The following is a 138010-nucleotide window of genomic DNA, read 5'->3' as shown; positions in this document are numbered from 1 at the left end:
CTGCCAAGATATAGTGATATGTATCCTTAGTTCAAGTATTCGATAAATTTAACAATTGTTCTCTAGCAATTATTTTTCTTTAGGTATCACTTAATTTATTATGCCCCTGTGGCCTCTCCAACAAGAATTGTTAATTTTTCATGTTATCCCAGTGTCTAGTAGTATTTGTGGGTGGAGGATAAAACCGTTTGAAATCACAGTAAGGTATCTCTTAGAAGTGGTGCCATATGTGTTCATTCTGTTGCCAGCTTGCGCCCACTTTGCGTGTGCAAAATAGCCACCCCCAAACTTGGACAGACATACACATTTTGTCACTGTTTTCTGCAGATCATTTACTAACCCTTTGGGGTTTGATACTTTTGAGTAAATTGTACTTTTAGCTATGTTTTTGGGGTCAACCTACTTTTAGGATTTGACTATACACAAAACACTGGCAATGCAGTAGACATAGTGACAGCCATTGAAATTTGTATGCACTATTTTCATTTTGGGGGCCTCTATATATCAGCTACTTACTTAACAAACAACCATATATTTTTTGGAAAGTAATCTGTTAGTGGCATTTATTGCCTTGTTGTCTAAATTCTGGAGCAGTGCTTACAATATTAGGTAGTAGAATTAAACAATACTGCAAGGACATTATCTCCAGTGCCAGAGTAATTTTAATTTGCTTTAGATAGGCAGAAATGAAGGGTATTTTAGACATATTAAGGGGGTTGTTCAGTTATTAAGCTTTGTAATCAAGTAGCTTTGCAGTTTCAGAAATCTGAAATTACTCTAGCAACCATGCATTGATTTGAATAAAAGGCCGGGACATGAATAGAAGAGGCCCTGAAAAAAGGTGAGTAATAAAAAGCAGCAATAACAATACATTTGAAGCCTTACAGAGCATATGTTTTTTAAATGGGATCAGTGACCCTCATTTGAAAGCTGAAAAGAATAGGAAGAAAATGCAAACAATTAAAAACCTATAAATAAAGACCAGTTGAAAACTTGTTTAAGACTTGGCCATTCTATAACATACTACAAGTTCATTTAAAGTTGAACCACCCCTTTAATGCTGCATTTACATCATGGAAGCAGTGCATAATGTCCAAAACATCTCCATTTGCCATAACCTTACAACTGCTGCAAACTAGCAGTGATTTAATGTTTAAAGATATTAACTTTGAAAATAAAGATTGTAGATCAGTCCCTAACAGTCACAACATTAAAGGGATTGTTCACCTTCCAAACACTTTTTTTCAGTTCAATTGTTTTCATTTTGTTCACCAGAAAAGAAATTTTCCCAAAATCTAAGTTTAAAGGAGAAGGAAAGCTACAGAGGCATTTTATTGCCAATAGATTAGCTGCAATAGTGCAAGATAGAATGCTATATTTATTCTGTAGAATGTTTTACCATACCTGAGTAAAAAGCTCTAGAAACTCTCTGTTTGTTTAGAATAGGAGCTGCAGTATTAACATGGTGTGACATCACTTCCTGCCTGAGTCTCTCCCTGCTCTGGGCTCAGATTACAGCAGAGAAGGGAGGGAGAGAGGAGCAAACTGAGCATGCTCTTGCCCAGGGCAATGAGGTTTAAGCTGAAAACAGGAAGTCTGATACAGAAGCCCATGAGTACACAATAGAAGGAAAGAAATGCAGTGTTTCTTTTGACAGGGGACTCAGAGCAACATTATTTGGGGGGTTTACTGGTATATTTAGATGGACCTTTCTGATAAGACTTACTTAGTTTTAACCTTTCCTTCTCCTTTAATTTCCCTGTCTCTGATGTTACAGTCTGGCAGCACAGTAATTCAGGTGCATATTCTGAACGGTTACAATTTTATAACAATTAGTTGATACATTTTCAGCAGTATCTCTGGAATATTAGCAACTATTGTATCAACTCTTAACAGCTGCCTTTAATTAAACTCGGATATTCAGCTCAGCAAGGACAAAGATAAGAAATGTATCAACTAAATATATAAATTTAGAACAAACAACTGAAAAAAGTGTTGGAAGGTGAACAACCCATTTAAAGGGGTAGATCACATTTATGTTAACTTTTAGTATGTTATAGAATGGCATTTTTTAAGCAACTTTTCAGTTGATCTCCATTTTTTTCTCGTTTTTTAATTATTTGCCTTCTTCTGACTTTTCAGTCACTGACCCCATCAAAAAACAAATTCTCTGTAGGGCTACAAATTTACTTTTATTGATACTTATTACTCATTTTTCTATTCAGGCCCTCTACTATTCATAGTTTAGTCTTTTATCCAAATCAAAGCATGGTTGTAGGGTAATTTGCTAAAATTGCAAAAGCTTTTAAAACTGGAGAGCTGCTAAATAAAAGCTAGAAAAGTAAACCAGAATATCATTCGCTACATCATACTAAAAGTTAAGGTGAACAACCCCTTTAAGCATGGCATGTTCTTACTGAGAGATGAGCCCTTTTTATTTATTTTTTTAAATATAATGTACACATTCTCTAGGCACCAATTATAAGTAATGGCAGCACTTTAACTATATGACATTCTCATTTGCCGAGTTCAACATGCAGAACATGTATGAGAAGATAGCAATGATGTTTGCCCTTTGTCTCACCAGACACAGATTTACTTTCCTGCATGTCACGTGTATAATCTGGCTACTTATATTGCTTGTTTCAAACAGTAACTACATTAAAATTGTAGGTCAGGCTGAAAAGATACACATCCATCAAATTCAACCTGCGTAATGGCTAGTTGATCCAGTCAGTATGTTCAGGTTGAATGGTCACCCACTTTACAGCTCACTTCTACTTTAAAGCTGACTAATATGCACAAAGTAATGAATATATGTGCAGAAGGGGTTCTGATAGCACAAGCTTTAAATGAAAGTACAGAGCAATAATTGTTGTCTTAAAAAGGGTGTGTTGTGCTATTTGTGTGTAAACGTTTCTTTTACCACAAAACTCTGAGCATGGGCACACTTGGCTAAATGCATTATGATGTGTGTAGTCATAAGTAAGGGGGCAATTTTGGACCGCCAAGCTGAAAATCACATGGATGGCAAAACATTTTGAATCCTCATATGCTCCAGGGCCCTTATGGGGTCAATTGTTCAGGAGATTACCTGTTGAAGGGAGATTACCTGGCTTCCATATGTAAAGAAGCATAAAAGTGAGGTATTTACGCAAGCAGCACACAACTACATCATCTTAAACCATCTGAAGCACTTTACAGCAGCATTCTGTTTTGATGTCAGATATTCATTTTCATAGAATACTTAACATTAAAGAATTAAAATAGAGCCTGACCTCACTAATGCTCTCATGGCTGAATGGAAGTGGACACCCTTCCCAAAACAGTAGATTCTGTTATAGCAGTAGACAGCAACTTCATAGTAATACCCTTGGTTTGGGAGCAATAATTAACTTTTAAAATAAAGGGGAATTCAATACACCACCAGCATTACAACAAGAGTACACAGCAAGTAGTGCCTTGAGGGCTGCCCTTCAGAGCACTGATTGGGGCATTAATTTTTCAGCTAAAAACACAGAACAGAAATGGTTGTCATTTAAAATTATATTAAATAATAATTACTGTCCTCAATTTATTCCCTTAAGGAGTAAATGTAGAAGCTCTAAGAATCACCCTATGTGGCTTAATATAGAAGTTAATAGGAAAGAAGAGAAAGGCATTTAAAAAACTACAAGTCTGTTGGGGCAGAAGCTGCATTTAATGAATATAAATACTATAATAAATGTTGTAAATCAGCAATTTGGAAGGCAAAGAAAGGAAATGAAGAGTGCATTGCGACGGAGGCTAAGACTAACCCCAAACAGTTTTTTAAATATATTAAAATAGTAAAAAGATGCAGGTTGAGAGTGTTGCTCCATTAAATAATGGTACCAGTATGGTTGTAACAGATACAGAAAAGGCAAATGTGCTAAATCAGTTCTTTTCTTCAGTGTATACAATAGAGGAGTCTGGGTTCCCAGTCTCACTTCATAGCTGCACTAATGGCTCAGCTCAATCTAGTCAGTGGCTGACTCAGGATATGATCCATAAAGCATGGCATACACCCCGGGTTCTAAGAGAGCTTAGTTCAGTTTTAGACCAGCCCCTATTTATGATCTTCTCAGACTCACTTTCATCTGGTATGGTACCTATGGATTGGGAGAAAAGCTGATATCATTCCAAAATTTAAAAAGGGATTACGATCTCAGCCTGGCAATTACAGGCCTGCAAATTTGACATCTGTGGTGGACAAATTATTTGATGGCTTGTTAAGGGATCACATCCAAAATTTTGTCCTAGTGAATGACATTATGAGCAGCAATCAGCATGGCTTTATGAAGTATAGGTCACGTCAGACAAATTTGATTGCCTTTTATAATGAGGTAAGTAAGATGCTAGACAGTGGGGGGGGGGGGGCAGTAGATCTATTTGGATTTTGCCAAAGCATTTGATGCCGTGCCCCACAAACCACTGTTTTCTAAACTAAGGTCTGTTGGGCTTAATTAAGTCATTTGCACATGGATAGGAAACTGGCTACAGGCTCGGGTACAGAGGGTGGTTGTTAATGTTACATTCTCTACTTGGAGTAAGGTTCTTAGTGGGGTCGCCTAGGGCTTGGTATTGGGTCCACTTTTATTTAACTTTTTTATTAATGATTATGGGGAGGGTATTGTAAGTAATGTATTAGTGTTTGCAGATGACAAAAAACTATCCAGCCCAATTAATTCCATCCAGGATGTGGCATCCTTGCAACAGGATCTTGACAAACTGGCAATCTGGGCAGCTAAGTGGCAAATGAGATTCAATGTTGATAAATGTAAAGTCATGCACCTGGGATGTAAAAATATCCAAGCCACTTGTACCCTTAATGGTACTGCACTAGGCAAATCCATTATGGAAAAGGACCATGGAGTCCTTGTGGATGATAAACTTGGCTGTAGCAAGCAATGCCACTCAGCAGCATCAAGGGCAAATAAGGTCTTGAGCTGTATTAAAAGGGGCATACAGTCACGGGAGGAGGGGGTCATTCTTCCACTGTATAGAGCACTGGTAAGGCCCTATCTAGAATGTGCTGTACAGTTTTGGTCTCCATCTCTCAAACAGGACATTATTGTATTAGAGAAGGTACAGAGAAGGGCAACTAAGCTGGTAAAAGGTATGGGAAATCTTAGCTATGAAGAAAGACTGGCCAAATTGGGGATGTTCACTCTGGAGAAGAGGTGATATGATAACTATGTATAAATATTAGGGATGCACCGAATCCAGGATTCTGCCTTTTTCAGCAGGATTCGGATTTGGCTGAATCATTGTTCCTGGCCGAACCGAATCCTAATTTGCATATGTAGATTAGGGGCATGTAGAAAAATAACGACTTTTCGTCACAAAAGAATAATTTTTTCCACTCTTTACTTTCCTGTCCCTAATTTGCATATGCAAATTAGGATTCGGTTCGGTATTCGGCCAAATATTTCACCATGGATTCAGCCGAATCCCAAATAGTGGATTCGGTGCATCCCTAATAAATATATAAGGGGATCATATAATAATCTCTCTAATGCTTTATTTACCAGTAGGTCTTTCCGGCTGATACAAGGCGAAGGGATTGGATGGAATACAGTGTTATGGAAGATAACTCATAGTACAAGTTGATCCAAGGACTAGTCCGATTGCCATTTTGGAGTCAGGAAGGAATTTTTCCCCCTCTGAGGCAAAATGGAGAGGCTTCTCATGGAGTTTTTTTGCCTTCCTCTGGGTCAACTGGCAGTTAGGCAGGTTAAAAAAAAAAGTCAAAAGGTTGAACTTGATGGACGTGTGTCTTTTTTCAACCTAACTTACTATGTTACTACGTTACTATTTTACACAGCTGGGATCAGCTCAACAGACTGAAGATTTTGCAAATTCCATAAACGCAAAGATTTTGGCATGGATGCTAAATTAGCCCAAATGCCTTCTTCAGAACCAGGTCACATTGCGTGGCAATTTACACAAAGTTTAATGACTAAGGGGGAGAATATCCACGTTTACACTGACAAAAAATCCCACTTTCAAGTCCACCCCCAACACATGCACATAAATCAACTGCTGAAGTCAATGGAATATAGCGTTTCTCTGCTGCCTGCGAAAAAAGGCTTAAGTATCTCACACGGCTTAGACAATCTTTAAGCAAAAGAAAATACAAAGGAGTAGTTTACACTGTTTTCCCAAAAACTGTAATAAATATTACAAAAAGCTGGCTTCTTTCAAGTCAATGACACAGTGTGTAACAGCCAAAGCTTCAACAAACAAAACAAACAAAAAACATTTTCAGTATTAAAATAAAACTAAAGTAATTTTAAAAATGTCAATGGGAGAGCACATATCTTCCAGTTGCAATTAAATCCAGCTCTTTTTAATAGAGGTGGTCTGTGTGGAAGAAAAAAAATCAAAGTCACATGTTCTCATTCAGAAAAATGAGGACTCAAAAAAGTAACATATGCAATAAAAAAAGAAAAAAAACAAGGTGGCTTTTGTCAGCAGCAAAAAATAAAAAACAAAAACCACCACAAAAATTGTTTAAAAAAAACTTGCAAAGGAGCCGTGGGTCAGTCTTCTTTAAACAGGTTTGTCCAGAACTGCTTCTTTTGAATAGGACTTGGAAAAAAAAGTGTTAACTTTCAGTAACTGAATGAACAAATTAAAAACGGGTCTTTGGGAAACTTCAGGAGAGTTCATGAATCCAGAGCGCGAGGATAAAGTCTTGGGATACTGTTCAGTAGAAGCTTCTGAATGTCTAGGCCTTGTTCATTTGTGCTATATGCTAGAACATGTCTGCTGTGCTGTTACTGCCTTCGATCTTCTGTTTCTGATCTAGAGAATGCCATAACCACATCCTCAGCACCTGAAAGCAAAAAACAAAACGCAAGTAATAGCTTTTTACTAATATTTTCTTGTACTGACCCTAGCAATCAAACTTAGTATGCCTGGATGGAAGACTCAAAAAAAGGACTCTGGATTTTGGATTCAAGCATTAGAGGCAAAACATAATATTAGAGATCTAGACTGACAATCAGCTTGCTCTGTGATATATTGGGGTGCACATGTTGGGACTAATGAGAACTGCCGATATGATGAAATGTGGAGAAAAGATGCTGATTTTCTGGGGTGCCAGTGGGGGGGGGGGCAAACAGACAGATAATGTAATTGGCTAAGACATGCAGATATGAAGGAGGAGCTGCACATATATGGTATACAGGTAGAAAGGGCAATACCGACCTTCTAGTGTGAGACACTTTCCAGTCAAGTCACATTACTAAATGAAGTGCCTTACTAATACACACCAAGGTAGAGCCTACTTGCAACACATTAGCAGTATAAAAAGGTTAAACAAGATAACTGGACTGTAGCATTTTACCTCCAAGGACTTACCTTGATCAAGAGAGTGCTGTGGCAGCTGACTGAGCTGACTATTTACCACTCCTGCATATGAGCGCAGGAATGCCTCTTCACTTGGGGTGAGCTGCAGTGAAAACAAAAGAGTAATACACATTTGCAAACAGTTCATGAACTTCATGAAAACTGGCTTAGTAGGAGAATTTGTTGCCATTCCAGTAACAATTAATTGGAAATCATGAAAAACAGCTATATTTCATGTGGCTTGAACTTACCAACATACCAAAGCATGATCTACCTTAAAGAGCACCTTTCATAGAACATTTTTCTCCCCACCAGGGCTGGGGTCTAATAGAGTTTGCCCTTCGGATGGGGAGAACAACACTATTTTGGCCAAAAAATGCTTGTAGTGAGTGCTATGCCACCCTCGTTGAAGAAAATGATTTTTGAATGGTAGGTGCCCTTTAACCCAAAGGCATTTTGTATATAATTTTCAAGTACCGTAAATTAAGGATCTATGCCTTTTGGACACACTGCACTTGCAAGTAATCTAACAAACAAAATGGTCTCCTAGCACCGTCCTTGTTTCAGCCCTGACAATGGGTTTGTTGTCATTCACAAAATGTGGAGCATTGTGTCCATCAGAAGTAATTACTATTAATAACTATTACCAAGAAAGCAGACATACTTTTTTTTAGTGTGAGGAACTAAAGTCTTTTTATAACACAATCACTTCATTTCAGGGGCTCAAAAGTAATTGGACAAATTAAAAAACTGAAAATTAAAAAAATAAAATGTTCACTTCTAATACTTGGTTGAAAACCATTTTGTAGCAATGACAGCCGGAAGTCTTGAACATCACCAGATTGTGGGTTTCCTCCTTTTCAATGCACTGCCAGGCCTTTACTGCAGCGGCATTTAGTTGCGGTTTGTTTGTGGGCCTTTCTGTCCGAAGTTTAGTCTTTTTCATACTTTTTTCTTGCCATCATTCTGATAGAGGTTGATCTTGGTTTCATCTGTCCAAAGAATGTTTTTCCAGAGCTGTGCTGGCTTTTTTAGATGTTTTTTTTTTTTTAGCAAAGTCCAATCTAGCCTTTTTATTCTTGATGCTTATGAGTGGCTTGCACATTGCAGTGCACCCTCTGTATTTACTTTTTATGCAGTCTTATCTTAATGGTAGATGATATCGATACGCTTACCTCCTGGAGAGTGTTGTTCACTTTTTTGTCTGTTGTGAAGGGGTTTCTCTTCAGCATGGAAATAATTCTAAGATCATCCAACACTGTTGTCTTCCGTGGACTTCCAGGTCTTTTTGTGTTGACGAGTTCACCAGTGCTTTCTTTCTTTCTCAAGGTGGTACCAAACTGTAGATTTTGCCACTCCTAATATTGTAGCAATTTCTCGGATGGGCTTTTTCTGTTTTTGCAGCTTAAGGATGGCTTGTTTCACCTGCATGGAGAGCTCCTTTGACCGCATGTTGTCAAAATCTTCCACATACAAGCATCCCCCCCTTAAATCAACTCCAAGGCTTTTATCTGCTTCATTGATAATGACATAATAAAGGAATTGCCCACACCTGCCCATGAAATAGCCTTTGAGTCAATTGTCCAATTGCTTTTGAGCCCCTGAAATGAAGTGATTGTGTTAAAAAAGGCTTTAGTTCCTCACATAAGTCTGCAGTTCAACTGCATCTGAGTTGTTTCTTTTAAACTTCATTGTGGTAATTTAGAGAACCAAAATTAGAAAAAAAGCTGTCTCTGTCCAAATATTTATGGACCTAACTGTATATTCTGCTCCAATGTGGTGTACTGTTAGGCAGTCTGGCTAATTTACCAACATTTGACTTTGTGTATAATGGAATCTGCTCAAAATTAAGTGCATTTCTAATGAAAACACTGAAATTCTGGCAGTTGTGACATGATCTACACTGAGTAGATCATATTTATGGACCTAACTGTATATTCTGCTCCAATGTGGTGTACTGTTAGGCAGTCTGGCTAATTTACCAACATTTGACTTTGTGTATAATGGAATCTGCTCAAAATTAAGTGCATTTCTAATGAAAACACTGATAAATTCTGGCAGTTGTGACATGATCTACACTGAGTGAATAGAATATTATAATTTCAGCCAATGTATTCACTAGGACAACTGCTGAAAGACTGAATTAGGGCCACTGTTGACCAACACTGTTGCATTACTATGCAGGCCTATTAACAGTCAGCTATTTAAAACGCAGTTCTCTCTTGCTCACTGTGGTAGTTGCTACTGATCTTCACAAGATGACCAAACCTCTAATCTTTTTTTTTATCCACTTGCAGAATATCTGTCTACATGATATGATAGATACATCATGCACAACATTAGGCTCATACTCTATTTTATGACACAGACTACTTTAGCAAATAAGACAGAATCAAGAGGGTTCTATTTTAACAAGAAGACAACAAACTCCTTATCGTGGAAAATAGTTTTTGCCTTAAATACATAAATTACAGTCAAATCCCTTTCCAAACAAGCTTCCCTAACACTGCACAGCTCTTAAACTCACATTGGAACCCATTTTCCGCAGCATGAGAAGGACTCGCACCTTCTGCTGAATGTACATTTCTTCCGGAGTCTTCCCGGGGGCTCCGTCTCGATTCATGCCCCAGTCCTTCTCCCTGCAAAAATTCATTAATTGTGACTGATTATTTCATATACTGTGCATATAATTTATGCATAAGAAAAACATAACATTACTTAGGTGCATGTAATAAATGCATATGGAAAAAGATACATTGCACACATTATATATATATATATATATATATATATATATATATATATATATATATATATATATATATATATATATATATATATATATATATTTATTTGTAAAATGTATAATGAAGCAATAGAATTCTTAATGAATCAGATGAAAATGAAGCATAGGACTGGCCAGATATGGGATGACTTTGACGTAGTTGGCCAGCTTAAATATATTGCAATATATGGACAAACAATCCCTGTTTTGTTTAAAGGGTAAGGCATTTTTTAGTAGCAGTATGCACAAAATGTCACTGTCTTAAATATATTGATAATGGGTTGAGTGCAGAGGACTCTTGTATTTGATTCCAAATGATAGAATACAGGGCTATCCTATCTCCACAATAGAACAGTACATACAGTGTACTGTGTACTTATATAACAAGAAGATATTTACAAAAAAAAATATCCATCATTTTTCCATGATTAGTAGTCAGATCCATTGAGTAGATAGTCAGATCGCCTGTAAAACACATTATGCGTGGTGAAATATTCATATTAAGCTCGAATTACCTGGGCCTCTTTAATTCCTGAATCAATCAACAGTGTTGGAATGGGTGACCAGGGCCCACCACCATGTGGTAGGTAAAATGGTAGGTACAGGCTGCACACCTTAAAGGAACAGTTCAGTGTGAAAATAAAAACTGGGTAGATAGGCTGTGCAAAATAAAAATGTTTCTAATATAGTTAGGTAGCCAAAAATCTAATGTATAAAGACTGGAGTGACTGGATGTCTAATACAGTAGCCAGAACACTACTTCCTGCTCTCTAACTCTGAGCTAGTCAGCAACTTGAAGGGGGGGGGCACATGGTACATTTCTGTTCAGTGAGTTTGCAATTGATCCTCAGCATTCAGCTCAGATTCAAAAGCAACAGATACGACCCATGTGCCCCCCCTCAAGTCACTGATTGGTTACTGCTTGGTAACCAGGGTAACCAGTCAGTGGAAACCAAGAGAGCTGAAAAGCAGGAAGTAGTGTTGTAGCTTTTATATTACACATCCAGTCACTCCAGCCTTTATACATTACATTTTTGTCTAACTAACTATATTAGAAATATTTTTTATTTTGCACAGCCTATCTATTTACCCAATTTTTATTTTTATACTGAACAATTCCTTTAAAGTTAGTCAAGCGACCTGGGTGCTCCAGTAAAAAAATTCAAATAGTCTGTCCATGGTACTGGCACTCACAGTTTGTGATTTGCATAAAGAGACAAAAAAAGGTCAAATAAAACACAAGGTTTATTAAGCCAACGATTTTGTTCCGTACAGGAACCTTTCTCAAGGACAAACAGTGCATGGAAAGAGACGACAGATTAAATTCAAAAAAAAGGTGCCAAAACTGTTGCCTGGCAACCATTAGCACCATCACCACTCTTAGTTGTCATGCTGTGAACTTTAATTGACAGATGAGTCCACAAAGCAGAAATCTAACTAGAAAGAAGAAAACATGCATAATGGTCATTGCACCAGGTCATGTGGTATGAAACTTGCTTACTAGGCCTACTCAAGCATATTATACCAAGGTATGGGCTGCTGAAGTATCGCAATGTGCGTTTAGACTGCACGAACAACTCTGGTACCATAGAGGTGGGCAGGCTATTCATAGAATAAGCCCCGGGTATTGGCAACATTTCTATATTGTTTAGCTCTGTATGTTTTTATTCACAATTTTGACCTTTTTTGTCTCTTTATGCAAATCACAAACTGTCAGTGCCAGTACCATGGACACTCTATGTTCTGCAGTCTAATTTAGCAAGGTAAAACAGCTGCTACTCATACTGATCAGATCCACTTTCACTCTCAAGCAGATTGAGAACTAGTCATTCTTATAAGGCTAGGCATATAAGCTATGGTTGTAATACTGCAAGACACACTGGCTGTCACCCAAGTCACACATTTTTACCCTTGAAACTAGAGAGAAATATCAGATATCACTGCTACATCATGGCACGAGCATTATGAAGCAAGTCAGCCATAATAAGTAGCACTCCTCTAAAAAAATCAAGCTCAAAATCAAGATTTTTAGACAAATGAGTGGATCTTTTCAGGAATCGCCTGGCTGCCACTCTTTCATAGAACTTTCTCTATTTGCAAATGTTTTTTTTCTATTGCAATCTAACTCCTACAACAGCCTCTCATTAATCCAATTGAATAAAGGAGTTGTTTACTCTACAACACTTTTTTCAATTCAGTGGATTTCCTTCCTGATCGCAGCTTAAATACTGTGTATCAGCACACTAAGCAGGTTCTCACTGTGGAGGGGGGAACAGAGGGCATTTGCTCCTGGGGCACATGAAGGTAGCGGAGGGGGGGTTGGCGGAGGGGTGCAGGCCCCTGATGTGGGAGCCCCAGTGGGTCCACACTCACCCAGTCTGATGCTTCGCTCCCAAAACTAACTTCTCCCCATTTAGTTACAGCACCATGAATTATCTTTCACATAATCCTCTCTCTATAAATATACTTGTACAATGTTCTTCTTTCTGCTACAAAAGTAACTTCCACATCTGTCAACTGATTACCCCCCCACAGCAATTCTCATGACCATGCAAGCCCTTCTCTCCCAGCAAACATGAATTAATCACCATATCACAGCTTCCCCTCTACCTCAGCATCTGTGAATAAATCCCCAGGTTCAAATGTTCAAATTGTCCTACTCTGTATCAGCCCAAAAAATTCAAGTCATTTAGGGTCATTTAGCACCCCCTCAGTTCAGTGAACTAAATCCTACAAGTGATTCTCTCCCAACACTTGAATTACCCCAATGACATCCACTTTTCCCTTAATTCTACGAATACACCCTTCACTTTCTTCCTTCTCTCCCAAACCTAGAAAATAATCAACGCCACAACTGACTCTGAGCTCAATGAATATCTACTGCTAATGCCTTCCAGCTGTCAAAAGCACCAAAAATTAATCCCTAATTCCACAACTAACATTCTGAACTAGCCTGTATGCCCATAGCTTGTCTCTATTGCAGCTCTAATAATAAATCATGTGGCAGAGACAGTTACTGAACTGATGTGTAAGCTCCAGTTTCATAGTTTCCATTTTCCTCAGCTGCAACAAATGTACTCCCAGTTTTCACAGCTTTCCCTCTTGGCATTTCTGGCATAATACACTGAAAGAAAATGTGTGACATTGCCAGTAATCAAATGAGAAAGGAAAAAAAATAATTTTATATATATATATATATATCTATATCTATATCTAGCTATATATATCTATATCTATATCTAGCTATATATATCTATATCTAGCTATATATATCTAGCTATATATATCTATATCTAGCTATATATATCTATATCTATATATTTTATAAATATGCACTAACGTTCCGGCTCTTACCCAGCCTTTCTCAAAGTTGGGTAACAGCCGAAATATTAGTGCATATTTAAAATAAATTTTCTATATTCAGAAGACCTGTGAGTGCGGCTTCATTATGGGAATATCAAGTGAACGTGTGTGTGTGTGAAAAACAAAAGGTTTTATTTGATCAACGTTTCGGCTCAACAGCTGGAGCCGTCTTCAGGAACTAAAAAGGTTTGTGTGTGTGTGTGTGTGTGTGTGTGTGTGTGTGTGTGTGTGTGTGTGTGTGTGTGTGTGTGTGTGTGTGTGTGTGTGTGTATCCCGCACAAGTCAGTGAATCATCATTATTTAGTTCAGACTTGTGCGACCAACGTTTAGGGGGCCAAAACACAAACACAAGACTGGCCTGGTTCACATTCAAACATTTATATATAAATAAATAACATGGGGGAGCCCTTCTTCTGATCTCTCTGAGAAAGATCACAATGATGTGATCGAAACGCTGGAATTGGAACAACTGAAATTCTAAAATTCCTCTTATTTAAGGAAAACCTTGCTGGGGTATATTTCTGTTGCCGCAAATGATGTCACATACAACTACAGACAGCATTTACCTGTTATTATTCTATATTTATAAAGCCAAAACACGGAAGATTTTATCTAGTAATTGCACTCTTTAGCATTTATCGATGCACAGTAACAGGAGGACAGCATTAAAGCATTACTATACACCGGGGGATCCCAATTTTTTTTTTTAGCCGTGCGCCACATATAAATGAAACAAAATTAAAATTGTCAAAAAGTTGGAGAACAGCATAATCATGCAAAAAGTTCCTAGGGGTGCAAAATATGGGACTGACTATTGGTTGCCCCTATGTGGACTTGCAGCCTACAGGAGGCTCTGTTTGATAGTAAAAATGTGTTTTATGCAACAAAAACTTGCCTGCAAGCCAGGAATTCAAAAAGAAGTACCTGCTTTGAGGCCACTGGGAGATACATCCAAAGGGGTCGGAGAGCAACATGTTCAGGGGCGTAACTACAGAGGAAGCAGACCTTGCGGCTGCAGGGGGGCCCAGGGGGTATAGGGGGCCCCATGAGGCCCTAATTGATGAGCAATTTCAAGATTTATTGATAAAAAAGGACAATCTCTGGATATGTTGGGGGCCCTAAAATTAATTTGCTGTGGGGCCCAGTAACATCTAGTTATGCCACTGAACATGTTGCTCATAAGCCACAGGTTCGGGATCACTGTTATATACCCATGGCAGAAGCTAGCTTGTCAGGACCCTTACAGCTAGCAGGGGACATTAGCATAATTTTAAAGGAGACATATAGGGTCCTATCCTACTGTGCAGACTGCCGCGGGCTCCCCTGCACAGCCTGGGAAAGGAGGCAGCAGCAAATGGTACAGATGGGTGGGATTAGTAGGGTTTTTGCAGAAATTTTTAAAGTAACCAAAAACACAACTTTTTAAAGCACATTCCTTCTATAGCTGAGAGAGTTTAATGCACTTGCACATTATTGTTTTTTTTTTACATAATATATCTCCTTTGTTAGGGATTTACCTTTTTACCTGTACCTCCCCCATAGGACAACCAGGTATATGCTGCAGTTCAGGTTATCAGAAATAAACTGCCCTCATGTCAGGTATAAAGCAGTATGGAAGGGATTTAATCATCTAAACAGTGGTGGGAGAGTGAAATTGTCCATCGTTTCCTAATCTACTGAAGGGATACACAAGTGATAACAGAAGACATTGACAGCACACCACATTTACTCTCCAGTCTACTTCATACAGTCTGTAGTAAAAGCCTTCAACAAATACAGTTCCAGACGGACCAACCTTTCAGACAAATTAAGGAGAATGAGAGTATTATCCTCTGGCCATAACAAGTAAATCTAAGCGGAAGTGAGAAAGATTCAGTTTCTCTCAAATCGACCTATTCATCATCACCATTGCTAGTACCTGCATCATAATATAATATTCCGTCTGGGCAGAGCAGCTGCAATGTAATAAGACTTCTGGGTGGCTTGGTTAAAAAAAAAAATCAAAGTGAGCAAAATATTCAGTCCGTCAATACAATGGTAAGGCCATTTGACGTTACTGAGTACATTGACGAAATCAGGGCCCATTGTTAAGATAGCATCCATTTCTTATCCCTTACCGCCCAACTGTCCCGTTTTTCTTAATACAGCCCGCAATCCCGGTTCACAGCTTAAATTCCCGCAGCGCCGATTGTCTAACACCTTCACTTCTGCCGGACAACTACTCCAGACGTCACAAGTTTCATCTCGCGAGACGTGACGTCACCCTGGATTCCATATATGCGCAGTGACGTTACACGTAGCCATCCTGGGGAGTGATGCGCTAGGAAGGATGTACGTCAGTGTGACGCAAGGATAATCCGCTAGTAATGTGGTAGTCTGCGCTGGGCCTGCTTTTGTATCTTCTAAATTTTTTGCAGGGAAAAAAGACCACGCCCACTGCCCTAGAGCCCCCTCTCCCAATGTATAAACGGTAGCGGCTAGTTCCTATCCTAGGAAAGGACCTGACGTCACGGTCATGTGATCCTACCATGTGACCGCTCCACTGCGGCTTACCTATTCGTGAGCGGCAAATTAAAACATAGGAAAGTGGTAATGGGTTCTAGTGGCGGGCTGCGAACTCTTGACAGGACCTGCAACTAAATTTCCAGGGTTACCAAATTGTGTTGTGGATTTAGTACAGGTTGCAACCTCTACCTCAGGTTTTGGGGCAGTTCATTGTGTCGTTGGATGTTTGTAGGGATTGAAGGGATCACTGCCTCTGAATTTCTGTGGGGTGAGGGGGGATCACAGTGAATTAATGTCAGGTAGACTCTATTCAATATTTAGACACCCAAATGCAGCTACAATATTGTTGTTAGAGCTGGGCTTTTTTTTTTTTTACCATTACTCTCACACAATTACGGTGCAACAATAGCAAGATAAAAATGAAAGGCAAGACATACTGACAGCTATAATAATATTATATTCATTAACCATACCTCCCAACTGTCCCTTTTTTGGAGGGACAGTCCCTCTTTTGACAGCTCAACCCGCAGTCCCTTATTTGTACTGGAAAGTCCCTACTTTCTCTGCACTGAATAGCCAGAAAAAGAAACAAAGTTTCTCACTTAATTGGCTTTTAGCAGAGAGCCCAGAACACCTAACCGGGCACAAATAAGATATTTTGTAACAATTTTGAGACACAAAAAAACTGTTTAGATAAGCAGAAATATTTTCAAACTTTCATAACCTGCCAAATTTTGTAAAACGAACATGGTAATTAGGGGGTGTGGTCAATGAAAGGGGCGTGGCCAAAAATGTTTGCTGCACTACGTGCGAAAAAACATTTTTGTCCCTCATTTTACTTTCAAAATGTTGGGAGGTATGCATTAACCATAAACAGGTTTGCTTTTCTGCCATGCACTGAAAGTCTCCCTTAATGGAGAATAATGTAATGGACAACTTGGGAACAATAAATTTTATAGAAACTGTTGCCTTGGTGTTTCATGAGCTGAGGAAAATGTGGAGCGCCCAGTCAAGTAATAGAACATGGGATAACGGTCATGAGAGGCACTTCTATTTAAGGAGAGGATCGATGCCCCTAAACCTTTTTAAAGGACCAGTAACACTAAATTAGCTTAACACTTAATTCCCCCCAAACTTCTATATGTCAGCAGTGCCGGACCAAGTCGGCCGGGTGCCCCAGGCAACCCAGCCGACTTCGTTGCCTCCCCACTGTTCTCGCCAAGGATGCGCATGCGTGAAATATGTAGAACTGAACTTAGCCCCGATAATTGGATCCCTGAAAACTAAATTACAGCATTGGGCTAATTTACCCTTATCCCTTCCAGGTCGGGTCAATATCCTTAAAATGATATTCCTCCCAAAGTTCATTTATGCGTTCCACAATGCACCACTTACGCTCCCGAGAGCCTGGTTTAAGCAGCCTGCGGCATGTATCAGGGACTTTATTTGGGCAGGGGAGAGGCCTAGGTCAGCATGCAAATGTTGCAGGCTCCAGTTAGGAAAGGGGGACTAGCGCTTCCTGACCTCCAACATTATTTCTATGCTAGCCAGTTGGTTTATGCATGGTGGTGGCTCCATCCGGACCCCAGTAACCAAGCTACAGTAGTAGAGGCGGCAGTAATCTCTCCCTTCGAAGCTCTAGCCAACCAGCTCTATAGAGGTCTACCCGCTTTGTATCCAATGACCCCCCCATGAAAACAGTAATCCAGGTATTTCAGAAGATTGTAGTGTCAGGGCATAACAAATCTCACGCCTGGTCCAGATGGACCCCTCTCTGGGGTAACAGTGCACTAGGAGAATTCAGAACCTTGCCTGAAGTTAGTTTCTGGGTTAATGCTAAGGTGAAATACTTAGGGGATATAATTGGTGCTGGTGGGCTGAAACAGTTTGCTCAGCTCAAGGAGGAATATGGCATCCATAACCAGATGTTTTTCAGATTCTTACAGTTAAGACACGCTTTTCGGGCCCAATTTCCAGAGGGGTCCCCACGGATAGCTGAGTCTACCCTTGAACGCTACCTCCGTAAACCCGAATTAACAAAGCCCCTTAGCTGGTTTTATGCAATTGTGCTCCAAGGGAACTTTAATCCCATACGTCAGGTGTGTAGGAAATGGGCCTCTGATTTCCCATCAGTAGATGAAGAAACATGGGCAGATATACTTGAACAGATTCCAGAAACAAATATATGTATCAGAGATCGCTTTATTCACATCAAATTCTTAAATAGGGTGTATTTAACCCCACACAGGCTGGCACGTATGTATCAGGGGCATCCGGATGTATGTCTTAAGTGCAATGCCGAAGCTGGCACCTACTTGCATGTTTTCTGGGGCTGTCCTAAGATTCAACAATACTGGGCCCCAATACTTAGATTTATATCTACATTTTTGGGACTACCTAACATAAAGTCTCCGGAATTTTGTCTCCTTGGATTATTTGAAGGTCTGCCTATACCCTCTAGTGATAGACTATGCCTGCAGCAGTTGCTCCACTATGCCAGGAAAGCTCTTCTCTTGACTTGGAAAGCTCCTGAACCTCCTACTCTTGGCTTCTGGAAAAGATTGGTAGATGATACCCTCCCTAGGCAAAAACTGACGTATGCTGCCAGAGGTTGCCATGAGAAATTTGGGAAACTCTGGGACAAATGGCTGGCTATCCCTTAAATGGTTATGATAACTAGTCGGTGGTTGAGAACATGTAAGTTTTGGGCGACTTGAAGGGGATGCAATTCTATGTAAATGGAGAAGCTCATCTTGCTTGCCTTTCTTCCTTTTCTTTCCTTCTTTCTTCTATCTTCTGTTAATTGAAAATCAATAAAGAAAATCTTTTAAAAAAAGGATGCGCATGCGTGAAAGACCTGAGGCAGCATAAATGCGCATGCGTGAAAGAGCCAAGGACCCGTGAGTGCGCATGCGGCGAAGAACGGGATTGCGCATGTGCACACTCACTATTCAGTACCACTGCAGATTAAGGACACAGAAATGCTGCAGGTTAAGGGAACAAGAGTCCGAGCAGGGAATGGTGTCAGAAGAGGTACGTGCCTGGCGCCCCTCTGCCTTTGCACCCTAGGCACGTGCCTCTTCTGCCTACCTCTAGTTCCAGCCCTGTAAGTCAGGCTTACTCTCCCCTTTGGTTTTCTTTTTAAATCTTGAGCTTCAATCTAACTTCCAAAGTGCTTCATAACAGAATATAAAAAGGAGACGGCCGCTTGAATTCCTCTGTGTGGTGAACCAGAAGTCAGCTTCACATGGATGACCTAAAGCACTTTTTTTTTTTTTTTTTTTAAGCATCTGCAGTTCAAATGTCTGTTTCTTTTCCTTCAGACAGCTTTGGGGGTAATATTGTGAGCATATATATTAAAGGAACAGTTCAGTGTAAAATTAAAACACTGGGTAAATAGATAGATTGTACAAAATAAAAAAATGTTTTCAATATAGTTAGCTAAAAATGTAATGTATAAAAGGGCTGGAGTGATTGGATGTCAAACAGAATAGAACAGAACCCAACGTTCTGCTTTTCAGCTCTCCAACTCTGAGTTAAGGTGGCCAAACACAAGCAGATTAAAGCTGCTGATATGGGTCCTTTCACTGTGAGCAGAAAAACCTCTGTACCTATGTTTCCTGTTCCTTAACACGGCAGTGGGCAACAATGGGGTTAATCCCCTCCCGCCCTGCAATGGGACAGGAAATACCAAATAAAAAGCCAGTTCCCGCCCCCTGGCTGCCATCTTTTTTTCTCCTGTCGCTACCCCCATTAGTCCAGACTGGGTACCTCTCTCCTTTCTGATGTCATGGGACCGAGGCTGTTCTACCTCTTGGGTGTCTCTAGGAAAGCCAATGAAGGCTTGGGCCATGTGTGCCACCAGCGCTGTAAGCCGCAAACGCCTCCTAGGCACCGTGCACGATAAGACACTGACGTCAGCCTCCAAGATGGCGCCGGCATTTTAACGCATGCGCAATGACGCAAACCCGGAAGCGAACGCGAAAATGCACCTGAGGCTTGGTGCTCAAGTTAAAAGGAGTGTCTTTTATCTCCCCATGGCTGCTGAATTGATAAGAGTTCTTGTGCCATTTGTGCTGTCAGGAGGGTACTATTGTAAGTATGAGTCCCCTGACCATTGATATAAAGCCCGTAGGGATCCTCCTGGGACATGGATAATATTTGGATTTTTTTTCAGGTTGGATAGCTACATCTATTGGAGGATCTCTATTGTATAATGAGCTGTAGAAGGTCTCACTCGGGCTCAAGGGGGTGAGAGGTGAACACAAGGAGGCGAGGGAAATGAACTGAAAAAAAAAAAAGAATGAATATGTTGATATTGTTATACTTTTTTCTTCTTAATAGGAGTCCTCCAAGCAGAGCGAGGAGTAGAAGAAAGACGACTAGAGCTGAATGTGCTTCATGTTCGGATTATGCTCTTCCAGATAAGAGGCTGTGTGTCAAGTGCCTGCGTGATGCCTCTGGAGTTGACTCACCTCAAATGTCCGATATGATGGATTGGATAAATAAGTCAGTATCCTCTATGATGTCACAAGTCACGGATAATGGGGGTCAGCCTCTATTGGAGGCAGGAGCAGTTCAGGGATACCCCCCTCAACAGGGCGTGGTATGAATTTATCGGAAGTATCAAGCGAATTCGAAGGAGAGATTTCAGACAGAGATTCAGTACAGGATGAAGAATCTGCCTTTAACATAGATATGGTGGAGCCACTTATTAAGGCTGTAAGGAAAAGCTGGATTTGGTAGACCAAGGAAAATCTCCTGTTAAACAGGATAAAATGTTCAAACCATCCGCTAAAAATAATCATCTTTTTCCAGTGCACGATGTTATTAAATCAACCATTCAATAGGAATGGGATAGTCCTGACAGGAAACAAGTAGTGCCTAGAAAATTAAAAGAATTGCTCCCATTTTCAGCAGAAGTGGCTAAATCCTGGGAAAATCCTCCCAAGGGTTGATGCGGCCATAACCAGAGTGGGAAAACTACCCTTCCTGTGGATGAAGGGGTATCCCTTAAAGACACCATGGAGAGAAGACAGGATGGGGTCCTTAAGAGGGCTTATATCGCTGGTGGAGCAGCTTGTAAATCAGCCATAGCAACAACCTCTGTCACAAGAGCTAATAAAATATGGCTCCAGGAACTGGAAGATGCTATTAAAGCAGGCACAGATAGAGATAAACTGGTCGAATTACTTCAGGATATCAAAGTGGCCAATGAATTTGCGGCAGAAGCTTCTTTAGAATCTATAAAGTTGGCAGTTAAATCCATGAGCCTTTTGGTGGTGGCTAGAAGAGGACTATGGTTAAGACAATGGCATGCGGATCCTCAGTCAAAGCATAACTTATGTAGTCTTCCTTTCAAGGGTAACTTATTATTTGGTCCAGAATTGGATCAAATAATTTCCAAAGCATCTGCTGGCAAATCCTCATTTCTTCCTCAAGATCGTAGGGATAAAAGGGCTAGACAATACAAGCCAGGGAAGGCTTTCTCTAGGCAGTGGGCAACAACGGGTGAAAGATCTGAAAGTAGAATACATTCCGGGAATACAGAATGTGAGAGCGGACAAGTTAAGCAGGACAATGTCCAGACCTGGGGAATGGGAATTGAACCAATCTGCTTTCAACATAATCCTGACAAAATGGCGTCCCTTCTGTCTTGATCTGATGGCTTCGAAAACAAATGCGAAACTTTCGAAGTTCGTGTCCTGGACAGTGGATCAGGAAGCTTGGAAGGTGGATGCATTCTCGATACAGTGGAAATTTGTCAGGACCTACATGTTTCCTCCTCTTCCATTAATTCCAAGGGTCCTGAGAAAAATAACAAGGACCAAGCAGATGTAGTTCTGGTGGCACATTGGTGGCCGATGAGACCTTGGTTCTCGCAGATTTAAGCATTATCCAAGGATCTCCCACTCAGGCTCCCCCAATGGGAGGATCTGATGAGACAGGGGGAAATAATCCACCCCCATCCATGCAGGTGGAACTTAACGGCTTGGCTCTTGAGAGGTTAAACCTTCTATCTACTGGTCTCTCTGAAGCTTCCATTTCCACTTTAATTGCCGCAAGGAAACCCAATACCTTGCAAAAATACTTTACCATCTTGGAAAAGTTCAGTGATTGGTGCAGAGGAGCAGGAGTCGATCCACTCAAGATCTCTGAAGTCCATGTGGTGGAATTTCTGCAGAAGGGATTAGAGTTGAAGCTCAGTCTGGCTACGCTCAGAGGCCAAGTCACGGCAATATCTCACTTCTCTAAAATACAGTGGTCTCAATACACCATGATTAAAAACTTCTTCAAAGGAGTCAAAAGATTGGCGCCAGTCACTAGACCTCAAGTTCCCCCTTGGGACTTAAGTCTGGTGTTGAAGGCTCTTTCTACAGAACCCTTCGAGCCTCTACAAGACATACCACTTAAGATGCTGAACTTAAAGATGTGTTTTTTGCTTGCAATCACCTCCAAGAGCACCTCTCAAGCACTGTCTGTAAAGGAAGGTAAGCTTACCTTTCTTCAAGATAAAGTAGTGCTCAAAACTGCAGATAAATTTATTCCCAAAGTGGTGTCACAATTTCACACCACTCAGGACATCATATTACCTACGTTCTTTCCTGATCCTAAATCCGACAAAGAGCAAAGATGGCATAACTTGGATGTGGTAAGATGTCTAAAGATCTACCTGGAAAGAGTTCTTCGTATAAGATCTTCTGACTCCCTCTTTGTGATCCCGCAGGGAAAGAAAGCAGGGGCTCAGCCATCCAAATCCACGATAGCGGGATGGATCAAAGAGTGCATCCAGATGGCCTACTCCTTAAACTCCGACACAGTACCCTCTACTTTTAAGGCACATTCTACTAGAGGCATGGCGGCATCCTGGGCCTTTCATGGGGGAGCCAATTCAGAAAAAATCTGTAAAGCGGCAGTTTGGTCTTTGTTACATACGTTTGTGAACCATTACAAATTTGATGTATTTTCGAACAAATCCTCTTCTTTTGCATCCTCGATGTTGAACTCAGCATTAAATATTTAATATTCTCCCTCCCTCTTTATGTTGTGTATTCTTTGGTACATCCCGTTGTTGCCCACTGCCGTGTTAAGGAGCAGGAATAGGGAAAATCATATCATACTTACCGAGATTTTCCTTTCCTGGACTGTAACACGGCAGTGGGCAAGGTTCCCACCTTCAAGGGGGAGACTCCAGGATTCAAAGATGGCGGCCAGGGGTCGGGAACTGGCTTTTTATTTGTTATTTCCTGTCCCATTGCAGGGCGGGAGGGGATTAACCCCGTTGTTGCCCACTGCCGTGTTACAGTCCAGGAAAGGAAAATCTCGGTAAGTATGATATGATTTTCCCTAGTCTCTCAAAAGCTCACTGACAGCTGCTAACACTGGGGGGGATCAAACTTTTTGTTTTATATGTGACATTTGGTACTAAAGTTACACTTCCTACACTAAATGCAGAACCCCCTGTACCCCCTCAGTGGGGGCCCCGTTACTACCTCAGAGATCTCTGTATGTCTCTAGCCATTGCTAAACTACACAGCTGTCCCCATGATAACTAGTAGCTGAGCTGTAGTTCAGTTACAGACAGAGATCTAAGCAGGGCCGTCATTAAATGGGGACGGGGGGTCCAGTCAGGGGTCCCAGGAGATCTGAGGGGGGCCCTGGTTCTAAAGCTGCTGTTTATAGTTTATTAGTGTTGTTTCAGAATGTGCAAGTTTGATATGTATGCGATTGGCTGTCAGTTAATGGGATATCATGCCTTATCTCGGTGACATCACTTCCAGCTCAGCTCTGATTGGCTGAAAGCTGCAAGGAAGTTGATTTAACGGCTCAGGTACAGATGACCGTTATTTCATTTCTGGATTCAGAGGTAAGTGCAGCAGATCTATACACGGGGAACAGGGGGGCATATTTAAATGATACAAAAGGCAATTTTGGGTGTTTTGTCACCCATCATTTATAGTAGCTTGGGTAGTTGGGCCATGCTCCCAAAATTGCCCCACTGCCTACCAATCTAATTGGAGAGCTGCTTGTCATGAAACTTTTCCAAATGGCATCTGTGTGACAAGCAGGAATGGGGGGGGGGGGGTAATTTAAGGCAACTTGGCATTAAATTCCTGCAATAAATACACTATGATTGCATAAGATACATTGTGCTCTCTGGGTATTACTTTCTAAACATGTGAAATTTCTGCAATTGTACACGGGAACTGCAGCCTGTTGAGAGGCACTGAACATATATTCAAATAAACTCAGTATTATTTGGATAGAGATACCTAGATATTACACTTATACAGGGTATCACCTGAAAATGGGTTTCTGATGGCAGCCCTGACCCCCCAATCAACTAACACATGTGGGTGTCAAAGTGCCTAAAATCTCCCAATATGCCATTTCTAATGGGAGTGAGACCATAAAAACTTATAGTTCTAAGGCAATGGGTGTTTGGTTTACTTGTTGTAGCATTTGAAGCATTAGACAATTTTTTTCTGCCTCTGCTGTAAATGCCAATGGTCATTTGCCAACTGTCATTTTCTAACGGTCGCACTCACCCTAGCGACCAGTCAGTGGCCTCAGCACTAGAGTGGGTGACAGTTCAGAGAGGCTTAAGTAGAAAGACAAGTAGCACAAATCAGAAGAATAAATGTCTGCCCTTAGGATTTCTGGCATTATGGGTGCAGGGGCACTGATCAGAACACAGTTGGTTATGGGAAGCAGGCACACTAGGTATATGCAGGAGGAAAGGGAAACCAATAGGAATATGGAGATGACCCCTGTATTAATATAACCAAGGATTCATAGAGCATGATGGGATCTGTAGTGCTGTTACAAGCCCACCCTGATCATGACATTATAAGCAATACAAATGCTACCTACCTCTTATGGTCAACCCTTTTGCGAGAGACAGATTTGAGAGAGAAAGCGATTGTGAGAGAGACAGCAAAAGAAGAAGAGAGAGAGAAGCAAAGAGAAGAGAGAAGACAAAGAAGAAAGAAGACCTTGAGTGACCCCCTGCCAGAGATTAATAACATCTTCTCATTTGGGATCCTCTGGACAAAGGTACTGGTCCTGTATTTCCCCCTCTATAATATGCGCTTGCAACATTAAGGTTATCTTAGTAGGAGTTGCCATGCTGCTCATTATAGATGTAACTATAGCTGTTCTTCTTTAGTCTCACCTTTGTGAGTTGGGGGATTTATCTTTAGTCTGTCCCTGCAGTCCCCATTGGTTGGTCCCAACCCACTATTGTCCCTGAAATTCAATGTACAGTCCCCACCCCAGCAATGTACTTTATCCCACTAGTATAAACTGGACTGTATGCTTTTCTATTCCTAACCTTTTCTAACCCCTAACATGGGACTCCCTTGGAAAATTTCCAGGCTGGGGCAAATTATGTATTATGTAATTTGAGGCAGGTGGGCAGGCAATCGGAGCATTTGAATAGTTCCAGTTCAACAGGTTCAGTAGAAGCACAAAAAAGGGGCATAATATCATGGCAGATAAATCATATTAGTAAACGTGCTTGTTCCTATGTGCTGTCCCTACTAACTCTAACCTTCCCAAATCTCTATTTTATATTGCAGGGGTGTCGGCGATGGGCTTGTTTTCAAGCAAGGACCACCTTTACATAAAAGGCTATCGCCAGGTAAGGCTGCTGTCTAAAGTGGCTGCTGACAAAGGTACCCAAGGGGTTAAAGTGAATACTAACGCAATTATTAACATTGTGTATCTTTCATGTAAATGTCATTAAATAGAAATATAACAGGGTTTAGTTTAGTGTTTGCCCTGAGCGTTGCATTTCCCATATTTAGAGTTAGAACTTACTAGTGAGAGTTGCCATGTTATTTGCTCTGTCTGTAGAGATCATAGTTACATAGTATACATAATTACATAGTTAAATCTGGTTGAAAGAAGACAAAGTCCATCAAGTTCAACCCCTCCAAATGAAAACCCAGCATCCATACACACACCCCTCCATACTTTCACATAAATTATATATACCCATATCTATACTAACTATAGAGTTTAGTATCACAATAGTCTTTTATATTATGTCTGTCCAAAACATCATCCAAGCCAATCTTAAAGGCATTAACTGAATCAGCTATCACATCACCCAGCAGTGCATTCCACAACCTCACTGTCCTGACTGTGAAAAACCACCTATGTTGCTTCAAATTAAAGTTCTTTTCTTCTAGTCTAAAGGGGTGGCCTCTGGTATGGTGATCCACTTTATGGGTAAAAAGGTCCCCTGCTATTTGTCTATAATGTCCTCTAATGTACTTGTAAAGTGTAATCATGTCCCCTCGCAAACGCCTTTTTTTTCCAGAGAAAACAACCCCTTGACAGTCTACCCTCATAATTTAAGTCTTCTGTCCCTCTAACCAATTTAGTTGCAAGTCTCTGCACTCTCTCCAGCTCATTTACCTCCCTCTTAAGGACTGGAGTCCAAAACTGCACTGCATACTCCAGATGAGGCCTCACCAGGGATCTATAATGAGGCTTAATTATGTTTTCATCCTTTGAGTTAATGCCCTTTTTTATGCAAGACAGAACTTTATTTGCTTTAGTAGACACAGAATGACACTGCCCAGAATTAGACAACTTTTTATCTACAAAAACCCCTAGATCCTTCTCATTTATAGAAACACCCAACACACTGCCATTTAGTGCATAAATTGAATTTATATTATTTTGCATAACCTTGCAATTATTAACATTGAATCTCATTTTCCAGTTTGCTGCCCAGTTTCACAACTTAGATAAATCACTCTGCAAAGTGGCAGCATCCTGCATGGAACCTATAGTTCTGCACAATTTAGTTTTATCAAAAATAAAACAGTACTTTCAATGCCCACCTCCAGGTCATTAATAAACAAGTTGTAAAGCAAGGGACCTAGTACAGAGCCCTGCGGTACTCCACTAACAACACTGGTCCAATTAGAAAATGTTCCATTTACCACCACTCTTTGTAGTTTATATTTTAGCCAGTTCTCTATCCAGGTACAAATAGTATGTTCCAGGCCAACATTCCTTTATTTAACCAGTAACCTTTTGTGTGGTACTGTATCAAATGCTTTAGCAAAGCCTAAGTAAATCATTTCCACTGCCATCACAGAATCGAGGTCCCTGCTTACCCTCTCTTAAAAAGAAATTAAGTTAGTCTGGCAAGATCTATTACGCATAAAACCATGCTGGCACACACTCATAGTATTATGATTTCCTATAATGTCCATCCTTTATTAGCCCTTCAAAAAGCATTCCTACCACTGACGTCAGACTAACTGGCACTATGCCAGACCTCAATGAATCCTGAAAAAATAAGTAAAGAGGTTTGGCAATCACAGAGCTAAACTCGCTAAGTACCCTGGGATGAATACCATCTGGGCCCGGACCTTTGTTAATCTTAACATGTTCTAGTCTCTTTTGAATTTCCTCATGTGTGAACCATGCATCATTAGTTGTATTACTAAAATTGGGACTATTAAGAAGGAAACCTTCATTAACTGGTTCCTCTTTTGTGTAGACAGACGAAAAATATGAGTTCAGAATCTGTGCATTTATTTTGTTTTCATCAACCAGCTGACCACCCTCTGATACTAAAAGGTCCCACCCTTCTGCTTAATTTTTTTACTATTAACATATTTAAAAAATAATTTTGGATTATTTTTTAAAAATATCCTTTTCCATATCAAGATTGCCTTATAGCTTTTTTGCATGATTTATTGGCCTCCTTGTACCTTATAAATGATTCGGCTGTCCCAGCTAACTTGAAAACCTTAAAAGCATGTATTTTCTTACCCACCTCAACACTTGCAATGACGATCAATTTAACAGCTCACCTAGTAGTAATAAATACATATTGTTTTGCTTATTGTGCCTATGGGAAGAAATTGTCACTTTCATTATTACTGGGGATTAAACACAAAAAACTGGAAACCTAAATGTCTTCTTGTTTCTTACATTTCTCTAGGGCTCACAGTGGATCTACAGGAAGGAGGAGAGGATCTGTAAGATCACTGATTTGGAGAGCATGAGGAAGGACATCATTGGTGAAATAAAATGGACAAGCTATGATTATTGTATAGCTAGAGACAGCCTGGAATTAACGAGGTGGTGGAAAATCAGATTTATGGCTGAGGTCCTGCAGGACAATATGAAAGCCAAAGCCCGACTGAAATCCCTCTACAAACAACTAGAGGAGATAAACTGGGCAATTTTCAGGAAGTACATGGAAACATATCCAGGTACAGTATCTAATGACTTTATTTGTTTAATTATTACAATTCTTTAATATGGCTGATGTATTGAAAGCCATTGCAATGCTGTGATTTTGTGAAAAACAACCACAAAAAGAACATATAAATCCTGCGCAGCTGAAACTTATTGAGATGCCATAGAAACTAATAGGAAGTGTATCTTCATCATTTTGGCAAGGAATTGGGATTGGGATCAAATGGCTTGAAAATGCGGAGAAACCTGCGATTTGCAACTTGTCCCATAATCATAGAGGGAAATGGAACATTCGCATTTAGTTATGTTAATTTGCATAACAGCCATATTTCTGATTAAAATCCCCCAAAATGTTATAGAATTTCTACAGAGATGTCACTTGCTAAGGTAAAACCCTTGGCTATAAGTTTAACGTTATTTTGTTTGGTTTTGCAGAGAGCCCACCAGCCACCAGCACCGTCGCAGTTTACACGGTACCACGTATCGATGCACCTCTGTGTAGGTGATCTTCATGACACAGAGGTGAGTGAGCCATTCTCAATTCCACCAGCAGTTCCTCCACTCCAATACACCATGATTCCACCAGTGCTGCTCCCCCTCACAACTAAAATATGGTTCCATAGACAGAAGCACCCTTAGGCCACTTGGTAGACCCTGCATTCCTTTTCAATCCATCCCTCAAACTGCAGAAGCCGGGTCTGCTGACTGCCTGGGGCCCAATGGAATGACAAGGAATGCAGGGTTCACTTTGTAGCTTAATGGTGCTCATGTATATGCAGCCATATTCCCTTCTATTTTAGTTCCTTCCACCGCAATTCCAACCACAGTGTCCCTTATTTCCCCAATTATTTCTACCGTAATTCAACCAGCGGTGCCACACTTACACCTAAAATATGGTTCCATATACAAAAGCACCCTCAAGCCACTCGGTAGACCCTGCATTCCTTTTCACTCCATCGCTCAGACTGCAGAAGCCGGGTCTGCAGGCTGCCTGGGGTCCAATGGAATGGAGAGGAATGCAGTGTTCACCTTGTAGCTTAAAGGTGCTCGTGTGTATGCTGCCATATTACCTTCTATTTCCATTCCCTCCATCGCAATTCCAACCACAGTGTCCCTTCTTTCCCCCTCAATATGGTTACATAGACAGGAGCACCTTTAAGCCACACAGTAGACCCTGCATTCCTGTCCACTCCATCCCTCAGACTGCAGAAGCCGGGTCTACAGGCTGCCTGGGTTCCAATAGAATGGAATGTAGTGTTCACCTCGTAGCTTAAAGGCGCTCATGTGTATGCTGCCATATTCCCTTCTTTTTCCCTTCCCTTGATTTAATTTGGTGCATTGATCCTGGGAGCAAACCCGATCGCCGTTAAGGGGGCAGGAAGGAATTTTTCCCTTGGAACAAATAAGAAACACTAAAAAGTTAAGAAGAATGAAAGTGAAATCTACTCATATTCTTGTTTTATAAAAAACCCAATCAGTGGAAACCAAGTGAGCTTCAAAGCAGGAAGTGGTTTTCTGTTTCTGTCCAGTCTTTATACATTACATTTTTGGCTAACTAACCATATTAGAAACATGTTTTTTTGTACAGCCTATCCATTTACCCATTTTTTATTTTTATACTGAACAATTCCTTTAAGCTCAGCATAGCAGAGGATTTTAAGCTGCCGTCACCTTTCTGCTATGGAGCACTTTGGAAGTCAGATTCAAGCTCAAGATTTTTTTAAAAAAAAAATAGAGTAAACCTGACCTAGTACTATATCCTTTGAGGATGAATTGTGTTAAAAAATGTTGGTGTTACTGTTCCTTTAAAGATAAGTTCTGTCATCCCAGTGTCTTTACTATAGAGATTTGACAGGGCTGGTAGGGCTGCAGCTACATTTATATGCAAAATGTATTTCAATAAGTCTGGAGAAGTTATTGTGGAAAGGGTTACTACACAGGACAGGATATGGTTAAAACTTAGCTGCACAAGGGAGATGAAGGCAAATTATAGACTAAGAAAACTGAAGGGAAAGGATAAAGTGAATGAATGTGTGTACTTTGTGGAGAACGTGAGATAACATGATATATTTTCCCTCTTATAATTGTATTAGAACACCAAAGGTTTTGTTGAGCAAAATGTTTGTCAATTCTTTCTTATGGGAACAGCTTGCAAGTGCAACTAATGCAATAATGTATTTACAGGCACAAGCAATTTCTACCGAAATGAATTCGGTGGGGGTGGCAATTTGTGTGCCAAACCCCAGGTCCTGAGCATTTTGCATAACAGTTCCCATACCTGTTCTGGTTAATAGGTCCCAAGCATTCTGGATAACAGGTCCCATACCCATACTGGATCACAGGTGGATAACCGGTCCCATACCTGTACTGGATAACAGGTCCCATACCTGTACATCATTTGGATCTTAATACCTACTAGAAAACCATGTAAACATTAAATAAATCCAATAGGCTGGTATTGCTTCTAATAAGGATTAATTATATCTTAGTTTGGATCAAGTACAAGGTACTGTTTTATTATTACAGAGAAAAGGGAATCCATTAAAAAAAATCTGGATTATTTGTATAAAATCGCGTCTATGGGAAACGGCCTTTCCGTAATTCGAATCTTTCTGGAGAATGGGTTTCCGGATAACGGATCCCATAACTGTACCATAATTATAGTAACTTACAATTCAACGGAGCACGTACATCTTACTTTTATCTTGAACTTGATATTATATCTGCAGAAGCCCCCCCCCAAATGCAATTTGAAAACTTACGAATACCCAGGTATAACCCAAAAGACCAGGCCTAAACCTACACAAAATAGAGACCGCGTTACTGTACAACACCAGGCATATGTAGCAAATACATTCCGTTTCACTGTACGGGGATGTCTTTGCTTCATACGTATTAAAACATAAGATTATGGGGACATCAGACATTTCTACCGCAGTTTTCATGTGGTTCCAGGTCACCTTGTGCAACAGCAAATTATAGCCACTTTAAATCAGGATGTACAGGTATGGGATCCGTTATCCATAAACCCATTATCCAGAAAGCTATGAATTACAGAAAGGCCATCTCCCAAAGACTCCATTTTATCCAAATCACCCAAACTATTTCCTTTTTCTCTGTAATAATAAAACAGTACAGGTATGGGATCCATTATCCGGAAACCCATACAGAAAGCTGAGAATAACAGAGAGGCCATCTACCATAGACTCCATTTTATCCAAATCATCCACATTTTAAAAAGAGAGCTCCTTTTTTTTCTGTAATAATAAAACAGTAGCTTGTACTTGATCTCAACTAAGATACAATTAATCCTTATTGGAAGCAAAGCCAGTCTATTGAGTTTATTGTTTACATGATTTTCTTCTAGACCTAAGGTATGAAGATCCAAATTAAGAAAAGATCCGTTATCCGGAAAACATCAGGTCTCGACCATTCTGGATAACAGGTCCCATACCTGTACCTTGCACTTGATCCAAACTAATATATAAATAATCCTTATTGGAAGCAACAGCAGCCTACTGGGTTTGTTTAATGTTTACGTGATTTTCTAGTAGACTTAAGGTACGAAGACCCAAATTAGGGAAAGATCCCTTATCCGGAATATCCCAGGTCCCGACCATTCTGGATAACAGGTCCCATACCTGTACCTTGCACTTGATCCAAACTAAGATATAATTAATCCTTATTGAAAGCAAAACCAGCCTATTGGGTTTATTTAATGTTTACATGATTTTCTAGCAGACTTAAGGTACAAAGAAACAAATTAGGGAAATATCCCTCATCCGGAAAACCCCAGGTCCTGAGCATTCTGGATAACAGGTCCTGTACCAATACTTTCCCTTTAGAACACCAACACAATGAATTGTGAAACACTAAAGGTCAGATTTATCATGGGTCGAATTTCGAGGGTTAAAAAACCCTTAATTGGACCCTCGAAGTAAAATCCTTCAAATTCGAATATCGAATTCGAAGGATTTTAGCATAAAAGTTTCGATCGAACATTGGAATCCTTCGAATCGAACGATTTTAAGCGATCGATCAAATGATTTTTATTCGATCATAAAAAGTGCCAAAATCTACAATGTCCCCATAGGCTAACATTCAACTCGGTAGCTTTTATTTGGCAAAGTATTGAGTCAAAGTATTTTTTAAAGAGACAGTATTTCGATTACCGAATGGTCGAACGATTTTTACCAATTCGATGGTCGAAGTACACAAAAAAATACTTCGAAATTCGAATATTTTTGCATTCGAACTATTCACTCGAGCTTAGTAAATCTGCCCCTAAATATTGTATGTAGGGGGAACCACTTGCTCTGCGGGTATAGTTTTTAAAAAAAATATGCATAGGGCCCGCAGGAATACAGAGGGTTGTACCGGGTATTCTACTCGGGAGGCCATATTCATGGTTGCAAGGGACAGCTGCTAGTGCCAGTCTGATAAGAGACTCATCAGAAAACTCATATGAAACAGAATATCTATGTTTTACCTTTAGCACAAAGCAGCACTCAGGTGCGGGATTAGTGGTCATCTCTCAGGCATGAAACTGGCACATAAAACATGTATTATTGCCTAAATCTATAAGCTGGTCACAATAATGTGCTTTAAGGGGCAGATTTATCAAGGGTCGAATTTCGAAGTGTAAAATACTTCGAAATTCGACCATCTAATTAAAATACTTTGAATTCGAATATCAAAGTCAAAGTATTTTTCACCGAATTTGGCCATCAAACGATCGAAGTAAAATCGCTTGATCATACGATTAAATCGTTTGAATCGAACAATTTCAGCAATCGATCTAAGGATTTTACTTTGACCTCTAAAAATGTTGTAGAATGTCCCCATAGGCTAACATAGCACTTTGGCAGGTTTCATTTGGCAAAATATTGATGTTGACGTTTTTTTAAAGAGACAGTACTTTGATTATCGAATGGTCAAATATTCAAACGATTTTTACTTCGAAACCAAGTTGCAGTAAATTCAAAGTCATAGTATCCTATTCATTCGATGGTCGAAGTATCCAAAAAATTACTTCGAATTTCGAATTTTTTTACTTCAAAAATTCCCTCTAATTCACTTCAACCCTTGATAAATCTGCCCCTAATAGTTTTTTATATGACATATTTGGGGGCTTATTGAAAAAACAAGTGTTAGCAAATAGATCCGCTACACAAGCCAAGGGCAACAGCACATACATAACAATGCCAAGTGCAGATTGGTCACTAAGAGGTTAAATAAATAAAAAAAAAATATGATTGCAACTCAGATTAACCCTTCCCCAATCAACTCTTACAGAACTACAACTCAAAACTAAAGACGGTTGCAGCAAGGCTGACATGCCCCGACTTTGAGTTTCTGCAGAGCATGAGGACAGCAACAACAGAATTAGAGGTTGCCAGATCAATTACAAGCAGGCCTTACTAGCACCCAGTATGCCCTGCCGTGGTTATAAACGGTGCACAGAATTGATCTGGCAGCCCATTTCTGGCCCCGGCATTTAAAGGTGTTGTTCACCTTTAAATTAATTCTTAGTATGACAAAGAGAGACATTCTGAGACAATTTGCATTTGGTTTTCATTTTCTATGATTTATGGGTTTTTTCTAGTTATTTTGATTTTTCAATTTTGAAAAAAAAAGAAAGAGGCAAATAAATCAAAAACTATATAAAAGAATAAATGAAAGCCAAATGAAAAGTTGCTTAGAATTAGCCATTCTATAATATGCTAAAAGTTAATTTAAAGGTGAACCACCCCTTGGAAGACACCACTGTGCAGAAGTTGCTTGCTCCTTACAGATGATCATGTGAGATTTGTCAATACAATATGACAGCCAGGGCCTGGCAACAATCAGTCTCATGACAGGGGGCAGATCTAGGGATTTGTCCCATTCCCCTACGGACCTATTTCCTTTCCATGAGCCCCTACATGTTACCCAGCACGGCCTCCCTCTATAATGAATGGCTAATGAATCGTACTCTGGTAACATCTGGGGCTCATGGTTACCAGTAAAGGGACCTATGGGGAGGCTGGTGGTGGGTACTAGAGAGTAAGGGCCCTGTGTGAGGGCGAGTTTGGGGCCCTGTGTGAGGGCAGGTATGAGAGAGTGAGGGCCCTGTGTGAGGGTGGTACTAGAGAGTGAGGGCCCTGTGTGAGGGTGGGTTTGGGGCCCTGTGTGAGGGCAGGTTTGTAGTCCTGTGTGATGGTGGGTTTGGGGCCCTGTGTGAGTGGTGAGGCCACAAAGGCCCGGGCCTAGGGCAGCAGAATATTAGGGGTGGCATGGCGCCCAGCTGTTTACCGGGAAGCACAGCTCCCCAGTGCTTCAGGGGGCTCGCATGTGCGCTCACACCGGAGGGGGGTATGTGGGCGATACGACTGCACGGCCAGGCACCAGGACCGCCTGCCCACTAAATCCAGTGCTAGGGAACCCCTGGGCCCTGTGCTGTTGTCTGGCTACAGTCCTGGCCAACTTCAACAAGTCCACGGGCACTTCAGCCCCTGGGCAACACTTCTTCAGGAACTCCTGGAAGCCCTGCATCCCCATGATGCTGCTGGGCGGAACGGGGCTGAGGCGGTGGAGAGAAGCACTGAGACAGCTTGGGGGGGGGGCAAGAGGAAACCACTCCTCAAAGTGTCCCGGGCTGTCAGAAGCAGATAATGTACGGAAGAGGCGAGGTCCTGCTATGGACTCGGGATCCTTCTTCACAGTAGTTTGACAGTGGGTGAGGGTCCCTGCACGTCATAGGCCACCATATTAATTGCCTTCTTCTTCTGTAGCGGCTAGTTCCTATCCTCGGAAAGGACCTGACCACTCCAACCATGTGACCACTCCACTGCTGATTAGCTATTAGTGAGAAGCAAATTCAAACATGGGAAAGCGGTAATGGGTAATTGGGATCATTGTACCTCTGAATTTCTGTAGGGTGAGGGGGATCAGCGCGCCGCTGAATTTCTGTACGGTGAGGGGGATCAGCGTGCCTCTGAATTTCTGTGGGGTGAGGGGTGGGATCACTGTGCCCATGAATTTTTGTGGGGTGAAGGGGGAGTTACTGTGCCTCTAAATTTCTGTGGGATGAGGTGGGATCACTGTGCCTATGAATTTCTGTACATTGTGGGTGTTCAGTAACCAAGCCTTGGCAGAATAACTGCGCAAAGCAAAATTTTACCACTTTGACACCTTTACGGCACTTGACACGCTTTGGCAGGAAGGTTTACAAGCCGCAGTGATCTCTTCCACATAGGACCTCTTGCCCACCCTACGTTGGGGACAGCTTTGGTATTCCCCACTGTTTCCTGTGTCACTGAAACAGACAATGGAGAAAAGGAGATTTTGTGGACTCACTGTTAAATCTCTTTCTCTTCAGTCGCTTGGGGGACACAGGACTTCCCTACCTGGTTGGAGGCCCACGGTTTTCATTAGACATGGTTTGGCATTAGCCAACAGGTTTGTTCATTAATTGGGTCACGTTTTTCGACTTTCTTTGGTACAAACTGATTAGGGCTCCGCCCACTGGAGGTGTATAGCCAGTGGAGGAGCTACTTATTCTTTTGGTTGTGTCCTGCCTCCTAGTGATACGAGCTATACACCACTGTTTCCTGTGTCCCCCAAGCGACTGAAGAAAAAGAGATTTAATGGCGAGTCCACAAAATCTCCTTATTTGGTATTTGCACGTTCAGGAGACACAGAACTTTACAAATCTGCTGTGTTCTCATACATAAAATAAATTATGTTTCTGATATATGTGATTGTGCTATGTGAAACATGATTTTTCATTTTATTAGACACTTAGAAGCCTATAACGTTTTACAGAAGTGAAATTAAACTAAAATTCTAGCATATTTTGAAAGCTCAGGTTGCCCTGAAAAAAACCCAATGTATTGTTTCCCTGGGTAAACTAAAAGACCCCCACAGGAAAGGCACTTAAAGTGAAAGAGTACAAATTGTCTAAAAACTGCTTGGCAGTAGATGTTTGCATTTAGGACAAATCGGCTGGCAGGGTTAAAAACTACAAGTCTGTTGGGACAAAAAGAATATAAACACCATAATAAATGTTATAAAACAGCAATCCAGAAGGCAAAGAAAGGAAATGAAGAGAGCATTGCGGCTGAGGCTAAGACTAATCCCCTAAAGTTTTTTAAGTATATTCATAGTAAAAAGATGCAGGTTATTTGAAGGCTTGTTAAGGGATATGTTCAAAATGTCCCAGTGAATGGCATTATTAGCAGCAATCAGCATGGCTTTATGAAGGAAAAAAGAGAAAGTTGTGCTCACCACTAATTTTTAAAACCATTAGGCGGGGGTGCAATGAGGCTCTGACCACAAAATACATATAGACAAATACAAGAGTCCTCTGCACTCAACCCATTATCAATATATTTAAAGGAACAGTAACACCAAAAAATGTAAGTGTTTTAAAGTAATGAAAATATCATGTACTGTTGCCCTGCCCTGGTAAAATTGATCTGTTTGCTTCAGAAACACTACTATAGTTCTTATAAACAAGCTGCTATGGAGCAATGGCGGAAATTGAAAAATGGCTATATGGCACAGGTTAACTTATGGATAACAGATAACACCATAAGACAGACAGAGCTTATTTGCTATCTGCTGTGTAACCTGAGCCTTTTCTCCTTTGAATGGCTGCCCCCATTGCTACACAGCAGCTTATTTATATAAACAATAGTAGTGTTTCCTAAAGCAAACACAGCAGTTTTACCAGTGCAGGGCAACACTGCATTATATTTTCATTACTTTAAAACACTTTTATTTTTTGACATTACTGTTCCTTTAAGACAGAGACATTTTGTGCATACTGCTACTTAAGTATATATTTAAGACAGAGACATTTTGTGCATACTGCTACTTAAGTAGTAGTATGCACAAAATGTTTCTGTCTTAAATATATATAAACATGAAATGGTGGTTCAAGGCAAGATATGTAAAAGGGAAATATTTACTTAAATATATATATATTTCAGGAAACAGATCTATACATCCAGAACCTTTCTCATTCACGGGAACAGAGCCATCGATCACCCCCCAGGAGTTGCCAGATAAACCCGATGTTACATTCAAATTGTTAATTATTTTCAAACTATGATGTAAGGAAATATTGTTGTTTTAATAAATCCCATATTCAAGCTATCTACATTAACAATTTGACAGATTTTCAGATAAATCGCTAAGCTTGTATTGACAATGGAATCTTTTCTCTTTGTATAATTTATGTACCTCCAAATTTCCATTTTGTTACTTTGTTATTTATTTGATTTGGAAAATAAATAAAAACATATGTTAAAAAAAAATATCCACTTATACCCTTAATGGCACTGCACTAGGCAAATCCATAATGGAGACGGAGCTTGGCGTCTTTTTATATAATAAACTTGGCTGTAGCAAACAATGCAAGTCAGCAGCATCAAGGGCAAATAAGGTCTTGAGCTTTATTAAAAGGGGCATAGATTCACTGGAGGAGGGGGTCCTTCTTCCACTTTATAGAGCACTGGTAAGGCCCCATCTAGAATATGCCATACAGTTTTGGTCTCCATCACTCAAACAGGACATCATTGAATTAGAGAGGGTACAGAGAAGGGCAACTAAGCTGGTAAAAGGTATGGAAAATCTTAGCTATGAGGAAAGACTGGCCAAGTTGGGGATGTTCACACTGGAGAAGAGGCGCTAAAATCGATACTGACACAATCCTTTAAAAATCACAGGAACGTGTCAGTATCAGGTGCTGCACCCGCAATAGTTCCCCTCAAAGCCACCACCAGCCCCGTGAACCTGCTTTGTCCTGACCCTTTGACACTGCTAAAAGATCTTCTGTGCTGTTGAAGTGACACTGGTCTGGGGACGGCACAATTACAAATGAAAACAGAACTTCAGCCTATGGAAGGATCACTCCACCCCCAGCACAGCATCACGGAAGCAAGGCAGAAGATCCATTAGTAGTGTCAGAGGGGCATTTGCTTTGAGGGGAACTATTCCGGGTGCAGCAACTACTTGATACTGACACATTCCTATGATTTTTATAGGAACTTGTCAGTATCGCTTTAAGGGGTGATATGATACTATGTACTGTATAAATATATAAGGGGATCATATAATAGTCTCTGTAATGCTTTATTTACAAGTAAGTATTTCTAGCTGACAGAAGAAAGAGGTTCCGGCACAATATTCGGAAGGGTTTTTTTTTACAGTGAGAGCTTTGAAGATGTGGAATTCTCTCCCTGAATCAGCTGTACAGGCTGATAGATTAGATAGCTTTAAGAAGGGGTTGGATGGCTTTTTAGCAAGTGAGCAAATACAGGGTTATGGAAGATAGCTCATAGTACAAGTTGATCCAGGGACTAGTCCGATTGCCATTTTGGAGTCAGGAAGGAATTTTTTTCCCCTTTGAGGCAAATTGAATGGCTTCGATCAAAAGGGTTTTTCGCCTTCCTCTGGATAAACTGGCAGTTAGGCAGGTTATATATAGAAAGGTTGAACTTGATGGACGTGTGTCTTTTTTCAGCCTAACTTACTATACTATATTATACCATGCTACTGTATAAGTGAGCCAGTACCATAGCTTTCTGCTGATTTAGAGTAGCGTTTATGGAAACAACATAAAAACACCATATCATGGCAGGATGTTATGTTACCCCCAAAGGGCTGCCTCTGAACCCTATAGTTGGTGTCGTGGAGCAACTTAAAGAAATGTGAATCACAGTGCTCATCCATTGGCAGCTCTAAACAAACCTTGACAGACTTAGAATTTCAAGGATTTTGTATGGACCAATAAACTTAGGTCATAATAACTGGGCAGAGGGAACCTAGAATTGGATATTTTTAGTAGACTGCTAAACCCTGGTACCTAGGAGCAGTCCTATGATGTATGTCAATGGCTCTGTTAGAGAAGTTCTTAGACAGGATAGGAATTACCTAGAATTACCCTAGTTTTCTATCCCTTTACTGGACCTGTCAGGTAATTGCCTAATACAAATGGTCCTTGTACTGTTAGAGAAGGTCCTTAGAGAGGATAGGAATTAGTTTGTTCTGATATGAACTGACTAGTTTCTATCCCTTTACTGGACCTGTCAGGTAATTGCCCAATACAGATGGTTCCTGTACTGTTAGAAAAGGCCCTTAGACAGTATAGGAATTAGCTTGTTCTTATATGAACTGACTAGTTTCTATCCCTTTACTCGACCTGTCAGGTATTTGCCTAATACAGATGGTTCCTGTACTGTTAGAGAAGGTCCTTAGACAGAATAGGAATTAGCTTGTTCTAGTATGAACTGACTAGTTTCTATCCCTTTACTGGACCTGTTAGGTATTTGCCTAATACAGATGGTTCCTGTACTGTTAGAGAAGGTCCTTAGACAGGATAGGAATTAGCTTGTTCTAGTATGAACTGACTAGTTTCTATCCCTTTACTGGACCTGTCAGGTAATTTCCCATAACAGATGGTTCTTGTACTGTTAGAGAAGGTCCTTAGATAGGATAGGAATTAGCTTGTTCTTATATGAACTGACTAGTTTCTATCCCTTTACTGGACCTGTTAGGTATTTGCCTAATACAGATGGTTCCTGTACTGTTAGAGAAGGTCCTTAGACAGGATAGGAATTAGCTTGTTCTTATATGAACTGTCTAGTTTCCAGTGGCATAACTACCGGGGGAGCAGGGGTGCAATTGCACCAGGGACCACTCCTCCTCGGGGCCCACGGAGAGCGCGCTGCAGTGTGGTAGTCCCGCCAAAATCACGGTGGTAAGTAATCCGCGCATCTAGAGGGGTGAGGGAGGGGCCCGGGTGCACATCCTGCGCCCTGGCCTAGAAGACTCTAGTTACATTACTGCTAGTTTCTATCCCTTTACTGGAGCTGTCAGGTTTTTGCCTAATACAGATAGTCACTGTAATGTTAGAGAAGGTCCTTAGACAGGATGGGCATTAGCTTGTTCACATATGAGGTGACTAGTTTCTATCCCTTTACTGGACCTAGTGTCAGGTAATTGCCTAATACAGATGGTCCCTGTATTGTTATAGAAGGTCCTTAGACAGGATGGGAATTAGCTTGTATGAACTGACTAGTTTCTATCCCTTTACTGAACCTCATATGAAATAGCAGTAAAACAGTCTAACACAGATGATGGATTTCACACATCTTATATATGAATAACTAACTACTATTTCTAAAAATGGCAGAAATATGTCCTTTAATGAGTTGCAAATAGTTTTCTATCTATTTAACATACCATAAGGTTAATATATTGTGATGGCCTTTATAAGGATGAGAAATAGTTAGCTCTATTAGAACAGACTAGAGTCTATCCTTATTTGGGACCTTACTTTGAAGGTCCTTGTACTGGATGGCATTTAGCTTTGTCATTATAGACTGGACTAATTCCTATACTTTCCTGGTACTTCACCGCTAGAGGCATTAGTTCCTTTCTAGGGATTGAAACTAGCTCACTGCCATATGAATTTTCTATTTCCTATCCACTAGAGGGACGGTCCTTTCCAGGGATAGGAACTAGTCGCTACCATGTATAAACAAGACTAATTCATTGTTCTCACTGCTCACTAGGCTTCCCACATTTTTCATTTATTTTTCTTCTCACAATTTCTACTCATGTGGGGAAAGATTGAGGGAAAACGTTTCATTTTCCTACTGGTTAACATGGGGTTATCCCATGGCAGTATTTCACTGGCTCCCTCAGTAGAATTACATACTTATCAGCAATGTATTTGCCAGTATAGTTACAATCTCTAGCTATTTTGCCTCTGACTTGCTACCTCTAATCCACCTCCAACCTCCTTCCCTCTCCCTGCTACCTCTTAATCCCACTCATCACCTCTTTAACCAATTTATAACCAAAATGTAAAGAGATTAATAAAATAAAAAACTAATGACAGAGAACTGATGTTGTTAATATACCTATCGATTATTTCCAAAGAAGGGACTGGCCATGTTTCATATGCTCAACAGAGTGACAGATGTATCATCATATCTATAAATAAGCAAAGCAAAGGTTTTGGTCTATCTGCATTGTGATCTTAGTGACATCGACAGTGGGCATAATGCAGGAGTTGGTGCAATCTAAATTGTTTGACACTGACAAATAAGTAGAACACAAAGAAAAAGGGGTATTGGGTACTCCACAAGGGCTACCAAATGTCAAGTTAAAATGTATTATTTATTTAAGACAAATCAAAAAAAGAACAGTATCTCCATTGGCCCAACACGTTTTGTGCCCCCAGGGCACTTAGTCATGGGCTGATACACAAACACACACACACATATCCCTTTTTGTTTGTATTCTGCTGTGCACCCCTTTTTTGGTGTTTTAATAATATGTAACAAGTGTTTTTCTGAAAATGTTTGTGGGTTATATAGCTGGTTAAGGTATGTTGTAAGTACAGTATATACAGCTTGATTTGGGTCTCCTATTAGGAGGGCAACAGAGTAAGGATGAGTCAGATTGGATTCCAGTGACACATAAACTGAGAATCTTAAGCGCAAAACACATTGCAATGGAGACTTTCCATATAAATACTCCTAAGCATCTAATTTATGATATAATATAGCGGCCCTCAGAGGTATTTTGCATGTTTAGTATATTTGTAAGTAGGAATGGATAATAGCCTGCATTCCTTAGAACAATTGGCTCTTGAGTATGAAAAAAAGGTTCTTTCAAAATTATACAGTAAACCAAAATAAAATAACATTATCGTAATGTTACTAGTAAACATGGAGTCATCCATGGGGAAACTCGTGGGCCAGCTCTAGGAGGGCCCATGTTATTCATTGGCATAGAGGGAAAACATGAGCCAACCAGCATTTATCAGTAACGTAATTTCCCAATTCTGGCACATGTATGTTCTTTTAAGTGGAGAGAGAGAGAAAAAAAAAAGAAAAGTCAAATGTAGCCAGTACAAACTAGTAAATATTTTGCAATTTGCTGTGAAGGTAGAAAAAATGTCATCACAGGAGAAGCAAATAGGTACAGGAACATGTAAGATCACTTCAAAATATGGACGTAGTATAGACAAGATTAGTCAGTCTATCAGATAGTGGAGAGCGTGATATTTATAATTGTTTACTTTTAACCATATCCAAGAAAAATCTGCAGCTCACTGAATGTTAGTCATGTTGGAGGTCAGTTTCAATCTTGAGAAACAATCAGCCAAAGAGAATGTGACTGAACAAGTGACTGAAGTAGTTTTATAACGGACTGAAATAGATCAGTTATAGTCTCTGTAGGTGTTGGAGGTTGTTATGCCATGATGTATTATCTGTGTCCTTAATTCTTTCTAATGCATCCTTCAGTTGTGCCCAGAGTAAAATAATATCTTGTCTGTGTGCAGGGCTCCACATGAATTGCCGCTTTCACACCTCGTTCAAACCAGAGGTCTTCTTTATCCAAGATTTGGACCTTGCTATCTTGAAATGAGTGTCCCTTGTCTTTTAAGTGTAGAAAGACAGCTGAGTCTTGCCCTGTAGAGTTGGCCCTCCTATGCTGAGCTATTCGCTTGGTGAGCAGTTGTTTTGTCTCCCCAGTGTATAGGTCTGTGCACTCCTCGCTACACTGGACTCCGTATACCACATTGCTTTGTTTTTCTTTTGGTGTTGGATCCTTTGGGTGTACCTGTTTTTGTCTCCTGTGTTGCCAGGTTTGAAAAACACAGGGACATGGTGTTTGTTGAAAATCCTCCAGAGTTTCTCTAACACTCCAGCTACATATGGGATGTCTATGTTTTGCCTACTTTGTGTCTCCGGGCAGTTATTTCTATTGGTGTTCCTGTTGGGCTTGGTTGCTGCTGTTTTGACAAAGGCCCAGTCTGGGTAGCCATACACTTTCAATGCTCCTCTGAGATGTTTATGCTCCTTGTCCTCGGACTCTGTATCAGTTGCCATACATTCCGCCCTGTGGTGCAGAGTTCTAATGACACCCAGTTTGTGTTCCATTGGATGGTGGGAATTGAACAACAGATATTGATCCGTATGAGTGGGTTTCCTGTATACTTCCATTTTCAAGTTACCCCCCTCTTGGATGCATATCAAACAGTCAAAAAAAGGTAAGTTTGTTCCTGTGGACATCTTCCCTTGTGAACTTGATGTTGTCCACTGAGTTAATGTGTTCTGTAAAGGCTGCCACTTCATTAGATCTGATTTTAACCCAAGTGTCATCCACATATCTGAACCAGTGACTCGGTGTAGTTCCCAGGAATGTAAGTAAAGCCCTCCTTTCCACTTCCTCCATGTACAAGTTAGCTACAATGGGAGACACTGGAGAACCCATTGCACAGCCATGTTTCTGTCTATAAAAAAGGTCCTTGTACTTGAAGTATATGGTGTTAAGGCACAAATCTAGCAACAAAAACATATTACGCATAAAGCAAATTCAACCTTGTAAAATCACTCACCAAAATAGAGACGTGGCCCAGGTGCTCCAGCCCCAGGCCCTCAGCTCAGGCGAGTGGACAATCTGTATAAACTTGGTTAGGCTTCATTCAGCTGCTGAGGGTGTTATCTTGCTGCAGTCGATTTCTTACAATTGCCTCTGTCGTAGGTATACATGTGAACAATGAAGTGACATCATATGATACCATTGTTTCTTCTGCCTCTAGTGTAATGTCTTGAATCTTGGTTACAAAGTCTTTGGCATTCTGGATATGATGTACTGTATTGCCTACCAACAGGGCTAAGATGTTAGCCAAGAATTTTGCAATGCTGTATGTCACTGAATTTATGCTGCTGACAATGGGTCCTAGTGGGGCTCCTTCTTTATGTATCTTGGGGAGTCCGTATAAGCATGGCGTGGCTTCTCTGTGGTACAGGTGGCGGTATAAAACTCGATCAATGGCTTTCTCCTTTTCAAGTTTTAACAGCTGGTCAGGTCTTTCCTTAAAGGTTCATATGTATTGCTATCACTGAGTAGTGTGGTTATCTTGCAGTGATAGTTAGTTGTGTTGAGCACAACTGTGCATCGCCCTTTGTCTGCTGGCAGGATAGTGATGTTCAGTTCCTTACTGAGAACTGAGAGCTCTCCTCTCTTGTGTAGTAAGGTTAGAGGGAGGTGTTTTGGCACTCAACAAGGCAGCTGACACTTTTAGTCTGAGTTGTTCCGCTTCTTCCTTTTTTATGTGATTATTATTGATGGCAGATTCCGTGGCTGTGATGAGTTTGACTACTGGGATGTGTTGTGGTATCACTGCATAGTTCGACCCCTTGGCTAGCACGTCCTTTTCTGGCTGAGTTAGTACCCTATCTGATAGCTCTTCTGTCCTTTTCCAACTGCTGATTTGTGACAGTAAGGTGGTGAATTTGCTTATTTGTCTCTCAAAAACAACCATCCTTCCAGAGTTATATCAGGTAGTTGTTTTGCCAGACTCTGTTTCAGATGTTCAATTTCCTGCTTAAGGGCCTCAATAGTAGAATTGATCTGTCTGACCTGTTCATTTAGTAGATGTTTTTGGGCTTTTTGTAATATCTTGTTGGCTCTGTGACCTTTTACGGTGGAACCCAGGTGTAGGCTACAAGGGTTGATTCCCTGATGTCGGCATCTGAGATTAAATCGTGTATGGTTTCAATAGTCTACTAGACTCTTGAGTGCTTGGGACTTCTGTTTTTAAGGGGCCTGCAATTCCAAACCCCAGATCAAAATCAAAGTTTAAAAAAAATCAACGGTTTTCCCATCAGGATACTTGAAACCAACAAGCTTACCTGAATTTTGTGTCATTCCCATGCATTTTTCCCAGAGCTTCCCTTAACTTTTAGTAAGTGGGCTCACTTAATTGGGTCACACCGTAAAGACCAAAAGATTCATCAATACACGTTGTATGAAGGAGGCCACAAAGCATCCGCAGTACTGTGCTGCAAAACTTTTATTCCAAAATACACAACATGTTTTGAGTCAGTAAGGACCCTTTCTCGAGTGCTGCTGTGACAGGAGCTCTGGCTGCAAACACATCTTTTTTTTTCATTGCAATCCACTTGTGGGTGTTTACCCCACAGTGTATGTGTAAGTTTAAGTGCATACATGTTTACATTTACAAATTGTACTCAAATGCATATTTGCAAATGCACTGTAATGTTTCCTTTCATTGTGCTACCTGAGGCTAGCTGAAAAATCATAATCACTGATAGGTTGCTATTTGTTACAACCTTAATGCAAATTTGCCCTGTCTTCATTAATGCCCCCCATGCATTGTTCACTTACTTCTCTGTTAGCAATCATACTGTACACAAAGTAATAAGTCTGTTTAACCATTTTCCATTTTTATTAGGATTTTGAGCTAGAAGCACTGAATTCCAAAATATTGAACTCTATCAACCTATATGTACAGATCCCATTTGGTTAAGAAAAATATGGATCTGTCTGTAAGCTCAACCATTGCGTCTGAAATGCCAAGTAAAAAGAACAAGGAATTCCTTTCTTTAGAACATTTTTGTACCTCCTGCCCAAATACATACTTAAAACACTCTCCTGGGAGGCCTATTGTGACAGGGGTTGGGTTCATCCTTCAGACACTTTTATAGTTTGTGTATGTATATTTACAGAAGATTATAAAAAATATTACACAATGCTTACGTGATACAGAATTTTTGAAGGTTACAAGACATTGGATCAATTTCCCCAAGTTCCTATGCAGCATTAATGTATAGTCGTTATAAACATTAAAATTTCAAGTTATGATGGAATACTCTACACAGAGGAAGTACTTTTACAGGAACATCACTCCCTATGATAAAACTGTGGCCACACTATGTTGGCTGGTATTAAAGGAGGTCCACTTACCCCCACGGGGAGGGGATAGAAAACATTTACTTTTGCAATGTGAGGCAAAATGGATTCATAGAATAAATACCTTAGAACCATTTGGGATGAATGAAGCCATTCATTTCAAATGCTGCTTGTAATCTGACCTTTTTCTGTCCATAGGTGATCACCTACAGTATATATGAACTATATGAACTGAATATCATATTTAGATGGCTAGCATCTGTACATGGTTGTATACTTTTTCATTACTTTAATGATGAGCTACACATTATGTAGCTAGATAGAGATACATGTTTTTAACATGTTTGCTCACACACAATGCTATAATGCAATTTGAAATGGTTCCATTTTTGAGTATGCCGCTAGATGTTAATACTTCTATTGATTTATATACTGTATGTTTATGTGCCTGGCCACATTGGGGAGCTGGTTTAAATATATGTTTGCTGTTACCATTTGTAAATTCACCCAAGGAAGGCTTGTTATGCCAAAACATGTAGTGTTTGAAGTGCTGCAATGAAGTCACTATGTTGAAGTTACTTTGTTTGCTCTCCAGGTATAATTTGTTATTATACTGGTCAGTGATGTTTCTTTCCTGCAATACTGCCCCCCCCATGTTTACATTTCCTGTGCCAGAGGGAGACCTGTGGGCACATACAATTGCAATCTTTTTGCAGTATTTTACAGTTTTAAAAAACTGGAATTTGGCTCTTGAAGGTATCATGATATTGGTAAATAGGTCTGTTCCTGTCATGAGGCAAGGTGATAAATTTGTCTCTTGTAGTGCAGAAAGCACCATTGGGTACTGTATAACAAGCTATAGGACAATAATAAGTTGTCTTGTGCCAATCGTTGGGTAAAAAATATGGGACATAGACAGTCATATGAAAAATTTTGGGAACCCCTCTTAATTCTTTGGAGTTTTGTTTATCATTGGCTGAGCTTTCAAAGTAGCAACTTCCTTTTAATATATAACATGCCTTATGGAAACAGTAGTATTTCAGCAGTGACAAAGTTTATTGGATTAACAGAAAATATGCAATATGCATCATAATTGCTACATATATCTATTTTATCCTCCCACCCACTAGGAAAATTTCCTACAGACACCCATGTTATCAGTCAGCCCACAACTTAAATATCAAGGCTGCAGAGACAAATAATTGCTCTACCTACAGATTACTCATATTACATTGAATGCTTTATGCATGGTATGTCACTTTCAGCCTACATTAAACCAAGGACTACTTGCAGAAAGACACGCTGTGTCAGTCTCTCTAAGTGAGTTTCCCCCAGCTGCCAGAATTAAACAGCAAGTCTCCAGCAGAAAAAAATATATAATTTGTCATATAGGCACTCAAGGGCTGTCCCCCTAAAGCTGCCGCCCTAAGCACAGACCCCTGAGTGCGTATATATAAATACAGCCCTATACAGTGCTCTTACAGACGAGCATTTTTAACTGTTTCCTGGCACTGGATCTTTCATATGATCCAGCGTAGAAGAACACAGTAAGAAAGCAGGCCTGTATTTCCTATTAGGCTGTACTCAGTGTCGCACAGGCAAGCGCTGGACACTGGCGTAATCAGGCTGCATTCCATCTGTGTTCAGCACTTGCTTGATCCACAGTGAATATGATCACATAGGAAATTCAGGCCTATATTTTTTCCTGTGTTCCCTATTCTCCCTGTGTTACATTAGCATCTTTATAAAATATAGCATAGCATTGGTAGTCCAATTTCCCTTATTTTAAATTGTATATGATTTCAAAGAGCTTTGGCCATTGTGGTTAAAACTCTTTGAGTTCTATATCCCTTAGACTATTTCGGGTATGAGCAAGTTAGAATCCCATGATTGGAAAACAGGTCCATGAATTAAGGTGGCCATACACTATAAGATCCGCACGCTTGGCAAACGAGTGGATCTTTTCCCCGATATACCACTAACGGCAGGGCTATATCGGGGGTAATCTGAACATTCGGCCTTATGGCCAAACAATCGGATTACGACAAGCGCAATGGGCTCAGACGGGTCGGGAGAAAAATCAAACGTGTCCAGATATCTATCGGAAAGACCCGATGGAAGCCTCCATTCACGGGCAGATTAGCTGTCAAATTGGTCTAAACGACCGATATCAGCAGCATTATCTGCCCTTGTATTGCCACCTTTAGGTCTATAAATTATGCAAACAGAAAAGTAACAGCATCTCTTTTTCCTCACTACAATTCGTTTGACAGGTAAAGATTTACAAAAAAAAAAAATATAGCATTTTTGTAAACAGTATATTTTCCTCAGCATTACTGAAAATTATCAATATTTACACAAACACTACAGATTTACTATAGCTTTGCTTAGTCACCACATTCCACATTTTATAGATTTAATCTTTAATAGCAGTAACAACCCAGAAACAGTTGACATTAGAATTAGGATTTCCATCAAAACCCAGAGTGTCCTACAGAGGCATACTGCTGATGAGTTCCTTCTCTAAAGCCTGCGTAGCCTGATGATTAAGGAACAGCAGCTGTCCATGTGGCATGAATTTGTCAAGGCTCATTTCAATTTTATCTGCTTTTAGTACAACATTGCTGCTATTTGTCAACAACTTTAAAGAATCTACAAGGTATTTTACAACTGTCCTCAAAGTGCATTCAGCCAAGGTGAGGTTTTCCTGTGAATCGCAAATTAGAGAAAATCCAAGAGAATACACAGAAACCCACAGGACAATCTTCTCACAGGTAAATAAATCTCCTGGAGAAAGGCTAAACACTCCAACATCCTCTTCCAGTAGAGATATGGGTTCATCTGTTGGATGGACAATAAACTCACTGGCTGGCCGACCAGATGCCTGACGGCTGAGAAGGCACATTGATTCTGCTTGCCTATCAATAAAGGAAATATTTTTCTTAATATGTGGTAATACTATTTAATCAATAAAATTAATTACTATATAATATGGTATAAAAAAGTCAAAGCAGTCAGAAAATTCTTATAATTATAAAAAATAAAACCAAACTATTATTTACTTCAGTAAGAGCAATGCACCCCATTTGTTGGTATCCCATTGAGCAATATCTGCATCTTGTATGTTGTGCTCCATTTGCTGAATCATCTCGTCCTTGCTAAATGTGACAGGGTTCAATGGGTGGTACAGTTTACCGTGTCATAATCCAGTCCTCCTTGTAAGATTTTTGGGAATCTTACAAGGGTTTGCCAAGAAACTAACTTTACACATTTTACTGCAAACTATTATGCATTAAAACATTTATAATGACATTAAATGATGTTAAAAAAGCCAGGAGGATCTCAGTCTGAACCACCTGATTTTCTCATGGGCTACTAGACTGCAGCACAGTCAGTCCTTCCTATCTATGAAACATTTTTAAAATACAGTAATAAAACATTTTATACATGGATCCCTTATAAAATAATAACATTCAAAATCAATGTTTAACCTGTGTGTATTGTTGAGCCATAATGTTTTAAGTTTTTCATCCACTTTGATTCTGATATATATTGAATACTACACCCTGCAATATTTAGTATTTCCATGAATATTGAAGGATTACCCTCTTACTGCAGGTCAGTGGGAACTGGCAGTAGATGCCTTCCCCCTCCATCAAACTGTAATATTGCCTATGTTTTCCCCCATTCTCACTGATAAATGATTGCCCCAGCCTGGCCTCACAGACCATGGTTCCCAAACCTTCACCTGTATATATTCCAACATTGGTCAAATCCTTCTATTCACCCAAACCCAATCTCTTTAGAACTGCATGCTTGGAGACTGTGAGGGTTGTGAGATGTCACTGGACACACTTTTGTATAGAAGGAAACAAGTAACAAAATGTACCACAAAACATTCTCTCAGAACACGGTGCAATTCTTAATTTCCAGAACTGCAGTGTCCCTAGGTGATTTTTGCCAGGTGCATCGCTGGCCAATTTCCCTAACGAAATATTCCAAAAACAGCTTTGTTCTAGTAAATCAAACAAACAAAAACTATGGCACACAATGCAACTATAAAACCAGCTCCACAAGAGCTTACCCCTCGGCGCAGATTCTGGCATCGGAGTTCCATGCAGCCATCTTCCGTGTTTTCAGCAAGCTGAGTGGGAAAATTAGCATGTCACGCATGCACAGTTGGAGCAATTTGTCAGTTTGCAACAACTATGCATGCGCGGAAACTCACTGAAGCGCCAGAAGAAGACACAAAGACCCGGAAGATGGCTGTGTGGAACTCTGATGCCAGAATCTGTGCCGAGGGGTAAGTATTAAGCATGGGGCATTTCCCCGAGGGGGCAGTTAGGCTAGAGGGAGGAGGGAGGGGGGTTTACATGGGGTGGGGGGTACGGGTTTTTTTTGTCAAAGGGTTGAATTCTCCTTGAAATAGTCAATGCTGGCAGTAGGGATGTGAGAAAAATACATGACTCACTTTTATCGAAAATCCCTTTCTCTCAGTCCCAAAAGCAGAATTGTTTTCCTGGCACTTCTCACATTATTAATATTGCATTTCATATTCATGAACTTTCTCCAACATAAACTTTCCCATACTTTTTTAACTAACTTATCCACACTCTTATACATTGTAAGTCCCTCATTTACAGACCCTCATTACAAACCTTTACTATACTCCACATGGAAGACTTAAAATATTAAGAAACCGGTATAACTCTCTTACTTCCACTCTTCAACATTCATGAATTTTAAAATGCACAAACTCTTAAAGTATAAATAATAATGTAAAGCAGGAGTCATAAAACCACCAGATAATTGTAAAGCAAACATACAAAGTAGAATTACTAGACGCTTGTTCCCTGAAGGTTTGGTAACCTGGACAACTTCCTTGTAGATGAAAATAGGTGGGAAAAGATTCCTTATAAATAATAATGACTATAGCTTCAATCCTCAAATTTGTTTTTCTTTACATGCAATCCCGTATGCCCAATAAGATTCTAAGCAATTCAGGGCAGTGTAGCATCCCTAACACCCTTAAAAATGGGCGTTTCTTCATGCAGTTCCTTGTGGTAGATACTCTAAGTGTTCCATTGCAAGGAACCACATGAAGAAAAGCAGCCTGTTCTTTTGAATTACTTTGTTTTCACACTTCCTTGTAGTAGGGCAAGTACAAAGCATTCAAAAGAACAGGCTACTGTAACTCATCCATTCCCATGCAGTAGAACACATTAAAAATCCGATGCCCTAAGAGTTTAAAACCAAGAGGTTCAGTTTGATGAGAGGGTGAGAAAAAACAAGCTGTGAACAAAATGTACAGAAAGCTCTGAGTATGTATACACTTCTACCTGAAAATAGGTTTGTGAATTGGCTGCTGGTGTCCTGACAGGCACTCTTGTTTCTGCTCTTGCATTGACTTAATGTAATTAATATCTGGGTACTGTAAACTATGCAAAGCACTGCACATTTTAAAACCCTTTGCAATGTTATACATTATATATATGGTACGTATATTTACAATTCCTAGTATTCTGTAAGAATTTTAACACTAGTATGCCACAAACAAATATACCAATTTTATGTTACTATTGCACTGAGCTGATGCTTATTTCAATATTTCCAGAATAATAATTAGTGCTTTATACTGCATGCATTTTGGCAATAACAAATCTGTGCAAGTCAGACCAAATGCAGTCTGTCAGATGTGAAATCTTCATTATTGAACTGGATGCAATTCTAATCCCATACAGTTAAAAAAACAAACTGCAAAAACATGTAGAGATTGCATTATTCATTACATTGACCTGATTTAATTTTGCAAATGAAGTACACAATTAGGGCTCTTAATAACGAGTGTTTTTCCTGTGTTCCCCTGTGGTGGATTTTTCATGCGTTCCATGGCACTGAATGCAGGTAGAACAATTCAGGATTGTTCTTCCTACGGTTGTGGATTTTTCATGCATTCCATGGCAGGGGAACAGTATTTAAAGCAGCCTGTCAAAGGCTCACTCTGATGCAGGAAAGTAACGAACACAGGTAGAACAATTCATTCTACGACAGAACGCAAAATTCACAAAAGAGCCCTCACAGACAAGCTTTCATCCATTCCACGTGAAGAAACACAGCCTGTTCGCCTTCAATTAGTTTGTACTCATTGGGCTCTTACAGATGTGCATTTCTTCATGTGGTTCCTTGTGGTGGTTATTTCATGCATTCCTTTCATATATTCAACTGCAAGGAACCGCATAACAAAAAGCGGCCCGTTATTTTCAGAGAGTTTGTGCTCATTTTGCTGCAGGGAAGCACCGAAGACAGTAAAAATGCAAATGGAATGCAGAAAAAACACTGTAAATCTGTAAAAGCCTTTAATGGGTGAATCCATTGCATCCAAATCATTATCTTACACACAGGGACTATCATCCTTACCTTGCAACTATGGTTATATGTTGTTTTCGTTTTATCCTCTCATTTTGCAAGCACTGTTCATCTAAGTTCTGCTTTTGATCGATCAGCTCATAATTGAAAACTTTCGAATAGAGCACTCTGCTGGAATTTGGAGTCTCATCCAAAGTGGCACCCACAGTGTGAATAACAAAGCCATAAACCATCCTGGATACGTGAAGAGAGATGTAAATATTGTATAATAGTCCAAATTACCCTAAAAACCATGCATTGATTTGAACAAAATACTCAAATATGAAAGGCCTGAATAGAAATATGAGTAATTAAAAGTATCAGTAACAAAAAATATGTAGACTTACAGACCCCCATTTGAAACCTGGAAAGAGTCAGAAGAAAAAAGGCAAATAAATAAAATACTATAAAAAAAATAAAATAATGAATACCAATGGAAAAAGTTGCTTAGAATTTGCAATCCTATAACATACTAAAAGTTAACTTAAAGGTGAACCACCCCTTTAAATAGGATAGGGAACAGTGTTGACAGTTGCAATTAATGTTTATTTAAAAACAATCAGAGAAGTAGATAGAATGTATGCTAGAATTACTGTGTAGTCTTACTACATCACCATGGCAAGCGATTTTTTAAACTTCTCCTTAACTTTAAGGAATACATTGTGTAATTCCATTTCTGTAACAAGATACAGTTTTCCTAATACTGAAAATGTTAATGTCTCTACAGTATGTCACAAACGAAAATACAACCAATTTGGGAAGCTCCAAATCTCTATAGCAGGGATCCCCAACCTTTTGAACCCATGAGCAACATTCAGAAGTAAAAGGAGCTGGGGAGCAACACTAGCATGAAAAATGTACTTGGGGTACCAAAAAAGTGCTGTGATTGGCCATTTTTGGATTGTCAACCTACATTGAGGCTCTGTTTGGCAGTACACCTGATTTTTATACAACCAAAACTTGCCTCCAAGCCTGGAATTCAAACATAAGCACCTGCTTTGAGGCCACTGGGAGCAACAACCAAGGGGTTGGAGAGCAACATGTTGCTCACGAGCTACTGGTTGGAGATCACTGCTCTATAGTCTAGTATAATAAATTTAAAGATTTCATGATCCAAAGTAGCTATGCTATATTGGACAGCCAGAGGACTAAGAAGGGTTTTGTAGGTGACGTGATGGAGCAGTTTTCAGCAAAGAGAAGCACCAAAACAGGGGACAAGGTCAGCAATGTTTACCATTAATGGGATGGGGGTGCCTGATAAATAGGCTCCCTTTCACTGATTTTTGCATTTCTTGTCCTTTAAATCAAACAAAATTCAGGCCATGTCAGAAGGCCAATTATCAGGGGCCTTGTGACCACTGGTGGATTTTCATTAAAGGGAATCTTGCAAAAATATTTTCCCCAACCAAAGGTTCAAGTTAATAGAGTCCACAATCTGGTTGGGGGGTAAAAACAGTAGTTTTATTTTATTTTTTAAAGTCCTGGGCCTGCCACTAGGGGATTGGCTAGGCTGAAGGAAGGTTCAAATTTCTTTCTCCAAGCCTAGCCAATTCCCTTGTGGCAGGAGCAGGACTTAGAACTTGAGGAGGAAAAAAATGTCAGTAGAGCTTTTTATTATTCTTTTTGTCAGTTAGGTTTCAGAAGGCTTAGCCTTCCCTATCCTTAAAGGATAACTCCGGTTTCCAAACCAAAATTTGATAAAGAGGCCCACATAACACAAAAAAACCCTAATATATCCATCACAGTTACCCGTTTCTTTAAAAAGTATAAATGAATGCCATGTTCTATGCTGAAATCCAGCTGTTTAACAGTTCTTCTCTTCATGCATCATTTCAAATCCTGGCAGGGAAGGAGGGACTGAAACACTGATGTTACAAATTGTAACAACTTCTCCACAGCTTGCAGACAGCATGCAGGGATTACATACAAAACAATGCATTGCACTGTGATGTTCTGTTCCTTATTGAAATCATGTGTGCAGGAAATGGTGAGTTTTGGAGGATGCAGGCTAAAGACAGCTGGCTGTTGATACAAAGTAACAGTAGTCAGCCAGCTCATCAAAGTAGTCAGCCAGCTCAGCAGGAGAGCAGGGAGCTAGGCTTAGGGAACTGTGAAATCATTAAAAATTCTGCATATTTTTCAATTGTTGTATATTGTAAAGTTGCTTGAAATGATGTTTACAAATGCTTAAATTATGTTTTTGTGGAGTTCCCCTTTAATGAATATTCGCCCATGAGTACAGTGTAATCATTTGGTGGTAAGGGGGTGGCAGCACATTACAATGCAGTGAAATAAAGGCAGGCGCTGCGGAGAAACTTCACAGGTCTGGGTATATTCACTTGTGTTCCACCATGACATTGCCTAGGCACTTCCTCCCTTACAGCCACAGCACCACAAGCATAGTGTAGCATTTACCATTCTCTTTCCTGTCCTGCGCAAAAGCTCACCCCTGTGCAGACTTCTGAGACAGGAAGTATTAGTGCAGCCGATTCTGAATGGGATAGCTCTGCATCATCATTCAAGTTGACTCTTCCTTTCCTGCCCTCTTAAAGTGGACCTGTCACCCAGACACAAAAATCTGTATAATAAAAGTCCTTTTCATATTAAACATGAAATCCAATTTCTATTTTTTATTAAAGCATTCATAGCTGCTGTAAGCTCATTTAAAAATCTCAGATGTCAATCAAATATTGTCTGCCCCTCCTCTATGCCATGGGCATAGAGGCGGGGCAGACAATTACTTTCACTTTCCATTCAGCACTTTCTAGATGTCACTGCTCTCCACACATTCCCCTGTTCTCTTTACGATTTAATTGTGTAACCAGCGCATGGGAATGGACATTGGGTCCCCCATTCTGGTGCACAAACAAGATTCTGAGATGATACAAGGCTTTCCTTAAAAACAGTGTCCACAAAATGGCTGCTGCCTGCTTGCTATCATTTTGAATTCCCAGACTGAAGGAAACAAGTTTCAAATAATTTATATAGTGTAATTAAAGTTCATTTTGCTTGACTAATGTGATAAAATAGGATTTTGAATAATTTTTTTGGGTGACGGGTCCCCTTTAAAGATACAACTTTTGGAATGTGTTTCTCGTCTTATGTGCTATAGAAATTTTTACCCTGGTTGGTGTTTCCAGGCAGATTCCACAGCAACCAATATGTAACATGGCAACCAAACAACAGTCCCCAATACCTCTAGTTCACTCACTGGAAATGTAATTCACAAGGGATTGTATTGTGTGGCATTGCAACATACAGGGAAAAATATAAGGTAATATTATAAAGGACAGTAGAAGCCACAATACGTTTCATGACCATATAAAGGCACTATGTCAAAGACTAAGGCTTTTATATAGGTCACAGAACTACAAGGTGACTTCTAATAGCCATGGAAAATAACATAGCATTTGCATTTAAAAATTGCTCTTTACTCACTCATTTGTTCATAAGAGTTGTCAGTTATATCTGGTTCCCAGTGGCCTCAATGCAGTTGCTTATTTTACATTTGAATGTGGCTCAGAGTTTTGTTTTTTTTTAAAGGGGGGGGGCCCAAACCACCCTCGCTCAAAACTGGAATATATGCTGATGGTGAAAAGCAAAATAAAGAGAGAGAGAATATCAATTAAAAAGAGGAATGGAGTAGAGGCAGTATTAAAACTAGCAAGAGAGAAAGAGAAAAAAAACCCCATGAGAGTAACATAAGAAAGCAGAATAAGGGAACTGTCCTGAAAAAATGTAAATATCTGTGCTGTTGCTGCTGCTATTTATCTGCAGCGTGCATGTTTACCCTGAAGAAAAAAGGGTGCCACTATGTGAAAGAAATGCAGCAAATACATCATAGGTACCACTGCCTGCAACTAGTGACTCAGTTTTTTCCCAAGTGCTCCATGTGGTGGTGATGCTATGGCTATACTCATTACCCTCTGTGTGCACTGGATCCTGCCCCTACCACATTAGGTGCTTCCAAGATTCATCCTGCAGCCCCAAGCTAGAGTTCAACTACACCTCAAGATCCTTAGTCAGGCAAAGCCATATAGTGGGTTTTAGCTCAATAAAATGGACATTAAAAGAGCAAATTGAAGCTACTATATGTCAGGTCCTTGCGGTTAGTGTTTTTAAAGCAGCAGTCTCTTATGCAGGAGGAATAAGCACTACATGTGCCACTAGCCATAGGCAAATACATTTCTTGGCATTTTGTTAATGTATTACTGGGTACTACCAGAGAACTAGAACAGCTTCCTTTACTCACCAACCTGCCACAGATATTACATTGTAGAGCATTCACTATCTGGGACATAACTGCCAGCACTAAAATGGCTTTATCTTCTATGACATGCCCTGTATATATGGGACATAAGCAGAGAAGTATGCTCAAAGTGTTCAGGTAAATAAGGCCTCCCCAAACACAGACATCACCCTCCGCCCTTGCTTATGAGCCTTTTTATATGGAAGCAATCAACTCACAAGATCCTGCTCTGTGTCTGTTCACAATGGTCAAAGTCAAATCACGTTAACTACCTATTTATCCCGTTCCATGGCAAGTTACATTGTTTAGTGTCACGTCTCCCCCACCCCCATACTCAATACCCAATACTGTGAACTCGCCTGCTTCCTTAGTGCTCTGTATCAGAAGCTTCTGCTTCCTGTTCTAACGTGAAGCCACGCCCCCTGTTATTTTCAAGGAAATGTTTCTCCTCCCTACCAGCTGCTCGGTGAAAGGAACTTTTCTTACAGTGACAGAGACGTCTGCAGTCTGAATCTAGAAGGCGCTAAGTATATGTGGATGTAACACCGCGTGTTGTTAAAGAAGTGCTTCTATAGGGTGGGTGACGTTTATTAAATGAATACGCCCACCATATAGCAGTGCTGTTCGCCTAGCAACACACTGTATAAAAGACAGGTGTGGCTCCCAGCATTAAATAGCTCTCTTTATCACCTTATCTAGGGTTGCCATCGCTTGTAGAAAAAGCTCTAAATATAGTTTTTATCCTCCTTCTCAATTAATATCATTTGAATAAGTATAATTTTTGCCGGCTGAGCTATATATTACTGGGTATGTGGCAACACGACCTGCAAAACACATATTCTGCATGTAGCTGTCCTCACACTCCCAACGTGTATGCAACGCTGTACCATGCAGGTGTTAAAAGGTGTTGTTCACCTTTAAAGTAATGTTAATTATGATGTAGAGAGTGATGTTCGGAGACAATTTGCAATTGTTTTACATTTTTTAATTATTTGTGTTTTTTTTAAAGTTTTTAGCTTTTTATTCAGCGGCTTTCCAATCTGCAATTTTAGCAATCTGGTTGCTAGTGTCCAAATTCCCCTGGCAACCATGCATTGTATAAGAGACTGGAATATGAAGAGACGAGGGCCTGAATAGAAAGATGAGTAATAAAATGTAGCAATATCAGTACATTTTAGCTGTACAGAGCAGGGGCGTAACAAGAGCGCGCTGGGCCCCCTGCCAGAAACATTTTCGGATGGCCTGGTGCACATTGGCGCAACTGCTTGCACCTCTCTGCATCCTCCCTGCCGCATGGTTGTTCAGACAGGATTGTGTCAATTAAAAGAAATAGAAAGCGCCAGGGAGCAGGATTTGAATGCTATGGAAACAGACCCTGCCCTCCCCTGCGACCATGGGACCTGCTTCCTCTATAGTTACGCCACTGGTACACAGCATTTGTTTTTTAGATGGGGTCAGTGACCCCTATTTGAAAGATGGAAAAAGTGAGAAGAAGGCAAATCATTTGAAAACTATAAAAAAAGACCAAATGAAAAGTTGCTTAGAATTAGCAACTTAAAGCACCCCTTTAAAGGGATCCTGTCATCAGAAAACATGTTTTTTTCAAAACGCATCAGTTAATAGTGCTACTCCAGCAGAATTCTGCACTGAAATCCATTTCTCAAAAGAGCAAACAGATTTTTTTATATTCAATTTTGAAATCTGACATGGGGCTAGACATTTTGTCAATTTCCCAGCTGCCCCATGTCATGTGACTTGTGCCTGCACTTTAGGAGAGAAATGCTTTCAGGCAGGCTGCTGTTTTTCCTTCTCAATGTAACTGAATGTGACTTAGTGGGACATGGGTTTTTACTATTGAGTGTTGTTCTTAGATCTACAGCCGTTATCTTGTGTTAGGGAGCTGCTATCTGGTTACCTTCCCATTGTTCTTTTGTTTGGCTGCTGGGGGGGGGGGGAGGGAGGGGGGGGTGATATCACTCCAACTTGCAGTACAGCAGTAAAGAGTGATTGAAGTTTATCAGAGCACAAGTCACATGACTTGGGGCAGCTGGGAAATTGACAATATGTCTAGCCCCATGTCAGATTTCAAAATTGAATATAAAAAAATCTGTTTGCTCTTTTGAGAAATGGATTTCAGTGCAGAATTCTACTGGAGTAGCACTATTAACTGATTCATTTTGAAAAAAAAAATAAAAAATTCCCATGACAGTATCCCTTTAAGCACAGACTCACCCTTTCTTTAATAAATATAGCCCAAAGTTTTAGGAACCAGTTTTTATGTCTAACGTCTCCATCGAAATAAATCTTGACCCACACATGCACTTAAGTTAAACAGAGAGGACTGAAATTATATATTTGTTATTTTATATTAGCTTTATAACTAGAACTGGATGTTTGGGGTGACCGTGCCACTGCCGAAAGCCAAAAAAATCCATTAGTGACTATTGTGAATCTCTATACAGCATTTCCCTTATTTCATTGGGCATCATACAGTAATTACAGGTCTTTTTTTAGCTATTTTTCATAGCATAATGAATAATAATATACAGGAAATGCATGCAAGATTGGTTCTAATTTGCAAAAACCCCTAAACTTAGTTTCTGAACAGCTGCTCAGAGCCCACTGAGCATGTGCATGTCAAAGACACTTTCCAATATGGTGACCCCCTGTGACAAATTTGATCTCCTGGAACATTGTTGCTATTAAGAAGCTTAAATGTTAGGCAGTAAGTTTAGTATATAAAATATGGCATTTTAAGCCATATTCATTTTTAGGGTTTAGTTCTCCTTTAAGGCTAGGGCCTGATTTTTAGCCCCCAACCGCTACCTGAATCTTCTTGTCTGCTCGCTTCCAGAATCCTTGTGTTGGCTCCGTCTTGAACAGACTCAGCTAATTTTTGGCTAAGAAACACAAGACTTTGCATTTCAAGACAAAATCCGCTGAGTAGAAAACATGGGATGAAAGATAATTACAAAACATAAGCAAAATATTAAACAGTAATATTTTATTAACATATTCTAAACTCAACAAAGATGTCACATTTTCTAGATTATATTGAGATGTAGGATCTCTTATCTAGAAACCTCATTTCCAAGGGGTTATATAATTACAGGAAGGCCATCTTGCATAGTCTATTTTAAGCAAATAATTCAAATTGTTATACAGTAAATCATTTCCTTTCTATCTGTCATAAAAAAACATTACCTTGTCCTTGATAGTGACTAAGCTGCATAAATACATACTTGAGGCAAACCAATTCTATTGGATTTATTATAATGTTTAAGAAACATTTTTAGTGGATTTAAGATATGGTGATACATCATAAGTAGGAAAGAAACTCTTGTTTGGACACCCCAGGTTCCAAGCGTTCCAGATGACCAATCCCCTTGTAGATGAAACTAGAGTTTCTAAAGCAAACACCATTTTAAATGGACAAAATGCACTAAATTTAATTGTACATAAGCCCTAATTTTTTGGTATTACTGGCCCATTGTAATCTAAATAATAGCAAGCACTTATGAAAATAAATAAATTTTTGGGATTCTAGCTTAAGGTGTATTAAAAGAGATACAGCCTCAAAATTCTCATCTAAAAATGTTTTACATTGTAGGCAAAAATTGCCCTTCAATGTTTTGTCATGATCCCTCTGGACAGCAATAGGAGTTGTCAAAAAGTAATTCCCTCTGTTTTAAGCAGGCAATGAGTTGTGATCATTTGCGTATGTGTAGGCCCCCCGCTGAGTGATACTGCAATAAAAATTATTTTTTCTAATTTGCCAAAATAATAAAACACGCAGGTTGATGGATTACCTCAAAAAATGAATGTATTTGGTTATAATTCATCCAGGGTAAAGAACCTTATGAGCCAAGCTGCAAATGCTGCTATTGTGACCACTATATTCCTCTCCCTGGTATACAGAATGACTATTACGGTGTGAGAGTGTGAGAACTATTTATCTTTGGAGTTTCTGTGGATCCACCTCTTTTCATAGGTGTAATGGCTTGGTGAAGACACTCAGGCAGAAGTTCAAGTTATGTCCCCAAAGCCTATATTTATTGACAGCATTACATCTTACAAACAATATATGAAACAATGTCTTGTAAATTCACACTTAGAAAGATCACAAATATCTCTCTCTCTTGGAATGACCAGAAATATGTGAATCACATTTAATTGCTGCCCTTCATCTTTTGATTATGGTCTTCACAGAAAAATGTTAGATAAATATTTACCAGTGCAAAAGGACTGTTATACTAGATAAAGTATTTACAATATTTTATTCTGAAACCACATAAATGGGGTCATGGCTACAAACGTGTATCAGTATCATTTAAAAAAAAATTCTTGAGAATGATACTAGATAGAACTAGATACTAGAAAGGACTGTTATACTAGATAAAGTATTTACAATATTTTATTCTGAAACCACAATTAATTGTTTCAATGAGTATTTATGAAGGTAAATAGCATCATTTTAAAGTTTAACTAAAATATTTGATAATAGATAAATGGGGTCATGGCTACAAACGTGTATCAGTATCATTTAAAAAAAAAAAAATCTTGAGAATGATACTAGATAGAACTAGATACTAGAAAGGACTGTTATACTAGATAAAGTATTTACAATATTTTATTCTGAAACCACAATTAATCATTTCAATGAGTATTTATGAAGGTAAATAGCATCATTTTAAAGTTTAACTAAAATATAAAATAATAGATAAATGGGGTCATGGCTGCAAACGTGTATCAGTAGAACTCAAAAGCAAAGTGCCAATGGAAAAATAACGCAGATTGCTTTCATGTCATTCTGGACCCTTGTTGGCACTAATTTTAAACAAAAATCCCTCTGTTGAATGGAAAAGAACACAAATTCAAACTTTTAACTGATACTGTAGGACCCAAGTTGTGACAATGTGTACCAAACACACCCCAAGTTGCAAAGGAGAAAGGATTCTGCTCCTGTATGGCCTAAGGCAGTGATCCCCAACCAGTAGCTCGGGAGCAACCTGTTGCTCCCCCAACCCCTCGGATGTTGCTCCCAGTGGCCTCAAAGCAGGTGCTTATTTTTGAATTACAGGCTTGGATAAAACTTTTGGTTGCATTAAAACCAGTTGTACTGCCAAACAGAACATCCTGTAGAATGCCAGTCCACATAGGGGCTACCAAATGGCCAATCATCCTCAGGAACTATTTTCATGCTTATTTTGCTCCCCAAACCTTCTTACATTTGAATGTTGCTCACGGGTGAAAAAGGTTGGGGATCCCTGGCCTAAGGTAAAGAGGCCAACATCACTTCCCCTGGCTTATGCCACAGCTATAACTCTCCCCTATGAAAACAAACTGCCTGCCAGTTTACACACTTCAGTCAAGCGTTCTTTAGCAATTCACAGCTAAAGATATGAATACCCCATGTGCTGATGTATGTTATTTTAAACACAGATGAGCCACACAGTGGACCAAAGGACTCAATTACAGCATTTTAGGGGAGGACATTTTAAGAAAAAATGGACAGGAGGAACTAATTTGCTGCTAGTTCTGGTACTGTAAAGGTACCTGCATAGTTAACACTGATTCACCAATGATCTGAATGATAACATACAGGATACATTTATCAAGGTCAAGGTATTTTTTGACAATTTCTTGCATTGTCACAAATACTAAAGTTTAAATGGCAAAACAATTTAATCTTGATTAATCTGCTCCATAGTACAGGTATTTTTTAGACCTTGCATATAGCTGCTAAAATTCCATACATCAGATTTCTTATCCCATATCAAAGCACCAGCATCTTATGCAGAGTCACAATAATAATTTTCCATTAACCAAAAGCAGCAGTTATTGGGGCATAAACCAACCAGACTGATTTGTATTATCAAAATGTTACATCTATATGACTGCATATGACTCTATCCTGAGTGTGATTTGAAAACACTGAAGCAACAGCCTGGCATATCACAGAATCCCAGTCCTTGATACTTTACAGAAAATGACCACTGTTACTTCCCCAAAATGTATGTGGGTTCATATATGCTGCTAGAGGAACATGTTGAAAATGGCACTTATACTGAAAATCAGCTTGAAAGAGAGTGGGCTAAAGAGAGGACAGGTTGCCGATGTCCATGCCCTGTAACTGTACATTCCTTCATTGGTGCTGTTGCCATACTGTGTATCCGTCCCTGAGTGATCATTATTCCTCCAAGTGTTTCCTGTTAACCTGGCAGCAGCCCTAGCTGCTGCTCCAGCTGCAGCTGCTTGTGATGCAACCCTAAGAGACCCATAACGGGATGGAGCCTTGAAACGCATGCGAGATGTCCCCCGTGAAGATCCTCTTGCCCCTCCCCTTGCTCCTCCTCGACCCCCCTTAGCAGTTACATTTTGACTAAGGAGAGCTATTAGAAGCAGAAGAGACCAGCATAATGCAGCAGTACCTCTCATCTTTAGTACCTAGGGAAAGAAAAGAAGATAAAGCTTACCTGAGCACTACACTACACAGAACCCCCAGAACAAAGTCGTTTTAATTTGACTCCCAATATTTACTTTGGACTCCAGAAGCTCTGACACTTAAATGAGAAGGAAAGGCATATTAAATTTGATGTGCCAAAAGTTAGGCACAAAAGTTATATTTACGTGCTGGTGCTCCTATCTGGAGAAAACTGCACCAGTCCATGGGTTCTTTCAGAGAGCACCACGGAGAGATCGGCTTCCTTCTTTCTTCAAATTTTTCAGGGCAGATGCATGCGCAGTAGAACTAAATAGCCGATTTCTTCATTAAAGTTCGGCTTTTCTCGCTGCTGTGCATGCGCACCAGTGCGAAGAAAGAAGCCAGAAGCTGATCAGTTCATTGTGCTTGCTGGAAGAACCCCAGGCTGGTGCTGTTTTCTGCTGATAAGAGCCCAGGGTGTGAGGTAAGTATATACAAACATAGAGCCTTTCCTTCTCATTTAAAATGTTATTTTCCTGAGGTCATACATGTATATAATGAATATATATACTAGGGAAGCACTGAATCCCAAATAGTTGCTAAGTATAGCCACTGAGAGAAAGCCGCTACACAGTAAGTGGGTGACACTTTATAAAGAGCCAGTAGAGCTCGAAACATGTTGTGTAATAAAGCACTTTAAGCAGCTAGTACTGTGTGGTGGCTTTCTCTCAGTGGCTATACTTAGCAACTAATTGGGATTCAGTGTGACTATTTGGAATTGAGACACCTGGAGTGGGTGTAGACTGAGATCAAAAGCTGATTAAAGCTTGTCCCACACACCTTAAGTCACCTCTACAGATGCACTAAATCCAGTATTTAGGAATTTAGCCAAATCCCTTTGGGAATCCCTCTGGAAAGATTTATCTGAATACCGAACCAAATCCAATCCCTAATTTGCAAATGCAAATTAGGACAAGGAAGTGTCAGAACCAGATAAAAAAAGTCATGTGATTTTAAGGATTCAGATTCTTTTTGGTCAGGCACTTGGATTTAGCCAAATCCCAAACCGAATCCGAGATTTGGTGTATCCCTCATATATACAGTAAATCTCTCTTTTGCAGTAAATTGCTTTGGAGAGAGTCTGAAAAAAGAGGTTGCTGTTAAAAAATTGACAAAATGTTTGTGACACATCTTTCCTGGATCATCCCTAATAGAGGAACTTTCTATCCCAGTCCTATACTAGTACTACTACTGATCCACCCCAGAACATTCTTGATCTAATTTAGCTTATTTTTCAATCACATATTTTTAAAAATACGAGGCTAGTTGCATTTACATTACACCCATTTTATTTTAATTTTCTGTTATTCACAGCTACTCTCTTGTTAGAAAGCTTAAAAAACAGTACTCCAAGAACTAAAAAGTTCTCACAGATCTGTGGTATCCTCTGATTAAATAATTTTATTTCAATTATCTAAAAAAAAAACCTAAATATATTGAAATCCCTGTCTTGGGAAAATAGGTCATTTTTCCAGCCAGCTGTGTTAGGTGAAATCAGCCATAAAAGTAATAAATAATATAACGGTATTTATTGAATGTTAAAAAAAACCTGATAAAACCCAAATTGTATAAATCTGCTTATGTTTAGTAAACATTTAGTTTTTCTGCACGTTAGCAGGAAAGTATTACAGATACTGTTCTAATGAATACATTTAGGTGCATTTATATACCAATGCAGTAACCTACAGCATAGCGTAGAGAGTTGGAATAAAACATTAAGTATTAATTAATGTATGATCAGTTTATAGTAGTTTTCAGAAAGAAAGCAATAAATGATGCACAAATACAAAAGGTACCTCCGTATGAATCTCACGGAAGCACCATGCTTTTTATTTTACAGATGTGAACCATATTATTTTGCAAGAAATGCCATTGCCTCACCTAGTGAAGAACTGGAGTAAAAATAGATGTCAGCTGCTGCTCCTCTCCTTGTGATTCACCTTACATTCAGTTCCAATGTTCCCCCCTGTCAAAGGTCTGTGGTCCCCCAACAGGAAGTTCTGGTACGGCTTGAGTTTGCAGACTCCCCCCTAATGACAATAAATAAGAATAAATTAATTACTGGATGAACGTTTTGGAAGAAGCATTCCGATTGTTAACTATATATCCAGCCATTGCACAGTAACCACTCCTTTAACTGCATCATTTCTGCAACTAGGTTAGCCTTCTCTGCAACATTCATATCACCATGGAAACTGCCAGCGAGCTCAGCTCAAGGAGAGTGAAATATTTTTTTTTTGCAATGTTACATTTGTTCAATATGTTTGCAGCTTAATATATGCAAGGTATGTATTCTAGAAATACCGTATATAAAATATCATATTGGTAAAATAAGGTTCTACTGGGTTTACCTGGACCCTTAGTTTGCTTCTTGGTGTTCTTGTAGTGCTCACTTCACACAGAGCATGTGGCAGTTGTCTTGCTGGCTTATTTTTGCATGGCATTTGGTTTAAAAAATAATTGGCAATTCCCCTTTGATTTTGAAAAATATACCCCATATCCAGCCTTTTTTATTCATAAAGCTGCATTACATTTTTGCTTTGCTGTTCACAAAATTTGTAATCAAAGGCAGTCTATACAACCGGTTGTGGTTAATAAAGGCTTATAAAACTGACTGGTCTACAGTCCTCTGTCTTGAAAACAATGCTGTTTTAAAAGGATTTCTAGCAATAGCACCCAATGTATTACATGTTTTGGCGCCCAGTATCCCACAACAATAAAACATTGACCTCCTCTCACCTCCCCATTCCCCTGCAACCCACGATAAGAGAAAAGCACCCCCTGGTAGTTACAACACTGCTGGTGGTGCTCCTAGCATCAACCCTAGCAGCAGTGGGTGCATATCCTAGAGCAGTGATCCCCAACCAGTAGCTTGTGAGCAACATGTTGCTCCCCAATCCCTTGGATGTTGCTCCCAGTGGCCTCAAAGCAGGTGCTTATTTTTAAATTCCTGTCTTGGAGGCAAGTTTAGGTTGTATAAAAACCCAGATGTACTGCCAAACAGAGCCTCATGTAGGCTGCCAGTCCACACAGGGGCCATCAATAGCCAATCACAGTCCTTATTTTTCACCCCAGGAATTTGTTTCATGCTTGTGTTGCTCCCCAACTCTTTTTATATCTAAATGTTGCTCACAGATGAGAAAGGTTGGGGACCCCTGTCCTAGAGTCTACTATACAAATAAATATCGTTGGTCCTGTATAAAATGCACAATAAAAACCTCTATATTAAATGAAAAGCAACCAGTATAATGTTTTGAAACAAGTAACATCTGGAAAGGTAAGGTTATGTTCAAATTGCAGTGTAGTCACAGAAACTATATATGCTTTTACAGTATAACTAAATTCCCCATCTGATCAACAACAGCTGAATCTAACATTACAATCTCTGTGAAGGGGAGTAGTTCTGACCTTGTATTCTCTTGAGGTGGAATTATACATAGTTACATACGGTAGTTAAGTTGTATCCATCAAGTTCAACCCCTCCAAAAGAACCCAAGTGGTCATATATATACATACTTATACAGGCCTTGACTGAGAATTAAAATAGGCCCTGGCATTTCAGGTACACAGAGACCCAATCAGTCCACATAGAGGCCCAAACAGCCCCCACCAGCCCACTAAATATAGACTTTCTATAGGACCTTATAGCAGCCCCTCTGGCATTTGCCAGAACCCACAGATTGCCAGTCCGGGCCTGTACTTATACACAGTGGCGTAACTACCAGGGGTGTAGAGGGTGTGTTCGCACCCAGGCCCACACCCCCATGGGGCCCACTGGTTATCGCAGGAGGCTGGGCAGGGGGAGCTTTTACAGCTCGAACGATTAATAGGGGAGAGGGCCCAACAGGAGGGCCCAGGTGCCCGTGCTGTACCAGGGCCCGCCGGTGAGTAGTTACGACACTGCTTATACAGAACTATCTATACACTCACATATATAACTATATATAAGTATATATATATATATATATATATATATATATATATATATATATATATATATATATATATATATATATATATATATATATATATATATATATATATATATCAAGGGAACGTAGTTGGCCAGCTTAAATATATTGCAATATCGGGACAAACAATCCCTGTTTTGTTTAAAGGGTAAGGCATTTTTTAGTAGCAGTATGCACAACATGTCGCTGTCTTAAATATATTGATAATGGGTTGAGTGCAGAGGACTCTTGTATTTGACTATATGTATTTTGTGGTCACAGCCTCATTGCACAACTTTCCCTTGTTTGTTATAGTTTATACAGGAGCAGTGACCAGCTCCATGTTGTAGCTCCCACCCTTCCCAGCTATAGTAAGGTGATCCCACTGGTGCCTAATAAAATGGCAGCCAAAGAGTACTGTTAAAGAGTAATCATGTCCCCTTACAAGCAGCTTTTCGCCAGAGAAAAATAACCCCCAAATGTGACAGTCTACACATAGATTATATCTTCCATCCCTTTTACTAGTTTAGTTTCATGCCTCTGCACTTTGGAGCCATATACTGCACTGCATACTCATGTGAGGCCTTACCAGGGACCTATTAAAATGCAAAATAATGGTATGCAAGACAGTTCTTTAATTGCTTTAGTGGCCCCTGAATAACATGGCCTAGAGTTACGCAGCTTTTTATACACAAAAATACCCAAGATCCTTTTAAATTTTGGAGACTGCCAACACACTAGCATTTAGTGTATAACTTACATTTATGTTATTTATACCAAAGTGCATAACCTTGCACTTAGCAACATGGAACCTCATTTGCCAGATTAGCTAAATATATCTGCAAGGTGGCAGCATCCTGCATGGAACTTATAGTTCTGTAAAATTTAGTATCATCAGCAAAAATATAAACTGCTTTCAATGGTCTTAAACTTGATGGTACTTGTCCACAATGAAAAATGCAAGCTGTAGACTTCTTAAACATCTTATGATTTCTCACTGATAATCTTGATTTCTCAAAGATAATCACTACGCAGGTATGCATTCTAAATGAACTCTAGATTAACCCACCCACCCTATCAAAATAGAGCCAGAGCACTGTTTTATGCAAAAAATAAATTAAAAAAAAACCCGAAAAACATTGCACTGGATGGGAACCACCCTCCCCGCCATACAAACTTGGATTCAACAGACAAACAAAGCCATCCCTATGATAAAATTTACTGCAGAAGCCAGAATAACATTAACAAAGTTCCATAAAATATGTGACCCCTGGTGTGAACTGGAACCTTCTCTCCCACAATTGCCCTAGTTGTATCTACTGTAATGATATTTTAGTGCCATAGTATTATTAATGTATATGTCTATGCACACTGATAACCCCATGCAACTGTTATTACTGACCTGGTAACCTAACAGATTGTACAAAGCGTTATGTTTTTGTTTGTCTGGTTTAAAGCAAATAAAATGTACCTTTAAAATAAGCATGTTTTCATTTAACCACCACAACAATTCTATTTAGCACGTTACATAGTTAATTACATAGTTAAATTGGGTTGAAAAAAGACAAAGTCCATCAAGTTCAACCCCTCTGAATGAAAAGCCAGCATCCATACACAAACCCCTCCCTACTTTTAATTAAATTCTATATACCCATACCTATACTAACTATAGAGCTTAGTATCACAATAGCCTTTGATATTATGTCTTTCCAAAAAATCATCCAAGCCATTCTTAAAGGCATTAACTGAATCAGCCATGATGGGTCAGTTAATCAGTTATGACATGGGTCATAACTGTTGCTTTTGAATCTGACCTGCATGCCATGTCCCCTTCTAATCGCTTCAAAGCAGGAAGTTGGGTTCTGGCTACTATGTTAGATGTCCATTCACTCCAGCCTTTGTAGATTACATTTTTGGCTAACTAACTATATTAGAAACATTTTGCATTTTACATATACTATCCATTTATCTAGTTTTTATTTTTGCACTGAACTGTAACTTTAAATCATGGGTGTCCAAACTTTTTGCAACGAGGGCCAGATTTGGTGAGGTTAAAATGTGTGGGGGCCGACCATTCAGCCTGACATCCATTCTGAGGTAGCTAGCTTGCGATCAGGGCCATTCGTTCCTGGAGATGGACACGTACACGGTGTTTAGGAAGTGGAGAAGCGGAGTCTGTTTGGATTTATTCTCTGAGCCTCATTTAAACAAGAAATCGCCTGAAATGATCGTCTACATTGTTGCCTGTGCTGAAGGTGTTAGCAATAGACATGTAATGGCACATAGTGACGCACCACTCTCGCATACTTCTTTAGTTTACTGTACTGGTACGTTAGTACGTCTATTGCACCTTCAGCCGTAAAGAAGTATGCGAGAGCAGCGTGTCATGTGCCAGTACGTGTCTATTGCTAACACCTTCAGCACACAGGCAGCAGTATAGATCAAGTGGCAGATCATTTCACTAATGTGTCCAAATATTACTGCTACGCGATTCCTGATTGCACTGTGCTGGCGGGCTGCATTATTATTAATTTCATTATGGAGTCTGAGGGCCGGTGTAAATTTGAAAACAGGCCGCAATTGGCACGCGGGCCTGACTTTGGACATGCCTGCTTTAACTGAAATGTTCCTTTAAAAGCCTCTGCAACTAGTGATGGGCGAATCTGTCGCGTTTCGCTTCGCCGAATAATTCGCGAATTTCCAGCGAAATTCGCGAAACGGCGAAAAATTCGTGAAACGAGACGCGCGGCCCGATTTTGTCGCGCGTCGAAATATTTTGTCGCGGACGCAAGTAAGTGTTTTAACGCGCGACGTTATTTTTGACGCGCAGTGCAATTTCATGAAGCCCATCTTCTATGGGTGTTTTGTTTGTATAACCTTTTTTCACCTTTGGCCCTACAAATAAAAATTTTCCCCTTAGTTTCAAGCTTTGTAGTCTGTGATGATAAATGAACATGGTATCTTTTGCTTTGTGTCTGAATGTGCTGAATTGGATTGGACTCAATGGGAAGACCAATACACATGCGTGTTTCACTTAGTATACTGCTACACACATGCCCTGCATTGTTAGAGGACTCCTATCTTGAAAAAATGGCTCCCATTTTGCAAGTTTCTTAAACTTTTAACGTTTGTGGATTTTTTCACATTACCTCTGGTCAACTGGTAATGGTATCTACTACTACTCTATATCACTGTTTAACCAAAAAGTACCATCTGTACTTCATATATCTAATAGTAGATTGCTAACACAAGTACAACTAACAAATCTGAACAGATAGTATCTGGATGCTTTGTATCGCAGATAAAAATGAATAAACCATATGTTTATGTGAATGAACCTTATATTTACATCATGTAATTGTAATGATTCTGAAATACTATGTAATGTAATTTTAATGACTCCGATTAAGAATAGTCATCGTTGTGTTATTAGAATCTAAACAATTTCAAGTACCATGTGAGTATTAGTTTAGTCAAATGAAAAATGAACTCAAAATATAGAGATATAAAAAAACTTTTAATTTACAACATAGCACAACGGTGCTGCAATATAAAATAAATAAATTAAAGTGGAGGAGGAGGAGGAGGAGGAACTACCCTCTGCCCGGACTCAACCATGTCCCTGACCTCTCCCAGCTCCTGCCGCATGGCATTAACCTGGTGGACCAGGTTGACCAGGGTGACCAGGAGCTCAGTCTGGTCATAGTAGGCATGTTCTGTTTGTGTGCCTACACTGAGCCCCTGGTCCGGTGGTGGTGCCGCCTGGTGAGGTGGTGGTGCCACCTGGTGAGGTGGTGGTGCCGCCTGGTGAGGTGGTGGTGCCGCCTGGTGAGGTGGTGGTGCCGCCTGGTGAGGTGGTGGTGCCGCCTGGACAGGTGGCAGTGCTGCCTGGTCCGGTGGTGGAGGCGGTGCTGCCTCATCAGGTGGAGGCGGTGCTGCCTGGTCAGGTGGTGGTGGTGGTACTTCCCTATCATCATCGGGATCATCTTGGATCCATTCAGCTGGCAATGAATAAATTTCAGTTTGAGTAACACAGCAATTGCATTTGTACAGTATAAATTATACAGGATAAGGTGTCATGTTGTAACTACAGGAAAATTAACTTTATTGTAGTTAAGAAGGGAAACCTATTTATTCCGTTTAAATAAATCTACCTTTATGTGAAGTAAAATTCTTATTAGCCTTGTCACAGGCCTAAACAAATACACATTTGCTCCAAAATACCAAAATAAATAGGAATCAAGTGCAGGGCAAGATTTACATAGTAGGCACCCCTAGGCCCACTGCCATTTGTCGCCCCTGTCCCCTCCCCTTTATTCGGGCAAATTTTTATCATCTGGACAGGAGCAATGGGGATTGCTGCATGGGAAACTATTGTATCTCCTGTGCATCCCCAGTGTTTCTGAACCAATATGGGTGTGGTTGGGCAGCATGCCGCCACCCTAAAATCTTCCAGCCCTAGGCCCGGGCCTTGGTGGCCTTTCCACAGATCCGAGCCTGATCAAGTGGCTTTATTGTAGTTAAGAAGGGAAACCTATTTATTACGTTTAAATAAATCTACCTTTATGTGAAGTAAAATTCTTATTAGCCTTGTCACAGGCCTAAACAAATACACATTTGCTCCAAAATACCAAAATAAATAGGAATCAAGTGGCTTCATTGTAGTTAAGAAGGGAAACCCATGTATTCCATTTAAATAAATCTATTATAATCTGTTTAAATAATCTCCATTTGACAGCTCATTTACTTGTTATCTAACTTGTCTGCAATTATGTCAGTCAGTCAAAGTCAACTGTTCCAATCCTAATTACAGCATTCACTTAAATACATTTTTGCTGTAAAATAGCAAATCATTATAAGATGTTTTCTTTTTAAATAACTCTACCTTCAACCTCCACGCGCAGCTCTTCCACAAATGCGCTGTGGCGTCTTTTGAGATCGCTCCAGATCCTCTGGAGCTCCCGCAAACTGAGTCGCAGGCGGTACTCCCTCCGCAGCCTGCGCCTCAGCCGTTCCATTATGCTCCTTCGGAGCGCCTGGATTCCTCTCACTCCAGGAGGGATATTGTCGTATCCCTCCTGGTGCAGGTACCTGACAAAGTACCTAAGCTGATCCCGATCCATTGTGCCAGGTCCTGCCATTTTCAAAATGCACTCCTACAACTGTAAGCACGGGCGGGGCTATTTATAGTGGCGACGCCCGTTTTTGACGCGCGCACGACGCGCGTCACATGACGTGCGCGCGCACGACGCGCGCATGCGCAAACACAGTTTTGCTATGACGCGCGTCGCATCTCGTCGCGCGGCGCCGAATCTCGTCGCGCGGCGCCGAATCTCGTCGCGACGGCGCCGAAATTGTTAAATTGACTACTGTAACACTCAAATACATTGATTTTTTTAAATAAATTATATTAAGTCACACTATATTTGGTAATTAGGCACTATTAGAAGTAACATTATTCCCCTAGCAATCATGTATTGATTTAAATAAGAGACTGGAATATGAATAGGAGAGGCCTAAATGGAGTAGCAATGACTAACAATACATTTGTAGCCTGACATAGTATTTGCTTTTTAGTTGGGGTCAACTCATTGAGCCACATTTAAAAGCTGCAAAGAGTCAGAACTTTATTTGCCAGAAGAAAAAAGCAAATAATTAAAACCAAATTAAAAGTTGCTTAGAATTTGCCATACTATTGCATACTAAAAGTTACCTTAAAGGTGAACCACCCCTTTAAGGGCTTTGCACTGGATCTATGAATACGTTGTGTAAAGTGTTTCGAAACAAAGGATGGCGTTTGTTCTCTTTGAAGGTTATGGACAGCAAACTGGGACAAGACTGCTTGTGAAGTTGAAAGTTGCAAAATAGCAGATGCAGCTGAAAGTGGGATTTAAGATGGACATCATCTTGGAATGAAATTCCTCTTTCCATTAAGCAAACTGTGTTGTCTCGTTTATTTAACTCAAGGACAAAAGCATTCATAGAGGACAAATTCCATCTAAATTATTGCTTACAGCATGAATTTAAGTAGAGTTTATGGCTATGTTTGCGTCACCCAGGGTTGCCAGGTTGGTTGGTTTCCAGTCAAATTTACTGGGCTGATGGTTGGGGCCTGTTTGGGCCTCTGTGTAATTTGAATGCCAGGGCCTATTTTGACTCCCAGACCAGACATGGCTTTGGGGCTACCATTAAAACATTTCCCTTACTTTTAAGCTTTGTACACAGTGAAAAATGTATATATGCCATGTTTTGCTTTGAAATCAATGGGAAGAGCAATTCGGAATTTCGCACCTATGTTTCACTCAGTTACTGCTACACACACATGCCCTCCCTGTAAACATTTTTAGAGCACTCCTATCATTTCAAATGAAAGAATAATGACTGAGGCACAGGACTTTTGGCCGCAGTCGTTTCAGGGGTAATAATAGTGTGAATACATTTGACAACCAAGCAGCAAGCATTGTTGTAATCAATTGTACTAGAGCCAGAAGAATTAAATGAGGCAGGCCTCAACCCGAACAAATTAGCCCACTAAGCAGCAAAAATAGAAGCAACATAATTAGAAGCCATGTTAGGCCTCAACCTCCAGAAGAAATTAGCCAACAATGTGGCAGTATTCAAAGGAACATTTTTAGAAGCCATGTTAGGCCTCAACCCAAAGAAATTAGCCAACAATGTGGCAGTGTTCGAAGAAACATTTTTAGAAGCCATGTTAGGCCTCAACCACCAGAAGAAATTAGCCAACTTAGCGGCAAAATTATAAGCAACCTATTTAGAAGCCATGTTAGGCCTCAACCCAAAGAAATTAGCCAACAATGTGGCAGTATTCAAAGGAACATTTTTAGAAGCCATGTTAGGCCTCAACCCAAAGAAATTAGCCAACAATGTGGCAGTGTTCGAAGAAACATTTTTAGAAGCCATGTTAGGCCTCAACCACCAGAAGAAATTAGCCAACTTAGCGGCAAAATTATAACCAACCTATTTAGAAGCCATGTTAGGCCTCAACCCAAAGAAATTAGCCAACAATGTGGCAGTGTTCGAAGAAACATTTTTAGAAGCCATGTTAGGCCTCAACCACCAGAAGAAATTAGCCAACTTAGCGGCAAAATTATAAGCAACCTATTTAGAAGCCATGTTAGGCCTCAACCCAAAGAAATTAGCCAACAATGTGGCAGTATTCAAAGGAACATTTTTAGAAGCCATGTTAGGCCTCAACCCAAAGAAATTAGCCAACAACGTGGCAGTGTTCAAAGAAACATTTTTAGAAGCCATGTTAGGCCTCAACCACCAGAAGAAATTAGCCAACTTAGCGGCAAAATTATATGCAACTTATTTAGAAGCCATGTTAGGCCTCAACCCAAAGAAATTAGCCAACAATGTGGCAGTATTCGAAGGAACATTTTTAGAAGCCATGTTAGGCCTCAACCCAAAGAAATTAGCCAACAACGTGGCAGTGTTCGAAGAAACATTTTTAGAAGCCATGTTAGGCCTCAACCACCAGAAGAAATTAGCCAACTTAGCGGCAAAATTATAAGCAACCTATTTAGAAGCCACGTTAGGCCTCAACTCAAAGAAATTAGCCAACAATGTGGCAGTATTCGAAGGAACATTTTTAGAAGCCATGTTAGGCCTCAACCCAAAGAAATTAGCCAACAACGTGGCAGTGTTCGAAGAAACATTTTTAGAAGCCATGTTAGGCCTCAACCACCAGAAGAAATTAGCCAACTTAGCGGCAAAATTATAAGCAACCTATTTAGAAGCCATGTTAGGCCTCAACTACAAAAAAAGATTGCCGACAATGCAGCAGTAGTGTCAGCAACAGCAGTAGGAGCCTTGATAGACACCCACCAGACTTTTGCCAAATAACGAGGCATTAGTAGCAACAGCAGCGGCAGCAACAGTCATGTTGTAACTTTTAATCAACTCTATATTAGAGCCAGAAGAATTAAATGAGGCAGGCCTCAAACAGAAGACTTTTGCCAAATAACGAGGCATTAGTAGCAACAGCAGCGGCAGCAACAGTCATGTTGTAACTTTTAATCAACTCTATATTAGAGCCAGAAGAATTAAATGAGGCAGGCCCCAAACAGAAGACTTTTGCCAAATAACGAGGCATTAGTAGCAACAGCAGCGGCAGCAACAGTCATGTTGTAACTTTTAATCAACTCTATATTAGAGCCAGAAGAATTAAATGAGGCAGGCCCCAAACAGAAGACTTTTGCCAAATAACGAGGCATTAGTAGCAACAGCAGCGGCAGCAACAGTCATGTTGTAACTTTTAATCAACTCTATATTAGAGCCAGAAGAATTAAATGAGGCAGGCCCCAAACAGAAGACTTTTGCCAAATAACGAGGCATTAGTAGCAACAGCAGCGGCAGCAACAGTCATGTTGTAACTTTTAATCAACTCTATATTAGAGCCAGAAGAATTAAATGAGGCAGGCCTCAAACAGAAGACTTTTGCCAAATAACGAGGCATTAGTAGCAACAGCAGCGGCAGCAACAGTCATGTTGTAACTTTAAATCAACTCTATATCAGAGCCAGAAAAATTAAATGAGGCAGGCCCCAAACAGAAGACTTTTGCCAAATAACGTGGCATTAGTAGCAACAGCAGCGGCAGCACAGTCATGTTGTAACTTTTAATCAACTCTATATTAGAGCCAGAAGAATTAAATGAGGCAGGCCCCAAACAGAAGACTTTTGCCAAATAACGAGGCATTAGTAGCAACAGCAGCGGCAGCAACAGTCATGTTGTAACTTTTAATCAACTCTATATTAGAGCCAGAAGAATTAAATGAGGCAGGCCTCAAACAGAAGACTTTTGCCAAATAACGAGGCATTAGTAGCAACAGCAGCGGCAGCAACAGTCATGTTGTAACTTTTAATCAACTCTATATTAGAGCCAGAAGAATTAAATGAGGCAGGCCCCAAACAGAAGACTTTTGCCAAATAACGAGGCATTAGTAGCAACAGCAGCGGCAGCAACAGTCATGTTGTAACTTTTAATCAACTCTATATTAGAGCCAGAAGAATTAAATGAGGCAGGCCCCAAACAGAAGACTTTTGCCAAATAACGAGGCATTAGTAGCAACAGCAGCGGCAGCAACAGTCATGTTGTAACTTTTAATCAACTCTATATTAGAGCCAGAATAATTAAATGAGGCAGGCCTCAAACAGAAGACTTTTGCCAAATAACGAGGCATTAGTAGCAATAGCAGCGGCAGCAACAGTCATGTTGTAACTTTTAATCAACTCTATATTAGAGCCAGAAGAATTAAATGAGGCAGGCCTCAAAGACATTAGCCGCAAAATTGTAAGAAAAATATTTAGAAGCCATGTTAGGCCTCAACCAGAAGAAATTAGCCAACTTAGCGGCAAAATTATAAGCAACATATTTAGAAGCCATGTTAGGCCTCAACCAGAAGAAATTAGCCAACTTAGCGGCAAAATTATAAGCAACATATTTAGAAGCCATGTTAGGCCTCAACCACCAGAAGAAATTAGCCAACTTAGCGGCAAAATTATAAGCAACATATTTAGAAGCCATGTTAGGCCTCAACCAGAAGAAATTAGCCAACAATGTGGCAGTATTCGAAGAAACATATTTAGAGGCCATGTTAGGCCTCAACTACTAAAAAAATTTGCCGACAATGCAGCACAGTAGTATCTACGATAGCAGTAGGAGCTTTGATAGGCCCCCACCATAAAAAAATTTGCCGACAATGCAGCACAGCAGCAGTACTACTAGGGCTAGTAGCAGGCTACAGCAGCAGCAGCAGCAGCAGCAAGGGCAGCAGGTGCAGACAGATGGGGAATGGGCAATACTACTGAGGAGGAGAGTATGGGCAGCAATGGAGAGAGGAGGCTAAATCTGAGGAGGAGAAGGAGGAGAGGAGGCTAGTCTCTGCTGTCTGCAATGGGCACTTGGATATCCCCGCTTATCCATGCCTCATTCATTTTAATGAATGTCAGCTTATCCACGCTGCCAGTGGATAGCCGTGTCCGCTTCTCAGTGACCACCCCACCTGCGGCACTGAAGACACGCTCTGACAGGACACTGGCAGGGGGGCAAGCCAGCACCTCCAGAGCGTACTGTGCCAGTTCTGGCCACTGGTCGAGCCTCGAGACCCAATAATGCATGGGGTCATCATCAGGGCGAATGGCATCCTGCACGCTGACTGACCCCATGTAGTCAGCCACCATATGCTCCACCCGCTGCTGGTGGTGGCTTTGGGTGCTGACTGGGCCTGCTGCTGGCCGTTGAGGCTCGAAAAAGCTCTTCCACACACCCATGAGATCTCCGCCCTTGCTGCTGCTGCTGATGCTGCTGCTAGGCCCCCGTCTCTGCTGGGTGTGTGGAGTAGTGGAGGCCTGAGAAGTGTCAGACTGGGGGAAGGCCTCCACTAATTTTGAGCACAGAGCCTTCCTCAATTGACCCATCCTCCTCTCTCTCTGGCTGGGTACAAGGAACTCCCCCACCTTTCCCTTGTACCGTGGGTCAAGCAAAGTAGCCACCCAATAATCCTCCCGGTCTTTGATAGAACAGACCCGGGGATCACTTCGGAGGCAAGTCTGCATATGGGCAGCCATGTAAAAGAGGTGCCCCCGACCAACCTCTTCTTGACTGCCCTCCAGATGCAGCAGGTCATCTGGCTCGACCTGCCCCTGCTCTGTACCCTCCCAGCCGCGGACAATAGCTGGGGTGGTTGGGTGGCATGTGCCCTGCTCCCCATGCTGCGCAGGCACCCAGTCCTCCTCTCCCTCATCCTCCTCATCGGGCACCATTTCCTCCTCAGCCCCCTCTGCCTGCCTACGGGGCCTACTCTCCTCCTCCTCCTCCTCAGGCACGTCACCCTCCTCTAGCAGCCCATCCAACGTGCGCTTGAGGAGGAACACCAGGGGTATGACATCACTAAGACACGCATTGTCCCTGCTAACAAAGCGTGTCGCCTGCTCAAAGGGGGCAAGTACTTGGCAGAGCTGCCTCATTTGCTGCCACTGCTCTGCACTAAAGTACCCCAAATCCGCCCCCTGAGTACCCCTGGCACTGTGCTCCAGCAGGTAATTGCTGACCGCCCAGCGCTGCTCTACGAGGCGCTCCACCATGTGCAGGGTGGAATTCCAGCGCGTCGGCAGGTCACAGATGAGCCGGTGGGGTGGCAGACTATGCTGCCGCTGCATCCGTGCCAAAGACGCGCTGGCGGTGGGGGACCTGCGAAAATGGGCACATACCCTACGTACCTTCTCCAGCATGTCACCCAACCCTTGGTAGCTCTTGAGGAAGCGCTGCACCACAAGGTTGAGGACATGTGCAAAGCAAGGCACGTGGGTCAGGTGCCTTAGGTGGATGGCGGCCAGCAGGTTGCGACCGTTGTCGCAAACAATGTAACCTGCTTGGAGCTGGCGGGGAGTGAACCACCGCTGCACCTGAGTCTGGAAGGCAGCCATGAGCTCAGGTGCAGTATGACTCCTCTCGCCCAGGGAGAGGAGTTGCAGCACAGCCTGACATCGCCTGTGCTGCACTGAAGCGTAGCTGCGGGGACGCTTCAGGGGTGGCTCATCCATAGTGGAGGAGGAGGAAGTGGACATGTGGGGCTTGCCCTGTACCCCACGGGGAGGCACCTGTAGCCTGAGGGGAGCGCCCCGGCTTGCACCCTCCCCAGCACTCATGAGGGTGACCCAGTGCGCTGTGTAGGTTATGTACCTCCCCTGCCCATGCCTGCTGGTCCACGTGTCAGTGGTGCAGTGCACCCTGCCGCCAACAGCATGATCCAGCGACAGGGACACATTATCCACCACCTGCTGGTGGAGGGCAGGGACGGCCTTCCTGGCAAAATAATGGCGGCTGGGGATCCGCCAGTTAGGGGCAGCGCAAGCCATCAGCTGTCGGAAGGGGGCTGCTTCGACTAGCTGATAGGGCAGCAGCTGCACTGCCAGAAGCTTTGCCAGGCAGCCATTAAGCCTCTGCACTTGGGGGTGGCTGGGGGAGAGAGGCGTCTTGCGGGTGAGGAACTGGGGGAGGGAAACCTGGCGGGACAGGGGCCGCATTGAGGAGGCTGCAGAAGAGGCTGAGCTACACAGTGGCTGCCTCCGACTGTGAGCCCCAGAATCCTCTTCCCTTGCTGCAGGGTCTGGGGAGCTAGCACCTCTTCCCTGAGGAATGGGAGGAGGTGGACAGGAAGCACCACTGCCACCCGGTGCCCTGCCACTTTGGTGCTGCTCCCACGTCATCCTGTGATGACGTTTCATATGGGAACTTAAAGCTGATGTTCCCATATGTGACCCTGCCTGCCCCCTTCGAACCTTCTGCCGGCAGAGCTGGCACACTGCTACTGCCTGGTCCTCTGCATGGCACGTGAAAAAAGCCCACACTGCTGAAGTGCGGGCCACTGCCTTGCCTGCTGTGGAGGGTTGGGGATGGTCCCCACCCGTACGCCCATAGGCTTTGGACCTAGGCGCAGTGCTGCCCTGTTGCCTGCCCCCCCTAGCAGTGGTCGGTGGAGCCGGCTCTTCATCCTCATCAACAACAAACAGTTCCCCCCCTGAACTGCTACTGTTATCCTCTGGAGCCGGCTCCCAGGGTCTGTCCCTGTCATCATCCTCCCCCAGACCAGACCCTGCCTCATACATGGCATCAATACCCACATCCAGCATGCTGGTGTCTGACCCCACACCAGCAACTTGCTGCCCTGCCATAAGGGGACCCTGCCCAATATCCCCTACTGATGTGGGCTGTGACATGACCTCCTCCTCTTCATCAGACATGAATGCCCCCCCCATTCCTGCCTGATCATCAAAAAGATCCTGGGTGTCTGGGCCCAAGTCCACCTCAGGATCAAATAAGAGGGATGGGGTGTCATCCCACACTGAGCTAGCAGGTGATGCCACCTCCTGCCGCTCACTGGTGCCCGCTGCAGACGAGGTAGCCTGGGTCAGCCAGTCTACCACTGCCTCTGCCTGCTGCGAGCGTATGGGTCGCGAAGCAGTGGCAAAAAAATCTGGCACAGTCCTACGTGTGCCAGTTGCCCCACTGCGACCCAAAGCCACCTGCTGCTGTGGCATTTGCTGCTGCTGCTGCTGTTGTTGCGGCTGCTGCTGTTGTTGTTGCAGCTGCTGCTGCTGTTGCAGCTGCTGCTGTTGTTGTTGCAGCTGCTGCTGTGATGGCAGCTGCTTTGATGGCAGCTTGTGCTGCGACTGATTTACAGTGCCCAGACTGGGCATGGCACATGGGCTGGGCTGTTGTGGGGTTGGATGCCCACGGCCAGCACCACGGCCTCTTCCTCGGCCACCCCTCCCTATCCCACCCTTCTTCCCACCACCACCACCACCAGCACCCCTCCCCCCTCTCCCACGGCCCGTCATATTGGGCAACTAAACTTAAAAAAAAAAATATATATATAAGGGGGGGGTTTGGATATTTCGGGGAAGGAAAGGAGAAAAAAAATAAAACCCTCAACTAAATCCCCTCAGCAGAAGTGTGCAGCGAAACGCAGAAATTCACCGCGAATTTAACCATGGCGAATTTATTCGCCCATCCCTATCTGCAACATAATCTCAAAAGAAAACATGTTATGATAACTAATCCCTACATGCTAACATAAGAAATTCAGTAGTATTAGATACTTTATTTGCAGATCCATTTAGCATATTTACAAACCTGCTACTTTTTTCTGACTTTGCAACCCCATTACGCCAGTCCTCCTCACTTATACAGGGCAGTTTACAGCATATGCCAATGATCACTTTCTGTGTAACCTTTAGCCCAGCTGAAACCTCTACACAAAGAGATTCCACACAGTGCTATCCCAGGTAATTTCTTTAGTGCACGGCTTTAATTCCGGCTTTACAGACAGAAACACTCCTCTGCCAGTCACATGTTTCATCCCATTAAGTCTCAGAAATACCAATTATATCATAATTTTCGGTACAATGAGGGGGTTATTTACTAAACTCCGAATGTACCTCATTATTTTCCATTGAGGTGTCATTCATCAGTTATGTAGGTTGTACTCCAAGGAAAAATCAGCCCAAATGGTAATAGTAATTACCATTTCTGCCTCACATTTCTGTCTTTTAGGTTTAGGGATGCAGCTGAATCATGAATCTTTCATAAAATATACAGCAGAATCACAAACTCTAATTTGTATATGGCAATTTCCTTGTTTGTGCGTCAAAAGGTTATGTTCAGATGAAATTGATTGCCGCTGAAAAAGGCAGAATCACAGATTTGGTGCATCCCTAGTTAGGTTTGATGCAGACAAGGGCATATTCTGCAACGAACAACAGTATAGAGCAATGTTCCCTCTAAGCCAGTGCTGTCCAACTTCTGTGGTACTGAGCAGGGCCGGAACTAGGGGTAGGCAGAGTAGGCACGTGCCTAGGGAGTAAAGCATGGGGGGCGCCCGGCATGTACCTTTAACTGCTGCCTACCCCCGTCTGGTCTTCAGTCCTGCTCTATGTGCGCATGCATGTGCTCCTATGTGACCAGAGCGTGGCATGCTTGTTACTTCTGTCTGAGCATGCATGCACCTAAGTGACATGAGGGCGGCATGCACTGTAACGCTGCTGTCAGTGCAGGGGGGGCGACGCTGCTGGCCGGGTGTTGACCACTCCCTGTTTTTAAACCACACCCACTTTAAGCCACACCCGTGTTACCACAAGAACCTTTATGACTATGTCCACAGTAATGGTGGTTGCATACCAAAAAACCAAATGTTGGTGCTCTCTGCAGGGAGATCACCAAGTTTATTAAGTCATATTAAGACATACCCTTAAATCCATATGCCTCCTCCCCTATGGATAACACAGCACCCCCAGCACATGATTAAACACCTAGGGGACCCCTAACAAGTGTTTGCAAATGCTAACAAACCAGCACCAGGTTCACTTTTCACAAGCAGAGTATGGCACACTCAGGCAGAGTAGGGTAGGCAAAGTATGGCACACACATGCAGAGTAGGGTAGGCAGAGTAGGGCACACAGGGAGCACAAGGCATACAGAGTATGGCACAGTCTATTAAATATAGATAGGCTGCAGCTCACCGTTTAATTGCTTGGTACCGGTTGTCCTGCGGGGTATCCTGTGTCAATCACCCAATAGAGTCAATCAGAAGAAAAAGTGCAGGACAAAGGGCAGACAGAGTATGGCACACACAGGGAGCATAGGGCAGGTAGAGTATGGCACACACAAGGAGCATAGGGCAGGCAGAGTATGGCACACACATAGGGCAGTCAGAGTTTGCCACACACAGGAAGCATAGGACAGGCAAAGTATGGCACACACAGGGAGCATAGGGCAGGCAAAGTATGGCACACACAGGGAGCATAGGGCAGGCGAAGTATGGCACACACATAGGGCAGGCAGAGTATGGCGCACACAGGGAGCATAGGGCAGGCAGAACACAGCAGGGAAACCTATCAGAACCACTATAAGATGAACAGTTCATATGTGGTACATGCAGTGACACAATGCTTGTTCCCCTACAGTAGTTTGTATGATGTGTGACTGTGTGAATAGGTGAACAATATTGGCACTTTCAGTCGGGGTCTGAGGTGTGAACAGTACAGAGCTTTAGGGATATGAGTTGTTACAGGTATGAACAATGCAGGAGTTTACTGTCTGAATCAGATGTGTAAACAATACAGGGGCCTGTTAATCTCAGTTCTGATACCTTTTAAATCTTACACAAGGTTAGCAGTCACAACAGGTAGGCTTTCATGTCGGGGGCCACACAAGAGGAGGGTTGTGGGTCGCAGTTGGACAGCACTGCCTTACACTATGGGAAAGACTTATAATCCATTGAGAATTGTCATCAGCTCCTGAACTCGTTTGTGTTTTCTTCAATCAAATGCTTTTAGTTTTTATGCCTGCCAGGTTTTGAAAACTGGTGAGGTTTTTATTTATGCCAAAACAAAACTTTAAGAAAAAAAAACCAGGCATTTGTTTCTTTTAAAACATGTTCAGAACAAACTAAAGCAATCCATTGCCGAAATCCCAAGCAAGATCAGATTAGAACTAACTTTACCGCTCCAAGCCTGCACATACGAAGCAGACCGTGTGATCCACCCCCTTCCTCTTTAGTTACGCAATGGAATATGAAGGATTAACTTCTATGTAAAGCTCTCAGCAAATTTTGGTGATGTTCACGGAGATCTTGGCATCATGAGTTTCCACTCAAATGTAAAAACTATTTTAATGTAAATCCAACCATTTACATTTTTCTAAGGATCTGTAACTCTTTGACCCGAGGAGGTGGCATATGTATAAATTTTACACCCTAAAAACAACAGCATTTCTGCTTATGATAACTCTCTCCCAAAAGTTTTATAAGAGGTGCACATATAGTACTTTTTCTTATTGATGTGTATATTATGTCATCTAAGTTGCTGCTGCACTTAGGGGCAATGGCAAATCCATTATGAGAAAGAGCATCGTTTTTGTAATAATAGTTACCACAAAATAAAAAGTTTGTTATATTTATTTTATACATATTAAACACTTTTTGCAATTTGGGTAAAATAATTTACATTACCTCTTCTCAACAAAATATGAACATATTCCTACTTCACAAGATTTGTAATATCCTTTATGCAGAACAAAATCCAGTATCCTGTGTAATAAATCTTAGCTGTGCACAAACATTCACAAAACAAAAACTGTCAGTTTTATCTTTTTTTTCCTGATGTAACATGACAGTATCAGTGTTTGAGCTTGGTATAGTTTGGACTGCAGTTATGAGCACTGCCAAAGCACAAAGCCTGGCTAACCCAAATAAACTGGCCCATTTAAAATTGTCCTTAATCATCATAGTGATTAGAGTATTTGTTTTCTTTTTTTCTTTTTTTTTGCATCCTTGCTTTTTGCAGATCTGACAGTTCCTTTCAAAATATGATAGGTCAATGTAAACCTCTTCTGAAATTGCTTTCAAATTCTAAGGATCCAATAAGCCTTGTTTTTCATGTGTAGTGTGGGCCCTGATTTTTAACTCTTTGCTGGATGAAATGTAAAGGCTACACACATGCCTGTTGTGTAGAAAGAACACATAAATAGTCCACTGTGTAATCCCAGCACTGCACTTCTTTTAGTCCAGCATCACCACTCCCAGCTGACCTCTTCGGAAAGTACGGATGAAATCATAAGCAGCGGCATTGTAGTTCGGCACTGTAATATTCACGTCTCCTTAAACACACAAAGTCAAAATGCAGTTAGAAAAATGTGCACACATAAATATATCATTTTTTTATTATGCAACTTTTTCCTTAATTGTCATTATTACATATTGTGTTGAATTCACCCAAAGGCTTAACTATTTTGTTTTTTTCCTGTTCAGTGTCTACCAAACTTATTTTTCTCTTAAATGAGAACTAAACCGCTTTTTAGCCAAAAGTCCCCACTGGCCCCCTCCCCTGCACAGCCTTACCCCTGAATTGTGTCACCCCTAGAAATACTGACCGCACATGCAGAGTCAGCGCAGCTCACAGATGCCATCTTCCGTCGCTTCGGTATTCTTGGAGTCCCTTCGGCAATTTGTAACTTTCAGCGCATGTGCAGTTGTTTGCGAACCAGAAGATTGCTCCAACTGCGCATGCGCCAATACGGGCTCACATTACAAAGGATACTGAAGCGCAGATGATGGCACCCATCAGCTCCACTGCGCTGACTATGACCTATAGCTTAATGATACTCTTTCCCATTACTCTATTTTCTACTTTCCTTATAATTCTTCTTCTTTCTGCCTTTGCATACATTCTTTCCTTATAATTATTTAAAGGGGTTGTTCAACTTTAAATTAACTTTTAGTATGATGTAGAGATATTCTGAGACAATTTGCAATTGGTTTTAATGTTTTATTAATTGTGTTTTTGAGTCATTTGTTTTTTTAAGCAGCTCTCCGCTTGGCATTTTCAGCACTGGTTGCTAGGGTCCAAATTACCCTAGCAACCATGCATTAATTTGAATAAGAGACTGAAATATGAATAGGAGAGGAACATAATTAAAAGATGAGTGATAAATAAGAAGCAATAACAATACATTTGTAGCTTTGCAGAGCATTTTGCTTTTTTAGATGGGCTCTAAAAAGATTTGAAAGCTGTTCTCAGAAGTAGAAGGTAAATAATTAAAAAAACTATCACAAATAAATAATGAAAACCAATTGAAAAGTGTGATGTCCTTGGATGCATGAAAATCAGCAGGAGGAGCATCAAAAGGATGTCCATGGTCCCAGCACATTACAAGAGCTATGTCACAGAACCATGTGCTCTGGTTTGTGACTTTGCTGCTTTCTAACTGCTTTGCAATGTCATGAAAAACTTACCAACACCTGTGATGGCTTTTACTTTCTGAGTTTTACCCAACTTCAAGGCAATTCTTTTTAAGAGAGTTTCAATGTCTGCACATGGCTTTTCCAATCCATAATGTTCCACATATCTGCACACAAAAAAAACTATAAATTAAAAGTTCTCAGAGTAATATTACCAAATTTGACAAGTTTACTACAAACAACTTGCCCATATCTTAAAGCAAAGCAGTGTTGCATACAACCACATTTTACTCAAATGCATTTTCATTGACATTAGAATAAAAGCCACTCTTTTATTTCTATTACTGGGGTGCTGAATAATGCATGTATAAGGCCTAAATATGAATATACACACTGGGATCCGATCAATTTACTGTCAGAGTAGTGGATGATTATGTTAAAAATGAATGTTTATACTTAAGAGTTCTTAATGGGACCTGTCACCCAGACATGAAAAGCTGTATAATAAAAGTCCTTTTAAAATAAAACAAGAAACCCAAATTCTTTATTTTATTAAAATATCCATTTCAACTCCTTTAAAAGTCTTAGCTGTCAATCACATAATGCCTGCTCCTCCTCCATGCCTTAGGCACAGAGGCGGGCAGGCAATTACTTTCACTTTCCATTCTGCATGTCCTAGATATCACTCAACTCCCTCCTTCTCAACATCGAACTGTGTAGCCAGTGCATGGGCTTGGGTATCAGGTGCCCCATTCTGGAGCATACACAAGATTTCGGGATGATGCAAAGCTTGCCTTAATAACAGTGTTCACAAAATTGAGCCTGCTTGCTTGATGTGATTGTGAAATACAAGACTTAAAGAAATAAAATGTGGGATTGACATTTGACAGATCTGTCCTTTTTATAGAGGCAAGACAAATTATTACCTGCCAGCTCCTTACCTGTGCTGCATCTGCTCGTTCAGGATGTACAGCAGGTAATCAGCCAGTATATCTTCTCCAACCAGATGATCAAGAATTGTGCCTATAATTAGTCAATGTATATTAAAAAAGAGTCCACAGCTACAATTAATAAATTCTTACACCAGAGGCAAGCATTTATGTCACACACAGTAAGGGGCAGATTTATTAATGTTTGATTTGAAAATTTGAATTTTCGAGTTGCATTATTTGTCAGAAATCACAAATTCAAGTTGGGAATAATCCAAACTCGATTTCGAATTTAAATTTGAATTCGAGATTTTTCATACCTGGACCCTGGGAACAATCCAAATGTGTGCTAAAGCCTGCCGAGTTCATATAGAAGTCAATGGCAGAGGTCCAGTGTCCCATTTGAAGATGTTAATAGCCTTCCTGACATTCAAGCTTTTTTCAGAGAAAAAACTCGACTCAAGTTTAGTCTAATTCGATTTGAATTAGATTCGAGTTTTCGGGACGGTGATATTTGATCGAGTTTTAGACGTTCACATTTTTTCTTAAATATCCTCCCAGTCGAATTGTGAGTATATTCGAATTTATTAGAGTAAAAAAAAATTCACATGAATTCGAAATTCAGCTTTTGATAAATAGGCCTCTATGTGCAATCAACCACTGAAAAAGCATTGAAATACTAAAAACCAGCCTTGTGCTTGTTTCACTATATAACTGGCCTCAATATTATGGCTATTTAATAAAATTGTCATACATATGGGGTATGTTTGTTTTTAGAGATACATATTTTAGCAATTATTAGAGATTATGGTCATCTTTTATTTGTCTGAGAGTCTGTGTAAACAGTGTAACAGTTAATGGTTAATACTTATTTATATATAAAGTCTGATTACCACACAATGCTAGCTTCATTCCTGTTTCAACAGATTCAATTCTAGGAGACAGCACTCCAGGAGTATCAAGAAGAAAGAGCAGGGGAGACTCTGCCACCTGTAGATTGTGAAAATTACTTGAAAAAGCACGTAATTAAAGATTTCTCAATAAAGAAAATATTTACTTTTAGCCATAAAGGCATATGTTATCAAATTTCCTAGGTAAACAGTTCCCAGTGATCAACAAACCAACCACAAAGTTTATTCACTAATAAAAGTAATAAGTATCTGATAAGTAACACGTAAATTCCCCTTTAATATTTGATCATCCCTAATCACAGAAATAGAAAAATGTACTTGGAAGTTGTGTATATAATACAGACCTGGATTTTGGTAAGGACAGAACGCGTAATACCTGGCTCAGCTCCTACTTTCGAGGCTTTTCCTAGACATTAAAGCGAGAGAAAAAAAAACACCTTTGTATAATACATGCAGTTGTTTATTCTCATTAAATAAGCCGAAAACTACTTACCTTTCCGGAGATGTGTTCTTCGCAGAGCATTTATAAGAGATGACTTTCCCACATTGGGAACTCCAATAACCATAATGCAAGTTTCTGTGCTCTAAACAGTAGTGTTAAAAATACAATTACGAATTAACATATGGAATTAAGTCCAATAATTTACAATAACATATCTTCATCATTTGGGGAAAAAAACACTGCTATTCCTCTCACACATGGTGCATCAGCAGATTCAGTTCTTGCCCCTAAGCACTGAAAGTCTAATTTGCTGCATTTGATGACATGGCGTGCTGTAAACTTACAGGGCATTAGGTAGCCAAGAGCTACAGAGGGTAAATCACAATTAGAGGGGCTCCAAGAATTTCTGCCTTTCTGATAAATAAGTACATTTCAAATGCTTTTGAGCCAAGTCACTGCCCTGTCATATTCTTCACTTGCTCTCTTTCCCATAGGGCCCATGAGCAGTAGGAGTGTTTTCAGCACAAGGAATGGTGACAACGATGACTTCATGCTCCATGGTGCATGGAGCTTTTTTACCACCACTGACACATGCTGTTTTTTCCACTGGATAGCATCATTGCTTCAATTGCCATTATACAGAAAGCGCTCTCAGTGACACATGTAGTAGTGACAGGCAAGAGTAGTGACAAGAGGTTGACCTAACACTGCTCTAGTGTGGGTTAGCTAGGGTATTTTCCAGTAAAAGCAGTGACAGGGAGACACATTTTAACTGCTGAAGTTTGCTACATATATGAGTAGAGATCAAATTGCCTCAAAGTTACCTTTTTTGTATCCCTTAGGTGTCAAATTTTGAACTTTTAGCACAGAAGAGTACAAAGACCCTATGAAGAAATGTTATGTTGTGTCTGTTGCCTCATTCAAAGATCTACTATTTAGCTTACATGTGGCCCAGTACCAAATCCAGTTAGTTTTGGTTCACAGGGTTGAGTATAACAGGGGGACAATTGGTAAGTCCCCCCCACAGTGGGTAAGTTATTTCTGCAGTCTGCCGACTAAACTGTGGGATAGAGCAAAGGGACCCTTTTAGAATTTGCCAAAACACACAAAACGGGTTACCAATATATATGCAGTTGGTCAAAAAGGTTATACTTATATAACCTTAAATGGGTGGTTCACCTTTAATTCAACTTTTTTAATATGCTATAGAATGTCTAATTCTAAGTAACTTCTCAACTGGCTTTTAATTTTTTTCTTTTTTTATAGAGGTTGAAGGTTCCAGCTTCCAAATGGTAGTCAATGACCCCATCTAAAAACAAATGCTCTTTAAGGCTACAAATGGATTGTTATTGCTACTCTACTAGCTTTCTTTTCAGGCCCTCTCCTACTTATATTACAATCTCTTCAAATCAACGCATGGTTGATAATTTGGACCCTACCAACCAGACTGATGAAATTGCAAACTAGAGAGCCGCTGAATAAAAAGCTAAATAGCTCAAAAAACACATAATAAGAAATTATAACCAACTGCAAAATGTCTCAAAATATTACTCTATACATTATAGAAAAAGTTAACTTAAAGGTGTACTTAAGGGAGAACTACAGCAAAAATAAAAATAATACTGTATAATAATAAAATATTGGTTTGATCTCATGACAATATGAAAGTTACTAAACAACTGGAAATTCTGTAGGGTTAGCTCTGTTACTCAAAATCTGCATCTACTTCAAACTTCTGCATCCTGCATGAAGAAACAGGAATAGAGAAGGTTAACTTGATTATTTCAGAAGCAGCACAGAATTATTAATTCTATTTAAAAAAAAAATTCTTATTTCGGTAAAATGAAACTTATTACATTTTTGTTTTTGCTATAGTTGCCCTTTAAGTAACTTTCTTTCCCACATGTCTGACCTCTTCTCTGTGAAATCGCTGGCTACATCCAATGAGCTCTGAAATTGCTGGAACAACCTAGATAAACAAAAAAAAGCTATTTAAGATGTGAAGCTTCATCAAATTAACAAAAAACCATTAGAATTTAATTATATAATTTACATTTACAAATGTGATGACTGTAGAAGTAAAACATGTACCTCATCTTATTTTAAATTCATGAGAAAACACATTTACCCTCTCCCAAAAATGTATTCACTACAGACAGAATCCAACATGCTCCTAAATGTTACAGCCCTTACTGAATCAAATTGATTTAGCAGCTATTTTTATTTTGTACAAACAAAAATACTTTCTTTGAAGCAGAAGCAATTGTTTATTGTAGTGTTTTTGTGTCCATCTGTGGAGGTCTATTCTATGTACTGCCTAAGCAAAGCTCATTGTATTCAATAGAAATTAATTTTCTCAAATAATAATCTCGTGATGCCAGTTGTAAGCATATCAGATGTAAATTGCTCAATAAGAGGCAGGAGGTGAACTGTGCACTTGTCAGTTCTGTTCTCTGCCATAATTTCCATGCCAGGCAAAATGTAGATGATTTGTCAGCATGGGACAACACTGATAATTCTATTTCTATACATGTACAAATATAAATTGCTATTATGTCATGAATTAGGTACCCCTTTTGTGAAAAAAATAAGGGTATTATAAGTTACTGAGGAGTTCTATGACCCTGTAAAGGCACAAGGCTGAAGGCAGTGAGTGACAGTATAACCAAGAGACACTGGTGCTCATTTATCAATACTGGGCAAATTTCCACATAGGTAGTAACCCATAGCAACCAGTGCTTGGCTTTTTTCAGGCAGCTGCAGGTAGAACAATGAATGCAACAATTTGATTTGTTGCTATGGCTAACTGCCCACGGGCAATTTTACCCAGTGTTGATAAATGACCCCCACTGACTTTAAATCAATTATATATAAATCCTTTCCTACTTTACCACAAAGTCCCTCACCTGCTTGATGTTTTGATCCTTCAAACAGTTGGTAAAAATAACTTTCCCAACACCCTGCTGCTTTAGTTGTGCAAGGATCCTCTAAAATAGAAAAAAAGTGAAATGTAAATCAGAATCTACCACAAATCAAGTAAATACCAGGCCAAGCCACCTGTGATAACATACTTTTTGCTGTGTGAGATCAGCTAGGTCCATCTTGTTAAGAATAAGCAGATGAGGTTTAATTCCCAAATTGTCCTGAAAGATGGGGTTACGTCCAGAAAGTGGAATGTTTTAGAAGTTAAGTGTCCACAATAAAAATTTTAGAAAAATCTATTAAGAATATTTTTTTCCTATATCTACAGCAATAAGGTGCACTCGAATCTACTATGGCAGGTCTACAAGAATGGTCCAAACTATCCTGAAATGAGTGCAAAGACCTGTACCTGGGTGAGGCATGCAGACCATCACATAAACATGGTCTATCTTGAAAGCATAATTTTTTAGGATGCACCTTTATCATAAAGGATATTCTGGCATCATGAATTTCGACTATGCAGTCAATGTTTTTCAGCTTGGTTTTCATTTGTTTGAGTCCTGCAGAAGAAACATTGACAACAAATTAAATTACACACCATGAGAGAATATACAAGGTGTCATTTTATGCCGGAGTAGAAACCTTTACCGTTTACAAGTATCTGAACACCTCTTCTTATTGTGGGATTAACTATTTAAGCAGCACTGCTGACATAGGGTATATAATAAAGCATACAATCATATCATCTTAAGCAAAAAACATTAGCAGTAATACAATGGGCCACATTTCCAAAAAGTAAGTGATTAAGAAAAGGTCCGGACTGAGAATTAAAATAGGCCCTGGCATTTCAGGTACACAGAGGCCCAATCAGCCCACACAGAGGCCAAACAGCCTCCACCAGCCCACTAAATACTGACTTTCTATGGCACCTTATTGCCAGAACCCACAGATTGCCAGTCCGGGCCTGATTATGAATCAGAAAGTTCTAGGGGCAACAACAGTTCAGTCCAGAAGTGGTAGACCATGCAAACTAACACAAAGGGCTAATCTGTATAGGGAATATAAATACATTTTCTCAGTTGGTACAGCTACTGTTGAGTTTCTAAAGGTGGCCATACACTGCAAGATTCACTCGTTTGGTGAGGTCACCAAACAAACAAGCAAATCTTTCCTCTGACAGGTCCACCTTGGGTGGGCAATATCGTGGTAATGCGATCGTTTGGCCCTAGAGTTTGCATTGAACGAAGGTCTAAAAGACTCGAATTTGCATCTTAAATCTGCCCATGTCTCTGAAAAGCAGATCCAGAATAAATATTCATTCGGAGCATAGAGATAACAGGAAAAGTGTGGGCTGAAGCAATTTGTCATAGTTTAGACAAGTGAAAACAAAACCTTAAAATTACAGCATACATTGTAATTCCATTTTGGTAACCCTTTTGAAAGCCCTCTCTATTTCCAGCACTAAACTACCCTGTGCACAAATCAAGATCTGTAGAATCAGTTTGCTGAGATTACGGTGGAAGAACTTAAAGGAACAGTAACACCAAAAAATTAAAGTGTTTTCAAGTAATGAAAATTTAATAGTAGTGATGCTCTGCACTAGTACATCTGGTGTATTTGCTTCAGAAACGCAACTACAGTTTAAATAAATAAGCTGTGTGTAGCCATGGGGCAGCCACTGAAGGCTGAAAAAGGAGAAAAAGCACAGGATATACAACAGATAAGCTCTGTAATATACAATGGGATTCTTCAAAACATATCTTCAATCTACTGTGTATTTAGTGCTTGAATGGCTGCCCCCATTGATACAGAGCAGCTTGTTTATATAAACCATAGAAGAATTTCTGCAGCAGTTTAACCAGTGAAGGGCAACAGTACATTCCTTTTAAAATTATTTTTTTTGGTGTTACTGTTCCTTTAACTGGTCAACACAATCCCTGACCACAACCACATAAACAATAGTGGGATGAACTAGAATGCTGACTGCAAGCTCGACATGATCACTTAATATTACTGCCCAACCACACTAATGCAAATGCCACCAATAATTTTCCACAAATGATGTAATAAAAAGCCTTACTAGAAGCCCAATATATTTGTTACAGAAGCAACTTCCTATTATTAACCTTGGACATGCATGTACTGTATCTGGATACTTTTTGCCAAGTAATTTAGTTCAACTGCAGCATAAACAAGGAATGTAAAAGTCAAATTGGTTATTAAAAATTATGGTGGGTGTGATCTAGATTATTCTAAGGAATTTGATAGTACCACATGAGATTACAGTATGCAATTTGAAATATTGTCCTTGAACATACTTTTAGTACTTCAGTTGATTATATTTTACCCTGAGGTAATAAATACTGTTTTTGGTTTTGCAGATTACACCAAGCTGTAGAAAACTATAGGCATACAGCATGCTTCTACTTTGCACCGCTATATAAATAAACTGGAGAACTGGGCTGCAAACTGGAAAATAAGGGACACAAAATCGCACCCATAAATTCTCATACAAGAAGCACATTGCAGCTGGGTGATGCTAGCCTTTGCATCATGGACCTGATTAAATTGTGGTGCAGGGAAAAGTGACAGCACAAGGCAGAACTGTGGCAAGTCTTCTTTACACCCTGCACCAGGGCCAGGGGGGGGGCAGTCATGTTGTTCTGAGCTTCTGTCACAGGCAATGATGGCAGATGTATCATGTAAAATGTACAAAACACAGCATAGCTTGTAATCAACATAAGCAAAATGTTTATGGGAGGACTAATAAGAAGGCAGACTTATTGCGCTCACTTCATGTTTTTTTTTATTATTGCAGAGACGTGTTTCAGGCACCGCTGTCCTTTATGCTTGTATATGCAGTTACAGAGAGCAGTTTGTTTTCTTTCCTAACATGGATCTGTGATGCTGAGGTTTTCATGGAAGGATTAAATTTGTCTTATTTCAACCTAGAATAATTATGTAATTTATTTTTGGATGTACAGTATTCAGTTTAAGCCTTCCTTTAGGGCCCCTCTTATATTACAGCATATTTACTTTAAAAACATATATTCTGTAAGGCTACTAATGTATTATTATTGGAACTTTTTATCTTTCTATTCAGTGCTACTCCTATTCACATTCCAATTTCTTTTTCAAATCAATGTATGGTTGCTATGGTAATTTGGAACCTAGCAACCAGATTGCTGAAATTGCAAACTGGAGAGCTGCTGAATAAAACGCAAAATAACTTAAAAACCACAAAAAGTAATACATTAAAACCAGCTGCAAATTGTCTCAATATTAAATATCTCTACACACTAACTATTACTACTCTTATACTAAAAGTTCATTAAAGGTGGTGAACCCTTTTAATTTGGGTTTAGAGCATGTAAAGTGTTTGGATGCATTTCCTCAAGGAGAATTGTTTTTTGCCACAAAAAAAATATACTGCCATGGAAAACGAATTCTGTGAAAATGAACTATCCTGTGGGCTTCTGGTAGTAAAATTGCAATGTGAGCACCCAGAGAGCCTGGGCAGAGATACACCATTAATAGGTTTGTAAAAAAACAGGCCATCCCAAAATCGTTACATATACTGACTGCATTGGCCAGGAACCTCAGAGGTCAATGAGTCTGCCCTCTACTGACTTTTGATACACCTTTGCAAACATGCCATTAGCTTAAGCCATACCATATATCAATAAAACCGGAATTCATTTTTGGAAACCAGAATTAATTTTTCCATTAAAAATATCTTTTTCCTGCGAATCAAATGCACTGCACTGTCTGGCTGCAAGCGCTTGCAACATTTCCTTCCCCTGTCGACCGTACTCTATAGTACTGCGTACATTCGTTTGCGGCTATTGGGGGTCGCCACCCTACTAGCAACCGCACGCTCCACCTCACCCTTTGCCATATGCCCGGGGAACCAGTGCGCCACTTCTCTTTCACCAAAATCGAAGCTCCTTCGAAGGAGCCATGAAAGTCTCATCATGTCAGTAAACTATACAGCGTGCTCTTCGTAGCGATGGGGGAATGGAATAAGCGTGCTACTAAATGTCCAACATTGATTGCTTCCGCCAGGAACACAAAGCTTTATGCTTGCAGTTCCCTTCCAGTCACCGTGACGCTTTGTCACTGTACCTATAAGTTACATAGAAGAGAGGTTATATAACAATTGTTTTAGTTAAAAAAAATCACACAGACAAGAAAATATACTTTTTTTTTTTTATTGAGGGACAGTATAGAGATATACCCGTGGGCATATATAATGTGTTTCCAATGCAAGCAAGCATTGTTTTAGCTTTCCCTATTCTCTCCTCTCTCCTAAGCATTTTTCAGTTCAGTGTCAAAGATTAAAGAGAAACAGAGGCTTTTAAACTGATTTTCATTTGTCTAAATAGCCATCCTTGGATGTTGAGTAAAGAGAAAAGTTTTTATTTTAGGGTAGGACAACATACCTCCCAACATTTCGGAAATAAAAAGTGGGACAAAACAGTTGCTGTGCGCAGTGCGGCATATTTTTTTGACCACGCCCATTTTGTGACCACATCCCCTAATTACCATGTTCAATTACCGCGTCAAGTCGGATGCGACGGGAAACATGGTAAGTAATACAAAAGTCGGATGATGTCGTAGCGTTCATCCGCCGCAACACGATTGTCGGATGCAGACGTAGCGTGCAGCGTTTGCATCCAACAGTCGTGTAGCGGCGGACGAACGCTGCAAAACCACTTTTGTATTACTAACCTTGTTTCCCGTCGCATCCAAGGCAGGAGTTTTGTCGCCCAGCGTCGGATTCGACAGAAGCGTACGGCAATCGTCCATGTAGTTCTACCCTAAAGGTCTGTTCATCACAGATTATGCAGGTTCTATTAATGCTGTTAAGAGTGGCTTGAAAGATTTATTGAACAAGCAATACAGGTGTTGTTTGGTATGATGTAGCGAGTGATACCGTGGGACAATTTAAAATTGGTTTTCATTTTTTATTAGATGCGGTTTTTGCGTTATTTCGTTTTTATGCAGCTGCTCCCCAGTTTGCAATTTCAGCAATCTAGTTGCTAGGGTCCAAATTACCATATGAATAGGATAATTTGAATAGAAGAGGGCCTGAATAGAAAGATGAGTAATAAAAAGTAGCAATAACAATACATTTATAGCCTTACAGAGCATTTATTTTTAGATGGGTTCAGTGACCCCATATGGAAGTTGGAGTTAAAAGAAGGCAAATAATTAAAACACTATAAAAAATAAATAATGAAGACCAAACAAGAAGTTGCTTAGAATTGGCTATTCTATAAGATACTAATAGTTAACTTAAAAGTGAATCACCCCTTTAAGATAATCTAAATGATCCAGCATTGCTAACTCTTTTTGACTTTAAGATCTATAGTTAAGCTGGCCATAGACACACAGATCCTATCGTATGAATCGAGGATTCGTATGATTTTCGTATTGTGTGTGGAGAGTGCCAACAGCTTTCGTCCGGCTGAGATCGGTTGTTTGGTCGATCGTTCAGGTTTGATTTTGACCCGACCGATCCCGCCGGAGCCCATTGCACATCGTAATCAGATCGTTTGCCCATACGGTCGAACAATCAGATTACCCCCGATATAGGCATGCTCGTTAATAGCATATCGGGGAAAGATCCGCTCGTTTGGCGATGTCGATGGCCACCTTTTGTTTAGTATAGGTATACAGTATACACAGTGATGTAACTAAAGAGGAAGCAGACCACTCTGTTGCAGGGAAGGCCTGGACTACAGGGACTGTTTCCTAGAGCGTTCAAATCCTCCTTGCTGCTGCTTTCTGTTTCGTTTAATTGACACGCTTGTGTCTGAGTGACCATGCGGTGAAGGAGGGGGGTTGCAGAGAGGTGCAAACAGGAGCGCCTATGCTCAGGCAGGGGCTCAGCACGCTATTGGTATGCCACTGTATATACAGTATGTGAGTGTAGCAGGCAGGTCAACTCGCCCAAATTTACTAGGAGTTTGCTGAGTTTGGCCCTCATTCTCCCGGTCTTCCATCAGCATACATCGTTCCCCCAGATTTTTACCATCAAATTCAATAGGTGCACATGCAGTAAGCATTCTGTGATGTCAGAGGGAGCTTGTGCGTGCTGCACATATGCACGTACATATGCTGTGATGTAACTTCTATTGGCAGCAATGATGTTACTTCTGGTGATGGCATTACACACTGTACAAAATTTTGGTATCTTGGTGACATTCATAATCGGTAAATGGAGTGTTTGCTAAATTTGGTTCTGTTCACTAAATATCTAAAGAAGTGAATACCGCTGATTGAGGTACTCAAAATACATATACAGAGGAAGCTTTGCTTTGTAGTGCCCTTTATAAATTAGCGGCCAATGTGAAGGTGACCCGGGTGTAAAATCTTGCTGACATTCCTCCCCCTGGTTGACCACTCTAGTGTATAGATAGATCTGTTTATGTATGTGATATATGAGCATTGAGGTTCATTTTGAAGTGTTTGTAAGGTGTATGCTTGAAATACTCAAGTCAAAGAGAGTTAGCAATGCTGGATCACTTTGATTCTTTCACTATTTAACCTATTACTAGCACTCATATGCGTATGCCTTCATTCTGATGGAATTGCATGGTGATTGCTTAGTGTGGATCCAGAGATGTTTCTGCGAAAACCTTGCAACAAAAAGCCTTGTTTGGTAAATGTATGAGCAAAATCAGGTGCCCAACCTGATGTAGGTTTCTACAACAGTCTATTCAAATTTTACCCCCCAATCCTCTCTGTGACTTTTTTTTAGCAGCATAATGATTTGTCTCGGTAGTACAGAACATTGTGTAATCTGTGTATCAGAATATTAGGTATCTCCATATAATACACAAAAGCCATGAATATCTTGTAAATTATATCCTTATAAACGGTGAGTACTGATGTCATCAGTTATAAACGGTGAGTTCTGATGTCATTTCTGTCACATGACTCCCTAAAACTTGTGTATTATAATAAATAAAGTACCCCCAGTTGCAAAATATGAGGATATTAGAAGTTACCGAGGAGTTCCATGACCTTTATAACTTATAATATCCTTATATTTTACAAAAGGGGGTACTTTATTCACTATATAACATCACAATGCAAACTCTGCATATCAACATACTGTACTGTTCTCTGCATAGCACCATTTTTTACCCTCTATTCAGCTTCCAGATTAATGGGACATCTCTATAGAACTCATGGCAGCCAAGGGACCAAATCTAAAATTGTGAACAAAATATGTAGCTGGGCCCACCACCTTAAATAATAACAAATACACATATTTTGTGTATTGGCCACAGCTTTATTGAACATGAAACAACATATACTCCTGCTGCAGCCAATGATGACTGCAGGCGCGAATTAACAATCGATCCCAGGGGTCTCCAGCAGCCTGATGTGGATCTAAGCCGTAAGCTACAGATCCTTAACTGCATAACCCACCATTTCCTTTATCATGGCATTTGCATAACTCCGCCAATTAAAGCTGTGACAATATAACAAAACAAAATTAAACAGTGGAAAAAACAATATTACAGAAAATTCTGATAAACCCAGCGGAGGGTGCGAGGGTGCTTTTTCTCAAATAAGAAAGGCTGCTCTGTCAGCTGGGTTATTTTAAACCATCTCCCTTCCTTCAATTAAGTGTTGCCGCCAATGGGGTTGATTTATCAATTAACCAATTAGGGCGTGAACATGTTACTAATTTGTTTATTGGTCCCGCAGCCATGGACCCGAGTTCCCTATTAGGACCTACGGGTGATCCTGGCAGCCAAGGGACCAAATCTAAAATTGTGAACAAAATATGTAGCTGGGCCCACCACCTTAAATAATAACAAATACACATATTTTGATTGCAATTGTATTGGCCACAGCTTTATTGAACATGAAACAACATATACGCCTGGTGCAGCCAATGATGACTGCAGGCGCGAATTAACAATCGATCCCAGGGGTCTCCAGCAGCCTGATGTGGATCTAAGCCGTAAGCTACAGATCCTTAACTGCATAACCCACCATTTCCTTTATCATGGCATTTGCATAACTCCGCCACCGTCAGTCTGCGTACCCCCGCAAGACTGACGCCCCAGCAAAGCCAAGACATTTTCTATTCCTGTCTGGAAATTCATGTTCAAAATGTCTAAACCTATTCTGTTTAAATGGACTCCATCTTTTCTGAGTAATGCTTTATTATCATTTTCTAACTCCCTATGCCTCAATGCTATACCCCCTGTTCGTCTCACAAATGCAGAAACTGTCTTGTTCAATTTTTTGCGGCAGTTCTTAATTGCTCTGGTGTCCCTAGCACCCCTCCAATTTACTCTGGACACTACCTCAGACCAAATAATTTTTATGCCTCCTATCATATGTCTACAACGGGTTAAATCCTGTTTTATGGAATGTCATTGCCCCCTGCATGTATAAGCAATATCTTAGGTCCCCTCGATATCCCTTTTAACTGTATTACCTCTGGTAATATTTGTGACCATCAGAGGCCCCTGATACCACGCCACCTTATACGTACTATTGATGGATCCAAACCCAAATTTCTACCATATGTGCGCTTCCCGGCTCTCTTTGCTGCCCAATAAACATATGAATGGCCCAATATCCATACTGTAGCAGGGGGAGAACCTGCATAAAAAGATGAGGAAGAAGGATGAGACATAAATTACAAGGTGAGATGTGGACGTACATAACTCCTAAAACATTTTGACTTCCATCTGCCTATTCGTTTTATTGTTTCTTCAGCTAGCCCCAACCTGGAAGCTTCCGTAGCTGCTCCAATTCTAAATGAATGAGTTGCAAATTCATCACCCGGTAATGAAAGATTTTTCAAGCAGGCTCGGAATATGCGTAAAAATTGGTATCTGGTTAAAAAAGAGACATCCTCATGAATTAACAATGGGCCATTAGTTTTTGGTCAGATATTCATATAGTCTGATGCAAGTTGTACAGGGCAAACTTGACCCCCAATTGATTGTAGAGTTACCAATTTTCCTTTGCTCATAGGGTCTGTCTTAGAATGCCTGATTTTAAAACAAACTGTCTTATCTGTCACCCAAGTATCCTGGAAACATAAACCTCCAGGCCGGCTCTTTGATGGGGATACTAATTCCCCTATTCGAAAGGCCCCAAAAAAGGCTAAAGAGAAAGCGAAACTAAATAAGCTAACCTCAAACTGTGACATACAAATAGCTGGTAACATCTTAATTACTTCCTTTTTTCCACCCTTTTAGCATTTTTCCGTATATAAAATCCTTTAGTGATGTCCTGCCATTGGAATAGCTGAAACAAAAATGACAATGCCGCTAAACTCTTTTCTATAGTGGAACCAGAATAACCTAATTCTAAATGTACAGATAAATAGGACAATGTTGCATAAACCCTGGAACTATGGCCCTTAATACCCCTATTATTATCCGCAACCACTAACCAATCCTTCCAAACCTTTAAATATGAAGACCATGTGGCACTGGTCAATGATTTGACCATCATGTAGTTTAGATGTCCGAAACGAGGTTCCATAGGTGTACAGGGACCAACCGACCCTCCCTCTCGGCATAGGGGGCCCTTTTTCTGAATTCTTTGAACTGAAAACGAGAGAGAGAGTAAGCAATCCCATTGTCCACTCCTGGAACATGCCTGGCTCTAAACCAAATGTTAAACTTGAGGCATTGCAAAACTAACTGTCTCAATATGGTTAAAACTGGCAACGAAGTAGCTGTTTGTTGATTAACCACATTAACCACGCTTAAATTGTCACAATAGAAAATAACCCTGCTGTTCCTCAATTCATTACCCCACAATACAATTGAAACAAGTATTGGAAATAACTCCAAAAATGTAAGGTTACGTATCAAATCCGATTTCAACCATGAACTCGGCCACCTTTCTGCACACCATAGCCCCTTAAAAAATGCTCCCATGCCTATGCTTCCTGATGCATCTGTATAAAGTTGTAAATCACCATTACTCATCTCCGTGTTCTGCCAATATGTTTTGCCATTATAATAGGCCAAAAATGTTTGCCATATCCTAAGGTCTTCTCTCAATTCGTTTGTTATTCTAATATAGTGATGTGCTGCCTTTATCCCTTTTGTTTTTAAAGAAAGCCTGCGACAAAAAACCCTGCCCATTGCCATTATCTTACATGCAAAAACCAAATGACCAAGTAGCGACTGCATATGTTTAAGTGTAACCTTCTTAGCAGATATAGTTCTGTCCACTAAAATACCAACCGCCTGTAACTTCTCTTGAGGAAGATAGAATATCCTTTCACAAGAATCAATTTCAATGCCTAGAAACATTATCTTATTACTAGGCCCTTCTGTTTTTTCCTCTGCTATTGGAACACCAAAAAATGATAATGTATTTCTAAAATCCTTAAGAAGAGAAAAACAAACATCTGTATCCTTTGGGCCTACAAACAAGAAATCGTCAAGGTAGTGTAATATTGATTGATGACCTGATTGACCTTTTATTACCCATTCCAAGAATGAGCTAAATATCTCAAAATAGTAACATGATATTGAGCACCCCATGGGAAGTGCCATATCCACAAAATACCTATCCCTTAATTTGCAACCCAACAAATGGAAACATTCAGGATGTACTGGAAGAAGACGAAAAGCAGATTGTATGTCAGATTTTGCCATTAGGGCACCCTCGTCTGCATTTTTAACTAATTCCAAAGCCATATCGAATGACGTATATATGACTTTAGATTCTTCTTTATCTATCCCATCATTAACTGACGAACCCTTAGGGTATGAAAGATGGTGAATAAGACGAAATTTTCCCAGTTCTTTTTTAGGAACAATACCCAAAGGGGACACTTTTAAATTCAAAAATGGAGATTGCAAAAAAGGCCCCACCATTCTACCTAATTCAACCTCTTTTAAAGGGGTTGTTCACCTTTGTAACAAATTGACAAATCTAACAGTTCACATGAATAGAACAAACTTTTCCATAGAAATAGTTAACAGAAAAAGTACAGTTCAAGAGATATTCACCTCAGAAGTGTCCCTGTACTAATCCTTCAGTTCCACACAGACCCTGTGCTGGGAGGGGGTCACTGACCCCCAAAAACACTACAGTGTTCACTTCCTCTTCCTTATATGACATCACACATTGTACTGGCAGCTAACTTAACTCCTATTGGCTATGTCTGCTGTCAATCTGCCACTGCTTCCTGTGCTGGGCTGTGCTGGGGAATTTGAGCAGCATTCAGGTACTGAAGAGAAACTGTTACAAGTTTGTGAGAGGGAGGGGGAGTGTGGGCTGTGTGCTGCAGAGACTTCAACTGTGCAGATGGGGGGGATCGAGGTGCTTGGGATCTGGAGTTTTACGGATAATGGATCTTTCCATAATTTGGATCTTCATACCTTAAGTCTACTAGAAAATCATGTAAACATTAAATAAACCCAATAGGCTGGTTTTGCTTCCAATAAGGATTAATTATATCTTAGTTGGGATCAAGTACAAGGTACAGGTATGGCATCTGTTATACAGAATGCTTGCGACCTGGGGTCTTCCGGATAGCAGATCTTTCTGTAATTTGGATCTTAGTACTAGAAAATGGTGTAAACACTAAATAAAGCCAATAGGCTGGTTTTGCTTCCAATAAGGATTAATTATATCTTAGTTGGGATCAAGTACAAGCGACTGTTTTATTATTACACAGGAAAAAGAAATCATTTTTAAAAATTTGAATTATTGGATTATAATGGCTACTATGGGAGATGACACTTGTACTTTCCAGAAACATATTATTATTTTTTTGGGGGGGGAGTGCATGTATTATTTTGTGTATTTACCTCATAAAAAAGGTAAAATATTTTTCTGGTATAGATCCCTATATCATGAAAAATATAACTTTTTAATTTTTTGGTATTTAGAGCTCTAAATCTTGTTCCAGAAGTGGAACACTTAAAAAAGGTATCATTTTCCTAGGTAAATTACCGCACCCCCCCCCCCCCCCGGGAGAGCGCACAGGAGAGCGCACAAAATGTTCAAAAAACGTACCTGCCCTCATCACTGCTCTGCCTGTCACTTAGGGCTGCCACCTCACCTTTTTAAAACCAAACACATATGAAATCCACAGCCTGCATGGCTAATTAGCAATTAATTTAGATGCATGATACATGGCTGCACAGAAATCAGTTCAGTCTGCAGCATCTAAATGAGTTGATAATTAGCCATGCAGCCTGTGGATTTCATATGTGTTTGGTTTTAAAAGGGTGAGGTGGCAGCCCTACTGTCCCTGCTAGATGTGTAAGTTACATACGTTTCTAAGCAAGTCAGTGCTGGTTTTGTTGCAATTTTGTAAATAACTGACATTATGCTTAATGCCAAAGGTTGCCAAACAATGTTGCTCCTTCCTTTTCTGCAGTATTTGTCTGCATGGCTGTGTGATTGTTTGTTACAAGGCAGGTTTGTTTATATGCTGCGTCTGTTAACCTCTGCCATTACAATTGAATAATCAACCAATGGCCATTCAAATTATGTGACTGGTTACAGTTCACAAGCAACCAATAAATTACTAGGAGGAGGGCAGTATCAACATCCAATAGGAAACAAGTAAGGGCAAAGCCTGGGCATGATGATGTCATCATATAGGAAGTTCTTGGTGTGTCAGGTTCAAAATAGGCCACTCCCATCACTTCAGAAAACTGGTCTGAGAGACAGGAGAAGGACTGAGTTAATAGGTATAAAAATTAGCTTTTACAATGGCATTTTTACTTTTTGTTATGGAAAATGGTTTTTCTAACACATTGAGAGCATTGTTAGTGGTTTCATAAGATTTGTACATTGAAGGTGAACAACCCCTTTAAGAGTTTTTGCCAAACTAACTCCTCATGTTCTCTTGCAGATTTCAAATTCACAGATTCTGTATAAAAGTTATTATCCTGGAACGGTATCCAGAACCCTACCGAAAATCCATACTGTAATATCAGGGCCTCACGTTCATTGGGGTAGCTGCTTAGCCAAGGCAACATCCTTTCCACGCTCACTGGCGTCTTCGCCCTTGTAAGCAGAGGGCACCTTGGCAGCTGCTTGTCTAGCCTTCTTAAAGGACCAGTAACATCAAATTTTTTTTTTACAAAATTCGTTAGTATACAACGAAAAATAAACACCAAGACAAATTAAACTTTTAATTTGCAAAGCCTTTATTAAGAAATAACTTACCGAAACTCCACTTCCTGTCCTCTTCAGAAACGGCGAAAGGGCGACCATCCTTCCTGCAGTGATTGATTTCTCCTCCCTGGCTATTCTCCTACTCAGTCCATGTCTCCCAGCACTCAGCGCTGTGCTCAAGGTAGAGAGTCGGGACAGCAGCAGCAGCATGTCCAGCAGCAACCCCCACAGCATCCCATCCAACAGGTCCACGAGTCTGGAGGCTGCACGCTGCTGCAGGAGAAGGCAAGTATTCAGGAAAGGAATCCTCCGCTGCGATGGCAGCGGCTACACGGGCAAGTGACTTGAGAAGGGGAAGAGGAGCCGCCGGCACATTCACTTGCTGTATCCTTGATTGCGGCGCTGGAGGAGGCGGCTACACGGCAAGTGACCTGAGAAGCTGAAGGGGGAGAGGAGCCGCCGGCACATTCACTTGCTTTATCCTTGATTGCGGCGGCTGGAGGATGCAGCTACACGGAACCTCCTCTGTGAATGAATAAACGAGACAACTGCCGATCGCCATTTGCCATCGCCGATCGCCATTCAGGAAAGGAATCCTCCGCTGCGATTGCGGCGACAGCAGCAGCATGTCCAGCGGCAGCCCCCACAGAATCCCATCCAACAGGGCCCGCTGCTGCCTCCGCCGCAGAGAGCAGAGTTACTTCAGGGCGGCTTACTACAGCCGCTTCCCTCCCTCTGTGTTTGGCAAATGGCGATCGGCAGTTGTCTCGTTTATTCATTCACAGAGGAGGTTCCGTGTAGCCGCATCCTCCAGCCGCCGCAATCAAGGATAAAGCAAGTGAATGTGCCGGCGGCTCCTCTCCCCTTCAGCTTCTCAGGTCACTTGCCGTGTAGCCACCTCCTCCAGCGCCGCAATCAAGGATACAGCAAGTGAATGTGCCGGCGGCTCCTCTTCCCCTTCTCAAGTCACTTGCCCGTGTAGCCGCTGCCGCCGCAATCGCAGCGGAGGATTCCTTTCCTGAATCCTTGCCTTCTCCTGCAGCAGCGTGCAGCCTCCAGACTCGTGGACCTGTTGGATGGGATGCTGTGGGGGCTGCTGCTGGACATGCTGCTGCTGCTGTCCCGACTCTCTACCTTGAGCACAGCGCTGAGTGCTGGGAGACATGGACTGAGTAGGAGAATAGCCAGGGAGGAGAAATCAATCACTGCAGGAAGGATGGTCGCCCTTTCGCCGTTTCTGAAGAGGACAGGAAGTGGAGTTTCGGTAAGTTATTTCTTAATAAAGGCTTTGCAATTTAAAAGTTTAATTTGTCTTGGTGTTTATTTTTCGTTGTATACTAACGAATTTTGTAAAAAAAAATTTTGATGTTACTGGTCCTTTAAAGCATCTAATGGCTGGATGAGCCCCTCCACAGAAAGAACATTCATGTCTAAAACGACAAGACGAGTACCATCTGCAATGTCTTTCATTGTATAACCAACATTGGCCTCTCCTATTCCCTGTCACTGAAGTACCTGCAGATGTCCCAGCTCCAGGTTGCAAACTAGTAACTGGTCTGTTAGGTGTCATATTTAAGAGCCACAAATTCATATCCTGACAGTCCCAGCGCATATAAGCTCTAGCCGCCATTCTTTGATGAAATTGCTCATCATATTTAAGCCAACAAACTCCCCCATATGTTCTATAAGCTCCCCAAATGAGTTCAAGATAACAGAACAAAGATGAACCTTTTTCAGGAAATTTTTCACATAATACACTAGCATAAACAGAAAAACCATGTAACCAGTTATTTATCGTACGAGGAATGATTTTTAACTTCTCATTGCTATCACCAACCCTTCTATATGATTTATCAATAGATTCCTTTTCAGGCTGTACAAGGTTAAATACATCTACAAACCGACCTTCCCAAATCTTAGACGTTGCCTCATCCAAGTGTAATCCTAATGGCGCAGATTCACATAACTGATGTAAATAATTAGGAAAGGCGCCATACCAGCCAACACTAGGTGATATATGCGTTGACCTTTCCTTATGGGGTGACCAGTTACTCCCAACTGTGGACATATGATCTTCTGACCTATTATGTTGTGAAGGCACAATTGACTGATGTTGTAGTCTCTCCATAATCGAATGTAGCTTATTCATAACATTATAATTTTCACCCAATAATTGTTCAGACTGCCATGCCCTTTCAGGCCGATACTCACCCATGCCTAGAGAGCACCTTAATGGGCTTCGCTGTTGTTGCTGTAAAAGGTTATTTGCCTGCAAATCCTGATTCCCTTCTTGCTGGAATGCACCCATATTGATTTTTTGCACCATGGCTGCCCATCTCCTATCTTCTAGAAGTGGACGCAACACTTCTGACACTGAATTCAGGGATAAGGCTGATGCTGCTCCTTCTGGATGCGGGTTGTGCCTGCCTCAGATCCTGTGCTCCATTCCCTGCATGGTGCTCCTGCCGGTGTCTGCCCCTGGAGCGTGTCTGCGGCCTGTTAGGTGAAGGGGAATGTCTACGATCTCCCTGCGATCTTTTCGTGCGCTTGGCAGTTCTCGCGGGACTAACACTATGGCGTTCCGGAGGCCACGTTCTCCTGTTTCTCCTGCCCCTAATGGATTCGCCGGCTGTTCCTTGTTCTGCGGTCGGTTGCATTTGCAATATTTTTCGCAACCAATCTCCTCCATTCCTTTCTGCTGCTGTCTTTACTTCTGCCAGTAATTGCTCCATTTCTGAAGACATTTTAGAGGTAACTTCAGTGCTTTTTCTCAAATAAGAAAGGCTGCTCTGTCAGCTGGGTTATTTTAAACCATCTCCCTTCCTTCAATTAAGTGTTGTTGCCAATGGGGTTGATTTATCAATTAACCAATTAGGGCGTGAACATGTTACTAATTTGTTTATTGGTCCCGCAGCCATGGACCCGAGTTCCCTATTAGGACCTACGGGTGATCCTTTCATACACTGTATAGAAGCATACTAATATACACAAACTGCAATGATGTGCTATGTCTCATTGCCTCTGTCTATCACATCAGAAACTCTGCCACTTAATACAAACTGAGCATGCTCAAGCCCATGCCCTGGAAGGTTAAGATGAAAGAAGAAGGTCTGATACAGAAGCCCATGTGTAAGCAATATAAGTAAACAAATGTGATGCTTCTTTGTTCTTTTGACAGAGGACTCAAAGCAGCATTACTTTGAGGCTTTACTGGTGTATTTACAGTATATAGACCTTTCCTTCTCCTTTTTTGTGCATATAAACTGCTGAAGCCCCTGTATTGAAGCATACACAAATTAACATATATAAAGAATAAAATATATATATATTTTTTTTTAAATGAACTCTTGTTATATGCTACCTGTCCATAACATTGAAACAATAAACTTCAATTGTTTTAATCTAAGAGGTGCTAAACTTATTTCTCAATGTGATTTCTTTTCTTTCTGGAACCCTGCCTTGTAAAGTTTTGAGTGCACTCATCAGCACAGATAAATTTACATTATATCTAGAAGGAACATTATAAAAAATGTTCTTGTATTTTTTTTATATATTATCACCAGCATACAATATGTATATACTGCAACAATACTGCATGTGCATTTTCCTACAAACATAGTGGTAGGGATATTATTTGTACAGGTATGGGATCTTTTATTCAGAATGCTTGCAACCTGGGGTTTTCCGAATAACAGATCTTTCTGTAATTTGAATCTTCTAAGTCTACTAGAAAATCATGTAAACTTTAAATAAACCCAATAGGTTGGTTTTGCTTCCAATAAGGATTAATTATATCTTAGTTTGAACTAGTAACGTAACTAAGGATGTGCACCCAGGCCACCCCCTCCCATCTAGATGCGCTAGACACGCATTTTTACTTACCGTCGCACTACGGCGCTATCTCCGGTGGGCCCCAAGGGGGGGAGCAGGCGCTGGTGCAATTGCACCCCCTGCTCCCCTGGTAGTTACGCCACTAGTTTGGAGATATTAAAGAGACAAAGAAATAATTTTTAAAATTTTTAAATATTTGGATAAAATGGAGTCTAAGGGAGCCTTTCTGTAATTTGGAGCTTTCTGGATAATGGGTTTCAGGATAACAGATTCCATACCTGTATTTTGGGGAGGTGGGTAACCATGAATTAAATGCTTATTCTGCCACCACAATTTACAGTTACAGCTGATTGCATTAGAGAATGCTGGTTTACTTTTCAAGCACCTTTTTACTCCTGGAAATTATAGATAAAAATATAAAATATTAATATATAATAATAAGGAAATGCTCAAGAATCAGCCCAGATACTACTGTCTCACAAAAAAAGAAAGCTCTCATATGTAATGAACACACCAATGAAGGCATAGACATCTGAAGTGACTTTTCAAGTATGCAAGTATGCTGACCATATATCTCTTCTCCAGGTGGTGTCCTCATTTAAATACTTAGGTGTAATAATACACAAAGAGCTTGGTAGATATGAACAATTAAACTTATATCCGATAGTGCAGACATTAACTAACAGAGTTGGTGTTTGGCGGGACCTACCCCTTTCCCTCCCAGGTAGAATTAATATATTTAAAATGATTTTTCTCCCTAAATTTCTGTATGCATTACACAATTCCCCTATCACTCCGAGGGCATCTTGGTTTACAGGGGTGGATAAAATAATTAGGGGCTTTGTATGGGCTGGAAGTCATCCACGCTTAAACATGAAAATATTGCAAGCTTCTTTGTCTAGTGGAGGATTAGCTTTACCTAACCTCAAAGATTATTTTCTTGCAGCACAGCTAGTCTATGCCCATTGGTGGATGGTCCCTGACATGAATAATCCGGCCGTTATACTAGAAGCTGCCATAGTTGGCTCCTTGGAAGCCCTATCAAAACTTCCATACCGAGGTGCCTCTTCTTACTATACCACCACACCCTCTATGGTCACTGTAATACATGCTTTCCAGAAAGCCCTGAAGGTGGTACAGGGCCCATCTGAAGTTTGGTCTCCTAGGACTCCATTATGGGGCAATAACCATCTCTCCCACTTTCATGAGATACAGGACATAGCTAGATGGGCTCAGTTGGGAGTGAAAACCTTAAGAGATATTGTCAATGGTGGTGAATGTAAAACCTATGATTTACTGAGACAGGAGATGCATCCTCCCTACAATATGTTTTTCAGGTATCTGCAGTTGCGGCATGCCTTTAACATGCAATTTCCTGCTAGACCCATAAGGGTAGTTGAATCCACCCTGGAGACCTACCTCCATAGACAGGACCTGACTAAACCACTCTCTTGGTTCTATACTGTTTTGTTCTAAGACTAAATGGCAGAGAGACATTCCTGGGTTGGATAATGAGAAGTGGTCTGATGCTCTCAAACTGGTTCCAAATATTTCCATCTCGCTGAGGGATAGAAACAGAGTGTACCTGACTCCGTATAGATTAGCAAAAATATACAACACTGTATCGGATATGTGCCCTAAGTGCAGGGATGAGATAGGTACTCTGTTCCATGTATTTTGGTCATGCCCGGTGATACAGGGATTCTGGGGTAAGGTGCTTCAGTTCTTAGGTGAAAAGCTAGCACTCCCAAATATCCGTTCCCCGGGAACTCTGTCTACTAGGACTGTCTGGTGATATTCCACTTCGCTCCTACTCCAGACTCTGCTACCTACAACTCCTCTATTACGCCAAGAAAGCCATTCTTATGCACTGGAAGTCTTTAGACCCCCCCTCGTTGCAATATTGGCAAAATCTGGTAAATGAGAAATTGACATACTTAGCCAGAGGGTGCCCAGAAAAATTTGATGCCATATGGGGTACCTGGCTGAATTTACAGTAGTCTGAAAAAGATTTAAATCCTGTATAGCCGTATTGATTGCCTTTGCCTCACGTTTTTTTTTCTTTCTTCTCCTTCTATTTCCTTCTCTGTCTATTGTTGTTAAAACTGTTAAAATAAAAACTTTAAAAAAAAAAAAAAAGGTGAGCGCACCAGGGAGGGGGGGGGGGGGGCGGCAGCAACTCCAAGCTGCCTCAGGCGGCGGAGGGGCCAGGATCACCCGTTAGAGAGGGACAAACTTCCTGCCTGACTCCAGGATGGCAATTGGACCAGTCCCTGGATCAACTTGTACTATGAGCTATCTTCCATAACCCTGTATTCCCTCATTTGCTAAAAAGCCATCCAACCTCTTCTTAAAGCTATTTAATGTATCAGCCAATATGACTGATTCGGGGAGAGAATTCCATATCGTCATAGCTCTCACTGTAAAAAAATCCCTTCCGAATATTTAGCTGGAGCCTCCTTTCTTCTAATCAAAATGGTTGCCCTCTAGCCAGCTGGAAGGACCTACTGGTAAATAAAGCATTAGAGAAGTTATTGTATGATCCCCGTATCTATTTATACATAGTTATCATGTTCTCCCTATAAGCGCCTCATCTCCAGCTTGAACAACCCCAACTTTGCCAATCTTTCCTCATAGTTGAAATTTTCCATACTGTTCACCAACTAAGTTGCCCTAATTCTCTCTCTAATTCTCTAATTCAGTTATGTCCAGTTTGAGTGCTGGAGACCAAAACTGTAATGTTCTAGATGGGGGCCTTACCAGCATTCTGTGCAATGGAAGAATAACCCCCTCCTCCAGCAGATCTATGCCCCTTTTAATACAGCTCAAGATCTTGTTTGCCCTTGAAGCTGCTGACTGGTATTGCTTGCCACAGCCAAGTTTATTATCTACAATGACTCCAAGGTCCTTTTCCATCATGTATTTGGCTAGTGCAGTCCCATTAAAGGGGACCTGTCACCCGAAAAAAATATTCCAAATCCTATTTTATGACATTTGTAAAGCAAAATAAACTAATTACACTGTATAAAGTATATGAATCTTGTTTCCTTCGGTCTGGGAATTCATAATTATAGCAAGCAGGCAGGAGCCATATTGTGGACACAGTTATTAAGGCAAGCCTTGCATCATCTCAGAATCTTGTTTGTGCACCAAAATGGGGGACCTGATGTCCATCCCAATGCCCTGAGAATTGGGGGAATGTGGGGAGGGCAGTGACATCTAGGAAATGCTGAATGGAAAGTGAAAGTAATTGCCTGCGCAGGGCATAGAGCAGGCAAAACAGCTATTAATACATTAATAAAAAAAGATTTAGGATTTCATGTTTAATTTGAAAAGGACTTTATTATACAGATTTTTATGTCTGGGAGACAGGTCCACTTTAAGGGTATAAGTGGCTTGCATATTTTTACATCCCAGGTGCATGACTTTACAATTATCAACATTGAATCTCATCTGCTACTTAGCCACCCAGACTGCCAGTTTGTCAAGATCCTGCTGCAAGGATGTCGCATCCTGGATGCTGGTTGTGTCATTTGCAAACACTGATACATTACTTACAATACCTTCCCCATCCAATACCTTCCCCATCCAATAACCTGTCCAGGCAAGCAGCAGACTGTTCGGCATGAAGGGTCCTTGCAACAGATTATCCTATCCACATTTCTAATAATTGAATCTCCTATAACTAAAACCTGACTTTCCTTTCTTGCACTCCCCCCCCCCCCATACTGCCTGTATTAGCCGGTGCTCGGACAGTCAGTCTGCTCTTAGAAAAGGTTATAGTCTGGAATTGCTCATTTGCAAGTGCCTCAGGCCAGTGCAGTTTTCTGCTAACAAAAGCACTGGCCCGTGGTATCAGGGAAGTCATTACAATTCTGGGGGGGTGCCTAACATTTACCATCCCCCTAGGATTGGAGCTTTCATTCTCCTTTAAAATAAAAAGGCTTATTTATCCATTAAGATAAGTTTAGTTCTGAAACCGATCATGTAGAGCAAGTTGTTTTTTTTTTCTCCAACCATCCAGTTGGCATGCAGTAAGGGGCACTGTTTGTGGCATGTGTATGTTGTCGACACACAAGGATAGTTTTCTGTCTGAGTTATAGATAAAAAATAGTTTTTCTCCTATTTTGTTGGATATTAAAGGGGACAGGATTCCTCAAGGTATGAACTCCACTGATCTGACTTATAGTAAACAGGCTATAAAAAAACTCTTATACTCCAGGATTACATTTCTCTGCCTATGTGTTGTCAATGTCAAGTTTTCTCTTATAGCAACATCAGGGCCGCCATTAGAAATCACGGACCACATACAACAAAATTCTCTTGGCCCCCTGGGCCCGCCCACCCTACACCACAGTTAAAAGATCACACAGACATCATTGCTAAAAATGTTAAACCCCCCCACAAGTTATAAAAATCCATTGGTGGTCAGGGCCCCCCATACGTTAAAAAAAAAACTGTGGCGCCAGGGCCCCCCTATAAAAGTTTTTAAAAATCATTGATGGTCAGGGGCCCCCATACGAGTTAAAAAGAAACATTTTTTTTAGAGTATTAAAATAATACATTGGTGGCTAGGGGTTCAGGACTTCAGCTCTTCGGGACTCCAGCTCTTTGAGGCTCCGGCTCTTTGGGACATTGGCAGGTGAGGCATGGCTTTGGCGCTGTCAAGGGATGTCCCGGCTATTTTGAAAAGTGCAGCACAGCCAAGCCCCCCTTTAGGAACGGGCACGGTACAATAGTACCCCCTGTGCCCCCATGATGGCGGCCCTGAGCAACATCAACATGCCTTTTACTTCCACACTTTTTCCTGGTAAATTTAGAGCTGCATTATTTCCTGTCAGATGATTTCTGAGGTAGAGTCCTGCACGGGTCCAGTCGGGCACACCTATGCCTGACCCAGGTCCGCTGTCCTGTAACCTGACCTGCAATAGATTAACTTACATTCCATTACCTGCAAAACCGGAAGTCCTGTCACTGTGGACAGTAAGTGACGTCACTCATCAACAGGGGAAGGTGGCGGGAATCACTTCTGCCCTTTAGTTGCATACCCAGGCAGGTTACCCACTGACTTCTAGCACCGTCAGGGAATAAGGGACTTTCTGTCCAAAACCCACAGGTACCCAACCTGATGCAAATGTCTAATCTGAGGGCTGCCACAGCCCATCACAATTGTGGATCAAGGTAAAAGATGTAAAAGGGCAATATTTTATTTATTTGTAAATATGGTTGGATTCTTTAATGTCACTTATTACAATATAAATTATCTGTTGGTTAAGTATTGATTCTAAAGATATAGTTTTCTTTTAAGTTGCTCCAAACGCTCACTCCCAGGATTCTGATTCAACTGTCCAGGTGATTACCATTTAGGGAAGGGGAAATATGGAGAATTTTACCACACAACAGCTGCCCTGGAAATTATGTGGGTACAAAATGGTCTGGATCACCCAAGTGTCTTAAGGTGGCCATAGACTCAAAGATCCGCTCGTTTGGTGACAAACGAGCGGATCTTTCACCGATATGCAACTAAACTGCATGGCTATATCGGGGGTAATTCGAACGTTCGGCCGTATGGCCGAACGATCGAATTACGATGCGCCAAGCGGCTCCGACGGGTCGGTCGGGTAAAAATTCAACCTTCCTGATCGATTTTGTGGCCAGATATCGATCGGGAAGACCCGTCGGAAGCAACCATAAACGGGCAGATAAGCTGTCAAATCGGTCCAAACGACCGATATCGGCAGCTTTATCTGCCCGTGTATGGCCACCATTAGACTACAAATTAGGTACCTTATGAAAAAAAGCATGTTGTACTATATAGAAATGATAAAGACCTCAAAAAGCTGTCTCCTGTAGCTGCACATTTTGGCATAGACATCTCTAGCAGAACAGACAATCTTAGAGTTTTGATTTACTAAACACTGAGTGAAGCGCAGGATATTGGTCAATCAGACGCTCTGCTTCCCTCCAGCCAGACAACAAGGCCCCATGAGTTGTGGAGTAGAAGTTTCTGTGAGTGGCTTCTCCAGCAAACAAAACCTGCAAGGGCTAAAAGATTAATACAGAAACACATTATGAAGATGAATTTATTATATTAATATTACATTTGTTACACATTTTATTTCTGATCGATGCCCATGTAGATTTAACAGTTTCTCTTATACTCATTTTTTACTAACATGTTGCAATTCTATATCAACCTTTCTTCTGTACACTCCATGAACATGCACTATATGCAACAACTCTGCATTGCTTGGCTCCTGGTTACTGATGTGTGGGCCAGCCCGATACCCACGGGACCCGCGGGTCGGGCGGGTTCACACCTCGCACCCCCTTTCCGGGTTGCGACCTTACAAATGCTGGCTTCCGACTTCTGGGCTGAACTTTTATAGATGCGTGCCTGTTCGCCCCACTCCTTTTGTGACGTCATTGGAGGGGCGGCGCGGATCTATAAAATGAACCCGGGCTCAGTCAGGCATGGGTGGAAGGAGGGCGTGTGACGGGTGGGTGCGGGTCGGGAAAAGCCCGACCCGCACATCACTACTCCTGGTTGACCCAGCAAAAAAAAAAAAAATCAGGAATACTTGTTAGTATAACTCATTATGCATACACGTTCATGTGTGAATCAAAATGTGCAAACTTGAGCATACCATCATCTTCCCTCATCTGCCCTTACTTGGTCCCCCTGGCCCCCAGTCATGAAGTCTGCCCACCATATAGCTATCCAATAGAAAAATGCAATGGCACACAGGTCTGCTGAAACACTTCAAGTGTTTATTACAACGTTTCAGGGTGGGTCCCTTTGTCAAGCTTGAGGGTTTCAGCAGACCTGTGTGCCATTGGATTTTTCTATTGGACTACTGTTGGGAGGAGCTGAGCCTCCACCTTTGTACACCAGGCATCCTTGTTTTGCCCAGTAGGTAGGGTGTGCAAGGTCCAACAACAATTGTGTCCGCACCATATAGCTATGCCATTACCTATATCTACCTTTTATTCAAAGGAAAAGAGAAAGATAGTAACTCAAATAAATTAACTAACTTATCTAAATTATATAGTGAACCAATGAGTTGATAATTATAAAGTGCTTGTGCTAATAAAGAGGATTTGCTTGATTAATTAAAACCTTTTGATAGGCTTTAAATAAATAATTAACAAAACAACAAGTTCAGAGAAGCATAGAGTTGCTTTTTCTGTGTATTAAAAATAGCCAACATGTTAATTTATATACTGAATCTATAAGCGGTAGATTCAAAATTCCAATAAGTTATAAAGTGCAAGTGCTCAAATATTTTCAGTTGCCAACTGAGTGTGGTTCAAAATGATTAATTTATGCAAGTGCTAGTGCATTATAAAATCGCAAGGTAATTCATTAATAATATAGTTTAAAGAAAAAGGAACTGGGACCAACATTCAAGGAAATTTAAGTAGGAAAAGGAAAATAGTGTAGAGTGCCAAAGAAACTACTGCCTATTATTTTCTAAGCCCTGGGACCCCACACGGGGAGAAAGTAGTACACTGAGGACTGTGGTCTCGTATATTACATGCCCTATACAGGCTATTTTTAATACACAGAAAAAGCGGTGTTGTTTTGTTAATTATTTATTTAAAGCCTATCAAAAGGTTTTAATTAATCAAGCAAATCCTCTTTATTAGCACAAGCACTTTATAATTATCAACTCATTGGTTCACTATATAATTTAGATAAGTTAGTTAATTTATTTGAGTGTACGGGGGCTCTTACTATCTTTCTCTTTTCCTTTGAATAATTGGCAACAGTAATTCACGCCTCCGATCCTCCACGAGGTAACATTTAAACCTAAAGGACTGCTTTTCTTCCTTGTATTCTATATCTACCTTTTAATACTCTATTACAGTTACACCTTCTCTAACATGTGCTCATGTCAAATCATCTTCTGTATATAACTGTGCCACTTTTCAAATGCCAAAGCCAGATCCCTTAGAATAACATTTGAATCTGTTTTGTCTTTTAACCAATGATCCAGTAGGAGTTATTATAATTAAAGGGGTAATTCACATTTGAATTGACTTTTAGTAAGTTTTATTCTTGCAACTTTCAATTTATTTTTTTTCTTCATTTATTATTATTTTCTTGTATAGTTGTAGAATTATATGGCTTCTTCTGCTTCTTTCTAGATTTTAAATGGGGATTACGGACTACCAAAAGCTATTGCTCTGTAATTTTCAAATTTAAAAGTTTTTTTTGTATTCCTTGCAAATCTGGAATTAAAAAACGTCACGTCATGGACCCTGCCCGACCCCACCTGGACCATGAAGCCGGAAAGGCTGCAACGCAAACCCTAAGATATTACTTGCCCTAGGTTGTTTCCCTCACTGCTCTTTGTGATTTAACAATTACCTCTGCTTAAAGAAACACTTCAGTGAAAATAAAAACTGGGTTAATATATAGGCTGTGCAAAATAAAAAAAATGTTTCTAATATAGTTAGTTAGCCAAAAATGTAATATATAAAAGCTGAAGTGACTGGATGTCTAATATTATAGCCAGAATCCAACTTCCTGCTTTTCAGCTCTCTAAGTCGGAGTTAGTCAGGGACCTGAAGAGGGGCCACATGGGACATAACTGTTCAGTGATTTTGCAATTTACCCTTTTTTTATTTTTACACTAATATACTCCTGTATTATAACCTACCACTAATGCCTCCAAGAATTCCTGTATTAGTTTGTACTGTGGTGTGTTAGAAACATGCAGGCTGACATACTATGTACACTAAATCATAAGACTATTGCATTGCGATTCCTTAATGCCAAATATTATAACTATCACCCATCCATTAATTCAAGGATTTTGTGACTAAACACCACACAAATTGAAAAACTGCTCAAGCTTGCCTGAAAACACATCCATATAGACGTGCATGCACTTTGTGGACAAATAAAAACTCTACAAATCATGTACCTGTATTGGTGCAAAACAAGTAACTAGTAGTGGGAGTATATTTTGTGATGTATGCGATAAGGTGAAAAAAGCCTTCAGTGTAGGTGAAACTATGCATATATTTAGAAAATGGCATTGCTATGCTTTCAGTTTAGTGTATTGGTCCTGCAGCTGCTGTGCACTGAACACATATTGACAATCTGGTGGTGCAATGGTTAGCATTGCTGCTTTACAGTGCAGTGGTAGCAGGCTTGATTCCAGCTTATCTGCAAGCATGTATATTCTTCTAGTGTTTGTAAGGGTTTTCCTCCCTTACTTCAAATACATACAGGCAGGATAGTGGGTCCTGATAAAACTAAGCCTAGTGTTTTGTGTAAATTTCATAGGAACACTTGTTTTGTAAGATGGGAAGTGATGAATTCTCTCTGTATAAAGCTGTGAAATAAAACAGCACTCTATAATATATAAGGATAACTAGCACAATAAATACTTTTGTTGAAAATCTATTCTGCATATGCTTCCTCAATTTAGTAATCAGGAAAAATAAGGAGCTCTGTATGAATAAGCCCTTCCCTCCCTAGCTGTAGGCTATGTCTCAGGTTTATAAAGCCAAAATAATTTATAATATTCTGGGCTTATCTATGGATGGGTACAGGGTCAGACAGGGACTGCCCCACCGGGGCTGCTGTCTCAGGGCCTCTCCACCCCTGCCGCAAAGCCCCCTTAGGACCCCTGCCGCAGCCCCCCTTTAGCCTGCTTACACATGAGCATATCTTTTTTTTTACCATGACCAGGGCCTGAGAGGGTGGTCAGGGGCAGAAAGGGCAGGGAGAGAGTCTGGGCCAGCGGGGCCCACGAAAGCCGCGGCCCATCTGTTTTTTTCCCAGTGTCCTGCTGGCCCAGTCTGACCCTGCTTTGAAGAAAAAGGAAATGGTTTAAGCCCCATGAAATACATCCCAGTGTTGTCTACGGTGTAAAGGTAGAGGCACATTTTGCCCCTATTTGTGCAATGGCTATATTGTATTCATTTTCAGATATTTTGGTGCTTTATTGATATATCAAGCCTGCTATCTTAATACGCAATTCAGCAAGATCACCTAATAGTTTAAATACAGAGAAGTGGAAATATAACGGAAATGTAATATTTCTCTTGCTGCCGTAAATCCTTGCTTTCTAAGGAGCGGTAATTGTATATTTGTCTTACCTTAGCACATTCCCTTTCTTCAGGCAAGGGTTGAGCTAACATGTCAATATCTCTTCCAGAGCTGCCAACTGCCACATAGCTGTAAGAACCACAGGTATAGGGCTCACTGTGCCAGCGAGTGCGCAGTATGCTTATTGGAGGGGGAAGGTTGGGAGTTCCTGTCAGAGAAACACATTTCTTAAAGTCAACACCAACAGACCATTAACATGCTCAAAATAGAGTAGCTAATTTTTTTTTTAAATAAATCTTTAGACCACCTTTCTCCTAGTCCTTTAATGTTATTTTAGTGAACAGCATGGCTGCTGCAGACTGGGATTGCTTACAAAAATGTATGCATAGGTCAGGACTGTAATTCAATATAGTCCCCATCATCTCAAGTAAATATGGGCCCAATAAATACTTAAAAGTCTATGGCATCACTCAGTAGTTCTTATGGCATTCACAGACTGCCAATAATTTAATTAAAGGAAAACTATACCCCCAAAATGAATACTTAAGCAACAGATAGTTTATATCAAATTGAATGACATATTAAAGAATCTTACCAAACTGGAATATATATTTACATAAATATTGCCCTTTTACATCTCTTGCCTTGAACCACCATTTCGCGACTCTATCTGTGCTGCCTCAGAGATCACCTGACCAGAAATACTACAACACTAAACTGTAACAGGAAGAAGTGAGGAAGCAAAAGACAGAACTCTGTCTGTTAATTGGCTCATGTGACCTTACATGTGGTTTGTATGTGTACACAGTGAATCTTACGATCTCAGGGGGCGGCCCTTATTTTTTAAAATGGCAATTTTCTATTTATGATTACCCAATGGCACATACTACTAAAAAAGTATATTATTATGATAATGGTTCATTTACATGAAGCAGGGTTTTACACATGAGCTGTTTTACTCAGTATCTTTTAATAGAGACCTACATTGTTTGGGGGGTATAGTTTTCCTTTAAAGGTCTAAAGATTGTTAACACATTGTAACCCATAGCAACTAATCAGCTGTCCAGTTAATGTTACCTGTTGTCCTGTACCCATGGCAACCAATCAAGAAGCAAACTTCAGACCATTTATTACATTTCCCCAGTATTCAAGAGTGCAAACCGAGACATCACTTTCAATACATGCTTTCAAACTGTTAACAGACCGTTTGGCTGGTATAATAAGAGGATTCACAATATTTATTGTTCAGCAAAATCTTTATAAATTTAGAAGAAAGTTAGACATACATTTTACTTAAAGGGGAACTAAAGTCTAAAATAGAATAATGCTAGAAATGCTTTATTTTGTATACTAAACATAAACTTGAAATTACTGCACCAGAAGCCTAATTAAACAATGAATTATGTTTTCAAAGTTGGCCACACGGTGTCACCATCTTGTAACTTTCTTAAACACCTTTGCAAGACCAAGACTACACACATGCTCAGTGTGGTCTGGGCTTCAGTTGGGTGGTTAAGCTTAGGGATCATCATTCATTATCAAAAAAATAATAATATCTGCCATAGAAGCTGATACAGCAAGACTGATTAATAATCAGAATATGCAGACTGCACTGGGTCTGAGGATACAAATCTTTACACAGTCACCGTCTGCTTTACAGGGAAACAAACAAAGCTGCTTGAGGTCAGGCAAGTATGGTGGGGGGGCTCCCCTGTGCCGTTTAAAAGTATGATTGTTTCTCTGCAGAGCAGTTAGGGACTGTCTGAAGTTTCCTCTCTGCAGCTGTCAGAACAAGTAAAACAAAGGGGAATTTCACTGCATACAGTCAGGTTTATTATATAAAACTGTAAACATTCTTTAATTAAAGTATATAGGAGATAGATTTCTTGAAAGTAAAAATGGGATTTTTTTTTTTTGCCTTTACACCCCCTTAAATCTTTCAGAATCATATACGGTGCCAAAAATGACAATTTGTTTATGCAAAGATATTTGTAATAATACAGTTTAGCCTTTAGACAATTTATATGAACTAAGAAATATTTTTGCAACTTTACCTTTCAGTGTCACCAGTAATCAAAATCTCTTCTTATGGTTGGCTCCCATTTGAAAGTTTAACAGCTGCTACAACACTTACTGCACATATTTAGCTTAAAATAATTTTTCTGTTCAATCACAAACTCTTAGTTTTCCTGTTATCTCACAATTCTTTCTCTTAAAAATAAACCAACATGATTAAGAACTCTAACTGCATTCTTAGAGGACGGGGGCCAGAAGTCATTTATACTACTGTACTTATTGATACTTATGACAACAGTCACTTTAAAGGCTCTGAAAAGGTACCGGTACCTGTACATTTTCTCAGCAAACTGGTCATTGTCGACAAGATTTCATCTTCAGACAGGCTTTCCATAAATTCTGACTCCTTTCCAGCAATGAAGGCACAGAGTACATGTCCAAGTCTGAAAACACAGTTGTTAACTAATGACTCTGCAATGTAACAAACAAATATTCAAATGCTGTTTTTTAAGCAATCTAAAATTGTTACTTGCACGGGCACACTTGCAAGTTTTTATACAATATATATAAGCTAATCTACAATTAAAAAGCACTTCTACTTCTATATATGCAAAAGTATATGTGTATGTATGTGTATATATATATATATATATATAGATATATATATATAAAATTTAAATAGTCTGTCCTTTATATCCATTAATGAACAAAGAATAGTAGATTAACTGTGGAGTAAAAATGTTAATCACCCCCCTCAATTAAACCAATTACTAAAATTTTCCCATGCATCCCTAGAAAGGAAACACATTTACAAAACCTGCACATACAAAAGCCCAATCTGAGGATGCCTATGAATAAGGTAAAATGGCGGCCTTATGCAGTGCTTAATGGAGCACTGGCCCAGCAAAAAAAAGTGATTAGATTAACCTAAGAGTGCTAATCATTGGCACCCCAAGTGAATCAAGATTTCCTTGTCGTCCACTTATACACATTTTTCAAGACAGTCTTTTGCCCAATATCATACATACTGTTCCGGTGGCTGTAGGACAACAAATCCAGGAATCTTCTTTACCCAATCTTGCTGAAGGTTTGTCTTAGGCTCAGTAAGGGGAGATTCCCCTTCCCAAATCAGCTGGATTGCATAGCATTCAGGTTCCCAAAATGGTTTTTCAAACTCCAACAGTATTTTATTGTTAGTCCCAAATCCCAAGTTCTGAATGGCTTGAAGCTTGTAGGAAGGCAGTGGAGGACTCAACAAATATGTTGCTTTTTCTTTCAGGAACCCTAAAACCAGAGAGCACATCAGTTAACAGAAATGCCAAATCATCACTCATATAAATATATATCTTAGGTTTAACGTAAAAAAACTGTTCACTTTTAAAGGAACAGTAACCATACCTCCCAACATTGAGCTGTCAAAAGAGGGACTGTCCCTCCAAAAAAGGGACATTTGGGAGGTATGCAGTAACATCTAAAAATGAAAGTGTTCTAAAGTAATAGAAATACATTGAAGTGTTGCCCTGCACTGGTATAACTGCTGTGTTTGCTTCAGAAACACTACTATGTTTATATAAATAAGCTGCTGTGTAGCTATGGAGAATCCGTTTAAAAGAGAAAAGGCTCAGGTTACACAGCCATATAGCCTTTTTTCAATTTCCGCCATTGCTACACAGCAGTTTGTGTATATAAACAATAGTAGTGTTCCTGAAGCAAACAGATCAGTTTTACCAGTGCAGGGAAACAGTACATTACATTTTCATTACTTTAAAACACTTTAATTTCTTAGTGTTACTGTTCCTTTAAATGTAGAGGTCAAAGCCCTGGCAAAGGTCCTTGCCAGTAGGTTAGCTAAATTAATCAAGTCCTTGCTAGAGCCAGACCAAACGGGTTTCATCCCAGGGAAATCTACCAAGGAGAAGCTTTGTCAATCATAAATGAATTGGGTAAATTCTCTGAGCTCCACATTAACTGGGACTAATTGTCCATGTTCCCACTAGACTAATTTGGCAGCGGAGTGGTTTACCTAGATCTTCAACTCCCTTCAGTCAACACATATAAATATTTGGGAATCACAGTACACAAAGATCCTACTAAATTCACAGACCCATTCATCAACAAAATGTCCATTTGGGCCAACTTACCACTTACTCTAATAGGTAGGCTAAACATCCTCAAAATAATATATCTACCAAAACGGCTGTATATCTTTTGTAATGCACCTATGTATTTACTCAAGCCATACTGAACAAAATTAATACAATAACCACTAACTTTATCTGGGCAAACAAGGCTCCGTCCCTCACTAGACTAACTTTGATTGCCAACACCGACCATTTGGGACTTGCTATGTTTGAATGTAATATATTCTACCTAGCCTCAAAATTAATCCATGCAAGGGATTGCCTGCAATTTGACACAGAGAACTCTGCCGCATTAATATAAGCCCTAGCAGTGGGATCGATAGAAGCACTGGGTGATGTCTTTCACAGACAAAGAAGAGACCTCCAACAGCTAGATCCAGTCATGGTAGCTACCCTTAAGACTAAGTCTTAAGACAAAAGTGTTGACCCGGAGGAGTCTCTTCTCTCCCCGGTGTCCCCCCTATGGTTCAACTCTAGACTCCCCAAATTTAAAGCAACCCCAGATTATTGGGCACGACATAAGGTCAGGAAACTACAAGACTTGCTTCAGGGGAATATGTTTAAAATCAAAGCCCAACTACAAAAACACACAGAACTGGAGAACCTCCCTCAGTTCCAATATTTGCAATTAAGACATGTCTATCAGAGGCAGTTCCAGTCCTTGCGACGTTCAGTTGTGCATTCCATACTGGAGAAAAATCTCTACCATCCTAGTGCCAAAAAGATAGTGTCCAGCAACTACTAATTTATATTAAATACATTTGTTGACCCACTTCTGTGAGTCAAACTAAAATGGGAAATGCTGAACCCTCCTCTAGATGAGTCAGAATGGGAAAAGGTCCAAGACAATATGCAGCAATCAGCACAAGGGACCGGTTAGTTCATTTCAAAAGTGTACACTAGACCCACAAAATGGGAAAAGACCCTTTTCCATAATGCTTAAGATGTGGGGCTGATAATGGAACATTCCTACACGTTATATGGGAATGCCCCCTTATATACAGATACTGGCAAAACGTACGTTTTTGGCAGTTGAATTAGCACTGCCTAATTAAATGTGCCCAAAGGTCTGCATTTTATATGTAATTTATGATTTGCTACCCAACACATGCTCTCATACTCTGCTGTTCTTCCTCCTGTTCTATGCAAAAAAAATTGTGGCTATGACATGGATGGGCCCTATGCCCCAGTGCATCAAAACAGAAAGCCCTAGTTAGGTAATATAGGTAATGAGTGCCCAAGTAAATCACTTATTTAGTACAACAGATATAGATTCACCATCAGCCTGCTGCCTTACTTCAATAAAACATGTGTCTTTGCAGCCATCATTTTGATTTCTCCACTTCCTTATTCTTATACCTGCCCCTTTTGCCAGAGCTTCATTACAACCTTTGTGCATGTGCAAGATTTCCTGCTCACGACCCAGTGTGGCTGAACATTAGGGTGATGACACATAAAACTTGTGCTAAGGGTTATTGGGTTAATATGGGGCCTATTTATCATACTGTGTAAAACAATGCCAGAAAAATGGGTAAAAGTAGTGTAAATCAAACGGTGAATATATCAAGGTGGGTGGTTTATTTTACGCCGTCCAAATGCTGGTTTTGACACCATTATTTTATACCACTTCAGCAGCAAGTAAGTTTTAGCAAATTAAAGCAGTAAGTAAGTTCTGGTGAAAAAAAAAAAAAGGCAGAAAAAAACCCACAATGGGCGAACGCCATATTTTCTCATAGCATTTTCAAACGGCTGCTTCAAAAGCTGAAAAGCAAAACACAGCTTGAAAAATACTCAGTTTTATACACGGTGTTGCCTGGTGATGTGTGGTGTATGTTGTATATCACAAAGCATGCTTTTTTAATACATAACTCCACAAATGTCACTTTGCCTTTGGCCCTGGAGAAAGGTTTTATCATATTATGTTGCTTTAAAAAGTACAATCCTGATATTGCCAGCAACAGCCACACACATGCCTTAATCCTTAATAATATAAATAGAATAAGAGAGACTATACTATTCATTCTTTTGGACCACACACTGGTTTTTGAAAACATTGGAGCTTGAGTTTTGCAACGATTCGTGACAAAAAAAAAAGATTCATCCTTTTATCTCAATCACATTTTTCCTACAATTGACTTTTTTTCTGTCTTTGTGTTTTTTAAAAATAATGGAAATGTACTGGAAATTTTATAGTGAACTGCATCTACACTAACTCTATGTTGCTTAATGGGTCGTGAACATTACAAAAGTTGTTAAAAAAGGGGCTGGTTGAGTTGTAGTTGTTTAACCAGCAAACATACTTAAAGAAGCTTTTTATTTTACAAACAGAAAAATGCATAACAGATGTGTGAATACTATTATTACTTGTAATAAAGACTTTACAGTCTATAGATTGCAGCGTCCTTGTGAATTTTCTTATGAAGCAAGAACCCAGGGGCGTAACTACAGAGGAAGCAGACCCTGCGGCTGCAGTGGGGCCCAGGAGGTACAGGGGGCCCCATGAGGCTCTCATTGATGAGCAATTTGAACATATATTGGTAAAACAGGACAAACACTGGATATGTTGGGGGCCCTAAAATTAATTTGCTGTGGGGCCCAGCAACATCTAGTTACGCCACTGCAAGAACCGATAGTCTATATGAGTCAGGAACATATCAGGGCTATTGCCTCAGAGAAAATATATATAGTACCTAGGGATTTCAGTAAATGTAATATTTCTTCTCTCTATATTATATCTCTGATAATTATGGACTTAATATTTTATTATTCGTTAATGGAATTGGTCATTTGAATGTTTTTAAAGGGGTGGTTCACCTTTAAATTAACTTTTGGCATATTAGAGAATGGCCAATTCTAAGCTCTTCAATTGGTCTTTTTTTTATAGTTTTGAATAAATTGCCTTCTGACTTTCCCCAGCTTTCAAATTGGGGTCACTGGTCCCATTTAAACAGCAAATGCTCTGAAAAGCTTCAAATATATTGTTACTGCTACTTTTTATTACGCATCTTTCTATACAGGCCCTCTCCTATTCATATTCCAGTCTCTCATTGCAGGGATTATTTGGTTTCCAGCAACCAGAATGCTGACACTGCAAACCGGAGAACTGCTGAATAAAAAGCTAAATAAATCAAAAGTCAATATATAATAAAGAATATCACTCTCTACATAATGCTAAAAGTTTATTTAAACAAACCCTTTAATACATATTATGCATTTTTGCAGAGATTTGGTAATCATGAACTTTCATGAACTCCCAAATATAAGCAAAGATGTGAGTAAAATGTATGTGGCAAGTGCAGTGATGGCTGGTGCTCTATATGAGGATGAACACAATGATAACTAGGAGGCTAATATAACTATGTAAAATGTGAGTACAGGTATGGGATCCATTATCCGGAAACCTGTCATCCAGAAAGCATTGAGTCTCCCATAGACTCCATTTTATCCAAATACATTTTTTAAAATTATTAATTAAAATGAGATATAATTAATCCTTATTGGAAGCAAACCTGCCTATTGGATGTATTTAATGCTTACATGCTTTTCTAGATTTGATTTTCTTACATGATTTTTCTAGGTATTAGAATTATGGAAAGATCCGCTATCCAGAAAATCCTAGGTCCTGAGCATTCTAGCTAACAGGCCCCATACCTTTAGCTTATTTATTCAGTCATGTAATACATATCATTTCTGTGGTTCTTACATACTGCACTATAGATGCTTTATTCATTTCCAAACTACACAATCAAGATAAATACAAATGATGTCATTAATAGGTGGTGCCTATGGATTGTATATGTTTTCACAGTCAACATTATTATGCCCTAGTTGTGGTAGCATAATAAATAGGCCTCTTGGTGTACTACTACCATTTTAAAATATTTGAAACTAAATAAAGAATCCCATAGGGGAGGTCCCCGGGGGAAACCTTTTGTTGAAGAGAGAGGTGAAATAGATTTCGGATTTGGATGGTATTGATCTCTCAGGTATAAATCAAACAATTGCATTTAACTATTTTTGTGATAGTTGAGGAAATTATGTATACCGAAGGATAAGATGCATGGGAAAGGAGCAGCGATGACGTATTGGAATGTCATCCTCCGAGTGGGGACCAGAAGTGCTAAGGATGGACACACCAGCACACTTTGTTAGTAAGGAAGCATGTGATAATGGACTACCTTTATCTGCCTTCTGCCATAAGCTAATTGCATAACACAATGTGATAAGAGGATAAGTAACTAATCTATAACCATCTATTAAGTAGCTTTCCCCTCCAGAGACACCTCTGCAGTTCATAATGAATACTGTAACTAGGCTTATACACCTTAGTATCAGCTCCTCTTCTACCTTAATCTAGGCCTTAGATGGCATTCTAGAGTACTTTGAAACCAAAATCTTAACCAACATTTGGATTAAGTATATAAGGCAACAACATGAGGACCAGGACAATGTGTAGGTAGCAAGTGCAGGAGCAAAGAGAACCCTATGCACATGTGAGCACTGTTGCCTATGGTGCAGATAACTCTCCAACCACCTCTAAAAAACATTTTTGAGTTCCTTAAAAGGTTCCTGTGGGGGACCAAAATCACATAAATAGTCCATTTATAAAAGTACTTATAAGGAGTGATTAAAGGACCCCATCTTTTTAGCCAGTGATATAATTAAAAATAATTTTAAAGGCAGAAAGTAAATTTATGTTGCCATATAAATATAGCTAAAGTTGCAGGCTATCAGTTCAATAATTCATATCTCAAATAATCTCGCTCAGACATCAACTTCTACCTTGGAAAACGACAGAGCATATGATTTTTGCCATATCACATTTTAAATGTAATTTGCTTTCTGCTGAGAGCTAGTAACCACCTAACTGCAAGTAACTCAAGAGCATTCCATGGGTAACTTTTAAGTTACTTCTGTAGTCCACGGCAGTGGTGCACTCTTGCAGCTTCAGAAAACCACATTTGTTTTTAAATAATTTGTTCCTATCTGGTATTTAAAGTGCATGTCTCTGTAGATGAGAACATTTCTGTCAAAATAGAGGGTGTCCTCAATTCGTTGAAGCAGTAGGAGAGTTATCTGCATGCAGGGATTAAGATGTTATTGTAGTGCCATTTTAGATGTCTTTCTCTGGTAAACAAGTAAACGCCAATGGAAATTTGCAGTTTACTTTTAAACCTTGTTTGCCCCATGAACACTTGCAAAGTGTTCCTACTGTAACTCCACAATTATGTTTCACAGGAATAAACAGATTAATTTGCCTGAAGAGTGGAACACTTGAAAGGAATACATTCTCACATTGGCTGCTCTCTGCAACCCCTCAGAGATCATTATTACATAGGCTTTGCTTGTTGAATTATTTACACGTTAAGACAACCAATGATTCCACATTTATCGCAAAATCCCTATGCCACACTTACCTAATGGAACAGTTATGATTACATGATCTGCTATAAAAGTTTCTCCATTCTCGCACTCTACCTGCACTGGATACATGTGGGAGTCACTACCATGGAAAGATCCTTTCCAATGAATAGTCTTTACAGGTTTGTTTAGTAAGACCATGTCACTGGGAAATGAAGCTTTAATATGGCTCACAAGACTTTCATATCCCCTGAAAATAAAAGGGATAAATATTAAACATACAGGTATGAAAAGAGAACTAAAAGACAGCATCAACTGTTATGGTAAGGGTCTGAACAGGAAAATATTAATACAAATGCCAATTAGGTTTTCCAAGACACACTTTTTCTCCACCATATCCAGACTTCAAAGGAATTGGTTGCATGTAAATTGCAATCTATCTCGTCCCCCCTACTACTTGAGTAGGTAAAAGCTGTGGAAGAAATAAGGAAACTGGAGCATATTTGACATATATTAAGGAACAATAGCAAATCATACTGGTCAATATTACTGTGGATATGGATACATTTTATAAAGTCTTATAAGTAAGGTACCATTGCTAATTAATATTATACACTAAACGACCATTTACCTTACTTTACCTTAGTATTATGAAGATGTAAGATAAAAATTGTTTATACACACCTCCCCTAATTTCTTTTCTTTTTTCAGTGTCCATATTAAAGAAAATTTACAAAACAAAACTGATGGGTGTACAGTTTTTAGCTTATCTTTATAGTTTCTCCAAAAAAAACCCCAATCATTTCCAGCACCATCTCTATATCTAGTCTAGTCAGGAAAGCCCCATTATTTTCTTATTATCATAACCCGGTGATGTCAATGAGTGACAAGCAGAACTCGGTGAAGTCTCTTCCTCATATTTCTCTTCTCCCAGCCTGTGTCTCTCTGCTCCCTGTCTGATTAAATTGTAGTAAAAGCCTTCTTATTCTATTTTAGAACTAAAGTCTAAAATAGAATAATGCTAGAAATGCTGTATTTTGTTTAATAAACATAAACATGAACCTACTGCACCAGAAGCCTAATTAAACAAATGATTAATGCTTTCAAAGTTGACCAAAGGGGGTCTTGTAACTTTGTTAAACATTTTTGCAAGACCAAGACCATGCACATGCTCAGTGTGGTCTGGGCTTCAGTTGGGAGGTTAAGCCTAGGGATTGTCATAATTTATCAAAACAGTACAAGTCTAATAATATCTGCAAGACTGATTAATAATCAGAATATGCAGACTGCACTGGGTCTGTGGATACAAATCCAGAAACCCGTTATCCAGAAAGCTCTGTATCATGGAATGGCCATTTCCCATAGACTTCATTTTATCCAAATAATTAAAGTTTTTAAAAATTATTTACTTTTTCTCTGTAATAATAAAGCATGACCTTGTACTTGATCTAAATTAAGATATAAGTAATCTATACTTAAAGCAAAACCAGCCTACTGGGTTTATTTAATGTTATTTATGGAAAGATCCATTATCTGGAAAACCCTGGTCTCGAGCATTCTGGATAACAGGTCCCATACCTGTATTTTACAAAAAGTTACATATTACAGACACCTACGTAATCTTACAAGAACCATAAATAGAAAAAAAAATCCTTAAATAGAAACACATTTGGGCCCAAGCCTATTTGAAGTGTAAAACCTTCAAGCCCAAGTGGTGGAAAGGACGACTAACAAGGATGAACTTTAGTTCACATTTAAAATGTTAAAGACCCACAAATTTAAAATTTTAGAATTTTAAAAACTAGACTCGTATTTTTTTCCCCCAAAAAAACTCGAAAGTCAGGAAGGCTGCAAAAAAACTCCAAATTAATCCCTAGAATTTGGCAGGTTTTCGGTGGCAAATAGTCTAATTCGAGTTCTTAAAGAGCCAGAATATGATAAATCTTGAAAATCGAATTTACATTTTTTCAAAAACTCTAATTTGAATAACTCTGTAGTCGAATTTGACAGGTTTGACCATAAAAAAAACTTGAAAGTTCGAATTTACAATTTTCAATTCAACCCTTGATAAATCTGCCCCGTTTCCACAATCATAAATACAACATCTGACACTGCATCAAATGGGAACATGTATATTCATCCAACACAGTCAATCTAATAAAATGCAAAATTACAACCAAACCCTTTCCACACATGTACATACTTGCTTACCTAGGGAATGTGCAGTCCAGCCCAGGAAGAATTTTATACTCTCCGTAAGGACCAAGAGCCACACAGTCCATACTGTGAGTCCCACTGATGCAACATTCAAGTTTAAAAAGGCAATTCAACAATGCCATTTTCAGCTCTAGTGAGTCTTTGTCCCAATTACTGTAGCTGCAAGATATTTCTTGACGCAGAAAGCTTCCAACACTGTCCTCTGGGTTACAGCCCCCTTTAGTGAACTCTCGACTCTTTTGAAACCAAGAGGAAAACATTTCCACAACATTCTCACCTATCTCTGTGCTGATTTGTTTGCCTGAGCTGCTGTAAATCACTGAAAACATGGGGTGCCCCTCTAACTCCACCAACTGGTTTTCCTCAGACAAAGCCTCTGGGCTCAAGAGGTCATACTGGGTTGATAACTGGAAAACTGGATTACTGGGTGATGGTCCATGTATCCACTGGGCACCAATTTCAACCAGCCCCTTAGCTGAAAAACAGAAATTCATATATTATTTACTGTTATACAGCACTAACAAATTTACGAAGTGCTTTACAGAGATTGTTGAACATTCACTTCAGTCCCTGCCCCAGGGGAGCTTACAACATATAACAAAAAAACTTTTTTTTAAAATGAATCTGCATTTCATGCAGTGCATCACATGGGCCAATTGTTCTGAATTTATTTGGGTGGCTTGTAATCGGTTTGACTTTAAAATAATTGTAAATAATTTAATTAAAGAGCATATTTTTTCTTTTTTGACTACACTTTCGCCTGACCCCATTGGACACAGATGAACTTTTACCCAAAGCTTCCTCCTTGGTCCGGACTTCTCTCGCTGGGCGCCGATAGGCCCCCTGACGATCAGCACAACACTCTGTAAGATGATTTGTTTAAACTATACTCTTAAGAACAGGATAAGATTGTGACTTTACTTTTAATTTCATAATTTTCCCATTTCAGTACAAGAATTAACACATACATATGTCCTAACTAATAGAAAAATCAAAAAAGTATTTTCAGCACAACTTATGGTGAAAATGTAGGTTTACAGATTATTTGTTTTAACGGTGCTCATACAAAGAGTAGGTAGATTGTAACTTTATTTTCAGTTTTCCAATTTGCCCACTTCAGTGCGAAGATTAACCAAAGACATAGATACATACTTCATCATTAAAACAGTAGGCAAAAAAGTATGTTCACCAAAAATTTATGATGACAACATGGTTATACTGTGCCATGTCTCAAAGGGACTTGTTAATCCTTATTTGTAACACAAAGTTAAAACCACAAAAAAAGATTGTGATGGAAGTGCCCATTGCAAGTGGGCATGTTGGTATATAAGTATGTAAATAGGCTTAGTGTCTGAGCCCGTTCATTACACAGGATGCTATCTCATTAACACATGCATGACCATACAATGCCTGTGCCTCTGGTGGGGAAACCATTTTGCTCTTATAGGTGCCCTTTAAGGGTCCTTACACAAATATGTTTCAGTATTTCTGTGCAGTGGCTTTTTGATGTGTTCCACTGTTTAATGAAGACCATTATTTTCTATGTATTTTGCACAGTGCTTTGCTTGCCAAACTCAATTAAGACACAACATGCCTCTACTGTGTCTTTACACCTTAGTCTGACCATTCCAGAGCAATCACAGGATGAAGAACAAAGTCATAATTCAGTAGAATGCTGCCAGTTGCTCTTCTGGTACCAAACTGTGCTCGCATGGGGCTGATTAAGTGCAACTTTTGGAAACTTAACTGAAGGTGCTACCAAATTATGCAGTGTTATAGGGTGCTTCACCAATCCCCTTTAATAAATTAGACCCACAATTTAATATAGCATACTTTGTAAATATATTAAATATTTTAAACTTTTCTTAAATATTTCTAAATTTTGGTGATTGTTTTAGTGTGGTTGAAACTTAAAATGTTGAAGACAGAATTATGTCCACTAACCAATAGTGGGTCGAATATGAAATATTGATTGCCCCATTGGCAGGGATATTTCTGTTTATATTATCAGTTTTGTAGTTATATAGAGGAAGCAATTAGTGCAGAGCTCATCGAATCAGAGCAGGGCCAGACAAAGGTATTTAGGCACCAAAGGAAAGTTCTTCAATTGTGCACCCCTTACTGTCCCACCTTACCATTAAATCACCCCCCCCCCAAAAATAATATGCGGCTGCAGTACATGTCTGTGCCAGCAAGAGAGTTCCATCGCCACATTGGCTGTACAAAAAAGTCTCTGAACCAGTTCTTGCTACCTGACCAGCTTGAGATAAGTGACATCAAAAGGAGATGATGGCTAAAGATTTTCAAACCATAATCCAGGGACAGAATAAAAGATGGGAGCACCATGGTGAAAACACTTTTTTGGGCCACTTTCTGTTGTATCTTGTAGCATTCTTTACATAAAAGAGTTCTGCATTATATATGGCAGGGCCAGGAAGTTATAAAAACATATGGCTGCCTGGCATGTACCTTTAAATTTTGACTGCCTACAGCAGTACTTATCCAACAGTTGCCTCCATAAGACAGAGATAATACCCCCAGATAGATAACTGACTAACCTAAGAAGCAGATATTTCACCCTTTTGCAAAATGAAGCTAAAAAGTAATTATTAGTATGATGCAGACAGTGATATTCTGAGACAATTAGCAATTGGTTTTCATTTTTTATTATTTGTGTTTTTTGAGTTATTTGGCTTTATATTCTGCAGCCCTCCAGTTTGCAATGTATAGTAGTCTGGTTGCTAGGGTCCAAATTTCCCTTGTAACCATGCATTGATTTGAATAAGATACTGCAATATGAATAGGAGAGGCCTGAATAGAAAGATGAGTAATAAAAACTATTGATAACAATACTTGTGTAGCTTTGCAGAATATTTGTATTTAGATGGAGTCAGTGACCCCTTTTTGAAAACTGCAAGAAGAAAAAGGCAAATAATTAAAAAAAACTATAAAAAGTAATGAAGACCAATTGAAAAGTTGCTTAGATTTGGTCATTCCATATCATACTAAACATTTCAAAATAAAGCTTACACAAAACATATACTTGATTAAAAAATTATAGGGATGTTTCACGAGTATTGCCATTGATATGTAAAACAGAAGCAAAAAAATACACACAGAAAATTCCTTAGCATGGATTAGATGTCAGCTTGATGTACTATAAAAACTGAATAATTATAAATGAAGTGAAGAGTCTCATTTGTGATTAATCTAAGTTCAGGGTTGTCTTTTTCCACAGCCTGTCACATACATTGCAGAACATATAACACTGAGACTGAGTGCAGAATGTTCTCAGCCCCCTGGGTTTGTTTTGCAGTGCAGGTCAGATGGCATCTGCTATGTGGGATCGTTTCCTAGCCCCTCCCTTTCCAACCTGTCATTGTACTTAACGCTGAAAGCCTGACAGAAAGAGGGGGAGGGGATGAAATTCTATCCCCCCATGCCTGTTATTTTGATGTACAAAAAGTTTTTTTGGACTGTGTAGAAAAGAGGCTGATCAATGCCCTACTCCTTGTTTAAGCACAACCAATTACAGCTATTAAATAAGCAGTCATTCCTAAAGAGTGAATGACATTTTTCTCTATCAGCACCAGTTTAGAAAGGGAAACTGGGGTCCTTTTGAGTGCAGGCGGGTACTTACTCGGGGTGCAAACCAAATCACACCTACACCTAGGGTCGTGTTTACTAACATTGGAGATAAATATCTGGAGATCTTTACTTTTGTTTTCTAATTTATGGGTGGCTGTTAAAATGTAATTGCTGATTGGTTGCCATGGGCAACATCTCCAGAAATATCTCTAGATATTTATCTCCAATGTTAGTAAACATGCCCCTTAGTGTGGCTTAGGGCAGGAATTAATGTTACTGACAGCTTATCCTGAGCACATTTGCTAGTCTGTCCCCCAATGACTGCACCCTAGGCACATGTCTCTTTTGCCTACCCCTAGTTCCAGCCCAGAGTCAGAGCATATACCGTATTTCTGGCTCCGGATTCTTCCCCCACTTCGGCCTGTGGCCTCAAGAATCCTAAGGTTTTTAAAGCCATGTTTGTACAGTTTCTGTGCAGCTGCAAGGCCAGAGATGCCAGCACCAATGATGAGCACAACAGGGCCCATGGGATCCATGATTTTCTGTATTGCACCAGGCTGGGGAACGAAGCAGGTCTCAGCAACTGTAAGAGAGCTCGAGGTGGAGGAGGAGGAGTCTTGTGCTGGAGATTTCTGTCTTCCTGATAAATTGGGGCCAAAGTCTGAAAATATAGTGCACGAGAGGGGAATTCTACAGTCACTTGTGAACTTGAAACCTCTATAAGAATAAATTGTGCTTAAAATAAGCAGCACATTAATATTGCATGTCACTGCTCTTTCCTTCCTCATACATATAACCACCACACAATGGTCTCATTTCATCATCCCCCAAGCAAAGGGGTGGGTCATTGTTCTGCTTCTACTATCTGCACAGTGCTAAAGGGCAAATGTTATCTTTCGCAAGCAATTTATCTGTGCTTCAAAATGTCACCACCACTCTTTCTCTCTGGTTTTCAATGTAGAACAACAACAGGCTGGAGAGGGAGGGGCTACGAAATGATCATGCGGAACTGCCATCTGACCTGCACTGCAAAACAAACCCAGAAAGTTCTGCATTAGTCATAGTGTTATTAAATGTTGTGCAGTGTGTGTGACAGTCTGTGGGAAAATAGGATCCTGAACTGATATGATTTCTTATCACGAGTGAGACTCTACACTTCATTTATAATCATCCTGTTTTTATATTACATATAATCTATGTTAAATAATTCTATGTATGTATTTATTGCTTCTGTTTTTCAAATAAAAGGCAATATTCATGAAACATCCCTATACAAAAGTATATGTTTTGTATAAACTTTATTTTATAGACTGTACTATATATTCAACCTAAAACACAATTTTTGTGAATGGCTTGAAGTACTGTATGACTAGGGATATGCTTGTAAGGGGCCCTCCGATGGAAACAGAAGTAAAAGATTTATTTAACAATTGTCACAGGTTACTCACAAACCCAGTGTTGGACTGTCCTACCGGGATACCAGGAAAACTCCCAGTGGGCCCAAGTGTCAGGCGGCCCTTGTGCTGTTAAAGATTTGGTCTATTTCTCATTCCAGGCCAAGACTAAAGCTTGAAACACTAATGTGTGCTAAAAACAAAGCTGGTTTGGCCCTTCCAGATATGTATCTATATTATCTGGCAGCGCAACTGTCCCACCTCACTACATGGGTGGAAGGTTCGCATCACAGGGTGCTACATTCACTTTGGGCTCATTTAACTGGTTTCACTAATAACCCAATAAGCTGGATCCTAGGGAAATCTGACACTACATCTCAGTCATTACTTCCCCCCCCCATCAGCTCCCTATGTAAGGTGTGGAAAATGGCAAATACACTTCTGAAATCTCCTACCACGGACCCACTTACGCCACTATGGAACAACCGAGATTACCCCTTGTTGGTAAAATTAGGTCCAATGAGTCTTTGGTCGGACTGTCGGACTACCCTAGGTATGGCATGATGGCAAACTAATCTCCTTTGCACAATTGAAAAATCAATTCCAGATCCCACATAACCAATGGCTGACCTTTCATAAGCTCAGCCGTGCTCTCAATACCACATACAAGCGCCATGACTTATCGTTGTCCACGCACCCCTTTCTGCTATACATTAAGAGGGGTCATACAAAAGGTTTGGTCACTATGTTATATGCTAAGTTGCTACATGAAGTGCACGGAAATAGTCTGGAGGGGTTACGATCTAAATGGGAGGTGGATGTGGGCACAATCTTAGATGAGGAATGGCAGGAAGCGCAGGAATCCCCTCAGTTAGTATCCCCTAACCATAGACTACGGCTCATTCAATTATATATTCTTCATAGGGCTTATTACACCCCTGTCAGACTTCTTTAATGCCAACACCCCGGATGTTTGCACTAGGTGTGCTTTGGAAAGGGGAACTCTGTTACACATGCTATGGAGCTGCAATAAGCTTTCCGCATATTGGAGGGAAGTACTAGATGCCTTAGATGCGGTGCTTCAGGTGACAATCGCCAGAACTCCAAAAACGTGCGTCCTGGCCATAATTCAATACTTAAAGCTGAATCATTATCCGTCACTTTTCCTTCTTGAGGCATTACTACTAGCTAAGAGATTAATCACCCAGAATTGGCGAGCGGTGACTCCTCCTACCTTCTCTACCTGGAAAGCAATAATGCAGGATACCTGTAACACTGAATACTTAATGTACCTAAAAAGGGGAGTTCCTACCAAATTTCATAGAATTTGGGGACCCTGAACCGACATTTATCCCCAACATCCAAGACAACTACCAGCAGTTTAGGTTAACTGGGTCCAGGAAAGGGGAATGGTGTAATAACTTCACTCGTCCAACTAGGTCTGACTCCCTAGTGGGAGGAAGACCCCAATAATGTTGTAAAATGTACCTATGACGAAGTATTTGGTGCATGCTATGCTTTCTACACCATGTTTTGTCTAAGACATGTAACATGTGATACAATGTTCTTCCTTCTCTTGACTTTACATTGTAAACTGCTTACTTTATTCACTCAATAAACTACCTGAATTTTTAAAAAAAAAAAGATTTGGTCTATTTCATGGCCATTTCCTATTTCTTTGAGAACAAAGATGCTAAATAGATGGAATAATAGATTACAGTATGTAAAGAATAGAGACTAGGAGAATAGAGGTTGAGTGAGGAGAAGGATAAAAATAGTACTTAGAGTTGGCCCCTGGTCTATGGTTCTTTGGTGGGCCCCTGGTCTAAGGTTTTTGGGTGGGTCCCTGGTGTCCCAATCTGACACTGGCCAAACCAGTTGATCAGACAATTTATTTTGTAGATTCATAGGTGATCCAAATTTCCCCACATCCAACAGAATCTATGAACCCAGTAAAGGCCTTTTTCAATGCACACCTACTGGTCAGACAGTCCGTTACACGTCCTGCAACCCTCAGTCTTTCCCCTGGGTAGGACTTTTTATCTGTGCCACCTTCCTGCTTCAGCCAGTTGAACACCACACCAATGTCCCCTTGAACTTTCCAGTTAGGCTTTTCCTTGTCACCTTGGTCTGAGTTGTCCGTTTGATCCTATCTGTACACTTATTCCCTGACTGTGGCTGAGCCACGGCTGCTAAGCCACTCTCTCCTAGTTGGGGTGCCAGCTACCCATTTTTACTAGCCCTGCCTGGCTAAGGCACCTAGTGCCCACACTGAAGATTTACCTGGCTACACCTTTCGGAACCTGACTGACCACACCCTGGGCGGAACCATTCTTTTATACCCCCTTACCACCTGACTCACTATCTCCCTCTAGTGGCTAAGGGGAAAATGTCACCAACCATTATAATTCTACTGCCCTCTAATGGAAGATGTACCCAATTACCACCAACTCAATAAGGCATTCACATTTTTCTTTGACATTACATAGTTACATAGTTACATAGTAAAATTGGGTTGAAAAAAGACAAAGTCCATCCAGTTCAACCCCTCCAAATGAAAATCCAGCATCCATACACACACCCCTCCCTACTTTTCATTAAATTTTATATACCCATATCTATACTAACTATAGAGCTTAGTATCACAATAGCCTTTGATATTATGTCTGTCCAAAAAATCATCCAAGCCATTCTTAAAGGCATTAACTGAATCAGCCATCACAACATCACCCGGCAGTGCATTCCACAACCTCACTGTCCTGACTGTGAAGAACCCCCTAAGTTGCTTCAAATGAAAGTCCTTTTCTTCTAGTCTAAAGGGGTGGCCTCTGGTATGGTGATCCACTTTATGGGTTAAAAGGTCCCCTGCAATTTGCCTATAATGTCCTCTAATGTACTTGTAAAGTGTAATCATGTCCCCTTGCAAGCGCCTTTTTTCCAGAGAAAACAACCCCAACCTTGACAGTCTACCCACAATTTAATATCATCTGCAAAAATAGAAACAGTACTTTCAATGCCAACCTCCAGGTCATTTATAAACAAGTTGTAAAGCAAGGGACCTAGTACAGAGCCCTGCTGTACTCCACTAACAACTAACCAATTAGAAAATGTTCCATTTACCACCACTCTTTGTAGCCTATCTTTTAGCCAGTTCTCTATCCAGGTACAAATACTATGTTCCAGGCCAATATTCCTTAATTAAACCAGTAACCTTTTGTGTGGCACTGTATCAAATGCTTTAGCAAAGTCTAAGTAAATCACATCCACTGCCATCCCAGATTCGAGGTCTTTACTTACCTTCTCATAAAAAGAAATTAAGTTATTCTGGCAAGATCTATTACGCATAAAACCATGCTGGCACAAACTCATAGTATTATGATTTGCTATGAAGTCCAGTATCTTATCCTTTATTAACCCTTCGAAAAGCTTTCCTACCACTGACATCAGACTAACTGGCCTATAGTTTTGAGGCTCAGAACAGGATCCTTCTTTGAATAGAGGCACCACATTAGCAATTCGCCAGTCTCTCGGCACTATGCCAGATCTCAATGAATCCTGAAAAATTAAGTAAAGAGGTTTGGCAATCACAGAGCTAAGCTCGCTAATTACCCTGGGATGTATACCATCTGGCCCCGGACCTTTGTAAATCTTAACATGTTCTAGTCTCTTTTGAATTTCTTCATTTGTGAACCATGCATCATTAGTTGTATTACTAGAACTG

At 40.3% G+C, this 138010-nt stretch overlaps 4 protein-coding genes and 1 long non-coding RNA gene across 19 annotated transcripts; all 5 read right to left on the bottom strand.

Annotated features, from left to right (window-relative positions):
- Nucleotides 1–5955: 5955 nt before the first annotated feature.
- On the bottom strand, nt 5956–15756 carry ctnnbip1.L (catenin beta interacting protein 1 L homeolog). 2 transcript variants are annotated; one of them, XM_041568439.1, is made up of 4 exons: nt 15441–15579; nt 9902–10013; nt 7387–7477; nt 5956–6859 (listed from the first exon to the last, which is right to left on the bottom strand). In XM_041568439.1, the coding sequence occupies exons 2-4, from the start codon at nt 9995–9997 to the stop codon at nt 6801–6803; spliced, it is 246 nt and encodes an 81-aa protein (XP_041424373.1). In that variant the 5' UTR covers nt 9998–10013; nt 15441–15579; the 3' UTR covers nt 5956–6800. The 2 variants fall into 2 exon arrangements, with proteins under 2 accessions (XP_041424373.1, NP_001083780.1); NM_001090311.1 differs by lacking the exon at nt 15441–15579 and adding an exon at nt 15640–15756 and having other exon boundaries at nt 5958–6859.
- Nucleotides 15757–47017: 31261 nt separating this feature from the next.
- On the bottom strand, nt 47018–57129 carry ap5s1.L (adaptor related protein complex 5 subunit sigma 1 L homeolog). Of its 13 annotated transcripts, none has more exons than XM_041568503.1 (5): nt 57093–57111; nt 55826–55972; nt 54803–54944; nt 52400–52582; nt 47018–48900 (listed from the first exon to the last, which is right to left on the bottom strand). In XM_041568503.1, the coding sequence occupies exons 4-5, from the start codon at nt 52579–52581 to the stop codon at nt 48474–48476; spliced, it is 609 nt and encodes a 202-aa protein (XP_041424437.1). In that variant the 5' UTR covers nt 52582; nt 54803–54944; nt 55826–55972; nt 57093–57111; the 3' UTR covers nt 47018–48473. The 13 variants fall into 13 exon arrangements, with proteins under 13 accessions (XP_041424437.1, XP_041424435.1, XP_041424436.1 ...); XM_041568501.1 differs by lacking the exon at nt 57093–57111 and adding an exon at nt 56909–57014; XM_041568502.1 differs by lacking the exon at nt 57093–57111 and adding an exon at nt 56855–56988.
- Nucleotides 57130–62140: 5011 nt separating this feature from the next.
- LOC121395523 lies at nt 62141–65129 on the bottom strand. The gene is made up of 2 exons (XR_005962508.1): nt 65002–65129; nt 62141–63083 (listed from the first exon to the last, which is right to left on the bottom strand). It is a non-coding gene; the product is annotated as an uncharacterized LOC121395523 (long non-coding RNA).
- Nucleotides 65130–83533: 18404 nt separating this feature from the next.
- mtg1.L (mitochondrial ribosome-associated GTPase 1 L homeolog) lies at nt 83534–94605 on the bottom strand. 2 transcript variants are annotated; one of them, XM_018225627.2, is made up of 11 exons: nt 94424–94603; nt 91031–91095; nt 90685–90789; nt 90520–90600; nt 89526–89582; nt 87665–87755; nt 87516–87577; nt 87154–87250; nt 86273–86354; nt 85386–85498; nt 83534–84250 (listed from the first exon to the last, which is right to left on the bottom strand). In XM_018225627.2, exons 1-11 carry the CDS (start codon nt 94509–94511, stop codon nt 84153–84155), a joined length of 939 nt encoding a protein of 312 aa, XP_018081116.1. In that variant the 5' UTR covers nt 94512–94603; the 3' UTR covers nt 83534–84152. The 2 variants fall into 2 exon arrangements, with proteins under 2 accessions (XP_018081116.1, XP_041425067.1); XM_041569133.1 differs by lacking the exon at nt 90685–90789 and having other exon boundaries at nt 91013–91095; nt 94424–94605.
- Nucleotides 94606–112715: 18110 nt separating this feature from the next.
- paox.L (polyamine oxidase (exo-N4-amino) L homeolog) lies at nt 112716–133457 on the bottom strand. The gene is given in 7 exon segments (NM_001095119.1): nt 112716–113551; nt 117623–117780; nt 119919–120031; nt 120617–120872; nt 127147–127340; nt 129302–129782; nt 133281–133457. Coding segments are annotated over 7 exon segments (1503 nt in total). The 5' UTR covers nt 133432–133457; the 3' UTR covers nt 112716–113401.
- Nucleotides 133458–138010: the final 4553 nt, after the last annotated feature.

Source organism: Xenopus laevis, chromosome 7L (genome assembly GCF_017654675.1).
Source record: "Xenopus laevis strain J_2021 chromosome 7L, Xenopus_laevis_v10.1, whole genome shotgun sequence".
Classification (NCBI taxonomy): domain Eukaryota; kingdom Metazoa; phylum Chordata; class Amphibia; order Anura; family Pipidae; genus Xenopus; species Xenopus laevis.
This window is presented reverse-complemented; position numbering and strand designations above follow the sequence as displayed.

Bases quoted from the DNA above. Each gene is read 5' to 3' on its own strand.
- mtg1.L (XM_018225627.2), bottom strand. From the start codon at position 94,511: ATGATGAGACTTTCATGGCTCCTTCGAAGGAGCTTCGATTTTGGTGAA. The intron at 87,251-87,515 runs GTCTGTATTATA...CACAATCTACAG, and splicing joins CTGTCCTTACCAAAATCCAG to GTGGCAGAGTCTCCCCTGCT. The intron at 85,499-86,272 runs GTAAGGAGCTGG...TTTTGTGTGCAG, and splicing joins AACGAGCAGATGCAGCACAG to ATATGTGGAACATTATGGAT.
- ctnnbip1.L (NM_001090311.1), bottom strand. From the start codon at position 9,997: ATGAATCGAGACGGAGCCCCCGGGAAGACTCCGGAAGAAATGTACATT. The intron at 7,478-9,901 runs GTGAGTTTAAGA...TTTTCACTGCAG, and splicing joins TGCGGAAAATGGGTTCCAAT to CTCACCCCAAGTGAAGAGGC. The intron at 6,860-7,386 runs GTAAGTCCTTGG...TTTTGCTTTCAG, and splicing joins ACAGCACTCTCTTGATCAAG to GTGCTGAGGATGTGGTTATG.
- ap5s1.L (XM_041568507.1), bottom strand. From the start codon at position 52,581: ATGGTTTATGGCTTTGTTATTCACACTGTGGGTGCCACTTTGGATGAG. The intron at 48,901-52,399 runs GTAAGGATGATA...CTTTATTGATAG, and splicing joins CATATAACCATAGTTGCAAG to GCAAGCAGAATCAATGTGCC.